At 44.1% G+C, this 141,568-nt stretch overlaps 1 protein-coding gene and 1 long non-coding RNA gene across 5 annotated transcripts; both read left to right on the top strand.

The window, feature by feature from the left end:
* The first annotated feature begins 8,436 nt into the window (after nt 1-8,436).
* Nucleotides 8,437-17,576, top strand: LOC132646741 (uncharacterized). The gene is made up of 3 exons (XR_009584992.1): nt 8,437-8,523; nt 9,686-9,826; nt 17,194-17,576. It is a non-coding gene; the product is annotated as an uncharacterized LOC132646741 (long non-coding RNA).
* A 14,912-nt stretch (nt 17,577-32,488) lies between these two features.
* On the top strand, nt 32,489-131,717 carry Ttc39b (tetratricopeptide repeat domain 39B). Of its 4 annotated transcripts, XM_021650384.2 has the most exons (20): nt 32,489-32,655; nt 55,527-55,561; nt 78,600-78,692; nt 87,139-87,246; nt 89,028-89,159; nt 90,076-90,152; nt 94,705-94,772; nt 97,580-97,644; nt 102,558-102,663; nt 103,883-103,948; nt 105,105-105,213; nt 106,130-106,197; nt 106,283-106,342; nt 107,922-108,083; nt 109,619-109,710; nt 111,120-111,246; nt 113,902-114,010; nt 118,262-118,379; nt 120,586-120,702; nt 124,557-131,717. In XM_021650384.2, exons 1-20 carry the CDS (start codon nt 32,614-32,616, stop codon nt 124,645-124,647), a joined length of 1,845 nt encoding a protein of 614 aa, XP_021506059.1. In that variant the 5' UTR covers nt 32,489-32,613; the 3' UTR covers nt 124,648-131,717. The 4 variants fall into 4 exon arrangements, with proteins under 4 accessions (XP_021506059.1, XP_060221774.1, XP_021506060.1 ...); XM_060365791.1 differs by lacking the exons at nt 32,489-32,655; nt 55,527-55,561 and adding an exon at nt 57,599-57,617; XM_021650385.2 differs by lacking the exons at nt 32,489-32,655; nt 55,527-55,561 and adding an exon at nt 64,740-65,003.
* Nucleotides 131,718-141,568: the final 9,851 nt, after the last annotated feature.

Here is a 141,568-nt window from a genome sequence, read left to right as displayed (position 1 = left end):
AGTCGCGAGAAAAACCCACGGGGAAGGAAGGCAGTGGCACTAGCTATGGGTCACCCAGTCTTCCCCTGGAAAAAGTCTCGCAGACCGGGGGCTTACCCACCGCCATCACTGAACTGGCCTCCTGCTGCCAGCACAGAGAGTGGCTGTGTGCCCAGCTCTCTGGCACAGACAGAGCTGTGCGCCCAGTGCAACAGAATCAGGGAATGCCTTTTGGGAGAGGGACCCACAGGGAAGGAAGGAAACAGTACTGACTTGGGCCACCCAGGCTTTGCCTGGGGAAGGTCTCACAGACCGGTGGGTACGAGCCGCCATCACTGATCTGGGCCCAAGCCGGGAGCACAGGGAGTAGTTGGACACCCAGCTCCCGCAGACTAGCAGGCAGGCGTGCGTGCTGCCAGCCCAGAGACCTGCTTTGTACCAACTATTCCTCAAGGACAGAACTGTGCGCCCCAGGACACCAGAGACTTGGAGTCACTGTCTGGACAAATCCTCACAGGGAATGAAGCAAAGTGAACGGACTTAGACCACCCAGTATATCCCCAGAAAAGGTCCTGCAGACTGGCCCAAACCAGGAACCTGCTATGCACCAGATAGCCTGCCGTTACCAGGAGAGCAGTACTCACCCGCCACAGATTACTACTTGGGTACTGGGGCACAGAGCCCCAACCTCAGACCTACAAAAGCCCGGGATCCCCAAGATCAACCCCCAGATACTGCTCCAAGGGGCAACCAGTTATCCCTAACAAAACTGACCAAACCACGGGACACACAGGTTACAGCAGCAGATCACTAAATTCACAGCAAGAAACAGGGCAACGGTCTTCAGGACTGCTCTGGGTGAAAGGAGAGCCCTCTTGACTAACAAGGACCACAGTTACCATTCAGGTCTCTACGCCTGAGGTGAGCAGCGGCAACTCCTGAAAAACAACAGCCATCCAGTGGCTATATGCAAAAAGCTGAGAAGGCTTCCTTCAGGAAAAACCATCTTCCTGCCAAAGGGATTCTCTCCATCACAGGATTCCAGGAACCACCAGAAACCAACTCCAAACACCTAAGATAACCCAATGGGTAGAGGCCAGCGTAAAAGTTCAACCAACAAAAGCCAGAGCAATATGGCATCTCCAGAACCCAGTTATCGAGGGGCAAGTAGCCCTAGACACCCTAGCATAATTGAAATTCAAGAAGATGACCTAACATCTATCATCATGAAGAGGATAACAGAGGAAACAAATAAAATGCGTAAAGAAATAGAAGATAAAAACAAACAGATTATGGCCATCTGTAAAGAAATACAGGAAGTTGCAGCCAAACAATGTGTGGCCTATAGAGAGGAAATGCTTAAATCACTGAATGAAATAAAAGAAACAGTGGATTGTTCAAACAAACAGCTGAAGGAATTGATGGAAAAACAGGAAAATACAGTCAGACAGGTGAAGGAAATCAACAAAATGGATCAAGACCTGAAGATAGAATTGGAAAACTTAAAGAAAACACAAATGGAGGAAATTGTGGAGAAAAAGAACTTAGGGAAGAAAACAGGAACTATAGAGGTTAACATAACAAATAGACTACAAGAGATGGAAGAAATAATCTCAAGTGTGGAAGATACAATGGAAGAAATAGATGTATCTATCAAAGAAAATGTTAAATCTAAAAAATTCCTGACACAGACCATCCAAGAAATTCAAGACAACATAAAAAGACAAAACCTAAGAATAATAGGAGTAGAGGAAAAAGAAGATTCCCTGCTCCAAGGACCAGAAAATATTTTCAACAAAATCATTGAAGAAAATTTCCCCAACTTAAAAGAGAAGCCAATGAGAATACAAGAGGCCTACAGAACACTCAATAAATTAGATCAGAAAAGAAAATCCTCCCACCACATAATAATCAAAGCAGTAAGTATACAGAACAAAGAAAAAAATACTAAAAGCTGCAAGGGAAAAAGGCCAAGTAACATATAATGGCAAACCCATTAGAATCACACCTGACTTTTCAACAGGGACTATGAAATCCAGAAGGGCCTGGACAGATATCATGCAGACCCTAAGAGAACACAGATGTCAGCCCAGGCTACTATACCAGCAAAACTCTCAGTCCTCATAGATGGAGAAAACAAGATATTCAATGACAAAAACAAATTTCAACAAAACTTACACACAAGTTCAGCATTACAGAAGACACTAGAAGAGAAAATACAACCCAAGAAAACTAGCTACTTTCAAGAAAACACAGGAAATAATTCACCTCACTACAGTAAAACAAAAAGCAACCAAGCACACAACCGTATGACCACAGCCAACATCAAAATCAAAGGATCTAACAGCCACTGGTCATTAATCTCTCTCAACATTAATGGACTCAATTCTCCAATAAAAAGACACAGACTAACATAATGGATGCGTAAACAAAACCCAGCAATCTGTTGCATACAAGAAACACACCTAAGACACAAAGATAGACATTACCTGAGGGTAAAGGGTTGGAAGATGGCTTTCCAAGCAAATGGACCCAAGAAGCAAGCAGGAGTAGCCATTCTAATACTGGTAAAATAGACTTTCAACCAAAATTAATCAAGAGATGGGGAAGGACACTTCATACTCATCAGGGGAAAATTCCAACAAGAAGACATCACAATCCTGAACATCTATGCCCCAAATACAAGGGCACCCACATTTGTAAAAGAGACATTGATAAAATTTAAACCACACATAGATCCCCACATATTAATAATGGGAGACTTCAACATCCCATACTCAACAAAGGACAGGTCAACAAAACAGAAATTAAAAAAAGAAACAATGTCTCTAACAGAGGTCATGAATCAAATGGAGTTGACAGACATTTACAAAACCTTACACCCAAACACAAAAGAATTTACTTTCTTCTTAGCACCTCATGGAACCTTCTTCAAAATAGACCATATAGTTGGTCACAAAGCAAGCCTCAACAGATACAAGAAGATTGGAATAATCCCTTGTATCCTGTCTGATCACCATGGAATAAAGCTGGACCTCAACAACAACAGAAATAGCAAAAAGCCTATACACACATGGAAACTGAACAACTTGCTACTAAATGACAGCTGGGTTAGGGAAGAAATAAAGAAAGAAATTAAAGTCTTTTTAGAATTCAATGAAAATGAAGACACAACATACCCAAACTTGTGGGACACAATGAAAGCAGTGCTAAGAGGAAAGTTCATAGCACTAAATGCCTTCAAGAAGAAATTTGAGACAGCTCATTCAAGCAACTTAATGGCCCACTTAAAAACCCTAGAAAAAGAAGAGGCAGACACACCAAAGAGGAGTAGACAGCTGGAAATAATCAAACTCAGGGCTGAAATCAATCAATTAGAAACGAATAAAACAATTCAAAGAATCAATGAAACCAAAAGCTGGTTCTTTGAGAAAATCAACAAGATAGACAAACCTTTAGCCAAGCTAACTAAAAGGCAGCAAGACACCATCCAAATCAACAAAATCAGAAATGAAAAGGGGGACATAACTACAGACACTGAGGAAATCCAAGCAATCATTAGGACTTACTTCAAAAGTCTATATGCCACAAAATTTGAAATTCTAAATGAAATGGACAATTTTCTTGATCAATTCAACTTACCAAAGCTGAATCAGGACCAGGTAAATCAATTAAATAGTCCTATATCCCCCAAGGAAGTAGAAGCTGTCATCGAAAGTCTCCCATCCATCAAAAGCCCAGGACCAGATGGTTTCAGTGCAGAATTCTACCAGACCTTCAAAGAAGAGCTAACTCCAGTTCTCTTCAAACTATTCCACAAAATAGAAACAGCAGGAACATTACCAAACTCATTCTATGAAGCCACAGTCACCTAAACCACACAAAGACCCAACAACAAAAGAGAATTTCAGGCCAATCTCCCTCATGAACACTGATGCAAAAATACTCAACAAAATACTTACAAACCGAATCCAAGAACACATCAAAGATATCATCCACTATGACCAAGTAGGCTTCATCCCAGGTATGCAGGGGTAGTTCAATATACGGAAATCCATCAATGTGATCCACCATATTAACAAACTGAAAGAAAAAAAAAAACCACACGATATAATCTCCTTAGGTGCTGAAAAAGCATTTGACAAAATCCGAGATCCATTCATGTTTAAAGTATTGGAGAGATCAGGGATACAAGGCACATATCTAAACATAGTAAAGGTGATATACAGCAAGCCTATAGCCAACATCAAACTGAATGGAGAGAAACTTAAAGCAATCCCACTGAAATCAGGGACAAGACAAGGCTGCTCACTTCTCTATATCTCTTCAACATAGTTCTGGAAGTCCTTACTAGAACAATAAGACAGTTGAAGGAGATCAAGGGGATACAAATTGGAAAGGAAGAAGTCAAATTATTACTATTTGCAGAGGATATGATAGTATATGTGAGTGACCCCAAAAACTCTACCAGGGAACTCCTACAGCTGATAAACACCTTCAGCAAAGTGGCCAGATGCAAAATTAACTCCAAAAAATCAGTAGCCCTCCTGTATACAAAAGACAAAAGGGCCGAGAAAGAAATCATGGAAGCAACACCCTTCACAATAGTCACAAATGACATAAAGTACCTTGGAGTAACCCTAACCAAGCAAGTCAAAGACTTGTATGAAAAAAATTTTAAGTCTCTGAAGAAAGAATTAGAAGAAGATATCAGAAGATGGAAAGATTTCCCATGCTCATGGCTTGGCAGGATTAACATAGTAAAAATGGCCATTTTACCAAAAGCAATCTACAGATTCAATGCAATTCCCATCAAATTGCCAACACAATTCTTTACAAACCTGGAAAGAAAAATTCTCAACTTCATATGGAATAACAAGAAACCCAGAATTGCTAAAACAATTCTCTACAATAAAAGATCTTCTGGAGGTCTCTCCATCCCTGATCTTAAGCTGTACTATAGAGCAACAGTTATAAAAACTGCATGGTACTGGCATAGAAACAGAATGTTGGATCAATGGAACCGAACAGAAAACCCAGAATTAAACCCATACACCTATGGACACCTGATCTTTGACAAAGATGCCAAAACCATACAATGGAAAAAAGACAGCATCTTCAACAAATGGTGCTGGTATAACTGGATGTCTACATGTAGAAAAATGAAAATAGATCCATACTATCACCCTGCACAAAACTGAAGTCCAAGTGGATCAAAGACCTCAACATAAAACCAGACACATTATATCGGTTAGAAAAAAAAGTGGGGAATACCCTTGAACTCATTGGCACAGGAGACAACTTCCTGAACAGAACACCAACAGCACAGGCTCTAAGAGCAACAATCAATAAATGGGACTTCATGAAACTGAAAAGCTTCTGTAAAGCAAAGGACACCATCATCAAAACAAAACGACTGCCTACAGATTGGGAAAGAATCTTCACCAACCCTTTATCTGACAGAGGACTAATATCCAGTATATATAAAGAACTAAAGAAGCTGAAAAGTAGCAAACCAAGTAATCCACTTAAAAAATGGGGAACAGAGCTAAACAGAGAACTCTCTGTAGAGGAATATCAAATGGCAGAGAAACACTTAAAGAAATGCTCAACCTCATTAGCCATTAGGGAAATGCAAATCAAAACAACCCTGAGATTTCACCTTACACCCATCAGAATGGCCAAGATGAAAAACTGAAGTGACAACACATGCTGGAGAGGTTGTGGAGAAAGGGGAACCCTCCTCCACTGCTGGTGGGAATGTAAACTTGTACAACGCTCTGGAAATCAATCTGGCACTTTCTCAGACAACTAGGAATAGTGCTTCCTCAAGATCCAGCCATACTACTCCTAGGCATATATCCAAAAGAGGTTCAAGTACACAATAAGGACATTTGCTCTACCATATTTGTAACAGCTTTATTTGTAATAGCCAGAAGCTGGAAACAGCCCAGATGCCCCTCAACTGAAGAATGAATTCAGAAATTGTGGTACATTTACACAATGGAGTATTACTCTGCAATGAAAAATAAGGAAATCATAAAATTTGCAGGTAAATGGTGGGACCTAGCAAGGATCATCCTGAGCGAGCTGTCCCAGAAGCAGAAAGACACACACGGTATATACTCACTCATATAGATATATAACATAGGATAAACCTACTAAAATCTGTACATCTAAAGAAACTAATTAAGAGAGAGGACCCTGACTAAAATGCTCAACCCCCATCCTGAAAGGCAAAGAGGATGGACATCAGAAGAAGAAGAAAACAGGAAACAAACTAGGAACCTGCCACAGAGGGCCTCTGAAAGCCTCTGCCCTACAGACTATCAAAGCAGACGCTGAGACTGATGGCCAACTGTTGGGCAGAGGGCATGGAATCTTATGAAAGAAGTGGGAAATAGTAAGATCTGGAGAGGACAGGAACCACACAAGGTGAGCAACAGAACCAGAAAGTTTGAACACAGGGAACTTCCCAGAGCCTCATACTCCAACCAAGGACTATTCATGGAGATAACTAGAACCCCTGCACAGATGTAGCACATGATAGTTCAGTGTCCAAGTGGGTTACATAGTAATGGGAAGAGGGACTGCCTCTGATTGACCTGCTCTTTGATCAACTCCCCCTGACGGGGGGGAGCAGCCTTACCAGGCCACAGAAGATGACAGTGCAGCCACTCCTGATGAGATCTGATAGACAAAGATCAGAAGGAAGGAGAAGAGGACCTCCCCTATCAGTGGACTTGGGAAGGGGCATGTGTGAAGAAGGGGGAGGGAGGGTGGGATCAGGAGGGGAGGAGCGAGGGGCTTATGGGGGGATACAAAGTGAATAAAGTGTAATTAATAAAAATAACAAATAAAAATATAAAAGAATTTTTCATCTTGGAGGTATCAGGTCCATCCCAGAATCAATGGCTTATTAATGAAAATCCACTTCCATGTGTGGACACCTCCTGAGGACTTGTTGGTCCTAGGACCTCAAACACAGACATGTATTAGATACATGTGTGAATCTGTCTAAGAGTAGATTTTTAAAAAAAGAAAGTTTCATCTCCTTTATCTTCTTACGAGACCACTATTGTACACATGGCTCATCCCTGAGAAACATATCATTGTGCAGTGCATGCCTATAGTCATGGGATATCATTACATACCTGAGACTGTGAAATTCCCCAGTGTCCGTTGCTTCTTTTCAGTTACACAGTTCTTTGAGTGTTGCTGTGAATACAGCCACTAGCCAGAAACAAGATGTTTCACTTCCCTTTGCGTGTGACTAAATTATGTTTAATGAGATTTGAAATCCAAGGTGAACAGCCTCCATTTCCTGTGCTTGAAGGAATAGTGTTTATTCTCCACCTTGCTATCCCTCTTCTACAGGCTGAAATATGGATAGAGCAGGGACAATCCAGTGGACAACAAAGCCCTAGAGGACAGCAAAGTATAAGGTACCCAGGCCTGCAGGTGACCGCAAGGATCTACTCCACTGAAACCTGAAGGCCACCGTACAGTCTTGACCTTGAGTCAGAGAATAGGAAATTCTGCTAGGGTGTGAGCTCCATAGTCCAGCAGTTCCATATCTCCTCAAGCACCCTCAAGGACCCGGATTCAGCTCCCCGTACACTTATCATCACCACACACACACACACACACACACACACACACACACACACACACGTCAGTCTTATCACTTGACCTTAGCCAAAGGCTTGAGAAGCAATGTCAATGTATTTAGAATTTATACTGTGTAAAATTGCAAAATTCAGTGCTGTCAAACCAATGTCTGAGATAATATGTGGAAGGCTACTACAGTTGATTTCACACTCACCACTAATTAGAATCACTGCCGTAGGGGTCCTCACCTGAAGAGCTGTCCTGGGTGCCTTAAGTGACACCATTTGTGGGCGGCACCTTCTGGTAACGATATAGACGAAAAAGAGTGGAAGAAGGGTGATCAGATGCCTTTTTCTCCTGTAGCTTTACCTCTTGCCTCCGAGTTGATTTATCCCTTGATTTGCTCACTGATATCTGAACAGCAATTCCAGAAACCTCAGGGTTTTTGGTAGCAGATTGTATGGCTGCAGCTTCCGGCCTTGTGGACTGAGCTTCTACAACATCTTGGCCGCCTTAGTGAGAGGCAGCTACTGTGTGCCAGGACACCACGTCACAGACTGAGCCACTACTGGTTTCTCGGCTTCTCAGGTGTGATTCAGCTGTGGTGGCTGTTTTAATGTAAATCAACTTCATAAATTATTTATTATGTATAATATGTAAATATTATATGCATACACATATATTAATAACACTCATCCCTTTGGCTCTGTTCCTTTATGTAAGGATACTGTATCAGCTCAGGACCCCCAAGGCCAAGTGCTCAGCACGAAGGAGATTTATTTGCCCCAGAGGGACAGAGAGCAGGGAATAAGAGGTTAAGGGCGAAGGTTACAAGGGAGAGGGGCAGGGATATTGTCCCAGAGGTAGACAAAGGAGTACTTCTGGATAAAGAGGGGACAGATGTGGCCCATAGGCAAATGCCAGCTTATATAGGTAAGAGGGGAAACCCTGAGTTTGGATGAGGTGTTTAATTTTAATTGGGCATGTTAATTAAGTGAGCCAAAGAGAGCCTTTGATTGTGGGATTTCAATAACTTTGATAGCTGGACCTTGGCAGTCAGCCTCAAGGGGAGGGTTGGTCAGATAAGGGAACAGACTTTGGGGCTAGCTTTAGGAATGTGATGTAATGGTTTTTAGCAAGGCAGAGGGAACGGGAGAGAAAGGGAATGCCCGCTAGAGCCATGCTTTGGAACTAGCTAGAGTCCCTTCACTCTAGAAAACCCTAAAACATAGGACACACTCACACATATACACATGTACCTATGTGTGTGTATGTATGTATGTGTATGTAGCAGAATTTCTAGTTGAAAGTAACAGAAACCACTTCTTGATCCCTGAGGCAGAAAAGGAATTTGCTGAAAGACTATTGGAAGGGTGTTTTTTAATTTTTATTTTGGTACGGAGGGCCTGAAGACCAGAGAGGCGTCACAGCTGGAGCATGGTCAAGCTCCATGGCACAGTGCAGCAGGCATGAGATACCTTAACACAGACACCGAGGTGGTGTGGCCAGTGTTTTTGATGTTAAACAGCCCCTGGCTATCACTGGGACCGCTGGCATAGCTGGTTCTGGAAATTCCCCCTTCTCTGGAATGGATTTGGCAAAGACTGGCCCACCATCAAGAAATGCAACACCTGGGCTGAACACTTGAGGCTGGAGCCCTCAGAACATTCCGACTGTCTTTGCCTTACAGGGCAGGGACTCCCTGATTGCAGAGTTTTAGACATAAGTGGTGAAAAGAGTGATAAACGGCCAATCTAGTGGATCATGTATTTCATGTGACAAGCTCCGAGCAGCAGATATTCACTGAAGAGTGAGGGCAAATCAGTGTATAGCTTTAGGTTTGTTATTCAGAGACATGGGTATGGTGAGAAAAGGAGACTTATTAACCATGTACTATAGGCCTGCCATGGCTGGGCACCCCTTTAGAACCAGCACTTGGGAGGCAGAACCCAGGTGGGTCTCTGTGAGTTTGGGGCCAGACTGGTCTACGCAGTGAGATTCCTAATAGCTGGGGGAATATAGTGAGACTATTTAAGACAAACAAACAAACAAACAAACAAACAAACAAACAGAAGCCCAACTCCATCCACTGTAGGTATTTAGCTCGTCACTGGCCACTTAGTGAAGGAACACCATCTCCGTCTTCTAACGCACAGAATACAACCGTTAAAAGAAACTTTACATTATGGTTTCTCCCCCCACTGGAGATCAGTCGAGGACCTTGCGCACATGCTAGGTAAGTGTTGCGTCTTTTCCTAGCTTTTTAATTTTAAAAGTGATATTTATTATAAGGTAATGTGGTCTACAGAGGGATTGACGAAGAAGAAAGTGAAGTCCACTCTAGATACCACTGTTTGGAGCAACCTACTGTCACCATTTTAGTAAAAATGATCTCAAATGCTTCTTTTTACATCTGTATGCACACATGCATGTAAATATTATGGTCTGCATATAAGGTGCCCTCCACTGAAAGACTGGTCCCAGCTGGTGGTGATACTTGGTAGGATGTGGGGACTTGGGAAGAACTGGGTCAGTGGGAGGCGTGCCTTTGAAGGTTATTCCCAGGCCCCTCCTCCCTCCTTTCTTCCTATCTGTTCTGAAGTAAACATCCTCCTCCTCTATCTGGCTTCAGTGCCCTGACGTCCTGGCTTACCATGGGCCCAGAATCAATGCCGCCAACTACGGACTATGGACTAAAGGCTCTGAAACCATGACCCAAATCAAACCGATCTTTCCCGTAACTTGTTCATGGCAGTTATTTTGTCACATTAATGAGGAAAGTGACCAAGTCAGAAACATACAATGGCAATTATATTATTTCCTATATAAACTATAATTTTACAGTCTTTGGAAAGTGAAAACATGATTCGAGGGTAAACATACTGTAAATGGATGGTTAAAATGTAACTAATATAGAAGGGTTTGGCCAGGCAGTGGTGCCTTCGGTCCCAGTACTCAGGTGGTAGAGGCAGGTGAATCTCTGTGAATTCAAGGCCAGCCTGGTCTGCGTAGACTGACTATTAAACAGCCGTACAAAGGCATATTTGTTGTTACACAGAAGTTGTGTTTTGAGTAAAACAAGTTCCTCATACCAAAGCCTCTGATCTAATCTGTACATTTTGTGAAGAAAAACATCACACCCCTTTAGTCCTTATTGTTTACCATTCTCAGTACTCAATAATGCAAGATGCTCCAAGGGTGCCAGGATTGTCCTGTGACCAAAGTCATGTAAAAGCTGTGAAGCTCTTTCAGAAAAGCAGCTCTATAGATCACAGAAAACAATCACTGTTTTCCACAAAGATTTCTTCAGGGTCTAAGTACTTCTAGAAAACAACCATTCATTCTGAAATTTACCATAGATACAGTGAAAAATGACTATTTCGTTCTAATGTTTATCCTAGATACAATGATTCTACTAAAATTCCACTACAATATTTGCATTTGTGGGCTGAATCCCCAGGTGTGGTGTTCTGAGAGCTTGTGATTTGGTAAATTACTGCCCTCAGCAGGGCTATAACAGTGCAGAGGTCCATAACAGCAGTAACTCCTTCAACAGAGCATTTTAAAAAATCAGCTTTGGCTGGGCGGTGGTGGTGCTGCTCTGCGAGGCAGGCAGATCACCGAGTTTGAGGCCAGCCTGGTCTACAAAGTGAGTCCAGGACAGCCAAGGCTACACAGAGAAACCCTGTCTCGAAAAGAAAAGAGAGAGAGAGAGAGAGAGAGAGAGAGAGAAAGAAAGAGAGAGAGAGAGAGAAAGAAAGAAAGAGAGAGAGAAAGAGAGAGAGAGAAAAATAAATAAATAAATAAATAAATAAATAAATAAATAAATTAAAAAAAGAGTTCTTGCTGTTCTTGCAGAAGACCTGACTTCAGTTCCCATCACCCACTTTTGGAAGGCACATGACCACCTATAACTCCAGTTCCAGGCACCCTCTTCTGTGTAGGCACCTGCATTCATACTCACATGCCAACATCAGATTCACACAAATAATTATAATTTAAAATAAAGTTTTATTATTAGTATATTACTATTATTATTATTATCATTGGTTTTTCGAAACACAGTTTTTTTTTTTTTGGTGTAGCCTTGGCTGCTCTGGAGCTCACACTGTAGACCAGGCTGGCCTTGGAACTCACAGATATCTGCCTGCTTTTGCCTTCTGAGCGCTGGGCTTAAAGGCATGTGCCGCCACCACCCAGCCAAAGCTGATTTTAAAATGCTCTGTTGAAGGAGTTGCTGTTGTTATGGACGCCTGCATTGTTACAGCCCTGTTCAGAGCAGTAGTTTACCAAATCACAAGCTCTCATTTGTGGAAAATAGTGATTGTTTTCTGTGATCTATAGAGCCGTTTTTCTGAAGGAGCTTTACAGCCTTTGCATGACTTTGGTAAGACAATCCTGGCACCCCTGGAGCATCTTGCGTTGCTGTGCTGCAAATGGTGGGCACTGGGACCACAGGTGTGCATCACCGCTCCCATCTAGAAAGCACTCTTAACTACTGAGCCATTTCTCTAGCCCCTCAACAGAACATTTTCTCAAAAGTGTTAGTCTTTGCTTTTTTTCCCGACAATTCTGAAACATTTAAAACAATACCATAAGTAAAACTGCCTGAGGAGTGTTTAGGACACAGCACTCCAGCACTCCTGTGAAAAGGGGGGTGGGTATTTGGAGCTGAAGATAATCGAAAAGAAGCAGGCATAAGAAATAATTTTGGCTCTCCCTCACTTGCCTGAAGGCAAGTTGTAGATTTATAAAAGCTCCCCTTTGCCTTCACCAGGGAAGGATAAAGATTAAATGCTGGAGACAAAACAGACCCTTAGCCTGGCACAAAGTTTATTGCACCACTCTTACATTTTTTTCCTTAACAGGATTTTTTTCCTTAACAGCATTTTTTTCCTTAACAGGATGACGTATAAATTCTGGTCCTCCCCAGCCCTTTGCCAGCCATTAAGTGTTGTCCTGTCCATATAGTGCATGTTGCCACAAACTTCCTGCTCTTTTTTTCTTTACCTGCTCTTTGTCAGTCGAATTTTACAGGGTCTGTGCCACAGAAAACTAGCAGATGAGCAGACAGAGCAGGAAAAATTCTCTGCCACATGCATAATAGGGAGAGGGTGGGGAGAGAGAGAGGGGTGCAGGAGGGATCAGGTGTAGCTGGACTTCTATGGACCTGCCAGCTGTGGAGACACTTTTATATTTTAAAAGCTCAGGCCTTTAACTGGGGCTACCTCCCCACTCCTCTAACCTGGCTAATTGCCTAAGTCCCACCTTCGTCCTGCTATGACACGGCCTGTCTCTGCTCATGTTCACATCTGTCTGTTACCTCATCTGCTGGCTGAATCTCCTCTTCTCAAATCTTTCCTATCGTCCCTTTCTCTCTACCAGAAAGTCCCACCTTCTTACTTACTGCCCAGCCATTGGCCATCAGGTTTTTATGAAAGCCAAGCAGAGAATGCCTTGGGTGAAGCAAGACAGAGACACACCCTTACACAGTGTACCCCAGCAGTCAGGGCCTCACTTTGTAACCTTGGCTGTCCTGGAACTTGCAAGCATCTCTCTGCCTTTGCCTCCTGAACTGGGAGTGCAGGCATGTGCTACCATGCCCTGCCCTGCCCTGTATTTCTTACTTGTATGCTTGCAAGTGTATTTCTTATCTCTAAGAGGTGAGATCTCAAAGAGGAAGTACTGGGTCAAAGGCAAGCACAATGCTACTTTTGGTTCTTGATGCCAAGTTTGCCCTGAAGATACTGGCTCACTTTCCCTTGCCCACCTAACAAAGAGAGAAGAGAGAATGGAGCGTGAGGAGCCCAAGTAGAGTGGGTAGGAAGAGAGCCTTTAAGGGGAGTTTTAGCAGAACTTTGATTTGGACTCTTTCACGTTCTCTGAAGAGCGTGTGATTAAAGCAAAAACAAAAGCCAGCTGGTTTGACTTGGCCAAACACACACGGTGAACGCTCTTTGCCCTGCTGCAGCGGTTTGGGTCTGTTCACCTTGGCTAAGCAGCTGGGAGTTGGCTGCATGTGGCTGGGATGAGCCAGAGGTTTGGGCCAGATTCTGCCCACCTCCTCACCTTTACCCTTTTCTGGATTTCTCTTCTCGGTTCCCTCCTGTTTATGGTGACCCTGCACTGTGGTTTCTTTGAACTAATGAGTGTTGGGCTTGCTTTAATAAAAAATTCCTCCATTCTAAGACCCTGCCATTGGGGGCAGGTGTCGTGTATGGTAACTTTAGGGCGCTTCCATTCTTTCCGTCTCACCTACTTTCCTTCTGGTCCTGTTTGTAATTGTTAGCTGCAGGAGGACTGGTCTCCTGGGGTGCCTTAGGTGTGACTGGCAGGGCTGTGTCCAATACCTTTAACCTGGTTTTTCTTCTTTTTCTTAGTGCCTCTCTGTGTCTATTGTATTATCATTAAATGTGTGTTGTTTTATTTTCTGACAGGCTCGCCCTATGAAGCCCATACTGGCCTTGAACTTCTGATCCTCTTAAATGCTCCAATACAGGAATGCTATCTCACCTGGCATTTCTCTCTTCCACACTAGCATGTAAACTTTATGAGGACTGAGCTTTTTTTTTTTTTTCTGATTTGATCATTGCTGTATTCTCAGTGTTCGGAACACTCAGCACAGAATGGCAAGGATGATTAAAAAGTAGTCAGGAGAGCACTGGCTGGGAGTACCTACAATCCCAGCACTAGGGAGACCAAAATGGCAACCAGGGTTCAGAAAGCCAAAACAAACAATCAAAACAAAGCACAAGTATTTAAGAACTAGCGTGAACTTAAACCCGGCCCTCTGGGAGCAGGGACAGGTGAATCTCTGAGTTCAAGGCCAGTCTGGTCTACCCAGTGAGTTCCAGGACAGCCAGAGATGATACATAGAGAAACCCTGTCCTGAAGAAAGTAAATAAATAAAAATAAAAAGAACCATCATGATGCCCTGGTAATTGGAAACACCAAAATAGCCATAACAGTGATTTGAACTGTCCGCTCCTAACAGTGCCAATGAGCTGAGCTCCCTTTTTAGAGCTGTTCGCACATGTGTTTTGAAAGGGCAGAGGCCCCACAAGGCCCTTTATAACTATGGATCTGGATGGATCCACAGTTTTCTTTCTGAAAATATAGGACTGCATCTACAGCTAAAATTCCTTCCCAGGGAGAGACATAAGCAATGTCTACCCCTTCTCCCAAGGTCCCAACGACAAACCAAGGCACGATTCCACCATAGTGCATTCCGGGGAAACAATGAATTTATAGGCTTCCTTACTTAGCATCAGTAAAGTTGGTACTTAGAGCAGTGTGGGCGCTCCTCCCCAGCAGGCCACACCTGGAAAGCCTTCAGCCAAGCAGGACGAGCTTTACTGTAGCCACATAGATGGAGCCCCTGACTTCCCAGGCCTACATACTCTAGCCCTTACCCCGGCCAAGTGCAATTCAGGTAGAGGAGCATACCACAGGTGCTGGGAGCGGCGGGGTACCCAGAGGAGGCCCTGTGACTCTCCCCAATCCTCTCTGGGGGGATGTAAACAGTCAACAAGCCTAGCTGAGATCATCTCTTTCAAGTTGCCACAGCTGTTTGGCATGGAGAATAGTCCTGGGCAACAGCACCCTCTCTGCTGTCTTTTAAGATGTGAGGTGAGTCCCATGCAATGTAAAATCAGCCTTCAAAAATATGTTTCAAAATCGAGTGTGGTGCCACACACCTGTCACCCCAGCACTTGGGAGGAGGAGGAGACACAAGCATCAGGTGTTAATGCTACGCTCTCCACTGCACAGCAAGTTCGAGGTCATGCTGGGCTCCAGGAAAGCCTGTCTCAACAGTGTACATGGGGCAGCCAGCGGTGGCGGCGCATGCCCTTAGCCCCAGCCCTAGGGAGGCAGAGGCAGGCAGATCTGTGTTTGAGGCCAGCCTGGTCTACAGAGCCAGTTCCAGGACAGTCAGGGCTACACAGAGAAACCCTAAAACAGTGTACAATTTAATGCCATTTAGACATTTTTTTCTTCAATTATTTTACCTAGTTCCAGAATATTTGGATCATCCTGCACTAAGTAATCACTCCCTATTTCTTCTCTTCCTCAGCCCAAGTGATCACTTATGTTTTCTGTTTTTATGACTACCGTTCCTTGATAATTCATCTAAATGCAACTATACAATAACTGACCTTTTCCTTCAGTGACTGTTTCAGGGGATTATTCATGCTGTGGTGTGCACTCATGTTTTACAGTTAATGAGCAGTTTTCCATTGTATGACTATACCACATTTTTAATCCATTCAGCCACCGAAGGACATTGGGTCGGTTCTGTCGCTCCTTAATTGTGAACAGGGGTGCCAGGAACACTCATATTTGCTTAAACACCGCCTTCAGTTCATAAGCTGGGAGTAAGTTACTCCCTCATGGAAAGCCTGTCTTCAGCTCGCTGGAGGCCGGCCCACCTGTTTCTCACAGCGCCTACACCATTTTGTGTTTCTGCCAGCAGTTCCTCTATGCCCTTGCCAATGCTTTCTCCCCTTTCTGTCAAACTTAGTCATTCTGTGGGTTTGAAATGCTACTTTATTGTAGCTTTAATTTCTCTAATGACTAATGATCTAGACTATTTTTTCATACGCTTGCTAGCTACTTGCATAGCATGTTTGGAGAACTACCAATTCAAATCTTTTCCCATTTTATTTTTTTTTTTCAACTGGAGGTTCTAGCTAGGGAGAAATAATTCTCTTTCATATATATGAATAATATATATGTATATGTATACATTCCCAACTTGTAGTATGTGTTAAGCCAAAAATTGTAGATATTCCAGTTTTTTTTAAAACAAACAAACAAACAAACAAACAAACATTTGTTTTGTTTGTTCAGGATCCTTTATGATTGGGTAAAAACTTTAGATAACTGTCCCATTTCTACAAAAAAAAATCATTGAGACTCTTGTAGGGACTATGCTGAATCTGTACATCACTGTGAGAGAATACTAACATCTTAGCGTGTTAAGTCTTCTAAATCATAAAAAACAGATTGCCTTTCCATTTATGTTACTTTTGGTAACAATCTGTATTTTTTTTAGTATACAAATTTATATCTTCTTGTTAATTTTATTCTAAGTAGCTTTTCTTTTTTGTTATTACAATAGAATTCTTTTCTTAACTTCCTTTTCAGATTGGCCATTGCTAATATATGAAGTTACAATTGATTTTGGACTAGGGAGATGGCTCAGCAGTTAAAAGCACTGGCTGTTCTTGCAGAGGACCTGGGTTTGGTACCCGCTACTTTTGCTCTCTTTTACAAGTTTTTCTCTTAAAAATTTAAAATTCACAACTGCAGTCCCAGGGGATCCAACACCTTCTTCTGACCTCCTCAGGCACTGGCCACCACAGTCATGCATGCATGCGACAGACACGCATGTGCGCACACACAATTTTTAAAGAACCTGCATGCTTTTTACATGGTGATCTTACATCTCATAGTTTTACCGAATTTGATTACTACTCTCATAGTTTTTTTTTTTGTTTGTTTGTTTTGTTTTTTGTTTTTTCCCCCTGTGTGTGTCATCAATGGCTGTAGGCGGCTTTTTACTTTTCTGATTTGTGTGTTTTCTTTTATTGCCCTGGCTAGGATTTCCAGCACAACGTCAAGAAGAGATGCTGAAGGAGAACACCCTGTCTTTTTTGTTTTGTTCTGTTTTTATGTTAGAAGAAAGAGTTTCCGTCTTTGGCTTTAAGGTTGTGCCTGCCCTGGCAGGTGAGAAGATAGTGTACCGAGAGATCTTTAGGCGATCAGAGTATTGAGGCCTTGGATCCCACGGGCTTCTCCAGGAATGTCATCTGAGGAAAGGAAAATGCTGAGGCCCTGGTGCCAGCCAGAGGAGGTTTCCTCCCTGAATGAGATGCCACACCCCGTGACCAGGACTGCTTGGCTGTGGGTGCCGCTTGCCTTCTGTTTAAACCCAGACCTCGTGCCAGGATCCTGAGGATGGACCTGGGAGGCTTCACAGGTCCCTTTCCTAATGTCACCACGTTGAATAAATCTTTTCTCTCTTTTTCGTTATTACTTGTGTGTCTTTTTAACTGTCATGTTTGGGCTAGGTTGTTTAGACTAGTTGAGATGTCTAAACTTGTACCCTAAAAATTCTAGTAACAATTCTAATTATCAAGTTTTCTTATATGGTTTTGATCATATTGAGAAAGTTTTCTTCTTTTCCTGGTTTGCTGGGTGTTTTGTTTTTATATCATAAAAAAAAAGAGATTTGACTTTGTCAAATATTTTCCCTGTGATGTAATCACGTGCCTGTGTGTTTCACCTCAGCTCTTACTAATGTGCTCATACCATGTAGATTGATTTCTGTATAAAGTTGGAATCAATCTCAACTTGCAGCTTTGGTTTGCTAGTACTTTACTGAGAGGCTTTTGCATTTATAATCACTAAATAAAAATATTTATCTTCTACATATAACGAATTGTTGAGCTGAAGACAATAAAAAAGCAGAACTCTTCACCCTGTTTGCCTAAAACCAAGACGAGGATCCACGAAGTCCGAGAGCCTTGCTCTCTTCCTCCTTCCTGGTGCCTGGATGTAATGCCTGCTTTACAGTGTTTGTCCTATTGGCTCAGACCGAAAGGCACCAGAGGATCTGCCAACAGCTTTAAAGTTCATCTTCCCGGTTTCCCACTTCAGGAGTTTTGGACTTCCCTCGCTCCATCCTGTCCTGTCACTTCTCTAGCGTGCCCTATCTGTTGGATTACACACCACGGAAGACAGCCTGCCAGGCCACTGCCTGTGGGGACTTCTCTCCCAGGCATGCGAATCATCATTACTCTTTTTTCCTCATTAACTGCCTTGCCTTAGAGGACTCTTATCTCAGCTACAAGTTTAGGAAGGCTGAGGAGGAATTATGTCCTCCTTGAAAAAAAAATCACTTTCCTACGGATGTGATAAAACATCGTGGCCAGCCAGGAACACACAACTGTGATCCCAGCACTTGGGGAGGCAGAGGCAGGTGGATCTCTGTGAGTTTAAGGCCAGACTGGTCTACAAAGTGAGTCCAGGACAGCCAAACCAAGGCCACACTGAGAAACCCTGGCTTGAAAAACCAAACCAAACCAAACCAAACCAAACCAAACCAAACCAAACCAAACAAAAACTGCCATAGCCAACACAATGTATAAAAAAAAGTGTTTATTTGGGTTTACAGTTTCAGAGGGTTGAGTCTAACGACAGAGCTAAAGGCATGTCTGAAAGAACACTGAGAACTTACGTCTCAAAACTGTAAGCAGGAGGCAGAAACTGTACCAAGGATGCCCTGTGGCTTTTGAAACTTTAAAGTTCCCATTCCCAACTTCAGTGACACACCTCCCCAAACAAGGCCACACCCCCAATTAGTTCTCCTACTGGGACTAAGCATTCAAACACCTCCCTTCAGCCAGAAGGTATAATGGTCTTGATTTTCATTGTCCTTGTTGCCGCCTTCTTCTTCTTCTTCTTCTTCTTCTTCTTCTTCTTCTTCTTCTTCTTCTTCTTCTTCTTCTTCTTCTTCTTCTTCTCCTCCTCCTCCTCCTCCTCCTCCTCCTCCTCCTCCTCCTCCTCCTCCTCCTCCTCCTCCTCCTTCTTCTCTCTCTAATCTATCTTTGGCTATGGTTCCAGAACAATGCTTCTGTTTTGTTTTATTTTGTTTTTTCCATCTGAGACAGGTTTTCTCTGTGTCACCTTGGCTGTCCTGGACTCTATAGACAAGGCTGGCCTCAAACTCATAGAGATACACTCTCCTCTTCCTCCCAGAGTGTTGGGATTACAGGCATGCGCCACTGCACCTGGCTCAGCACAATGCTTCTCTGCTCATTTTCCTTTCCACTGTGATTTTTGTTGTTGTTGTTGTTTTTTTATTTTCGAGACAGAGTTTTTCTGTGCAGCATTGGCTATCTTGGACTTGCTTTGTAGACCAAGCTGGCTTTGAACTCACAGTGATCCACCTACCTCCCAAGTGCTGGGATCAAAGGCATGTGCTACCACAGCTGGCTTATTCATTGTGATTTTTGCCTATTTGAAAATTCAGCAAAAATATCTTTTTTGTTGTTCTTCTTCTTTAAGTATGCTTACTTTGTAGACCAGTTTTGCCTTGTGTTTACTAGATAGCTCAGGCTAACTCCTCTGCTTATTGCCTGGAATTACAGGCATGTATCACCATACCTGACTTCAAAAATTACCTTAAAGGTGTTTCTATTTTTTAAATTTTATTTACCTTTATTTTGTGTGCATTGGTTTGCTTGCATGTATGTTTGTGTCAGAGTGTTAGTTGTGAGTTGCCATGTGGGTGCTGGGATTTGAACCCATGTCATCTGGAAGAGCAGCCAGTGCCCTTAACTGCTGAGCCATCTCTCCAGCCCCTTAAAGGTGTTTCTTATAATATTAGTAAAAATTTCGGGTTATAAATTGGTAGTTTCAATTCGCAAACACACACACACTAATAAAATACAAATTAAAAAAATCAGTGAGAATTAATTGAGGGAGAACTTTCAGACATAGGTTTTTTTAATGTTACTTTAAAAGTTTGCCAAATCTCTCCTGAGACAGTGCCCTCAGGAGTTATCATGAGGGCTACTCAGTGATGATCAGATCTTCCACGGATAGGCTAACCGCTGTAGGTGAGCTGCTTGCTTAATAGAGATATGAACTTTCTTCTGGATTCCAAAACACAAGCGTGTTCTGTTGGTCAGTAAACACATCCCGCTGCAGCTCAAAACCCCATAAACTGTGGGGATGTGGCAGTGCAGAGTTACTTATTACCTAGATTTCTATAATAAAAAAATGGGGTTGTTTGAATTAAAAGTCTTATACTTGTAATTAAACTTAAGGAAACAGGGAAAGTGTTTCAGTGTGTTGTCCTGGAACTTTCTCCACAGACCAGGCTGGCCTCGAACTTGGAGCTTCTCCTGCCTGTCTCCAGATTGATAGGATTAAAGGAATGTGCCACTACCACTGACTTCACTTTTTATTTCTGGGCAGGGTCTTCCTGTGTTTCCCAGATTGGCCTTGTACTCAGCTTGGCCTTGTTCTGCAGCCCAGGCAGGCCTTGAACTTGCGATTCTGCTGCTGCAGCCTTCTGAGTTCATAGGACTCAGGCCTGCGACTCACTGGGCTGGTTGTGTCAATCTCCTTGGCAGCCTGCACTGCCTGTCACCTTGCCTTACTTACCCTCTCCACTAAAACTTAGCTTTCTAAAATAGTACTAATAGGTTTGAGTTCATTTGAGTAAACCAGTAAGGAAGAGAAGAAAAAGTGAGAGTAATATAAAAATGAGTGGGTCTGTGTTACATCTACTTAGTTTCTCGGGCGCCAGGGACATGGCTCAGGGGGTAAGAGCTGTGCAAACATGAGGGCCTGAGTGTGAATCCCCAGCACCCATGCGAATAAGCTAGGTGTGGTTGTCCACACCTGCAGCTCCAGTGCTCAACTCCAGTGCTGCGGATAAGAGTCAGGCAGGAGTTTGCTCGCCAGCCAGCCTGGCTGAAAGGAACAAAGTTCAGGTTCAAAAAGAGACCCTCTGCCAGGAGAATAAGACACACATACATTCACACACACACATTCATACATAGCCACACACACACACATCCACATACATTCACACACACACATTTACAGACACACGCATTCACACACACAGACACATACACACACATACACACATTCATATACACACACAGACACATACACACACTTTCATACAGATAGACATATATACATATTCACAGACAGACAGACACACACATTCACATACACTCATTCATACAGACACACGGAGACAAATGCATATACACATTAACACACACATTCATATATACACAGACACACACACAGACACACACATGCACATATACATACAGATACACACATTCACAAATAATAACTTATTGTGTTTTGTTTTTTTATTAAGTCTTTGATTAGTCAACATTTAATGATAAAATACTTTATAAGTTGTACAATTTTGTGATGCTCCACATTTGCTTTTAAAGTCTTTTCATCTTTATTCTAATTAAATAAATGCTTTTCCACAGTAATTTTCAATTTTGTTTTTTATCACATTTTAGTGTGTGTGTGTGTATGTGCACAACTTGTGAGAATTGGTTCTCTTCTTCCACCATGTGGGTCCCAGGGATTGAACTCAGGTTGTCAGGTTTTTGCATCAAAGGCCATTTCCGCTAGACCATCTCATAGGCTCTCGCAGTTACCTTTTTGTAAAGTGTTTTAACTTTTTGGTTTATCTGACAAATTTTCTCAAATTAAATTCTAAATTAAGTTTTTGTTTTATTTTTATGTATTTATTATTTAATTTTGACTATGCCCCGGGGATCTAGGTAGACAGGGTACTTAAAGCCAACTAGGCTCATTTGAAATGCTGACTTCTGTGGCAAGCATTACCAAATAAGACAGAAGACTTGACTTTGAGTCATAGTTCTAGGAACACATTAGACATGCGTGTTCTAAACCTGAGTGAGCTTCCCAGTGGGTAGAACATCTTGATGAATAGTGCCAGTCACGGTTCCCGGTTACTGTGCTAAGACGTCACAGAAACGATAAGATGGTCTCGTCAGTTGCTGATTATAGCAGACTATATCTGACGTGACTATATCTGCTCTGGGGCTTGCTCATCCGCAGTGATTTTATTTCTGCTGTAAAAGCAGAAATCCTTGTCTTAGTTACTGTTCTGTTGTTGTGGAGAGACACCATGAGCAAGGCAACTCTTATAAAAGAAAGCATTTATCTGGGGGCTTCCTTACAGTTTTAGAGGGTTAGCGTTGGATCATCATGGCGGAAAGCAGATAGGAACGATACTGGAGCAGTAGTAACTGAGAGCTTTTCATCCTGACCTGCAGGCAACAGGCAGAGGATGGGAGGAGAAACTGGGCCTGGCCAGACTTGTGAAAGCTCAAAGCCCGCCCCCAGTGACACACTTCCTTCAACAAGACCACACCTCCTAGTCCTTCTCAAGTAGTGCCATTCCCTGAATTCTAAGCACTCAAATAAATGAGGGCTATTCTCATCCATATGGGGTTGAACTAATGAAGTGTTAGGGTCTTTGTTTGGAACATTGATTTTTATTTCCCAGGTGTAAGGAAACTTTACTGTTCCGAAAACTGTCCACAGTTTATAGCAATTTTGTAAGCATTAGACTTCAGTGAGCAGAATTCAAACATTTGGTCTCTTCCCACAAATTTTTGGTAATATTTTTAGTTTATGAAAATATAGTTATTTATACAAATAAAACAGGAACCTGTTTTCTTTCTAACAAGAGCCAGTCAGAAATGCTGGCTGTCCCCACCAGAGTTTGACTAGCAGCCATGGTCTCAGATGCGACTAGATAACTTTAAGAAACTGAATTTGACTTCATGGTGTCAATTAAAATCCCTTGGAACAATTTGCTTTATAACCCTGTGTATTTAGTTCCTATGATAAAGAGTGTCACCTCATGCTTCAAAATATTTTAAAAACCCCAAGAAGAGAGGAATTTAGCCAGATGCTGCAGACGAAGTGTGATGAAGAGCCCTTGGCTTGGTTTTCTAGTTTCAAAAGGCTTTTGAAAGCCAACTCTAAAGTCCTTTATGGAAGGTTCTCACAAATCAGATCGGAGACAATCTTCACCAATCACTACTTCTAGATAAACTTATACAAATTCTCAGGCCAGGTTAAAAAAAAACATATTTACAAATGATTATCTTGCTATGATTATCTTTAATAAAAGAGGAAAATTGTTGCGCGTGTTTGGAAAAGCAAAAGTCACTTGGGCCCTACCTGCTGCAGGGCGTGGCTGGCATATCCATCCCACCCTGTACCCTGAACTTTCCAGCCCAGGGGCAGGGCCTTCCCTTCACTATATAATCCAGATACTTTGGTTCCCCACCCACCTCCTCTCTCTTTCTGTATCTCTCCTCTTCTTCTCCTTCTATTCCTTCTCTCTCTCCTTTCTCTACATGTTCTTCCCCTTCCTCCCCATGCATGCTTCCAAGAAACCTGCATTTATATATTATAACTTCGTCTTTGCAATTAGCTCATTTTACCGTTTCAGTCATTCATCAATCTTTTAAAGACTGGGTGGTGGCTCATGTCTATAATTCCAGCACTTGGGTGGCAGCAGGGATTCCCCGGGACCAGGCTGGACTAAGTAGTGAGTTCGAGGTTAGCCAGGGCTGTAGTGTGAGAGCCTGTCTCACCCCTCATCCACCCAACAGAGAACTTTTAGATGCTGGCAAGTCCACAGTCAGAGCATTAGCAGATTCGGTATCTGTCACTCACACGTCACTTGTTGCTGTACCCTCATATCCTCCCCACTATTAAAGGTGGTACTCCCATCACGGGGGCAGCACTCATCACCAACCTTTTCCTAAAAGGACCCACCTCTAGTGTCCCCCATGATGGGCACTAGATTTCAGCATAAAAACTCTGAGGGACATCAATATTCAGTCCATAGCGCAACCCAAGAGCACTTCTCCTACTTTCCCTCCTGAACAGTTAGCTCATAAGCTCCATCTGGAAGCCAGGTAGGTCACCTACGCTCAAAGGGCACAGATTTCTTGCCATGCTTGAGAGCAGTGATTTTCGAAGGGCGATTCTGGAATTGACAGTGGCAGCAGAAAACAGCTCCACCCCCACCCTTATCTAATCAGAAACTGGGACTTGGGCTGCGGCCCATGATGTGATCTGTTTTAACAAGCTCTTCAGGTGCAGGCTCAGACTTGAGAACCTTCACCTTAGAGACACTTGGGGCTTGTCTTGGGAGTGTTCAGCCAAAACTCCTGTTAGAAGACATCAGTTTCTAAATGCCTGTCTTGCAAAGAAGGTTTGTATCACGAGCCTCTTCTAGGACAGTGTAGAAACTGCAGCCCAGACAGATGTGTGGCTAATACTAGGCCTAACAGATGCAATGAGAACAGACTTGCTAAAAACAGATGAAGCCAGCCAGGCATGGAGCTGTACTCCTGAAGTCCTAGTGAGACAGTAGTTACACCCCCTTAGGCAAGGGAGTGGTGGCTTATGAGCCAGTCACATGCATACCCACTCGCTGGCTGAATGACACATAGTCACTTCTCTGGTTGGGAGCATGCCTAAGGTGTGCGGACCCTTTACTGGCTTGGCTAGTGATGTGCTCTAAGATGACCAGTCTCAATAAAGATGAGCTCAGTAGCCAATTCTGGCTGTAACTTTCCCCCACCCCATAAAGGCTACTAGACAAGACAAAAAGGCAGTATTTCTCCTCTGGAACATCTCATTTTGGGATCTCTTACTTTTTCTTAATTTATCTACATTCACACTTCTCACTCTTGCCCACATTTCCTTATTCTTCTTGGGAATGAGACAAAGAACCCTAAAGCCCATGGCTTTGGTACCTAATTGCCTAGCATGCTAACTACAGAGTTAATCTCAGTGAAAGCCAACATCACTAATATTTGGGAGGTTAAAGCAAAAGAGGATCATGAGTTTGTGGCTATCCTGGCTACAAAGCAAGGTCCTGGGTCAAAAGAGCTCAGTGGTTAAGAGCACTCTTGCAGAGGGCCTGGGTTCAGTTCCCAGGACCTACAAGGTAGTTCACAAACATCAGTAACTTCAGTTCCAGGGGCTCTGACATCCTATTCTGACATCCTCAGGCACCAGCACACACGTGGAGGCAGACAGACAAAACACCAGATAAAGTAAATAAATACATCTAAAAGAAAGAAAAAAAAAAGAAAGAAAAGAAGAGAATTATTGGCTTATTGTGACTATGCATAGCATGCCACAAGGATGTCTTTAAAAAGATGAGAGTATTCTGCAGAATTTGGGAAATATTTGGAGTTGGGGACACTAGGTGACCTTATATACGAGGGAAAAGAGATCAGAGAAGTCAAGCTAGAACAGAGGAAGAAGTCTGGAGGAGTCCTCCTCAGGAGAGAAGCTGTGCAGAGCCCACAGCTGCTTACATCACTCCTTCTGACTGGCCACCGAGCGGAAGTTCTAAGCTGAGTTTGCTAGAATGAGTGGGTGGGGGTGCAGGGCACCCATGCATAACACTTTGAATTGGGCTCGTTTTGAAACCTCAGTGTAATAGTGGCTTGATGAAGGTAGCAGCTGGTCCACCATTCACGCACTAGGCAGCTAAAGGCTGCCAGGTCAGAGAGACTGTTGTGGCAGTTCCGCAGTCCTCAGGAACCCCAATGTTTTGTTCAAATATCCCAGCGTATGTCTTCCATTCTGGTGATATCACCTCATGGTCCAATAGGACAGAAGTCCCAACCACTGATAATGTTTCAGTCAACGAGAGGGAGGCACAGTGGGGCTCGTTTTAAACAGCCTTCTTAAAAGTCAATTGTAATATATCTTATTGGCCAGCACTTATGTTGTCTTTTTTTTTTTTTTTTCCACTGTGGGCCAAACCTCCCAATCCTCCTGTTTCCCCCTCCCAGGCATTGGGGTTATAGGCATGCACCACCACATCACCACACACAGATACATTGTTTCTCCACCTTCCTAATTTTGGCTGCCAGCATGAAGCATGTGCACTTGTGTGTGTGTGTGTGTGTGTGTGTGTGTGTGTGTGTGCATGTGTGTGAAGAGTTTCATATACCTCAGGCTGGCCTTGAACTCCTTATGAAACCAAGGGCGACCTTGAAATTCTGACTGTGCTGCTTCCACCTCCCAAATGCTGGGAGTGCAGATACATGCCATCATGACCACTTTATGCAGTACTAGGGATTGAACCCGGGGTTTTCTGGGTTCAACCTAGTGAGCACTCAAGCAGCTTCTAGCCCTACATTGGCTATTTTTAGTTCCAGAGAAGACTTTGGAAATGTAAGCTTTGACACTGTACTGTCTTTTTGTTGTTGCTGTTTTTTGAGACAGGGTTTCTCTGTATAGCCCTGGCTGTCCTGGACTCCCTTTGTAGACCAGGCTGGACTGGAACTCATAATCCTAACTGCCTCTGCCACCCAAGAGCTGGGACTAAAGATGTGCACCACCTCACCCGGCTGACACTGTGCTGTCTTATATAAAGATCAGATTCCCTTATTCATGGAGGAGCAAAAGGAGCATGAAGGACAGAAGGCAAAGAATGGGTTGCAATAGATTTGCTCCTATTTATTGGTCTTGCTTGCGTTTCTTCAACACTACCTGGAAGTCACATATTGCCAAAGTGAGTCTTTGGGTTGTTGCTTTCTTCTTCTAAGGGTCTCCTCTAAGTGGGAAGGTGATTAGGAGGATGGGAGGGGAGGGAGGAAGAAAAGGGGAGAAGGTGAGGAGGGAAAGGAGGTGGAAAACAAACAGCAGCTAAGCAGGGCAAAAATGTATACTTAAGTTTCAGGCCCTGCCCGGAGCAGGGTGTGCATGGTTGTGCCATGCCTGTAATCCCAGCACTCAGGAGGCAGAGGCAGGCAATTCTCTGTGAGCTTGAGGCCAGCCTGGTCTATAAAGCGAGTAAAGGACAGCCAAAGCTACACAGAGAAATCCTCAAATTTGTCTCAAAACAAACAAATGAATAAGCAAAACAACAACAACAACAACAACAACAAAATTTCAAACCTGGACTAGCTACTGAGGTGCCTATTTAACATATCAAAAGGACCTGGACTCCAGGTTCTCCCAGCATCCCTCAGTCCCTTTGTGATACAGGGTATAGCTGGCACACCCAGTCCTCTACCCTGAACTCTCCAGCCTAGGAGTTGAGCTGCCCTTTCCCTAGAAGCTCTTCCCTACGATCCAGACATTTTGGTTACCGTGCTCTTTGTTTTGCTCCTCTTGTACTTTTGGCCTCCTGGCTGCTGTACTTGGTTTCTCTTCCTCCCCTCTCCCTTCCCCTCCCCCTCTACACACATGGTTCAAGGGGTATTTTCACTCTGAACACTCCCAGATGCCTCTGGCTAGGCTCTCCCACATATCTGTAATAAACTTTCTCCTCCACCAAACCTAGGAGCAGTCATGGCCCTTTCCTCCTTCTTTTTTTTTTTTTTTTTAATTCGCTTACCTTATGCCAAATCCTAAGTGTCTCATTTTTCATAATTTTGAAAAAAAAAAAAAACGTTAAAGACAGTCATTCTGTTTATCACATTACTTTAGAAAACAGCACCTTCCTTCCTTCCTTCCTTCCTTCCTTCCTTCCTTCCTTCCTTCCTTCCTTCCTTCCTTCCTCCTTCCCTCCCTCCCTCCCTCCCTCCCTCCCTCCCTCCCTCCCTTCTTTTTTCCTTCTTTCCCTCAGTTCCAGGGTGCTGGAATGCCCACTGTGCCCAGCTCTAGCACTTCCTTTGTATGAATGTATGTATACTTGTGTGTGGAGGCCAGAGGATGATCTTGGCTGTCACTCAGGGGCTACCCATCTTGTTTTTCATTTTCTAAGAGTGCTAGGCCAGCCTCAGGGCTCTGCCTATCTTTGCCTCCTCAACTGGAATAACAAAGGCTTGCCACCAATCTGACTTTTGAAAAATTCTGGGGATAGAACTCAGGTCCTTGTGTTTATATGGCAAAGCCACCTCCTCATCCCTGTATTATTTAAATCTCCAGCGTTATTATGGGTTATGCTAATTGTGGGAATTGGCACCGCAAGGTGCAAGCAATAATCCTTAATGTGCTATGAACTATATGGATGGCGTGTTGCTGAGCATCACAGATTTTAAGCAAGGCATGAAGGAAGTAGATTCAGGCAGAGTGATAAGTGCAATCAAGACAGTCGGAGGGTGTGGCAGAGTGTGGCAGAGGTGCAGGGGCTGTAAAAGAAGGAGCTCTCCTCCAAGAACGGAGACAAAGCCATTCATAAACAGGGTTTACTACAATCTCTGCAAGGATTTGAGCTTCTCTCACACAAATGAAGATGCGATTTTTATTTAAATCAAGCATCAACAAGGGTAAAGAGTCCATGAGTACTAAGGGTGAAACTGTCCTCAATATTAGATTCTTTTGAAACAGAAACTTCTTGAAGTGTGTGTGGCTTTAAAATGAAATGATTCCTGCAGCGTTCTTACTTAATCCCTATGCTCGTCAAGTCAGGAAATGGACTATGTGAGTAATCACACTTGTCTATTAGAGTACAATGATTCCAGGCAAGGAGGGTTCTGTTTACCAAATGAACCCATTCTAACTGTTCATGGGAAAGAAGTGTTTCATATTTATCATCTGTGATCTTCTAAAGCTACTCATGTGCTGAAAAAGAAAGCTGACATCTGCTAAGAATAAAAAAACAGAAACTAGCTGTTTATTACAACTGAAGTGACATCGCTGGCAGCACACACAGCTTCAGATTTAAGCTCTGATCTAAGTATTCAGCAAACCTCCACCAAACCCAAGCTTGGAGAGAGAGAGAGAGTTTTGGAAAAATTAAACCTGATTCTCATTATAACACAATTATGTCACTAATTAGAGCTGCATATTTTGAAGTCTCTTGAAAGCTGGAGGAGCTGAAAATAACAAAGCATATAGGAGAGGAAGTCACCAATAAGATAATTTCCCATCAAAACATATTACACTAACTTAGGAAGCAATGAACTTTAAAAACCAGCCTCGAGTGTGAGTAATGGTGTAGAGTCTGGTCCCAGACAGGAAATCTAGCTTCAGAAAGCGAAGCATAAACAGGAGGTGGGGGTTGGCTAAAAGGGTGATACATGTCATTAAATGCCTGCTTCTAAGCAACTGAGGAACGTGTTTCTTAGCTGTGTGTGGTGGCACACGCCTGTAATCCCAGCATTCTGGGAGTCAGAGACAGGCAGATCTCTGTGAGTTTGAGGCCAGCCTGGTCTACAAAGTGAGTCCAGGACAGCCAAGGCTACACAGAGAAATCCTGTCTCAAAAAAACCAAACAAGCAAATAAAGAATGTGTTTCTTATACACACATTCACACACACACACACACACACACACACACACACACACACATATGCATATGTTTATATGTCTATATGTAATTATAAAATTCACCCATTCTAAGAGTACAATGCAATAATTTCTTTTTGAGCCAAGGATCTACGTAGCCCAGGGTATTCTCTGACTTGATATATAGTGAAAGAAGACCTTGAACTTGGGATCCTCTCGTGTCTGCATTCAGAGTTGAGGTAAGAGCCCAGTCACCACACTGGTTCGCAGCAGAACTGAGGTACGCCCAGGCTATCCTCCATGCTAGTTGAGCATTTTCTTGGCTAAGCTATATCTCCAGCCGGGAAAGTGCTCAAGTCGTGTCTGTCACCTCAATTAAGCCTCTTCTTTTCATGTTACTTATGGGTCAGGAACTGTTACCAGCCCTAAGTATGGCCTGTGCCCCCAGGAAGCCAAGTTCAATCACCTGCATTTTCTAAGACAAATTAATAGTGAAAAGTAGAAAAAGGAGGTTAAATCAACATGGGCACAGTGAGGAGAGGGACAAAGAGTTCAGAGACGGTACCGGGTCTGTCTTTGTCAGGGAGATCCTGAAAGGCAGCTAAAATTTCAGTAAAGTGCCAGAGATATGTTTATCTGGGCAGCCTAGGGCAAGGTGTGGTCGCCCCCCTTATTTTTGCAGAGTGGTAAATCTCTTTCTGAGAAGTTTCCCACTGGCCAGTGGTTCTCAACCTTCCTAAATGCTGTGACCCTTTAATACAGTTTCTCATGTTGTGGTGACCCCCAGCTATAAAATTATTTTTTTTGCTACTTCACAACTGTAATTTTGCTACTGTTATGAATCATAATGTAAACATCTGTATTTTCTCTTGGTCTTAGGGGACGCCTGTGGAAGGGTTGTTCTAACACAGGTTGAGAATTGCTGTGTTAGGATTTCTCTCCTTCCAGGATGAGCTAGATTCCTGAGGGGAGTTCTGATTTCTTTAGATGCATTGCTTTGATAGTCTGAGAAACAATTAGAGGGACACGTGTGTGTGTGTGTGTGTGTGTGTGTGTGTGTGTGTGTGTAAGACTGTCATTATCCCTGCCAACAGTCCAGTTACAAAATTGTTTTACATTTTTAGTATATAGGTGTTACTAGAATTTTGAGGAGCCCCTTCATGATATCTAACCGGTACTGAGGAACTCCTCTTGGATTTTTGTTTGTTTGTTTGTTTCATCAATAAAATAATTTAAGAATGGACTCAATTGGAAGTTAGAGGACAATTTTATGGGACTTTATATGAAAAATTCAAAATTTCCAGGTCAGGGGAACTGTAAATCTGAGCAGCTGCCCAGAGGAGGAAAATGGAGAAGATAAAGAAAAACAAAAACCCAAGAAACTTTTAAGCCATCCTGGAGGTGAGATACATGATGGGGAGGGGCTACGTTTGGAGAACTTAGACTTAGGAAAGAGAATAAAAGGAAAATTTTGCTTTCCTGAATAATTCAGAAAAGTGGGCAGACGCATTGAATTGTCTCATTAAAGAAAGAAGCATTCCACTTACTTCTTTAACAAGGCTTCAGGTAAGCCCGCCTTGGAAGGGGTGGTGTCTTAGCCAGATGGGTTGACATGCCTCACAGAACTCTCAGTTCTCCAACCAGGCCAGAGATTGTATTCTTTTGACCAGAAGGAGTTTTCCCTTAACAGGCCTTCAGACTGCTGTGTCAAAGGTACTTGGAGACAATAACATCATTAAGCTGGTATCAAGGATGCCATGGTGAATCACGGGAAATGTGTGTTAATAGGCCTTCTCCCAGCTAGTCTGCTGAAACCCACAGGGAGAGGGAGGCTTGGCTCTGGGCACAGAGGCAGGCTATCGGCCAGCTGCCGCAGCCAGACTGCTGCCTTTCTGATTCAGGCATTGCTGTTTTACTTAGCTGCCTGACTCTACAAAAGTGACTTAACTCTGTGCTTCCGTCTACTCATCAGTACCCCTCGTAGGGTGATAGAGAACGAGACAAAATTCCAAGGATCCCAGCCTACCCCTAGTACATGATTAGTTAAAATTAGCTTGCTCATTTTATGTTTACCGAAGCAGTATTTCATAAATCAGATATTGACTATGCAAATGAGCGATACAGTAAGAGGGGGAAGGGTGATAGAAGTTTGGTGTCTGCTGAACACCGAGGCACAGGGACAGAAAAATTTGGGGTGGTCTATATGGGTGGGGTGTTTTGTAACACTCGTCATCAATTATGCCCTTAGGGGAATTTAAAATAAAACCGACCCTCAACCCTAAAGTATGTAGTTTTAACTTTTCCAGTTGGATTACTCAGTTATTTTGCAAATCGGAAGCAGGAGTCAATTTCTAAATACAGTCAACAGATACTGGAAAAGGCACACGAGGCATCGTTCTAGGTCCTGGGGATACAGCCTTGAAGGAGACAACACCCCAATCCTCATGGATAATTCAAGCACGAATTATATCTATTAGGATTTACAAAAGGGCTGAGGGCGAGGCGCCGTCGCAGCAAGAACAACCTGGACCACCTTGGGAGATGTTCAGGGCTCTGAGCCACACTGAAGCCGTTGCTTTGCCAACAGAGGCAAAAAGAGTTCTTGTCTCTTGAAGAGGATGCTCCTGACAGAGCCACTTGGGCATGTGATGTGTCAGATGCCTCTAGGTGACCAGTGACCCCTGGCTGTCCTCTAGCCGCATCTGCCGGACGCTCTGCCGTCCGGGCGAAGTAGGCGCACGGGTTGCAGACCAAGGGCTAGGTGGTCCACTAGCCACGCAGGGAGCGCAGCCACGACCTTGGGCTGTCAGCTCGGGCCGCTCCCGTGTGGGCGCCAGGCTCCTGCCAGCCCTCCAGGGAGGCGAGTACCCCGGAGGTCCTTTCCGCGAGCTCCCGCTGCCTCTGAGAGGTGACTCCGCCCCGCCGAACCCGGTTGGCTGCTGTCTGAGGGGCCGCGTGCGGGGGCGGGGCTGGCGGGCGGGAGGGCGGGGCTGGCGGGCGGGAGGGCGGGGCTGGCGGGCGAGGGGGCGGGGCAGCAGCCCGGCATCCGCTCGGGGACTGGGTGCGCAGCGGCTGCTGCGGCGCCGGGGGCGGGGACAGCTCGGTCCAGTCGCGCGGGGCCGCCCGGTTCCTCCTCCGACCGCGCACGGCTGAACCAAGAGCGGAGGAAAGAGTCGGTTCTGAGTTCCCTGCGGGTGTGCGGCCGCCGCGGAGGGGATCATGGCGCTCGTGGGCAGTCGAGTGGAACTGGACGCGGATGAGGTGCGAGGACAGGCAGAGCGGGCTGGACAGGCGCCGGCGGGCGTGGGAGGGATGCGGAGCCCCTCGGGTCCCGGCTGTCCCGGAGGGTGGGCAGGGCTGCCCTTCACCCCGAGGAGCATCCCGCGGGGCCGCGCAGCGAAGCCTGGAGCCGACCCGAGCCCCCTTGGACCCTCGGGGCGTTTGCGGAACCGTCCTGGACCCGACTGTCGTCTTCCGTGGAAGTTCCGCGGGGTGTCCGCCGGCCGGGCGGGGCACGGCTGCCTGGTCACCCCGGGCCCAGGGCCGGAGCCTCAGCCCGGCGGCCGGTAAACCTCTCTCCTGGTCCAGAAGCCGGCGGCCGCGTCTGGCTGGGCTAGCGAAGTGACCGGCCGGGGCTCGGCGCGGCGCCGGGGTCTGGACGCTCCCGGGCGGGGGCGCCCGACCTGTTGATTCGAGCGCTTCCTCAGGCGCTCCGCTGCTGCGGGGAGCGTGCTCAGGGCTCTCAAGTTGAGGGTCAGGCTCCTGCCGCGGCTGCTGCCATTTTACCTGACTTGAATTTTACAAGTCGTGGCCTGAGAAAGCTTTGGTTTCACATGATGCAATAGATGGATGATCTGGAGGAGGCGAGTTAGGATTCTCTGTTTACTGCCAGAAGATCCTGGCAACCAATAAATACCGTGCTTTAAATGTTGGCCTTAAGAACCGACCACAAACCGAAGGACAGATCTTTATGGTACTGAGAGTTAAGAAGGCGAGCTAAAGCTTCCTTACAACCCGTCTTGCACTGAGGGCCCCAGAGCACTCACCAGGGAACTAGCGCTTGCCTAGCGCACAGATATGTTGCGGGACTTTCTCACTATACACACAAGTCAAACCATGGGGTAGCATATTTGTTACTATTTTCTTCTTTGACGACTTTTATTTATAGCTTTAGGCTTTTTGGTATGACCTGTTCCCTGCCCTTTTAAATTTTACAGCCCTAGATATATTCTGTAATCCAGTTAACAACATCTTTACAGTACTTTGACCATCCATGACTTCCTTAAAAGTTTGTGTGGCTCCGTCTTGTGTATCCGTTAAATATCCATACCCTTGGTATGGTAGACTCTCTACAGTATGGTCTCAGTTGCTTATCCCAGGCTTGTCTCCAGCTGCTTCCCTGTCCCTAACCATTTAATTGATTTTTATTGAAAAACGAAGGAACAATCTTGAGCCTGGTGATAAAGGTCTGTAATCTCAGCACTCAGATGGCTAGGACAGGAAAATCACAAATTCAAGGCTACCCAGGACTACCTGGCCAGTTCCAGGCCAGCCCAGACATCCTCATCCACTAGTGTGGATTGATTTTTTTCCTTCCTTAATAAAGAAAACAACAAACAAACAAACAAACAAACAAAAAACCAAGACTTAGCAGCTCATCACTGTGGAGTGATATTTCTGATCCTTTCATTGTTGGAGCAATGCATAATGCCATAATGACATAATGGTAGGTGTCAGCTAGGGTTGTCTTGGCATATTGAGACAAGTGTCAGCTGCCAATAAGGCAGACTCAAGAGAAGATAGCTGGTGAGGAGGCTTCAGCTCATGTGGAACTTAGGTGTCAGAGCAACGGACAGTCTGGCACAATGACTTGATACATGTTTGTTGAGCGAATGTGTGGCTGCAGAAAAGATGAGGCTTGATGAGGCCTCAGTTTTTGCCTTATTGTTGATCGGCTACTAAGCTTCTATTTCATGCTAGGTATTAGTCTCAGGCAATGGACAAGGAAACATCCCAAATGTGCTCTTATCCCTCCTGGTATACAGGTGTGTTGTCATAACTTCATCCTCCCTTTACTGGGTGCTCAAGGACTCTGTGCCTACATTTGGTACCTTAGAAAGGGAAGATACAGTTTTGATTGTCTAGGTCTCTCAGAGTGGGGTGTGGGGATAAGTCATGTGTGAAAGAACAATTTATGGAACAATTTAGGGCAGGTAAGCAGTTATGCATTAGGGTGTGGTAGGTAGTATTCTTGAGGTACTTGTAAACGGTCTCTAATTGTAAGTGGACTAATGAACTCCACCATGCTGGGCGGTGGTGGCACACGCCTCTTTGATCCCAGCACCCGGAAGATAGAGGCAGGTGGAGCTTTGAGGCCAGCCTGGTCTACATTTCCAGCCAGGACAGCCAGGCCTATACAGAGAAACCTTGTCTCAAAAAACAAACAAACAAAAAACAAAATAAAACAATAACCCAAAAGCAAGCACAAAAAGAACTCCACCCTGAGGGTAGAAGACTGTCAGTTTCCTCAGGTGTGTAGCTGGGATGCAGTTTATTCAAGGTTCCATTCCCCTAAGAACACTTTACTCTCTTCCTGGCCATTATTGATGCTTTTGGGAAGTAAAAAGGGACATAGCAGTGTGGCCCAGAAAGTACTAATCTCCTTGCGTTACCTTTGTGTATATGTTTGGGGTTGACTTGCCTCTGGTCATTCAATCATTCAAAAGGCAAACGTGATTATCTTAGGTGCCAAGTCAGAAGGGCCCTTGTTCTTGACCTGTGGACCTTGACTAACAAGTCACTCAGCCCTGAGGGCTTATTCGGTTTTCTGGTCCTGAAGAGTTAGGCTTTGGACATGTAAACCGTCTAGTATTGAGACAGAGTTTCTCTGTGTAGGCTGTCCTGGAACTCACTCTGTAGCCCAGGCTGGCCTTGAATGATGCTGGAAATACACACTTGAAGGAGGTCCTACAAGAATACATGCCTTAGTAAATGATGGTTAGTTACCCAAGTAAGCAGTTCGCCTTTGGGTCAGGATGGGATTCAAGTAGAAGGATTCCGTAATGTAGTAAGAGCAGGTGTAGTAAGACTGGGGTGCACTCAGTACAAGAAACGGGGAGTGCTGGCCACTCTAGTTTAGGATTTACAAAGAGGTGTATTGGGGCTAATCAGAACTCGTCTTGGGAGGGGTTGCCGCAATTTATTAAGAGATCTTTAGCATTGATTTAAGTGTGGGGATGAAGAGAAACAGCTGCTCAAGCTACTCCTTAAGAGGTGCAAAGAATCCCCTCCTGGCTTTATAAATGACATCTCTGGAGATGCCTTGGATGGAGTTGTAACCTGATAAGGTAAAGCCAGGAGCTACCAGAGTCACACAGAGGTTGACAGGTAGGTGTCTTTTCTCTTCCCTCCTCTCCCCGCCTCTCCCATCCCCTTTTCTTCCTTCTTTCCCCTTGCCTTTCTTTAATGAGACAAGGTCTCACGGTGTAGCCTTGGCTGCTTGGAACTTGCTGGTTTCCAACTCACAGAAATCCACCTGTTTTGCCTTTCTAAGTCCTGGAATTAAAGGCTTGTGCCACTATGCCTGGCAACACCTCTTTTTATTTTTAAATTAAATTTAAACAATTAGCTGACTAGCTAGTTAATTAATTTTTGAGGCAGAGCTTCTCTGTGTAGCCCTGGCTGTCCTGGAACACCTGCCTCTGCCTCCTGAGTGCTGGGACCAAAGGCATGTGCCATCACTGCCCAGCTCACACATCTTTTTATTATAAATAGTTACTGGTGAGATTTCTAGGCAATGCCAAGGAGATGACTGTGGAAGGAGAAAGGCCTGAAGGAAATGCTAATTGTGCATAGTTCTTGGTTCAGGCTTCGACCACATCTGAAGTGATGACTTCTTTCCTTCTCGTGTCTGCTGTCTTGTCTCCTCAGCCTCAGGAAGATGACATTGTGGGATTGGAGGCTGGAGGGGCAGGAGGGGCAGGAGGGGCAGGAGGCTGTTCAGCAGTTCAGCAGTTCAGGTGGGTTAGGGCGAGTACTGAGGTAGAACAGAGGTGTGGCCTTGGAGAGGAGAGGCTGAATTGCAGGGTCTGATCAGGGAGAGCCCGGAGGAGGACTTGGCTTGGGGCAGAGGTGTGGGAGAAGGAGCAGCCACGCAGTGGTAATTCTGGTTCCTGTGTAAGCTCAGGTGGGGTGGAGGTGATGGCATCTAAGCAGGAGGAGAAGTGCCCACTCCCATTCCTTTGGATGCTGCGTACGCAGGGAAGGAGGCAAGCAGGATAAAGCCTGTGGCTCAGGAAGTTTATTGGGGAGCCTGGGCTTATGTCACGAAGGTGGTTTATCATCTGGTAATGCGGGTGAGTGGAAGGAAACGGTGTCGGTTACCGTCAGTCCAGCTCAGGTTAACAAGCCGCCCGCCTGCTGAGATGTTGGGTGCAGAATGTCCTTTGGAATCCTAGCTAGTCTTGGAGCGCTTCTTTCTCAGCAGAACTTTCCTTCCTGTGCCCCAACCCTCCACAGACTTGGGCACCTCCCTTCCCTTTTTCAAGTTGGTAGCACAGCCACACTTGCACCCGTGAGCAGTGTCTGTCCTCCAGGTTTTTGTTTGTGTTTGTCTCCTTAGTTCTCTGCCTGTGTCTGTTGCTAATTGTTTATAGCAAGAACCTTGATACTGTGGGTCCCGGAGACTGCTGGTGTCTTTCTTTTTTTTTTTAATTTTTAAAATTTTTATTATTAGTTACATCTTATTAACTCTGTATCCCAGCTGTATCCCGCTCCCTCATTCCCTTCCCAATCCCACCCTTCCTCATCTCCTCCCTACCCCTTTCCAAGTCCGCTGACTGGGGAGGACCTCCTCCCCTTTCATCTGACCCTGTTTTATCAGGTATCTTCAGGACTGGCTGCAAAGTCCTCCTCTGTGGCCTAGCAGGACTGTTCCTCCCTTGGGGAGTGGGGAGGTCAAAGAGCCTGCCCTTGAGTTCCTGTCAGAAATAGTCCCTGTTCCTTTTACTATGGGAAACCAACTGGTTATTGAGCTACCACGGGCTACATCCAAGCAGAGGCTCTAGGTTATATCCATACATGGTCCTTGGTGGAGTGTCAGACAAGACTCCTATGCCCAGATATATTTGGTCCTTGTGGAGCTCCTAGCCTTTCCACGTCATACTAACTCCCCCTTCTTTCATATGATTCCCTGCACTCTGCCCGAGTTTTGGTTATGAGTCTTAGTATCTGCTTTGATACACTGCTAGGTAGAGTCAAGGACATTTGCTCAACCATGTTTGTAACAGCTTTATTTGTAATAGCCAGAACCTGGAAACAACCCAGATGTCCATCAATGGAGGAATAGATACAGAAATTGTGGTATTTTTACACAATGGAATACTACTCAGCAATCAAAAAGGAGGAAATCATGAAATTTGCAGGCAAATGGTGGGATCTAGAAAAGATCATTTTGAGTGAAGTATCCCAGAAGGAGAAAGACACACATGGTATATACTCACTCATATAGTCCTATAAGATAGGATAAACATAATGAAAATCTATACACCTAAAAAAGATAAACAAGAAAGAGGACCCAGGGTAAGATGATCAATCCTCACTAAGAAAGACAAATGGGAGGTGCATTGGACATAGGAGAAAACAAGTAACAGGACAGGAGCCTACCGCAGAGGGCCTCTGAAAGACTCTTCCTGGTGTCTTTCTTACAGTCTTTGGGCAGTTCCCTCGAACCTGCGAGTCTTAGTTGGGGTCTCCTGGACTCACTTTATATTCACTGTCACACTTGGGGGTTCAGGCAGGGAGGAAGACAGTAGGGGAAAGGCCCCTGTTGTCCGTAGTTGCATCGAAACTCCCTTTCCATCCCTGGGCCCAGTGAGCCTGGGCTCCCTTTTAATGCACCAGACTTCTGCACCGCTGTGGCCAGACAGCCTTCTTGGTGAGGTCATCACAGCTCTCTAAAGGCACTCTTGAGGTGTGGGCTACTTGGGAGTTCATAATGCTATCGTGAACCCTTAAATTCTTCACTTAAAGGCCTAAAGACCCTGTGTGTGTGTGTGTGTGTGTGTGTGTGTGTGTGTGTAGATGATGCTTTTGCTGTGTTCTGTGGACAAGTACCTTGGCATTGATAAATTATACTGACACCTGTATAGGGCCTACATATTTGAAAATATTTCAGTAAAGGATATACTGTCTATTCGTTGAATCTCATGGTAACTAATAAGCGGTATAGTCTGTCTTGAAGTGCTAACGATGTGGAAACTCCTTCTCCAGGTGGGGCTCTGAAGGGTGGGTGTGGGCACACTGAGAACCACACTGGACGGATGCCAGAGGCACTGGGGACAAAGGGCATCTCTCTGGAAGAAGGGTGAAGTTCTCATTTACAGGCTGAATAAAGGTTAACTGTAGACAGGAATTGGTGTGAAGGGAGTTCAGTGTGGATGGTCAGCAGGCTGTGGTTTTGAAGGTGTGTCCTGCCCCCCTAGAGAGAAGGGAGGTCATGACTTAGTTTCCAGACTGAGACCCCCAAGGAAGGGCAATGACTTAATGTCCCTTAATCCTTTGGGCCTTGGGTTTTTTTGGGGGGGGGGAGGGTTGCTGGGGGGCTTGGTTCTTAATGGGCAGCAAGCAGCTTGAAGTGCATGCTGTTCCTGTAAATTCTTTCTGGTTTTGATGTCTGTCATCTAGAAGGTGACGTTTGCACAGGCTTCTTCGGAGGTGGAATTCCAATAGCCAGAAAAGGGTTCATCCCACATCATACGATTACTGTGAAGGTGCAGGGCCCAAGGGGAGCCACAGTGCTGGGCATCAGTGCTGGCTCAAATGCTGGCTCCTGGCGCTGTCTTTAAGAGCAGCTGTTCGGCATTGTTCCCAGACCCTGCATGGCAGCCTTCTGCTGGGGCAGTCCCTTAGGACAATGCAGTTTCCTATGAAGTTAATTCCCAGGACTCCAGCTGGGTAAACGGTGCAGATCTATAGCCCTTAAGCTTTTCTAAGGGAGAAGAGTGAAGTCAAAGGGCCAGCTGTTCTAGCTCTGTCCACCCCGGAACAGTGTCCGAAGGGGAAGTGCAGTGTCAGTCGTGTGGAAGTGGCACCCATTCTTTCACTGACACAGCTAGATGACCGGTGGTGTCACCTCCACATGTTCTGGACGTTGTGTTGTGCGGCCCCACTTTCCATTGACCTTCCTTCCTGGAGTCAGTCATTGTTCTCACGGGGTTTTCATGCGGTACCTTTGGAAGGGGCTAGGATTTAGGAGAAGGCATGTGTGTGGCCACTCTTTCCCGCTGTTACTGAGATGGTAACCCTGGCGAGCAGAGGTTCAGTTCTTACAGTTCTGAAGTCTGAGATTCAAACTTGTGATGCCACATCTGGTGAGGCCCTTCCAGCTGTGTCTTAACATGGCTTATGGCATCATGGAGGGAAAGCGTGCCCTTGCTTGAGTCAGGACCTCATGTATGCAAGGCAGGCATTCTACCTGAGGCCATATCCTCAGACTAACAACCCAGGACTGCCAGTAAGTAAGCCACAATAATCGACATTAACCTTGTCTTAGTGTTGCATTGCCGTGAAGAGACCTCATCGAGGCAACTTAGAAAAGCATTTATGGGGGCTTGCTTACCGGTGTAGAGGGTTAGTCCATCCTGATATGTAGGCAGCAGGGAGAGGGAGAGGTACTGAGCCTGGCATGGCTTTTGAAACCTCAGAGCCCACCCCCAGTGACACACTTTCTCCAACAAGACACACCTCCAAATCCTTCCCAAACATTCCACTAACTGGGGACCAAGCCCACTCAAACATGAGCCCATGGGGGCCATTCCCATTTAAATTGCCACAATCCCCATATTGTAATCATGTTCTACAGATCCCGCATCTCAAGATAGTTGCAATAGAGACTACTGTGTGGCCATCTTACTCTGTGGCAGTTACAGTATAAGAGGTTAAAGAGCAAAGGAGGTGACAGCGTGTAAGAACTCTTGGGCACTGAAGGGCACTCTGGGTTCTCACCTTTTTTTTTTTTTTAATTTAAAGAACCGTCTTGTTTTTATTTCTTTGTTATTTATATAGTATTCTGCCTGCATGTGAGCCAGGAGGTCAGAAGAGGGAACCAGATCTCATTATGGATGGTTGTGAGCCACCATGTGGTTTCTGGGAATTGAATTCAGGACCTTTGGAAGAACAGCCAGTGCTCTTAACCTCTGAGCCATCTCTCCAGCACCCTCACCTTACTTCTTAAAACTTTGTCTAGGTGTCTCATTGCCTTTGAGATAAAGCGTGGTCATTTTGTCATGGTGGCTCAGTGGTTCCCACACTTGAATGTGCATAAAAGTTTCCTTGCCAGGGAGCAGGTGGCTTGTTAAGATGGGCGTCCTGGGGTTTTCCCACCAGTGATTCTTACTCAGTAGGTCTGAGGCCGTCCTAGGAATTTGGTTTGCTCACGTGGACTTTTGCACTTCTGCTGCAGAGTGCTTATACCGCTTGTCTCATGCCCCAAGGTTGGTCCTTCCTCACATCCACTTGTTCCTCTGCAGTTCCCACGCAGCCTTTCATCACCACGTCAAGGCCTGCAGCTGCTAGCCCTCCCACAGCTTCCCCCACTGGCCCCTAGGTATTTAGCAGTCCTGGCTGCCACAACCAGGAGGAGATGGATTCCTGGGGTTCAGCAGGAACCCTGGCCTTTCTTCCTAGAAGTTAGCAAATCCTAACAGCATGGTGTATCCTCTCAGCCAGGAGAGACTTTCCTTCCTGGAGTCAGTCAGACTTCTCTGTTATGGTGGTGAAGACACCTGACAAACAGCTTAAGGGAGGACGGCTTGCTTTGGCTCATTGTTGGAGAGGGTTCATCCTCTAGTCACTTGGCTTTGGCTCCCCAGGCCTGAGACAGCACATTATGGCTGTGGGAAAGTGTTGCAGACTCTCTTTGGCATTCAGGAAGCAGAGAAAAGGTAATACAGAGAGGGTCCAGGGTAGTAGATAGCTCCCAAACAGAAACCCCAGTCACTTACTTCCTCTAATTGTGTCCTGTCTTTCACTCTTCACTACTTCCCAATAACGTCTTCTTCATAGGACTCCATAAAGGATTAACGTATTGATCAGGTCAGCGTCCGTAGGACCCAAACAGTAACTACACGCTCAGCAGCCAGCGGCCAACCCCCTGAAACATGAGGCTCTGGGGGACATATCACATTCAAACCCCAATACTTGCATGGCCAGTAGCACTGTCTGAGGACAGGCCTTCCCACCTCTTCTTCCAGTTTACCAGACCTGTCTGTAGTCTCAGCACTGCAGCGGGAGGGACGGGAGGATAGAGTTCGTGGTCATCCGTGTCTACACAAGAGCAGACAAGCCAGCCAGCCAGCCAGCCAGCCAGCCAGCCAGCCAGCCACCTAGCTTTATTGAGCTGTGATTTACACACCATAAAATTCACTCCTTCCTTTCCTCCTCACAGCGCTAGGAATCTAATCTGAGTGGTAGCTCACTTCTCTTGTCTGTGCTCAGTGACTTTTGTCTTTTAGTAAATTTAGAGTTGTGTAGCTATCACCTCAATTCTCCCTGAGAACATTTCTGTCATCTCATAAAGATTCTGTATCCCCATTTCTTCTTAACTCGTTTTTTTTTTTAACACTTTAAATGATCAGAGAAATTAAAAATCACCAGGAGAAAATAAAACATCCACGTGTATTGAAACTGAGCCTCTGTTCATTGTGCAGAGAACAAAGCAGGCTGGAGATCCCGGATGCATTTGGATTGGGCTGGGCTGGCCCAGATACTGTGATGTCATAAGGAGGCTTGAGGGCTTCATGAATTACCGCTGCACGCCACAGGAGAAATATGATCCATGTGCAGTAAGACATGGATAGGTGTTAAGTATGATGGCCAGCCCTAGTTTTCCAGTTCCTTCCCTGCGACAGCTGCTGCTGAAGTGTGGACGGTCACACTTCAGGCCCTGGCCTACTTAGAAAACTGGACTGTCCCAGCAGCGAGGAGACAGAGTCAAGCCACATCACCTGCATCTCAGACATGTTCTGTTTCAGGCAAGGCTTGCGGGAGGGAGGAGAGAACCTGGGTGGGGTAGCTTAGTGGATGTAGGTGGGATTCTACCAGTGGCTGAGCGCATCCCAAGGCTTTGCCTCTGCCGTGCAGGTGCCCAGTGTTCAGACCACTGGGAGCCCTAATGCTCGTCTCTGGTTGCTGAGGGCCACTCTGGTGGGTCAGTAGGTGTCCGGCACGTTCACCCACTTGACGGCACTCCTGGTTTACTTACTAGGTGTCCACCTTGCTCTTTATAAAGGCTTCATTTGTAAGGTAGGGATTTGGTAGGGTGGGATAGGCTGTAGTTAGCAGTATTTTTTTTTTTTCAGAAATGCAGCTAGCCACATTGACTGTGTCAACCTCCCATATTCATTCGAAGATAGTAATTTTAAAATGTACTTTGAAATATTTTTGTTTTTATATCCAAAAAAGCAAAACAAAACAAAAATCCTTTTGGAGAAATGGATTGTGTTAGTATTTATTTAAAAATGATGCCATGCACACAACAGATATTATATAAAAGAGATTTGTTGGATGGAGGTGGAGAGATAGAGAGGAAAGAGAGAGAGACACAATGGGGGGCCCCCAGGAAAGAGCGAGGCGGAGAGAGCAAGAGAGGAGAAGAGGGCGACAAAGTGGCGGGTTGCTCCTTTTACCAGCGCCCGCCACACTCTGGGCCACACGTGCTGACATCATAGGTTACTAGGCAACCCAGAAGCAGGCTGCCTATAGGCTAGCAGCTTATGCTGGTTAATTTTATACCAGTTAGGGTCATCTGGGAAGAGGAAACTTCTGGTGAGAAAATGCCTCCACCAGATTGGCCTATAGGGAAGTCTGGTGCATTTTTGTTGATTAATGAAATGGGAGAGCACAGCCCACTGTGGGTGGGCCATCCCTGGGCAGCTGGTTCTGGGTTGTATATGAAAGCAGGCTGAGCAAGCCAGTGAGTAACCTTTCCTCTGTGGTCTCTGCTTTAGTTCTTACCTTGACTTCTCTCAGTGATAGACTATAACCCCTAAGCTGAAAATCAGTCCTTTCCTCTCTCCAGTTGGTTTAGTCAGTGTTTTATCATAGGATACCAGCTCAAGCCAGAGAAGTAAGGGAAAGGGCCCCTGAGTCTGTTTTCTCCCGCATAGAGCTAAAAGAGGCAGTGGTGTTCGAAGCAGCTCAGCACCTGGGGTAGCCATGGACCATTCACAAAAGGAACATGACCGTGCTTTAGCCTAGGGAAGTGTAGAGGCTGCTTACTTGTCTCACATCAGTCACACACAGGAGGCATTTCTCACGGCTTTTTAAGGTAGAATGGTGGAAAAGAGACTTTGCTATTTCCTCCCATCGTTCCTGAAGTATGACGTTAGTTTGCTTTGGAGTTGCATTGTGCTATGCTGCCTGAGTTTAAGAATTGTTATTTGAGTTGCTTTGGTTTCTTTGAAAAACATGTTAGCTGAACTTGGTTTGGAATTAGGACAGAATTTCCAAATATTTCTGAAATGGCCTAAACACATTTTTGCTGTTTTATGCTGTGTTTTTATGTGGTGTTCTTAGCATTGACTGTTATAAATTCAAAGTATTTAACTCTGAAAAATGCTGAAGATGTTCAATATCCCGCAATATCAAATGTTCAGCCATTCCTTATAGAAAAACAAATAAGCACATCTTCCTTACTAGTATGCAAGTTTGCTTTCACCTTTATTTATTCGTTTTTTATGCTTTTAAAAAAGTTCTTTTTATGTATATGAGTGTTTTGAATGTATGTCTGTGCATCATGTAATGCCTGGTGCCCTTAGAGTTCAGAAGAGCATGGGATCCCCAGGAACTGGAGTTATAGATGTTTGTGAGCCACTGTGTGGGTGCTGGGTATCGAAACTTGGTCCTCTGTAAGAGTAACCAACTGTTCTTAATGCCGAGCCATCTTTCCAGCCCCCTCAACTTTAATAAATAGTAAAACTAGACGTGTGCTAAAGAGTGGTCTTTAAACAGATTTTTTGATGATTAATTATCAGTGTTCCATTTGTCTTCCTATTTTGTATACCTGTATATCTGGTGTTGCATAAACAGTGCTTGGGCAAAAAGAGCTTGTTTGTAGAGAAAATTTAACAGGCCTCCCATTAGAAAGTACAGAAGCCCAGTCCACTGGAGAATTAGGGTGCATGTATAACAGTAGGTTAGAGGTGAGCATTTTAAGGTTGCTTAAAGAACCCTTGTCCATGTGCTGAAGACCACAAAGCCCTGGCTTTCAGCGAGGCCACTGGAGACCGTCATCCTTTTTTTATTGTCTCAAGCAAATAGAGGGCATTGCAGATGGGTTTAGAATGACACCACATATCCAAAGGGATCCTGGCGTCAGCCTTCATCCTCCGTCCCCACCTCTGTTTGCCCTTTCTCTGCCATCAGCCACTGCTGTGGAGTCTGTAGCTCCATCCTGGTCCCCTTTGCTCTCACTGTGGCCCCCAACTTAGTCTTGTACGATGGTCTACATGGGCCCCACCCTCTGAGAGAACTCCCTGTTGGTGTCCTTGCCTCTTCTTTGCTCTCTGTGGTCTGCTCTCCACTCTGTGGCCCCACCAATCTTTCCCAGACATTGATTACATGTTTCTTTCTAGTGTACAGACTTGCACTGGCTGTCCATAGTAATTAGAAGAAAGCCACGTTCCTTGTGACCAGAATAGTCTGTCTTTTTGTCTTCTTCCAGCTGTCTCCTGCTCTTCTCTGCCTTTTTCCCCTCCGCTCCACACTCCAGCTCCCATTCAGTTTCTTGGATGTGCCAAGTTACTCCCAACCATAGTGCTCTTGTGTGAGTGCTTCCTGGCCAGGCTGACTCAGCCGTGGCCGGATCCTGAACTTCCATCGTCACCACAGAGGTCAAATTTCCAAAGAGCCTGCACTGCCTAGTTTTATGTCAACATGACACAAGTTAGAGTCATCAGAGAGGAGGGAGCCTCAATTGAGGAAGTTTTCCCTAAGATCCAGCTGCAGGCTGTGGCCTGGAGAGATGGCTCAGCAGTGAAGGAGCACTGGCAGCCCTTCCAGAGGACCCAGCATCCACATGGCAGCTCACATCTGTCTGTAACTCCAGTTTCAAGTGATCTGACACCCTCACACATGCAGGCAAAACACCAGTGCACATAAATAAATAAATCATGTAAATAAATTATCTATCTATCTATCTATCTATCTATCTATCTATCTATTAATTAAAAAAAAATCTGGCTGTAGGCAAGGCTGTAGGGCATTTTTTAAATTAGTGATTGAAGGCCACTTCATTGTGGGTGGACTACTGGGTTCTGTAAGAAAGCAGGCTGAGTAAGCCACGAGCAGCAAACCAGAAAGCGGCACTCTGCGTAGGTCTCTGCTTAAGCTTCTGCCTTCAAGGTTCCTGTTGTGTTTGAGCTCCTGTCCTGACTTCCTTCAATGACTGACTGTAATGTAGAAGTGTAAGGCAAATAAGCCCTTTCCTCCCCACTTTCCTTTTGGTTGTGTGTTTCATCACAGCAATGATGGAACACACACAGACAGAAACTTTGCTTGGTTCCTATCTTCAAATCAGCTGGATATTTACTGTAGAGCCCTTTTGTTTTAACTCAGCTGTGGTCATTATCTGCATAAACTTGTTTGTTTATATCCTTTTTGTTATCTGTCTCTTCTATCTAATTTTCACTGAAGGAAACAGCAGTTGCTGCAGGCAGTTTGAGGAGGAAATGCGGTACTTGGAAGGGCCACAAGAGTGTTTGATCTAGGCTCCCATTCAGGCATGACCCCCAGTCCTAGCTAGAAGTGACCCACTTAGGGAAGACCTGGGCACTTTGGGCTGTGTTGATCAGCTTTCCATGCAGTGACAAGATAACTGCAATAAATTACTTAAGGGAGGAAATGTTTATTTTGGTCTCAGTCTGTGGTCTACTGGCTCCTTTGCTTTTTGGGCCCCAGGCAAGACTGAGCGTTCTAGTGGGAAGATGTGCATGCTGTTGCTCTGGTGGTGAAAAGGGAAGAGAGAGAGAAGACAGGTAGGTTCCAGTATCCCCTACAAGGACATGCTCCCTCCTCCACAGGTCTCCACCGCTTACCGCTCCACCATAGCCGGTAGGACTTTAGTACCAGCAGTCCTATCCTGGAGGACACGCCTTCAACACAGGAGCCCCTGGCATATTTAAGACACAAACCAACACTGAGACCGGCTCACTCTGTAGTGAGCTACAGTAAATGCCCAGATGCTGCTGTTGACATATCCTGTTCTTACCTCTGCTGGGCAGCAGGAAAAGCCAGAAATGGAGGAAGATGGCCCCAGCCCTCTAGATGGCCAGTGTATACTGACAGAAGGAACCTCAATTTTGTTCTGTGTTTTCACTATTTAGCCCTGGCGAGCCTAGAAACTTAGGTTCCTTTTTCCTCCAGTCCACACCTCCAGAGTCTGGGAATACAGGTATGTGTGTATCTTAGCTGGAGGAACCCAATCCACACCCAGGCATTTGGAGGAGTTGAGAGATTAGCTAATGGCAAACAGACAGCAGCAAACCAAAAACACTCACAAAGTCCTTTTGAGAATGTACATTGCTGTGTCAGATATGAGAGTGAATGGCTGCATACCTCAGTATACATGAAAACCGTCGGTAAAATAATGTAAAGATCAGATATACCTCAGATTTACACAGTTAAATGCAAGCACTAAGAGTTCGAGTTTTCTCAAGGGGGAAGTCTGAGAATTTACAAGTTGTTGAGGCCATATTTAGGACAGTGAGCACCACAGTGGTTAAGGACACTGGGTATATTGTAGAACATTCCATGCTGGTGATGGAAGATAAATAGCTGGCTGTGTAGGGAAGAAGGGGCTGGCTGTGGGAGAATACCACAGGGAGATTGGAACAGGGGCTGATGCAGTGTGCAGAGGCTGATAGAGTGCTTCAGGAATCTGCTGTGGAGGCCCATGATCCCGGAGCCTGGAGGACAGGTCAAGTGGCACTGTCCTAGGTGCTGAGTCTAGGGGCACATTTGGGTGAGGAGTGTGGTAATCGAGTGAGCTTACATGCTCTTCTAACAATTTTTTTACTTTAATTAATTAGCTAACTAATTAATTAAATCATTGTGTGAATACGTGTGGCAGGCAGAAGAAGGTTTGTGGGAGTCAGTCCTGTCCTGGATTTCAGGGACTGAACTCAGATTGGCAGGTGTGGTGGCAAGCCATCTTGCTGGCCCTCACCATGAACTTCTTAGTAATTGCCAAACAGAAACAGTCACGGTGGAGAAATGGGCCACTGTGTTAGATGATTAAAACAAACACCACTGGCGGAGGGGGTGTCGGGGCAGAGGGTACAGGACCCTTGGTGTAGTACGGGAGCACTTTACTAACAGAGGCCTGTGGGAGAACGTTAGTGATGAAGGCTGTGAAGAGGAGAGAAGAAAAGGAAATGGTCAGTGTTAGAAAAGATAATGGTGTCAAAATCCCAGATGACAGGGCAATAGCTGGCTGTGGGCCGGAGCCTGCACTGCAGGACTCAAAAGTGCTGTGGAGATGTTTGTTACTGGGCCAGCTGACACACGGTAACTGGACAGTGACAGAACCGGGCTGCGCAAGAGGCGAGCACACGCTGCAGGCTGTAGACCGCACTTAGCTGTACGTGTGTCACACCTTACTCTCAGGTGGTTCAGAAAAACAGAGTGTGTGGTTAGCTAGACAGGAAGCCAGGGAAGGAGGCAGGGGGAGAAGGGCAGGTTAGGAAAGCAGTGTGGCAAAGGGCCAAAGATGAAGGTAAGGGACACACAGGCGTGCCCTGTGCTGGTAACCTGGCGACTAGTGTGTAAGGTTGCAATTCTTTCCAAGTATGCCGTTTAAAAAGTTGCCAGAGTGAAAAGGAGCAGGGTGAGTGCCACTATCCTGGCCTTACTGCCTGAGCATGCTGCGTCTGCTTCTTAAAGAAACAGTTCCCCTTTTTATAGTCCAGATTGTTCATGCTCTGCCTGAGAGACACACAGGCATGCTTGTAAAAGTTTTCACTCACTCAGAAGTAAACATGGCTTTTCTCTTTCCTTCCCTCCTACCTCAGAAGGAACCTGCTGTGCCTCCAATTACTTTTTTTTTTTGATTAGCATCTTCACGGGGTGACACTAATAGAAATAGAAAGTTATGCTGTTTCTTCCAGGACTGGGATTTTCACTTAATATGTCTTAGAAATAGTCCCAGTCTTGTTTTTTATGTAACAACTGAAGATAATTGAGTGACATAAGATGACTTGATCTGTTTTTTTATTGATTATTTGGGAATCTCACATCATGCATCCCAGTTGTGCTCACTTCCCAGTCCTCCCCTGTCCATTCCCCCTCCCTATGACTACCCCCCACCCCCCCAAAAAAAAAAGAAGAAAGGGGAAAAAAAAAGAAAAAGTTAATTTTGTGTTGACCATATACTCACTAGAGTGTGGCCAGTGGCTAGCCCCCCTTCTCCTCGCCCAGGGAAGATGAGCCTTTCTCTGTCTGCATCCACACCAGAAGCCATGGGCTGAAGACAGCAATGAGCAGCCTGAGAGGGGCAGGGCTAGCTCTCCCACCCCACACCATCAGGCCAGCTCACTTGATCGGAGGGACCTTATGTATGAATATTTTTATTACATTTATTTACTCTGTATATGTGCGTACATGCGAGAGTGAGAATATGAGTGTACACGTGGGCGCCTTCATGCCACATGTGGAGGTCAAAGGACAACTTACAGGAGTCTTTGCCATGTGAGGCCTGGGAACTGAACTCAGGTCATCAGGCTTGGCAGCAAATCACCTTTACCCATTGTAGCACATTTTAATAATATGAAGTTGAAACATTATTGTGATGTGACTCTGTTCTGTTTAATTTAAAAATACTTCCATTAATGATAGTTTCAAAAACTAGAACTAAGTCTTTTGATTCTGCTTGTTGTCCTCTTGGTGTAAAATTATTCCCCTGCTCTTTGTTCCAAAAAAAAAAAAAAGTAGGCCCTAGCTGTTCTATCAACTGTGGGTAGGTTAGGTATTGGTTAGCCCTGGAAGACAGGGGTGTTCATGTAACCAGTTATTTGCAAGGTTTACTTTGCAACCATAACAATAATAGCCAAGTAATATCAATGAAAGTGAAATAGCTTGTTCATGTCTGCTACATAAATTCAGTATATACAATTGTAAAAGACTTACCTTTTACAAGTGTACTTTGTTACATTCTGTGCTCTGCAGTGTGCATCTTTTAGAATATCTTTTATATCTCCTTTCATAATTTCATACATGGCCATAATGGATCTTGATCATATTCCCCCTCCATGTAGAACACATTCTATACACATTTTATATGTGCACATATAGCAATTATAGATTATACCTAATATACATACATTATAACATATATATATATGTACATTTTATAGTTATATGCTCATTGTTCCATGGACTCACTGTATGTACTGTCTTGGCAATTTAGAGTATTGATTTTGTGGTAATCTTGATTGTGAATGATGTTTAAAAAAGCCCTGACGGTAGGACTTCTCCCTTGTGAAGCAACAGCTCCTTATAAAGTTAGCTTTCACTTTTAGAAGCTCATCTGTGGGTAATGGAAGCTAAAGCCTTGTTGTCCCACTCTTTCCATAAGAGCGACATCTGGTGGTTGGTTTATAATCTCTTCACCTCCCTGTGCTTGTTAGAAATTCCAAAGCTTTGTTGCTGGGTTTGTCACGCCCGCCCGCCACTCCCGAGGGTCAGGCTGGGGTCACCAGTACCCTCAGACTTCCAGCAGCCCAGGGCTCCATTTGGATGTGTCACGCTACTAGCCAGCGAGCCCTGAGATTCGGGTGCATGTTTGAGAAGGTTTTTCTGAAGTGTAATTCCAGGAGTTTATGGCTCTGAAAATGTGTCAGCCTCTCCACTTTACTCCTGAGGAGGCTGGGTGTGTCCGCCAAGGTCACACTGCTCCTTGGGGATCTGGGGTCCTTGTGCCCAGGGGTTACACTTTCACGCTGTTTAAGAAGGGATGCAAGGGAAGTAAGTGGCTGCTCACGTTTGCGAGCATCTCTTTGCTGCAGATTTTTTTCCCCTCCTTTCTAGGAGAGGCTCGGAATCTTGGGTATGAGAACTATGGTGAGGGATTCCAGCTCTGTCTTCAGGAGTGAACTGACTTATCTCCTTTCTGAGGATGAATATCCCACGTAACTGTCTCGCCAGATCCTGTTTTGGGTCAGGCCTGCTCTGTATGCATTGAGTCACCTGAATCCTTACAGAACTCCTGGGAGGGGTTGAGGTTCCCGCCACAGCGTCAGGAAATGGAGGATTAAAGGGCTAGACTTGCTTCAGGAAATCAGGGTGCACACCCAGACAGGTCTACGTCCCAAGCTAAGTTGTATTTTCCACCGTTCTCTACTGGCAGTGTAATGAAGTCACTAATGCATATTTACTTACAGTGTTAGTGGTCAGAGACAGACTTGCCCCTTAGGGTTAGAGCATGGGAACAAGCCTGTGACCCATAGGCTTTCCTCCATGGAGCCCTGTACAAACCTGTAAGAGTGTTTTTGCTGGGGGCTGGCGGGGAGGGGAGGTGGCTCATGCCATCAGGCTGTGGGCACTGACAGTCCTTGACTCCAACTCTGACCACTTGATGGTCCTAATAACTGTCTCCTGTAGGTATAGTGAGTGTACCCCCACCCCCAGCAAATGCTGACACTGGAATGGGTTAGGGTTTTCTGCGACTCGAGTGTGCCTGGCTCGTGTCTGACGCTTCTGCCCTGAGATGATGGACCTCGGGCAGTGGGGGTGTACTTGACACATAGCTTCCTCCCGGCCCAGAGGACCTGCACACCACAGTGGAAAGGCCGCTAATACTGTCATCAAGTGTCCTAGTAAGTTACCTCTGCACATTTTCTCCGTGTTCCCGGCAGTAGCAGTTAAGACAAGGTAGAAGGCTCCTCTGCTCGTCAGCACCCATCTCCGTGGTTGGTGCTCCATGCTGTTGACAGGGAAAAGCACTTCAGTGCTTTGACATTTTTTGTTTGTTTGTTTTAATGGAGAACCTTCACATTATTGTATGTGAATCATGTTCCGGCTGCTTTAGAAGATAACCAAATCATCTGAATAAAATAGAACTCACCAAAATGAAGCAGCTGCCTACTAAAAATGGACTCATTTATCTGATTTTTTTTTTAGTTCCTTATTAAAAAAAAAACAAACCTTTTTTGAGACAGGGTATTTCTACAGAACCCTGACTGTTCTCTCTATGTAGATCAGGCTGGCCTTCAATTCACAAAGAGCCGACTGGCCCTGTCTCCCAAGTGCTGGGATTGAATGTGGCTATAGTTCCTACATTTATAGAAAGTAACCATTATCATCATTTCCACCAGAATGACTCAACCTATAACCCCAGATTTTTGCTATCATATCTGTGATTTTAAAAAATGAATGTTATTTAAAAAAAAATGAAGCTTTAAGCATCAAGAGGCTTATATCAAATGCTTGTAGTCTCAGCACTTAGGAAGCTGAAGGGGTGGGCCTGGTGGGCAGATCCCTTCAGCTCCAGAGTTCCAAATATGCCTAGACAATGCAGTAAAAAGTTGTCGGAAGGAAGGAAGAAAAGAGAAAGAGAAAAAGAGAGGCCAGACATAGTGACTTTTAGTTTCAAGTTCAATGCCATCCTGGTCTACACAGTACATTTTAGGTCAGCCAGGGTGAAACTTTGCTTCCAAATCAAACTGACCCAACTCTGTAGAACTTACATAGGTAATAAGAGAGCACTTCTTGAGAGTAACTAGAGAACAATGCACGATAAGGTTACCTTTGAAGAATTTGTGTTATGTTCAGTCAGAACAATGTCCACGGCACACTTTGTCTTGAGGTGGGTGATGTTGTGATTGCATGATTGGACTTTTGCTTTAAAGAACGTTTTGGTTTTGAGATAAGGTCTTAGAGTTCACTCAACTCTTGAATCTTCAGTCTTCCTGCCTCATTCTCACGAGTGCTGGAATTGGAAGTGTCTGCCACCACATCTGACTTAGAATTTTTCCAAAGCCTGTTTCTGTCAGCTGAAAGCTTTCATGTTTGTTTCTAATAAAAGTCAGATTTAAAGACCTGTGGGTCAAAGGCTCCACTGTGCTGCCTGCTTTTTCTGTTCTTCCTTTTAGTCTGCTCTAATTGAGAATTAAGTTTGTAGCCTTGAAACCTTGAGAAGGCTGCGTTTTGTTCACTGCCAGAGCTAGGAGCAATTACAGGTAGATGTTCGGAGACAACCTCCAGAGTATTAGCTTTTATCACTGTGATTAAGAGCACTGTGGTTCAGTTCAGGCTCAGAAACGACTTGTTTTGATTTATTTTCCTTTATTTATTTTCCGGGACAGAATTTTGCCTTGGCTGGCCTGGAACTCACTTATGTAATAATGTTTTACATTAGATAATAGGATTTATAATGACTCAGAACACCGGAGAACAGTTTTGGAGTTTGAGAGGGTAAACAAACAAAGAGGCAGACGGGGCAGGCAAGCTGCCAGTCTGGGGTAGGTGGGTAAATAGAAAGTCAGGCCGTTTGAATTACAGGCCAGAGGAGCTGGCACGCTCATTAATGGACGTGTGCAAGCAGCTGAACAGAGCGTGCTGCCTGTGTTCAGAGAGTGAGACCCCTGGGGTGTCAGCCACACTGATTGAGGCTTGGCTGGTGTCTGGAAAGGAGATGGAAGGAGGAAGCCAGGACCGAGTTAGAACGTGGAACGTAGACTGTGGAGGTCTGTGGCAGCTGCGCTGAGACGGTGACCCTGGCCCGCAAAGTGCATAGCTCACCGTGGGGATGGTTGTTCAAAGAAAATGTTTGTGTGCATCTCTCTGTGTACACAGGCATGGGTTCAGAGAGTGTTGGAACCCTTGGAGCCGGAGTTTCAGGTGGTGGTGAGCTCCCTGAGGTGGGTGCTGAGAAGCACACCCAGGCTCCTGGCAGGAGTGGCGCACACTCTTGCAGCCCCACGCTCATCTTTTTATATCTTTCAGGTGTAATGGAGCCATTTCCTGCAGGTTCTTTTCTTGTACAATGGTTGACAGGCCCGTGTGGATTACCTTTAAGGGAAGGGGAAGTAGTATTTCTTTGTGATTTTATAATATTTCAAATGGCATGTCACCACCCAGGACTAGAGACACAACTAAGGTCCCAATCTTCTTACCAAAAGCCACAAAACAGAGCTGTTACAAAGCATGAAAACGAAACAATACAAAATAATAGCCAGGCTTTACCAGAGGGAATGGCCTTCTTTCTCTTAATAGACCTCAGCAAGCCCCACCACCTCCACCTCTATAATTGCTGTGTTGAGTGGGTGCTACTGGAGCCGACATGCGGGAGCATGTGCCCGGGCATGGCGTCAGACAACAACTTCGGAGTTTTTTCTCTCCTTCTGCCTTTTGTGGGTTCTGGGGATTAACGCAGGTTATGAGGCTTGCACGGTAAGCTCAGTAGGGGTCCCACCCCGCCACTCACCGTCTGCCATCTGGCAGACCTCAAGGTCTGTTTCAGACCTTAAGGCAGGCAGTTGAGGTGCTTCCTGCTTTCACATGGTGTTTTAAATTAGTTATTTGCCAAGTGAACAAGGAAGGTGATTGTTGATTATAAGTATTGTGGATAACTTGATAACTTTAGTTATTGTGGTCAGAGACATAACCTTGAGAAAATGGCTTTCTGAGCTGAAACCAAACGATGAGAGTCAGCCCTGGGCTGTCAAGAGATACACGGGAGGAAGACATAAGTGAGCACAGCTTGTTAGAGGAGCAGAAAAGAAAGAGCTGTGCCACAAGAGTGGGGCAGGAGCAGTGCCAGAAGAGTGGGGCAGGAGCAGGGTGGAGCATAACTGAAGTTTTGGCTCCTATGTTGGGTTCTTTTATCTACCTCCCTACACCATCCCTGTCCCTTCCAGCCCCCCCCCCCCCGATACTAGGTAGGAGAGAAAGAAGGTTAGAGGGGAAAGGGGCCATATCATTAGGCTACTTCCTGCTGATAAGGGGTGTAGGGTTCTTTGGGGTGAGTTTGCTCCTTCATCGGAAGGATATCTCCAACCAGCTCTTGTGTGAAGACTGAAGGGAGATAGGGAGACCAGCGAGGGGATACTTTGACGTTGAGGTTTTTGGAGTGGATCCCAAGTAGCTGGCCGAAAGTTCCCGTTTGACTTTTACATCTATCGTGGAAGCTATTGTACATATGTGAGTTCTGTGTGAGGATGTGTGTGTCTGAGTGTGGAATGTATTGTGCGTGTGAGAGAGGGAATGAAGGGGAGAGAAAGGAGGGAGGGAAGGAGCGGTAATATGGATATTTACCATATTTTTGTTTTATGTTAATTTGACACAAGCTAGAGTCACTGCGGGGGGGGGGGGCACCCTCAGTTGAGAAAATGCCTCCATAATATTAGGTTGTAGGCAAGCCTGTAGAACATTTTCTTAATTAGTGATTGATAGGGAAGGACAGTCCTGGCTTCTATAAAAAGGTTGAGCAAGCCTCGGGGAGTAAGCCAATAAGCAGCACCCTTCCGTGGCCTCTGCTCCTGCCTCCAGGTTCCTGCCCTGCTTGAGTTCCTCTCCTGACTTCCTTCAATGATGGGCAGTGATGTAGAACTGTAAGCCAAATAAACTCTTTCCTCCCCAAGTTTCATCACAGCAATAGTAACTGTAACTAAAACAGAATATGTTGATGCTTTTGAGCAGGCTCCTGGCATGCAGCAAGGTGTGTTGGTGGTGGGAAGCCTAGCTCAGGATCAGAGGGTTGGCAGATAGGTCCGAGACGAAGGCCTGGAGGAAGCTAACATGGCCAGTCATGGAGAAAGTAAAGACTGTTTTGGGCATGTCTTTTTATTCATGAAGTGTTTTACATTTGGGTTGAATGAAACTGAGGAGTATAAGCAACTGTGTAAAAGAAGCCACACTCTTGAATTAGGCGACTGTGACTGTGGCTGAGTAGTTTAAACAGAAGGAAATGAATCTCACTTAAATACAGAGATTTCTGTGAATGGAATTCCACAAGGAGCTGTTACTCCACCCCGTGCTCATCCCCTTCCTACCCCACTCCCCGTGCATAGACCTATTCCTTTTCACATTTGAAAGTCTTCATTCTTGAGAAACTCACTGTACTTTTTACTCCTTTTCAGGACATCTTTGAAGATGCCTTGGAGACCATCTCTAGGTAAGTAATAATCCAGTAAACAAAGTGGAGCCTGGTGGTGGTTGCTTATGCCTTTAAGCCCAACACTGGCGAGGCAGAGGCAGGCAGCTCCGGGCTGAGCTCCCACCTTAACCTGGTCTGGTGTCAGTGAAGTACGCCCTCTTTCACTGTCTGCTGCTGAGGCAGTGTGGTTTAGGCAAAGAGCTCTAACACTGCTGTTCTGAAACAGCTGGCCCATTCACCCGAAGGGTTTCCACTGCCACCTGTTTCGGCTGGCCTCGTTCTCTGCTACTCTGCCTGGAGACTGGAGAAGCACGCACTTCTGGCTTGGTGGTCAGAGCCTGTCTGGGCTTTCCACACTCAATACTGCGAAACCACACTCAACTATATTTTTATTTCATGAATTGTAAAATAAAAGAATGCTTTCCAGCAAATTATTTTGTTTATAGCTAATGTTCTAAACATTTGTTCCATATTACTTACACAATTAGCATTACTATAGACTGTTGCTTTTGGCTAATGTTTAATTTTAACTGCATGTTTAAGCCTGAATGGATTTTGTAATAATTTAAAGTAGTTAAATAGTATTAGTTCAAGTAGGATACTGTAGTTAGCCATGTCTCTATTTTTAGATGTTTAAGCTGTTACTGGTTTAAAAACGTATTTTTTTAAATTTTTATTTATTTATTTATTTTTTTATCCACACAGTTGTGGCATATGCCTTTAATTTCAGCAATTGGGAGGCAGAGACAGGTAGATCTCTGTGAATTCCAGGCCAGCTTGGTCTGCAGAGCCAGTTACAGGATAAACAGGGCTACACAGAGAAATTCTGTCTTAATGCCTAGCACTTTCAAAAGCATTTATTCTGTTTATGTAGGTACCAGTCCTATGTGAGTGATGTAGACTTTAGTATTACCACAGATTATAACCTGAAGTATAATCACACTCTGTCCTAGTTAGGGTTACTGCTGTCATGAAACACATGACTAAAGCAGCTTGTAGAGGAAAGGGTTTATTTTAGCTTACACTTCCAGGTAGCAGCCCATCACTAAGGGAAGTCAGGACAGGAGCTCAGACAGGACAGGAACCTGGAGACAGGGACTGTTACAGAGGCCATGGAGGGGTACTGCATTTTAGCTTAGTCCCCATGGCTTGCTTAGCTTGCTTTTTTATAGAACCCAGGACCAACAGTCTAGGAATGGTCCTACCCACAGTGGGCTGGAGAGGGCCGGGCCCTTTCCCATCAATTACTAATTGAGAAAATGCCCTACAGGCCTACCTACAGCCCAATATTATGGAGGCTCTTTCTCTCTTGAGGTTCCCTTCTTTTAGATGACTGTGCTAATGACATAAAATTAGCCACTATACACTCCTTAAATGATACCTGTTTTAGTGCTCCAAACTTTTTTCTTCTCATTGAAAGACATGCATAACTTCTTTGAACCTGTTTACTTTTATTGTTATTGTTTAGAGGCAGGGCCTCTAAACTTTAATTTATATACATCCTAATCTTCATTTGCTATAGTACACTTAATACTTTTATGTTAGAATTGTAAATTTTTATTTTGTCTACAAGTTTTAATGTTTTTGTTGTTGATTGCCTATGAGACTAAAAAACAAACGAACAAACAAACAACCTTAATCATAATGAGGATTGGAAAAGCCCAATTTTGGGATGGCTTCAGATGAAAAGTGCACAGAGAGCTCTCAGGTACCCTGTACTTGGCTTTCCTCATTATTCATTTATAAACTAGCACGTTATATTTGCCAACCTGTGTCAACATGGACCGTGCTGGAATTCAGATCTGGAGTGTCCCCACATGGCTTATGTTGTGGGCTTTGTCCTCAGCCTGGAGCTCTTGTAAAGTATTGGGAAATTTTACGAGGTGGGGCATAGCAAGCTTTGGGTCTTTGTGGGTATGCTGATGGAGGAAATTATAGATCCCCTTCCCTTTTTTTCTCCTGGCTACCACAAGGAAAATGGTTTTCTTTTTCCCTATACCTCTACCAAGATGTACCGCCTTGCCACAGACCCCAAAGTAATGAGGGAAACCAGCTGTGAAGTAGCCTCCAAAGAGTGAGTCCAAATAAACCTTTCCTTATTTTCAGCTGACTGATTTCCAGAATTGTTGTAGAACAGAAAGCCAATACTGATCATTTTTAGTAACTGTAGTCTGTCCATTGTTCTTATTTCTTTAGATTTTTACTTAGTGTCTCTCTTTTCTTGTTATCCCAACCAACATATGATACTACTTTAGTCAACATTTCTGCTTTCCCTATTCTATTATTGCTGTTGTTATTATTGTTATTATTACTATTGAGACAAGCTCTCACTGTGTAGTCTTGGCTGGCCTGAAGAAAAGTAAGGGCACATGGACTATGTCCTTGGAAGAAATTTAAATTGTTCATGAGTTTTGTGACTTGCATGGCATGAGGAGGCACACTTTTAGGAGGTATGGTCAGTTAGGCCCATCTCAGAACATGTAGAGATCTGCCACATGTTTTACACACAGCTGTCTACCCGCTCTCCTCTGGGACTCTGTTACTTGCTTGAACCTTTGATGCTGGCATGTGTTCCTTGGCGCACTCATGACAAGCTATTCTTTCCCAGTTTGCATGCATACTGTTTTTGATGGTACGTGAAAGTTTGTTAATAAATCACCTTGTGAAGAATACAGAAAATGCTCTGGGCTGGAGTGTGGCCCAGTTGATAAAGAGTGTGCTTAGGATATGCACTGCCTTGAGTTTTATCCCTATGGTCAGTAAACTAGGTGTGGTAGCACAGACTTGTAAATTCAGTACATAAGAGGATTAAGTTCAAGATCATCCTTGGCCACATAGCAAGCTTGAGGCTAGCCTGGGCTACATGAGAACCTGTCTTGAAAAGAAAGTCTTTGGGGCTAGAGAGATGGTTATGGATAAAGACCAAAAAATGGGTTAATTTTTCTTTTCCTGGTAGTTAAAAAGAGTCTGTGGACATACCGCATTTATGTTCAGACTGTTAGAACAGTTGTGAGTTTAATGTGTTCTCAGCAATGGCTTCTCATGTCATAGCACCCTATTAAAAGGTTGAATTAGCTGGTGGTGGCACACACCTTAAATCCAAACTCTTGGGATGCAGAGGCATGTGGATCTCTGTGAGTTTGAGACCAGCCTGATCTACAGAGCAAGTTCCAGGACAGTCAGGGCTGTACAGAGAAATCCTGTCTTGAAGGAAAAAAAAAAAAATCAATCAGTGTGAGTTAATCCCAAAGTAGGAGTTTGTAGGTGTTTAATGGATGTATGAATTGGCGATTTATGTGTCGATGGGTAAGACCTTCTGAGAACTTGCCATCGTTGGAGAATGTGAACTAGGTAGGTATTTTTAGCTAGGCAATTAGAAACTTACAGTGGAAATAAAAATATTTTGTGGACATCTTTCCTCTCACACACCTGTTCTTTTTTTTTTTTTTTTTTTGGTTTTTCATAACAGTGTCTCTGTGTAACAGCCCTGGCTGTCCTGGGCTCCCTTCGTAGGCCAGGCTGGTCTCAGAGTCACAGAGATCTGCTGCCTCTGCCTTCCCAAGTGCTGCCTACACCTGTTCTTTTTCAACCATAAGTTGTAGATTAGTATGGGGTAACATAGGGCCATTTTCCCATTTATTTGCTTTGATCAGTTAGTGGAATGTGTTGTTATTGTCTGTTTTAAGGTTGTAATGGTAGATGTTGGCAAATAATTGTTAGAAACTGTTTAATTACTTTTTTCATATTGGCTTGATTCATCAGGCACTCCTTCAGTGGCAGAGGAGAGCAGAGACTGGAAGTAAAGGAGGCACGTGAAATGCAGGCAGGGACCCTACAGTTTGTTTCATGGTTCCTTTAGTTACTTTGTGGGTCCAAGTAAGGAGCAGAAGCCTGTGGAAACAAACCAATCAAATGCTCATTATTCCATAAGGGCATGAGAGTGGCGCTCTTATGATCTAATTGCCCTCCAGAAGCCCTCGTGCCTAGGTACTAGGCTTCATCTTAGGGATTTTGGATGTCCATAGATACTCAAGTAAAGCATGCTTTTTTGGGAAAATATACTCAAAGGAGAATGTAAGGATTTGCAGTATGTTAAAAAAAATTCCAGCCAAGAGATAGTTAAATGGCTAAAAGACTAAGCTGTTCTTTCAGAGGACCCGGATTCCCTTCCTGGCATGCACACTGCAGCTCACAACCCCCTGTGGCTCCACGGCCAGGTGTTCTAATGGCCGTTTCTGGCTTCTGCAGGTACCAGCCACACACTTGAGGCACAGGCATACACGCAGGCAAAACACTAACACGTGTAAAATGAAACTCCTGCCAATGCTGAGCATTTTCCAAGCACAGTATAAAGACTGACTAAAGGAATCTTTAAAATGTATACTTTTCACAGAATGATGATTTTTGGCGGCCTACGTGTGTCAGCCTGTACAGATAATCCGATAGTGTGCGGTCTGCCAGTGTGAACACTACCCAGTCCGGAAGGCAGCATTTCTGCCACTTCTCAACCATTGGCTGACTCAGTTTTTAATCTAAGCTTTATGCAAATGACCTGTCAGTTCTTAAGTGATAAGATGAGCTCATTGCCCTTTAACTTTCACTGTCTTCTTAGCTGCCTTTCCCTCTGGCATGTCAATCCGTTTCCTTTTTCTACCTTTGATAAAATAGTCACTTAAAGTGACTAATAAAGATTTAAAAGCCGATACTTGAGAATTTAATTCTTTGAAATGTGTTGCCATTGCTGTTTTGAAAATTATTCCACGTCTCTCTGCCTCACCCTCTCTCCCACCTTTTCTCATCACGCTCATGGAACATGCAGAACTCCTCAAAGGCTTAGAGATACTTGGCTGAGCATCATCTTACTGTGTGTCGTTAAGTTAGTACTGTGCATCGTGCACATTTAATAAATCTGAAGACTTAGCAACCACTAACAAATTAGAAGGACTCACAGTTGCTGAAAACTGAAGAGGTCTTAGAGGACCTTATATAACTTGTATTATTGTGCAAAGTAACTTCCATGCTGTTTCCTTTATTTTTTTTTGTTGTTCAGACTGGAAGTGTGGGGGCAGCAGCGGGTCTTCTAACCTGTGATCTGAACGCTCTCACTGTGTTTGCCTGCAGCGCTGACAGATGCCCCCCAGGGCTGTACCCTGCAGGCATTTCAGGTAGAAGCATTTGGTTTCTGTCTACTTTGGCAGCCTTACCTTTGCTTTTGGGCACTTAAGGAAAAGTTCTGTGGATCAGCTCTCCAATGGTCTTAAGGGATTGTTTGGCATTTAAAAATCGTGGGCCAAATCTGAAAGAAAATCATGTCCAGAAGAATGTATGGTTTGGTGTAGTTTCTGGAAGAGTTAATCCCTTGCTTAGTTGCTCAAAGCAACACCTGAGCATTGAATGAGCCTTCCTGAGGCTCCAGCATACATGGATCCAAATACATGGATCCTGTATTTTCAATAGAACTTAGTCACTAAAATAGTATGTGATGCTTTCCACATAATTCCCTATAAGTAATTATTACTTATTATTTTGTAATCATACCTTTAACCTATGAAATAATTGATTTGAAAGTGTTTTGTTAACTTAGATATAAAACAAGCTTCACAAGCCAGCCAATGTGCCAAAGATACTAAGAAAGCACTGCTGTTTTTATAGAACCATTATACCACCCAAGATGTGAGACATTTTGATTATTTTAAATGCAGCTTCATAGCAGTTCTAAAATTAAATGTTTTCATAAAAGAAAAAATACTGTTCTTCTAAATTTAACAAACGAGAACTTAATTTTGTATGTTTCCCCATTTACCTCATTAGACCATGGGTAAAAGAATGCCTGCTTTGCATGGTGGTGATGTCACTGCTCCCCCACCCCCGTTCCTCCTCCTAGTCCTCCTGCTGCTCCTCCTCCTCCTCTTCCTCCTCCTCCTGCTCTTCCTCCACCACCTCTCCTCTTCTCCCATTACTAATGTTATGAATTGCTAAGACACTAGGCTTAACAGACATCTGTTGAGCACATTCTCTCTGTCATAGGGCGTTTCTAGTTTGGGGAAAGCTGGTTGTATATGGATACGTGTTCTAAGAAGTCTCATCCCCCTTCGTTGCTTTTGGTTGTTATGATAAGATACATACTGAGGCAACTTAGAGAAGAGTTTATTTTGGCTTGCATTTCCAGAGGGATGTCCACAATGGCGCAAAAGGCATGGCAACCAAAGCAGGAAGCCGGCTGACACATCTCCAGACACATGCAGAAAGCAAAGAGAGGGAACTTAATGTGGGGACAGGCTATAAACTCTCAAAGTCCGCCCCTACTTCCTCTAGCAAGGCTCCTGAGCCCTCCAAACAGTGCCACCAACTGGGGCCCAGGTGGGGGACATTTTCCTTCAAACCACCACACCCTGATTGACATCCTCCTCCAGCCAAGCCTCAGTGTCAGCACTGCTGGAGTGATGCGGCCAAACACATGTGGGTCTGGTGGCTTGTCATGCTAACGAACACATACTGGGACGTCTATTGTATTATGTGTTATGAGTAAACAGAGGCAAACAAGTGTTTTCATTGGGTAGAGAAGCATGTTTTAAGCATGGCACCAGTGGGGGGGGTGGGGAAATGCCGCATGTATGAGGAAATACATATATAAGGCTATTTAAAGGAAAATGGAAGGCTGAAAGGCTAGGGTTCTGTCTCAGTGGTAAGAGCTTACCTAGCCCTTGTGGCTCTGGGCTTGATTTTTAGTGTTCTCTCTCTCTGTCACACACACAGCCATGTAAAAACGTCATTTTAAGTTGTCATTTTTTCAGTGTTCTTAAAGGAATCTTTAACCTTCCTCAGCTTTCGAACATGTCAGTTAGGTTTAAATTGGAGGTGCTTAGAAACCTGTGTTCCCTGACGGCTGAAAAGATTCCTGGAGTTATGTATATAGCCTACCTCTTGTAGTTTCTTAATTGTTAATTCTAATTGATTAAATAGGTAAGAATGTATACGCGTTACACCAATTATTCTGATATACATTGCATTCACAAAATATAGTTGAAACCTATATTTAAGTTTTGGTGTAGGAAAAAGAAATATTAGTTGAAAGATATTAATAGTGATGAACAGCAAAGCTGTGAATTTTGCAGTTGGATTGCTACTCTCTCACTCACATCAACCTTTGCAAGAGCAGGTCTCTGATGTGTTTGGGTATCTGTAGGGTTTTGGTTTTTTTTTTCCTCGTAGTGCAGTATTGATTACATCTGGTGAGTATCTAGCTTCTCTTTTGCAGAGAGCAACAATTGTGTTGGCCCTGCTCACAACACCATGTAACACAGCTATATTATAGGTGCACAGATACATTGGCTATCATTGTACATACTAACTCTAGTGAGCACTTTTAGAAATCTGGTGGTTGAGCCAGCAGGATGGCTCAGTGGCTAAAGGTGCTTGCTGCCAAGCCCGACAGCCTTGGACCCACTTGGGAGAACAAACTCTTGCAGGTTGTTCTCTGACCTTCATATGTGCTGAGTGGCACGTGTGTGGACCTCCCTCCCCAACAAATAATAAACACGTTTAAAAGAAAGAAATATAGGTGTTTAGCCATAGGTCACATATATGGGCAAATAATTCTATTTGTATGAAGCGACGTTGTGTATGTAGGGAGAATGGAAGCGGGTAAGGTCTAGAAAGCTGATCCCGGGCACAGTCAGGACAGCTGGGAGATTCACAGAGCCCCTCCTAGAGTAGTGTAAGCGGGAAACAGCTGCTGGAGGAAGAGGAGAGCATCTTCCATAGCAGCCTACAGTTGGTCAGAAAGCCCTAGATACAGTCTCTCAGGGGTTTTCATCTGCACTGGGTAGAGCTGTTAGGGTGACTGCAGTGGAGTCTTCTCCTCTAAGTGACCCGGGTGAACTCATTTGCTCACCAGGCAACACTCAGTTGGAACGACTTCCTTGTTCTGTGTCAGTTTCTTATCTGGGATAAATTTGTTGACAGCATCCCAGGGAAAGTCATGTGACACAAAGACAATACATAGATAGCTGGGAAGCAATATTATTAAAGAAAAATATGTTATTGTTAAGCTCCATCCATATGACATAGGAAGGAGAAAAATATTCTATGTCAGATGTTACAAAATATTGGTAATGATTATCTCTTACTGATGGGATAGTGTCTGGCTTTAATTTTCTTCTTTTCTTGGTTATTATTTATAATCTGGAAATACCAGCTTATTTTGCTTGATAGCGACTTTTTAAAAAATATTTTCTGAGACAGTGTCTTATATAGCTTAGGCTGTCCTGGAACTCACTATGTAGCTGAGCTGGCCTTAAAATCTTGATTCTCCCCTGTCTATTACAGGCATGTGACACCACATCCAGCTACTGATTTTATAATCAGAAAAAATAATGGGTCCCCTAAGAAGACAGTTTCAGTCCTACTGTGAGCAGAAGCCCTTGTTAGAAAAAACTAAAGTCATGGAAGGCCTTATTTCCGGAGAGCCTATACTCTTCATACTAAGACAGCGTAGTCCAGCTTCAGGATCTTGCTTACTTAGGGTCCCTGGAGTGGAGTTCTTTAAGTGCGATGTTTTTGGTTTTGAGTTAGCCAAATCCACTCCAAGAGCTGGGCTTGATAACACATGCCTATGTAAGCCTAGCATTTGGGAAGAGGAGGCAGAAGGATCTTGAGTTTCAGGCTAGCCTGGGCTATAGAGTAGGACTCCATTTCAACCATCAAAACACTAAGATAAAACACAACAGCAACAAAAACCACAACTCTAAACACAAACACACTTGAAATAATATTAAACGCCAGTTTGAAATTGGCCTTCCTAGCAACCGTGATATGCCTGTCATGTGACATGTATTTGTCATTGAAATAACCCACCAGACTGAAAACTCTAGAGAAACCGATTTTCCCCTATTCTGCGTCCCTCAAGTGTGTTTTAAGAAAGTCCGGGGTTAGAAAATCTGAGTCACGCCTGGGAATAACAACCTGTTCTTACAGCTCTCTTAAAGCAAGAAAGCAATTCATGCTATTCTTTGATAGATGGAGAAATGCCTAGGCTAGGTGAAAACTCATTGGAAGGTCCTGTGATTTTTATAAACCCAGTCCATTTGTACCTGTCTTGCTTGTTCCTCTAGGACAATTAAACAGTGATGGATTAGGACTAGGCTGCAGCAGGGATTGGGGGAAAAAATCTCCCAGCATCCCTTCCTGCGGAAGCAGCCACCGCAGCAGCGAGTGTAGCTGCCACTGCAACTGACAGGTCTTTAATTCACCCCTGCAGTGCTCTGGGAGGCTGTCAGGGTCTGGCAATTGAAAGTCTCTTTGGAGACTAGGGGCTCAGCAGATGTTGAAGAACTCTGTTGGTTTTTATAGTGAGGAATGACTCTATTTGGCTGTTAAAAAGATCTTGTAGAAGAGAGGGAAAAGCATCTTCACAGCGGAACCCTGTTCTGTCCTCCGAAGTTACAGCTGCCGTGAGCCCGTGAGTGTTGTATTTATTTAGCGGTTCCAGGGGGACGTTTGCAGGGTTCTCTGTAAGCCTGTGAGGAATTATTTCTGGAAAGCTTTGGGGCTAAAAAAAAAAAAAAAGAATTTAGTTTCACTGTCGACCTGCAGGTTTTGTTAGATGACATTGTCCTCTTAGTGGCTTCCTGTCAAGCTTGCCGGGGCTTCCCTCCCCCGCCCCCCGTTTTGAATCTTCCCGAGGGTGTGCTGTAATTGCAGAAAGCAGCTCTGTGTCTGTGTGTGTGCTCCCTGCCTGCGCTGCAGAGGCTGTGGTCTCTGGTGCCATGGCTGGCTGACCGCTGCTGCTAGGTGTGCCCTGGGGCTCCCGAGGCTCCCACAGCAGAACAATGGCAGCAGAAGGAGGCTCACTTGATGTTGTCTGAGGTCCTCTGCTGCCTTCTTCCTAGCTGGCTTTTTGTTTTGTCGTTCTATGGTAATTAAGACTTTGAAGGTGAGTACAGTGCTGTTCATTGAGAAACAGCTTGTGCGGTTTATCCTAGACCTCCGCCTGGGTGGTGCCAGCTTCAGCCAGTCTCCACAGCAGATCGCAGAGAATGTGAGCTCTGCTTCATGACCTTTCTAGGTTGTGCACGGGAATCAGTGCTGACTTGTGTGTGTGACGCAGATCCTGAACTCAGAACATCTGTCCTGAGTCATTATGCCCCTCTTTCCCGGCTGAATTCACCGAGGCTACCCTGTTTCTTTGCTGGGCATTGGTGAAGCACAGAGGTTGATTTTGGATTCCTCCTGTGATCCCACATGTGCTTGATGGGTCTTGTGAGCTGATTCATATCAGCTGGCCATAGATACCCTCCCGGTATCTTAAAACCACATTAAAGTGATTTTTAGAAGCGATATATTAGAGGCTGGTAGTCAAAATACTTTTAAACACAAACTGGTAGCAAGTCATCTTTGTATACGGAACAGGCTTAGGCAGATATATGCATGAGCTTTTGGGTGCTGGTATTTGGTTGATTTCCTGCAGAGTAAAAATAAATGACGGGCTGCTTTTTTTTTTTTTTTTTTTTTTTTTAAAGAAAATATCTCTGCCACCTAGAGATCAAACATCTGCTATTTTTATTTTTAAACATTTTGTCATACCTAAGTACAGTGACTTGAATTGAATTAGAAAGGGTTGCTAAATTTATGACACTGCTTTTAAGCTTGCAAAGAGCATCTCCCATTCATTCATTCACCAATGTTTGCATTTGTTGCAAAGCTTTTCCTAAGCTCTGGGGATTTGATGTTGAATAAGTACTGTATTTGGACTCTTGGAACATATATTTTTAGCAGGGTAAAAGAGGCAGTTAAAAACTAATTACCAAGTTATTTCATTAGAGCTGTGGTGAGATTTTCAGCTATATAACCACAGGCTACTTTATGAGCAGACTTATATGGGACACATAAAAGCTTGGAACTAGTGCTGCCCCAGATCGTCAGTCATGGAGCCTTTGGGTGCTTAGCCGGTGAGGGATGTTAGAAAGATTTTCATTAGTTCAACAAGCATGCTATAGGCACTGCAAGTATAGGGTTTAGATTAGAAAGAACTGGTTTCTGCTTTGGTTAGTCCACTGAGGAATGGAGGAAAATTGGTTATTATGTACATTCTGTGTCATCATTTTCCTATCTTGCAGGAGAAGATAGAACTAGACCCTTCTTCAAGTGTTTTCAGGGCCAGGCCCAATCCTTCCTCCACCACCTCCTCCTTCTCTTTTTCTTCTTTCTTTAAACTTATAGCAACTGTCCTGTCACTGTAAATCACTAATGAGGAAAACGAGGTGCACAAAGGTCAAACCCATTGCCCAGGGTCAGTTAGAGTGCTGATTATAATGACATGGTCAGACCCATTGCCCAGGGTCATTCAGAGTCCTGATTATAATGACATGGTCAGACCCATTGCCCAGGGTCGTTCAGAGTGCTGACTGTAATGGCATGGTTAGACCCATTGCCCAGGGTCAGTTAGAGTGCTGGCTGTAATGGCATGGTTAGACTCATTGCCCAGGGTCATTCAGAGTGCTGACTGTAATGGCATGGTTAGACCCATTGCCCAGGGTCATTCAGAGTGCTGACTGTAATGGCATGGCTTGTAAGCTGGCAAACCTGTGCTCCTTGGGGTGATTGCGCTGTGCCTCTTAGCTGGAGGTTGATTGTGGGGAGCTTCCCACAGTTTCTTCTTCTGGCATAAACTTCAGTGTGTTTCTGGAAATCATGCATCATGAAAAATAAAAAGTGATTATCTCCTTTGGCCCCAAGCCCAGATCTTCCTATCATTTACACTTGCTTTCCTCTTTCGGACATATGCTTATGTCCTCGGCTCCTTTTAGGAAGGCAAAGGCTGTGAATGGACAGACTGAGCTTCAGTAGTGGAAGAGGCTCATGGAGAAAAGGAATGGTAGTGGGAAGAAGCCATCATTTCTTGCCCCGCATGTTCAGACTGCTGTCTGTCAAGTCCAGAGAGCCATCAACCTTAGTGGTGCTCTCAGAGTCCCACAGCTGACACAGCAGCGTGTCAGCTCCGGCAGGGCGGTGACAGGGACAGACTTCAGCAGGGACGTTCTCCCAGGTCTCCCTTGACCCGCCGCAGTCTCTGCTTCTTGGTGGGAACTGTGACAAAGAGCTGTGAGCCCAGGGAGCCTGTTGACACTCCACACAGCAGTGTCCTCTGCCAGCTACACCCCCACCTCAGGCCCCGACGCCCCGGCTGGCTAAGCTGGGTCTGTTCACCCTGCAGGGGGGTGGTTCTCAGTCTACGTGTTCACAGTATGTGCTTCTAGAGTCCCTCCTGGCAGCGCCTGGCTGCCGTGTCCCGTCCGAGGCACCGCCGAGCCTTTGACTGTACCCACACTGCCTGGACACTGAGGACGCGTGAACAGTTTGGACAGGTCAGGCCTGTGGGTGTTGGAGACCCCTCTCCAGACTCACACCCAGACATTAACCTCAATGCCACGTGGCCCGAGTGGGAGTTGAGAGGTGGCAGTGCTGTTCTAATGGAGACTTAGTGCTTAGCCTGTGGATTTGTGTGAATTTCACGTGTGGTTTCCTCTTCGTTTGCTATTTCATTATCCCACAGGTGTGGATGTCCTTAGTGATCATTCACATGGCATGGATTTAGTGATTATTTTAGATGCGTGCACTATAGAATACTTTATTTGAAATTATTACAGGTAACTGCATTTTATAAAAAGAAGATCATGGAGCTAAGACTTGAATTTCACCCGTGGTTGGGGCTGTGGGTCATTTTCTTCTTAGGGAGTAAGGCAGATTTTGAGCCTTTTAATTATCCAGGACCTAGCATAAAACATTTACCTGCTGTTCACCTCCTTAATAGCTTAGGGCTTTTCTTTTCCTTCTACGCCCTCCCCTGCTCCCCTCTTTCTTTCAAAGCAATAGCATCAGGTTACAGAAGCCATTCTATCTGATAGCTTTGCATCACAAGCTGAATAAATACAGCATATCAGCTAGGAGAGCATGGAACTGTGGGAGGAGAGTAAGTGCTGGCGCTTAATCCCTTAAGCGTTTATATGCCTCTCTTCCCATGCTGACACACCCGCCAGCATCTCTGCACTGACTTATTCCTGTGTCCACTTCATAAACCGCTCACTGCAACTGAAATACAAGTCAGAGAGCAGACATGAGGTAGTCTGAGAACATGGTTTTTGGATGGCCTTTATTTTTTCTCTCCCTCCTGGATTATGAGGTAAATGAAAGGTAAACTTGTCTTTGCAATTGTTGTTTAAAGACACTATGCTGTGTTTCAGTTGTAAGTTTCTTCTTTTTAAAAAAGTGAACAACTTCTTCCTAGTCAATTGTCACACCGAAAACCTGTATTTGCTCTGCACCCTGCAAATATTTGCTTCCATGTTGGGAGGGGCATGGTAATTGGCCAACAGTGCTCTTAGCAGCCTCTGCCCAGGATTGCCGGAAACATTAGGCCGAACTGCTGAGTAGCAGGAACGCCTTGGTCTGTGTACTGGGAAGCCCTTGGCTCCCCTCACCTTAAGTGGCCCAATACCATCCCCACCGCTTACAGCCCTCATGGTGTTTATGTGGTGTCTCAGTTCAAAAGGAGATTTGACAGATGGAGCGCCTCTCCTGCGGGAGCCTCCCCGTGAAGTAGACTGAACTGGGGATGGGCTTTTCTCCTCTTGCTGAGGCCCATCATCAAAATTGCTGACATACCTGGGGTGGCAATCCAGTTTCGCCGTGGGTCCCAGCACACCGTGGCCTCCTCTGTCTCTCAGAGGATGAGAAAGGACAAGTCAGAGATGAAGGAAATTTACTGCTAGGACCAAGGCCTCCAATAGAGGAGAGATTTTTTTCTGTTAAAAGAATGAGCAGAGGGACCCAGGAAAGCAGCACACATCTCCTGCCAATCTGCCACCCTGTTGTCGTTTGTTTCAAGTAATAGGAAATTTGATTTGCTCCACGTAAGGACAGAAGTTGTAAGGTCTCGGTTCCTGCTCTTGGGAGTTTGCAGCATCTTGCGGCAAGGAAAACAGCACTCCTTGGGGATAGCTTCTTTTCAAAAGGTAGTGGTCTGCTTTCGGTTCCCTTAGTGAGTCAGGTCTGAACTGGTTTTTACTCTATGTGGAAATGAACTTTTATTCTTTTCAGATGGTCTCACTTTGCTTGTAAAGGCCCCCTTCCCACCAGGAACAGAAAACAAACCAACACGGAGGCGGCAGCCAAGCTGACTTTCAGATCGCCAGTACTCCTCTTTTGGAAGGATCATATCTTGGGGTGTGTTGGCGAGGGAGGGTGGCTGCCTAGCGAAGTGGGAACTGAATCTACCTCCTTTCTCTCCTGCCAGGGATAAGTGGGAAGTGATGTGGGGAGGAGCCCCTGGGTGGGAACTGCTGTCCAGCCTTCACACTGGCTGCTAGTGCTGCTGTCTGTCTGTGGCTGTGGGGAATGTGGAGGCCGGGAGGCGGTAGTCATAGACCCTGTGGGGCTGGGTGGACACGGCCTTGATCCTGGGGTTTAGCATTTTCTCTTGATACTGCTTGGTTGGCCCACAAGAATCCTGGATCCTGAAGAGCTTTTCACACATTTTCACTAAGCTAGTCTGAAAAAAAGCCTTAATTTTTAGTAATTCCAGACAGAGAAAAAGTTCAGTAATCAAATAAAGGAGCTAATGAACATGCTTAATCTAGTTTCAGTATTTCGTTATTTGTTTTATTATTTCCTCTGTACGCCTGGTGGTGGCACACATCAGTCCATCCTGACTGAGGCAGGAGCATTGCAAGTTTGAAGCTGGCCTGGGCTGCGTGAGAGTAGGATGCTCTCTAAGGGTGCATGTGAATCTTCTGAGTAACACAGCTTTTTATGTGCTTCTGTTTTCTCAGTTTCCTGCCTGTGCTTCTTGCTGTGAAGTTAAAACTATATCCTTGAGAGCTAGCCACGAGTGCGATCTTTCCCTGGCTGTCGGGTTTTTATTGCGTTTCCCGTAGCTGTTCCTAACGCAGTGAGCGTGTCTCGGGTGCCTGCTCTGCTCGGGAGGGTGGCGCACCCTTTAGTTGTCCCCTGGTTTCTCGATCCAGTCAGCATAATGTTACCTGCAGAGTCAGGGCTGAGTGCAGAGACACTGGCTTTCTTCACGATGTTTGCTGTTCCAGGAAGCGACAGTTATTTGCAAGTGGCTTTGCTCATCCTAGATGTTCCATCTCTGTTGATACCAGGTAAGCGCGTCAGTTAGCATTCTTCCCTGTTCACCAGCTCTCCTTTGACTAATTCACAGCATCTTACTACCACGTTGCTAAGCCACATGGCTCTTAAAAATTACTTTATTTATTACTATCATGCATGTGTGTGAGCTGTCCGAGTTCAGGTGCACAGTGTGCATGTGTGGGTCCGAGAACACTTTTGGGAGTCAGTACTCGCCTTTCACCTTTATGTGGGCTCCAGGGATCAAATTCAGGCTGACATGCTGTGCGGCGAACACTCTCACCTGCTGAGCCGTCTCTATGGATGCCAAGTCATTCTTCCTCCTCCTTTTGAGACAGGCTTTCTCTGGGTAGTCTTGGCTGTCTTGGACTGCCTTTGTAGACCAGGCTGGCCTGGAACTCACAAAGACCTGCCTGCGTCTGCCTCCCTGAGTGCTGGGATTACAGGCATGTGCCACCGCACCTGGCACATGTATAAGTCATAGCTTCTTTATACATTTGGATTTTGTTTTGTGTGTGTTCAGACACCTCTCTATAGAGTCTGAGCCAGCGTCAAGTTCAAACCTTGCTGACATTTACATAGTCTCAGTGTACAAGGTTTTCTGGTCTCCAAATAGAGGAAATTAAGGTTGCTAGTGTACCATTGCTTACTGTCTCTCCAGGGCTACTTCCTTCATCTGGGCCCCGGGGAAGGGCTGGTCTTGGGAAGAAGACTGAGAATTCAAAGGCCTGACTACTGGGCAATTTAGTGTAAACCTGTCTTGGAATATTTATAGCTTGGGGCATAGCTCAGTGGTAGAGTGTTTAGCGTGGTCCAATCCCCAGCACAAGTAAAGTGGGAATAAATTATAGTACATTTTCAGCAGAGGCAAACAACAGTTAAAGAAACCAGGTTGAAGTGGTACGTTAATAAATTTGAAAACAGTTCAGAAGTATAAAAATGAACTATTTTAGTTTGATTCTTAAAATAGTGATGAAGCCTGTGGTAGTGGAGGAAACAAAAAAGGTCAAATTAGAAAAAGCCACAAAGTTTAAGAATTTTGCCCCTTAAGTGGAAAATTGAAAGTTTTCTGAGTGGTCTAAAATGATGAGGGAAGAGTCATTGGGACTTCACCGGGGAAGGGCTAAAGCAGCACATTATACTGTTCTGGCCTATTTCCAGCTCCATTTTGAGCTGTGTGTGATAAATGGATGTTCATTGTTTTTTTCCTTAAATTAATACTTGAATGTTGTTTTTCTGTGATTTGAGCCTACATATTCCTTTTCCTGATTATGAAAACAATGCATGATTATGTCTGAAAATTTGGAAAAGACGGAGACAGAATGAAGCCTAGGCATGTCCCAGAGATAACATTAAGATTTTTTAGTTTTGGTTAAGGAGATTTTGAATTAAGTTATAGAGGAAGGATATCTTGGTTATCAATACATCACTGTCATATCTAATATTTTCTTATTTCAGGATATATTAATTATGTTCTTATCATCCTGTGGCTTTATCAATATTACTTTCTTATAAAGAGTCAGGATGAGAAGGAAGGGAAAAATTGTTGGAATGATGTTTTTCTGATTCTGATAGCAGTGGTGGTAGGCCAGGTGAAATGTGAAGGTTGAAGGTAATGAAAGCACTGCTGATTGACATACTGAGTTCTGGGTTCTCTTTCCTCCCCCCGCCTGCCCAGCCGTGTGTATTTGCTTCTGGTTTAAATGAGAAGAGTTTGTGTATATTCTGTGTCTGTGGTAGAAGCTTAGCCATGTGTGTTCAGGTGCCGGCAGAGGCCGGGAGAGGGTGTCGGATCCCTGGAGCTGGAGTTAGGGGCAGGTGTGGATTCTGAGAATGGAGCTTGGGTTCCTGGAAAAGCAGCAAGTGTTCTGAACCACTAAGCTGCCTCTCCAGCCCCTCTTTTTGATTAAAATCATTACTTATTTGTGTGCTTGTGCGCATGTGCACCACACCTGCCATGGCATGTGTGGAAGTCTGAGGGGCTTCCGGAAGTCCAGTTTCTCCTTTCACTGGGTAGTTTCTGGGATCAAATTCAGGTCATCAGGCCTGCTGGCACGTGTTAGCCCTCTTTGAGATTTTGAGATAGAGTGTCATGTGGCCCAAGCTGGCATTGAATTCACTATGTAGCTGAGGCTATCTGAACCCCTGATCCCAAGCACCAGGATTACAGGTCTGTGCTACTAAGTCTGGCTTTGCTCTTACTTTCTCATCCTCGTCACCAGCACTGGCCTCTTTCATTCATCACTGGCCATGAGCTTGGCTATTTGAAGAGCCCACTGTTGGGTCGACCTTGGCTTGTGAGCAGTTTTAACTGTTCTATGGTCAGCAATATGAAGCAATGGATTTCCAGGCAAGCGTGTGTGTGTCAGAGTCCTCTATACTATGTCTCTGGAGGGCACTGTAGGCTCAGGACGCAGCGTGTATTGCTGCCTCCTACAGCCTATCAGGTGGCCTCTGCTGGGGAGAGGCTTGAACACTGATAAAAAAGCTCAAAGAATGCTAAATATGTTTTATTAATTTTTGAAATGTTATTGTTTTCTTTTTAAAATGGTCTAGCTTTTCTTTCTTTTATTCCCCCCTCCCCCCAGGAATGTAGCCTATTGTTTTGGATTTGGGGGGAGGCAAGTTAAATTTAAATTGGTCCTGCAAATTTTTATTTAAGAGAAAAAGCATAAAAATATAGCTGTGAATTTCTTTGAAAATAGTTCTTTGTAGTATTTGAAAATTAGAGTGGTACTAAAAATCAATAATAAAAAGATAACTCAATTAGAAATAGGAAAAGAATCTAGAGAGTTCTCAAAGAAGATACCCCAAGTGGCCAAGCAAGTGCCTTAAAAGATTCTTAATGTCATCAGCCGTTAGGCAAATGCAAGTCAAAACCACAGTGCAAGGGCTTGCCGCAATTAAAGTGTCTGCTGGGTAAGCATGAAGGTTTGTGTTTTGATCCCAAGTACCCCAGTGTCTACTTACGTTACACAAAACCCCAACGCACAAACAGTTACCACACTTAACCAAAATGACTACTATTAGCTAAATTGTAGAGAAATTGAATCTTTTCCCCCCCTAGAGACAGGGTTTCTCTGTATAGCCCTGGCTGTCCTGGAACTTGCTCTGTAGACCAGGCTGGCCTTGAGCAGAGCAATCCACCTGCCTCTGCCTCCTGAGTGTTGGCCTTAAAAGTGTGCACCACTACCACCAGGCTTAAGCTGTCATATTTTATTGGTTATATAATAAAATCATATAACCACTTTGGAAAACAATTGGTGGCAATTCTTCAGTATCAAATGTGGAATTATCATATGACCTAGTCTATTATATTCACATAACACTTGTACATGAATATTAACAACAGCAGTCTCCATGATGTACAAAAAAGTAAAACTAAAGTCCATGCAGTATGAACAAATGAAATGATAACCAAATCCGGCATATCTCTACAGTATCATGTTACTTAGTATTGGACATGATGGAGTATTATTAGCCGTTCCATACAGCATGAGTGAATCCTGGAACATGGAAAGTGAAAAAAGCCTGTCATCTAAACAACATGTATGATAGTTGATACTCATGCAGAAAAATCAAATGCAGATGCAGAAAGCTTAGTGTTTGCTTAGAATTTGAGGTGATGCAGGACATGAATGATGGTGAACAGGGTGCCCTTGCGTGATGGGATGTTGTAAGTTAGATTGTGGTGATAGTTGGATACCTCCAAAAAAATCTGTTTAAAACATTTAAAAAAGAAGAGTGTCCAAAACAATGCAAAATAAAGGCACATTTTTCTTACATATCTTTAGTTGAAATATAATGTGTGACCCTTAGTCACTGTCAGTGAAATAAGAGTGTTTTTTTCACTATTTGGAAACACACTTTCTAACCTGAGTATAGTAGTATGTGAGATAAAAGGAAGCATTCAGGTAAAGTTTAAAAGCTGTGCTAGTTGTGGTGGTAGATTTTAAAATGGAGTAGCATGAAGTTTTAGTGTTGTTCTTTTACAGTATGTGGATGTCAGCACCATGTTTATATACTGCTAACCTTTATTGACGGAAACAAGCAAAGACTTGAATAAGTCTCTTATTAGTCAGCTTTACATTACTTCAACAAAACACCTGAGGTAGCTAATTCATACAGATAAAAGGTTCCTTAGTTCAAGGTCCTAGATCAGGAAGTCACATTAGCCTCAGTCTGTGGCGAGGCTAGCACGTGGACAGCGTTTCATGGTGGCTGTAGGAACATAGCCATATCCTGAACAGCAGTAGAGAAAGGGGATGGGCACACCAGGCTTGCTCCTTTTATGACATTATCACGAGAAACTCAAAGGTTGCAGTTGAACCATCTGACACCCTCAAGGATCTAAGGACCTCCCAAGGGTTTACCATTTCCTACTTGGAACCAGGTCTTTAATCACAGTGGACTTTGGAGAGGGCAAAGCAGACTGGAACTTACCAATGTATGTAGACATAAAAATGCAATATTATGTTCTCTAGTAAGGGTAACAAGGACTGTCTCTGACATGAACTCAGTGGCTGGCTCTTTGACCTCCCCACCTCTGAGCGGGGAGCAGTCTTGATAGGCCACAGAGGAGGACATTGCAGCCAGTCCTGAAGAGACCTGATAAGCTAAGGTCAGATGGAAGGGGAGGAGGACCTCCCACATAGGTGGACTTAGAGAGGGGCAGGAAGGAGGGTGAGATTGAGAGGGAACGAGGGAGAGGGCTACAGCTGGGATACAAAGTAAATAAACTGTAATTAATATAAAAAAATAAAAATTAAAAAAAGAAAAAATGCAATATTATAACAATTTTTGGGCAGATTTCCATAATAATATAATGAAACCTGAATAAAAAAATCCAGCAAGACTTTTTGTGAAACTTTATAATTATCAAAATCAAAATTTTGACAAAATTTATAACTGTCAAGATCACATAAATGAGAATGACAATATAATAAGAAGATCCTCAAATACGAGTTAATGAAGCAGATGACTTATTTCTGTTTCTCTCCACTTCTCAGAAAGCTGAGGTAATGGTAAGTGTGTGACGTGCAGGTGCACTGGATACGGGCAATAAAAGTGTGTTCAGAACCAGCCTGAACACAGGGGTTGCAGCATAGTGCAGCACTGTCAACAAATGGTAACTGCAACATAACGCATGCGGCCGGCATGGTGGTCAACAGGGGAGGTCCTCGAGGTATAAAATGCTTCCCAAAGCACTTGGGAGACTGAAGACAAAATGTTGAGATATCATTTTTAAACACAAAACTGGTTTATTTGTTTATCACTGGCTATGTGATAAAACATAACGTTTTCATACATTTGTGTATTTATTGTAGTAAAATAGCTGCAAACTAATGTCAAGTTTAAAAAAAGATGTATTTACTTTACGTGTATGAATTTTTGCCTGTGTGTATGTGTGAGCCTGGTGTCCTCTGGGGATTAAGAGGGGACATTTGGTACCTTGGGAACTGGAGCTGTGGTGGCTGTGAGCCATCATTTGGGTGCTAAGAATCGAACCTGGGTCTTCTCTAAGAAGAGCAGCAGGATAACTGCTGGCCCATGTCTCCAGCCCCAATGTCACATTTTCTGGAATATAATCTTAGTAGTAAGTGGTCAGCCAAGCAAAGGCAAGCAGATCTCCAGAGGGTGAATATTCCTGTGTGCCTGCCAGTGCTTTAGGATCTTGAGAGGACTTCAGTCTTCTTTTTGTCCCATTTCCGAGCTCACAAATGGCTGGAGGATGAGTTATTGATTGCCTGTCTTTGGAGGACTTGGGGATGGGAGTTAAATGTAGTTCACACTGTACCCAAAACTGTATTCCAGATGTAATGTATGCGTTCTGTGCTATTCTTCTTCTTCTTGTATTTGAAACATTTTTAACATAAAAAGGGGGAGAAAATAGGTTCTTGATGCTTGTTTGATGAGAGCTTTGGTTGGGAAGTGTCATGCTGAAAAGGACGTGCAGAGGCCACCCAGGTCCTGAGGGAGGCAGGATTCTGCACTGTCTGTACCACAGCCCAGTTTCTTGCCTGGTTCTCCAGAGGGCCCTCCTGTTCCATCATTGGCCTCCTTCTGAGAAGGCCACATATCCTGATTCCTCTGCCAAGAAACTGTTCTAGAGAGCAGTAGAAGAAGCCCCAGAGGGAAAGCTGGAAGAGAGAGGCCAAGGAGCTGTAGGTAGAACTGTGCCTGCTGGCCGTAAGAACAAACAAGATGACATGACCCTTGTCAGCATGTTATGACCAGAGCCCCAGAGCAGCCCACACAAAAGAGAGGTGGCAGGCACGCATATCTTACTAATGATATTTGCAGCTGATGTCTGTTACAGAACACATAGATCCTGTCCTAGAAAAACAAATGCTCCTGAGCAAATACTGTTGGTTAAAACTGTACTTTGTGGTATGATGTTGTTATGTTAATGTAAAACTTAAAACATTTCTGGGACCTTCGTGTGCATAAAAGGATAAAGGGTGGGAAGGATGTAACTTAAATGATTGTTATCAGACTCAGGTCTGGCTGTTCACCTAAGCCAACACTTAGGAAATAAGAGGCTGACGGGGAAGAAATTTCAATTCTATTGAGCTGGAATTCAGGGCTGGCATGGGAAAATACACCTCCAACCCTTGCACTCACAAGGCTGAGGAAAAGGTTGTGTTTATAGCCAGTCTGGCTATAAAGAAAACCTTTGTCTTTAAAAACAAACAAACAAACAAACAAACTTTGGGCTGGAGAAATAGCTTACTGGTTAAGAGCACTGGCTGCCCTTTCAGAAGACCTGAGTTGGATTCCCAACATCCACATAGCAACTCCTAACCATCTGCAACTCTATACTCAAGGGATATAACACCCACTTTTGACTTTCTGGGTCTCCAGGCTCTCACACATGGTACACAGACATACATGAAGAAAAAACACTCATACACATTAAAACAAAAACAAACCCAGAATCCTAAGAAGATGGATAGCTGTTGCCTCAGAGCTTCATCTTACAAATGTAATAACTATTTTAATAATATTCTAATAAAAATAAATATAGCTTTACTTGGGGAAAGCCTGAGTCATGCTGAGTTTCATCTTACAAATATAATAACTAATTTAATAATATTCTAATAAAAATAAGTATAGCTTTACTTGGGGAAAAATCTGAGCCATGCTTGATGTCTTACATTTTTAATCTCAGACTTGGGAGGCTGAAGCAAGAAGATGCTGTGAGTCTGAGGCTGACCTGACTTTAGCTATAGAGACAGACCCTAGCTAAAAACAGAAACAGAAATATCTGGAAGACTATACATATAATGACCTTGGTCAAGCACAATGACACATTCTTGATCCCAGCATTTGGTACACAGAGTCAGGAGGACCTCTGTACATTTGAGACCATCGAGATCTATATAGTGAGTTCCAGGCCTGCAGGACCACATAGCCAGACCCTGCCTGTCCTCCCTCTTTCTCAAGGGATGGGGTGGGGGAGGGGAAAAAGATAGAAGGCTGTGGGCCAGCAGTTCTTAACCTGTGGGTCACAACCTCTATGAGGGGGTTGAATAACAGATATTTACATTATGATTTATCACGGTAGCAAAATAACAGTTTTGAAGTAGCTACCAAATTATGGTTGTGGGTCATTACAACATGAGGAACTGCATTAAGGGGTTACAGCATTAGGAAAGTTGAGAACCACCGCTGTGGCTTAATTTAATATTTTTTTTGTATGTTAAATTATAAGGAAAATCAGTAAATCTCCCAGTGGCTTTATTTCAGAAATATTTAACCCAAAATAGAATTGTATTACTTGCTTTTCAAATTGAGATAGAGGTGAGCCATATGAAACGATTGATGGATGTGTATCGTGCTCTTATGTCTGTGCAGCTCTTTCTCACAGAACAAAGAACTAAAAATCTCACTGTTTTTCCATCAACAGATCTCCCTCGGACATGGCAACAAGCAGCTTCCCCTTTGTACCAGGTGACACTAAACGGGCATCCAGACAGCTTGGAGCATCTGCTGTGGGAAGGTCAGAGGGCGTGTGGGGACTTTGGGGACTCTCAGGAGACTGTAGTACACCAGTGAGGTGGGGGTGGGCCTAGGCAATTAATAGAGTCCATGTTGCAAGAAGGTGCATGCCAGGGGACTCACCGGTACAGTAACAGCAAAACTAAATTCAACTTTGGGGACATAGCCTCTGCTTCTGAGAAGCCATTAGCATTATTTTGTGTTTGTGCATGGCGTGAGAGTGAGCATGTAGCACACGTGTGGAGGGTAGAGGAGAACTTGCAGGAGTTCGTGCTCGCCTTTTACTGTGTAGGTCCTAGGAACTGAACTCACAGCCTCAAGTTTGGCAGCAGCTACATTTTACTGGCTTATCTTTAAACTTTAAAACTTTTGTCTTATTTGCTTTGCTTGTTTGTATGTTTGTTTATTTGTAGCCTGGAATTAGCTATGTAGGTGAAGATAACCTTGAATTCCTAATCCTTCTACATGAAGTTCTGGAATTACAGCAACCATACCTGACCCACAAGAGATTTTAAAAACTAATGTGGTGTTACTATTATTTCTCTTTTTTATATCTTCTCACGTCCTTGGCTTAAAAATGCATTTTAAGAAATATATCAGTTGTAGAAACTCAAAAGCCACAGAAAGCACAAAGAGAGTGAGATGTAATACTGGAACCTTGTATTCTTTTTACAATTACTAAATTGTTTAATTGGAATCATGCTATATTGTTCTGTAGTCTGCTTTTAAAGCTTACTTATCATTATATTTTCCATTCTTAATAGATGTCTTCACACCATCACATTTAGTTGCCAATTATTGTCCTTTTCAATCATTCTGAATGTTTTTGTCTATGCATGTACGTGTATGTTTGTGTGCATGAGTGTGGGTGCGGGTGTGCTGTGGTATGTGTGTGGGGGTCAGAGACAAGCTCAGGTGTCAGCTCTTACCGTCCACTCTGTTTGAAGCAGGATGTCTTTTGTGGGCTGCCTACGTCAGGCCAGCTGGCCACAAGCTTCTAGGGATTTACCGGCCTCTATAGCAGCACAGCAATTCTGGTATTATGAGTTACAGTGTCTGGTGTTACGTGAGTTATGCGGATATGAACTCAGCTGAGTGCTTTAGCCACTGAGCCATTTCCTTAGCCCTGAGTTGTTCTTTTATGAGTTTCAAGGCATTTTGTTAAAGGTGTCTTAATACCCATGAGAAAGTACTTTATATTCTGAGCTACTGGCTTGTGGAGCTTTTAAATTTACATATCGGGTCTTCGTTTTAGGTTTTAATTGGAGTTAGTTATTTACAAGCATGTTCATAGTACTCAGGAATTTGGCGAAATTGTCATAATATGGAAGGGGTTGTGGGATGGAAATGAAGCTGAAAATAACTTGTAAGAATCTTAAAGTTTTATTTTCCACATTACTTTTTAAAATTCTAAATGCTCCTGCTTAAGGAAATATGATGTTTCTTTTTTATTTTTTCAAAAAATATTCCTTTCTCATAGTTATCCTTTAATTCTTCTGTTTCCTAGGTAACTACTACATCAACATTTATAAAGCTGTGTTTGAAAGTTGTAGTAAAATAAAAATAATTGAAAGGAATAATAAAAAAAAGTCACAACTTCACTGAGGTTGTGGCCCAGGAATCTTAACTAGGAGGCCCAGACTACAAATGCTGTTTCTGGAAGACAGCATGATAAAAGAAAGAAGAGGTGGAATGCAAAAGAAGGAAGAGGTGGACCTTTGGGAAGAGGGGAAACATGGCAGAGGGAATGGGTGTTCAGCCAGAGCCACAGGCTTGCCTCAAGGTGGACAAGGATGGTGGGTGAGGTCTGGAATCTGGTCTGCAAGACAGGTGTTCTAAAGAGCGTGGGTGGATGCAGGCTGGAGAGTGTCCTTTGTATTTTGTGGTCGAGTTTTGAAGAGAATGGAGGAAGTTGGGGCAGGAATCAGGCTGTGGTGGCAGCTATCAACCTTTGAGTTCTTGCAGGAGAGAGGGAGGTGGGCTACTTTTGCTACTATAAAAACTACCTGAGGCAGTCAACTTAGAAAGGTTCATTTTCTCTCACAACCTCAAGTTTGGCGTTTCTCGCCTGTGAAGGGCCAGCCCCACTGCTGGTTCTGTGGGGAGGCCACACATTGTGGAGGAGTGTAGCCTGCATGGCAGGACAATGCTGCAAGTACATCATGGCCAGGGAAGAAGAGAGGAGGAGGGAGCCAGGCACCACAGTCACCCTTAAGGGCATCTGTCCATCACCCAAGGGTCTCCCACCTCTTAGAGAGCTTACCATCCCAGATAGCACTTCTGGAGACTAACACTTTAACACATGGGTTCTTTGGGGACATTCCACATGCCCCCATGTCATGGCCAGCAGAGAAGCCACGGTAGGAAAAGAGAAAGGCTGAGGATAAGTTATTTCCCTGTTTAGTTTGCTTTTAAGTACAGGTGATTGAGATTTGTGCTTGTGTCTGAGATGGGAAGAGGAAAGGTTGGAGATACACATCCAGGAATATATGGAGGTCAAATGTGGGAAGTGATGCAGAGATGCTTTTGTTACAGCATTGATGCTTGCAGATTTCATAGCCTTAGCAGTGCCCCCACCCTGTCTTCATTACAAGGTGCTCTGCTGGCGCCAGTGAAGCATCGGCCTCTCAGAAGTCTGTGGGTGTCTTTGGGGGAATCCTAGCACCATGAAGGAAATTTTGGCCTTCCTACTGAGGAGGTAGAATTCCAGAGACTGTTCAGTAGGATGAGGCTCCTAAGTGGCTTAGTCACTGGTTGTGGCAGAATGTTGAGTTCGGGGGCTGTGAGAATAGGGGCTTCATTTGTGTTGCTTTGTAAAGAATGCGGGGCGGAGAGCCACTGCTGGTCAAGAACATGGGCTCGGTTTGCAGGTTGTTAAAGTTCTAGAGAGTGCACAGTAGTGTGGCTATAGTGGGTACTGCAGGACCGTACTCGAAATTGGTTATGTTATTTCATTACAGATTTATTTATTATTTCCTTATATTGTAATTTCTAAAAAAAAGAAGGAAGAATAGGTTGCTTAAGCAATTGAGTGCGACCTAGCTCCTCCTTTCCTTTTAATAATTAATAATCTAATTAATTAATATCATGCTTGTTGGGGGAGGGGTTGCACGTGCTCACAGGACAACCTCAGCTGTCTGTCTCACAGAGCCTTTCTACCTTTTGTTTGAGGAAGGGTCTCTCACTGGCCTGGAGTTTCACTGTGTAGGCTAGTTGGTCTGTGAACTTTCAGGAACCTACCCCTTTCCACCTTCCACGTGGATTACAGGTGTGCTCCACCGTTCTGCTTTTTCCGTGGTTTCTGGGGATTGAGTTTGCAAGGCACTAGCTTTACTGCCTGAACTGTCTGTACAGCCTTTGTCACCTTGGGTAGCACATCTCACCATGTTGTCCAGACTGGCCTTGGACTCACTGTCTAGTGGCCTTGAGCTGTCAGCAGTCCTCCTGTCTCAGCTGGGATTACAGGTGTGCACCTGCTTTGGATTAGAAGGTGGTGTATATAGCATTTACCTTTCTTTCTACTGGAGGGTAGAGTGCTCACCAGTGCAGTGACAGAGCCCACCCATATCCTCTGGGAAAGCCCTTTCTAGTTTAAGAGGGGAAGCTTTCTGAGCCCAGGGAAACGAAGGCAGGCTCTTGCTATGCATCTCCTCTTCTCCATTCACTTCCCCCATTCCAGTTGTTCCTTCTCCTTGCTTCTTCCGAACTCAATTGGCATTTGCCCTAGGCACTTGACTTATCAGTATCTAGCATCTTCACTCTTAGGCTAAACCAGGTAGTTCCCAGTGTTGGTCAAAGAGCCATTTCAAAATAAGTTAATTTTATTAGCGACATATTAGACATTGCAAAAATAGCATCACACTAATGAGATATTAAAGAGCAGCTCACTGCTCCTTACACTTAAATAAGCCAGGAGAGGAAGAGATGGCCGTAAAACAGAGCTAATTTACAGGAACCTAAGCCATCCTGCCTCTCCCGTCAGTGCACTGATCTTCAAAATATATTCACCATGAGATGCTTCAGCACCATAGCGGTGGCTCTGCACTAGAGCTCTGCTCTCCTCTGGGGTCTGAAGAATGAGTGCACTGTTCATTGCTGCTTCATCACTTACTTTTGCTACTGTCATGAATCGTAACGTAGATATCTGGGCTTTCCGATGGTCTCAGGCAACCCCTGTGAGAGAGTTGCTTGACTGCAAAGGGGTCATGGCCCACAGGTTGAGAACCGTGGGTATAGAGGCCCTCGAATATCAGTGAAGGGTTCACACCCAAGAAGACCGAACTTTTAGCGTTTTGATTCATGAAGACCATATGAGAGCGTGTAGGCTTGGTTATGTGGAGACCTGCTTTGGAGATTATATTTGTTTTGTTTTTGCCAGGTCCATGCATGATCTTAGGCTCAAAATTGCAGGCTTTGCAATTTGAGGGCGATAGAGCCTGCTTTACGTAGCTCATTGTCTCACAGAGAGAATAGATTCCACATGCCTTATTTTTTTCTTAAGAAAAGGCTGGACCAGGGCTGAGGATGTAACCGGGTGGCAGAGTACTTGCCTAATATTACGTAATCTTGGGTTTTAATCTTCAGAGGTGAGGAAAAGGGTGGGGTGGTGCTAGCAGCTGCAGCGACTGTGCCAGTCACACCCACTCACCCACTCACTTTGCCTTCTCGGGTCACCAATCATCTACTCACTGGATTTGAACTTGTGGTCCTTCTGCCTCTGGGCCTTCATTCTACCCTGGGGAGGAACTGGGCAGAAAGCAGATCAACAGGATCCCTCCCCGGGGAATGTAGGGGGAGGAAGTGCTTGTCTCTTTCAGATGTTAACATAGGAAAGGAAAGAGTGTCTTACTGTCCATAGCTAGGGTAATGGTTGAGGAATCTAGGAGAGAAAACCAGATAACCGAGGGTAGAAACATACCCAGAGAAATGAAGTGGTGCTGGGTGTTTATGATCTGGTTATTTAGGGCCTTAGTCTTACAGAGTTGGTGTAGTGTGGGAAATTGTGATATAGCCCTTGAAGCAAAGGAGACCGAGAAACTGGAAAAATGGAAACTTTTTTAGCTACACGTGGTGAAGACTCCAACATTCCCCTTTTCTCTCTGTTACCCTGGACATAAGCCTTCATTCCCATTTGCTCACACTCTCATATCTTCATGAAGGCAAAATTCTCACACATTAGCTCTGCTCTAGGCACCATAGTCTCTAAGTTCCAAATGACTAGTTTCTACTTCTAGTGGTATGTGAATCCAGCAAGGTTTTCATTGGGGAACTCCTCAGATTTTCTGAACTTTTGTTCCTCTTCTCTTCCATGTTTATATTTTATTCTGTCTCCACTCTGGCATTAACTTGTCTGGTATTACACACTGGCTGGATCCATGAACAAATGACTCTGAATTACTACTGAAGGCAGTTAAAGTTAGTAATGAAAGAGTGGCATGAGTAGTTGGCATTATCCGAGGAATTCTGCACAGACACTAAGCTAAGCCCGTCACATTGGTTAACAGGCAACTTAACGTGGTCATTTTTACTAGATGTATCTGTGGATTAGGAAAACTGGGTACTGGGGAAGAAAAGTTACTTGTCATGGTCGTATTTAGGATTGGGGTGAGGTTAGGAAAGAAGCCAAAGGGTCTGGCTCCAGAGCCTAGGTCCTCATTCACTATAAGGCACACAGCATTTGCAGTCAAGCAGATTAAGTGATTGTTACAGGAAAAAAAAAAAAAAGGCTTGGGATGTAAGGGATACCATTAGCATCATTCCAGATATTTGTTACAACTTATTTTGTTATGTTTTTTAAAAGCATAAGACTAAAATAATTATTCTGCCTTATGTTAGCATGTCATGTTAGTTAGAAATAGGAAGGAATCTTCACTTCACTGAAGGTATACAGCAAGAAATGGGAAGGGCTGCAGCAGGTCCGGAGTTGTGACTGTGTGGGCTGAGCCCCCGTAGCTTTTGCAAGATACACAGCTGTTAATTGACACGGAGCAGGGACACTCACAAAGCGTGTCCATGGCAACTGCGGCCTCTGTTTCTTTCAAACAGGTTGTGGGTTGTGAAAGCACCTGGGTGTAGATGGGCCAGAGACTCAGGGCACTCTCTGGAGAATGTCAACATTGACTTTTACTTCAGGTTCAAGATTCTTTTCATTCTGTCATGCCAGGCTTGAGGGAAATCCTGTGTTGATTCCTCTGGAGAGATGCCTGGTTGCTTTTAAGGCCTTGCTCATCCTTCCTGTCTAATTGGACGGGCTTGGTGGGAATGTGTTTCCTGGGCTTTGTTGAACTTTATGTGGCAGCCATTTTATGGTTCTTAATTTGAGGAGACAGTGTTGAAGTCTGGGGGTTGTATAGAGGACAGATTAAAGCAGAATTGGGCTTTCACTTGAGACAATCCCAGGCCTACTGGGTCAGAAGCTCTTGAGTGTGGGGTCCAGCATTCTGCATTAACAAGCCCTCAAAGGCATGTGTAATGCCTGATTGATGATTGAGCATCATCAAGTCAAAAACATTTGTCATCAGGAAGGCCTTCTTGGGAGAGCTTTGGAGTATAGGTCTGAAGGGATAATCGTCTCCACTCCTGGGATGGCTTTGGAAACTGAGAAGGATGAGTGTCTCCAGGATGACTACTGACCAAGACAGAAGCATTAGACCACTTGGTAGCAGCACCAGCCGTCTGCTGGGAGGAACCAGGTTCAGCTCCAGGAAAACAACTTTGAAGAGCTGTGGCTTTTTTGTTTGTTTGACCTGGGCTGGGACAGGTGTGGTGGATCAGATTGCAGCTGAGATGTGGGGGTGGCTGTTGTTTGGCAAGGAGAGCATTCTGGTCTCAGCGGTTTCCTGGTAGGAACTGGGGGAGTGGGATGCAGAGCAGGTGAGAGGAGCCTGGAACACAGAGGGGCAGGGAAGGGAAGGAGCCGGCTTTTGTTTGTTTGTAAAGGTAGGAGGGAGCTACAGGGGGGATACAAAGTGAATACAGTGTAATCAATAAAAATTTAAATAAATAAATAAACAAAGGCAGGGTAGCCCTGGCTGGCCTGGAGCTGCCTATGACATTAGGCTGGTTTCAGACTCACAGAGGTCTGCCTGCCTCTGCCTTCCCGAGTGCTAGGACTGAAGGTGTGCTCCACCACATCTGCTGGGGACAGGATTTCTGAGACAATGCACTTCCCTTTGTTCTTAGAATAGAATCTACCTCCTCCTACGCTATGCTCTCGGACTGTGGCCTAGTTTTTGTCATTTCTGTCATCTTCTTTATTGCTTGCTGCACATGCAGCATAGAATTCCTCCTCAACCTAGATATTCCCCTGAGTCACTGTACAACAGGAACATCTTTCCATCACAGTGCTTCTCAGAATTAGGCCTCTGAGTGTGTGACCCCTTCCCTCCCAAATCATCAAGTTAGTGGCTACTATGGGCAGTGTTTGTAGGTCAGTCCCTTCCTTACAACAGCCCCAGGAAATAGATTGCCATGGTCTCATTTTACAGATAAGGAAGTTGAGGCCCAGCTATGTTATACAGTGAGTTAGTATTGTTGGGACTTAGAAAATGATGCCCCAGAGTGTAGGGGTGATGGTGCACGCCTGTAGTCCAAGCACTTAGGAAGCCAAGGCAGGTGGATTACCATCACCATGTCTAGGACGGTCTGGGTTACAGCGTGAGTTTTAGGCCAGGGCTACGGTTCAGAAAGAAAGAATGAAAGAAAGGAAGGTAAAAAAGGAAACGGGAGGAGGTCAGAGAGACCTGGGTTCTGAAGCTCCTTCAGTAGTCAGGATGTCAAAGCTTGTACTCTGGGGTGTCATTTTCTCTTTTTTGTTCCCTTTGAAGAACAAGGAGGAACCTGTCTTTGAAGTGCCCCTGACTGCAGAGAGAATGCAGTGCTATGTGCCCTCCTTGTATACTCATCACTTAGGAAGATGAAGCAAGGACGGAGGACTAGAGTAGTCACTCCCTCCACAGTCCACAGGATCCATCTGTAAATGGAGTCCAGAGGTTCATGCCTGTAGTTATAGCACTTGGGAGGAGGCTAGGGCAGGAGAACGGCCTTGAGTTTCAAGCCAGCCTAGACTATAGTGTGAAACCCTGTTTCAAAGAGCAAGCCTAAGATGAATAAAATCATTTGTTGTCTCTATGGCTCTACTTTCCTCTCTCCTCTGCGTAGGTTTATCTGCTTTTCAATCTTAATGAGAGTTTTGGGTACTCACTGTTCGTCCTTGCCGTGCACCTGTCTGAGCAGCATAGGTGTGTGCCTTTTTTTCCTGCCCACCTGTTTCTTACAGACTCAGAGCATTGGCATTCCGGAGGGTGGGGGAAGCTCCTTTGAGAAGTGACAATTTCTCAAAGGCGGAATTTCAACTGGTCTCCATCATCCCCTCCCCTTACTCCTTGGGACAAGGTCCTAGTAATAAAATGTACAAAAATCCTATGTGTTTTTCTTTTTTCCTTCAGTTCATCAGCCAAGGTGGATCTCAAGAGTGGCCTGGAAGAGTGCGCAGAGGCACTGAACCTATTTCTAAGCAACAAATTTAAAGATGCCTTAGAGTTGCTTCGCCCCTGGTAATTAACTCTATTTCTCATCAGATATTTTCATGTGTTTCTCTGATACCATGTTTGTATGTTAATATGTTTGTATCTGCCTCAGTATTTATAAGTTAATTTGATTGAGACCCCATCTCATCAATCAGCTTTCAAGAGATGTCTTTTCAGATTTAATCAATAGAAAATTTCTGATGCTTATGTTTTAGTCTCAACACTTGCTCAGATGTAGTGTCTGTGGTTTGGGAGCTGTCATGTTTGTTTTCTTAAGTGAAGTCTTCTCGTGAACACTCCCTCCAAACATCACTGAATTAATTCCCTTTGAAACGAGCTGGGGAATAACTAGAGAAGCCTAATACCAGCGCCAAAAGTCAAACTTAAGATGATAAGAATGTTGGTCAGGGCGCCCTACTTCTGTCACGGAAGTTACCAGCACTGAGTTTTCAGGCTTGGGAGCATCCTTGCCCACAGGGCCTGCTCAATGGCCTCAGCTCTGCACATGACAGGCTTTGCAGAACTGATCTTCCAGTGATCTCCAGACTCTGTTACTAGAGGAAAATTTGACGTCGAAGTTGGGGAATCCAATTCCTCATGTCATGTGTCCAGTAATGTCCCTCTGATTTCATCTGTCACCTTCTGTCTGCCTGACTTTGCCATTCTTGAGCGCTCTTGCCTTCTGACTCAGCATCTCTACCTGTGTCCGTTATTCCTTTTTAAAAACAGATCTCCTTTTTCATCTCTACCATCTGCTCATAAAATAGGATACAAATAAATTATTGGTTTCATTGTCTCTGAACTTTATGCATAGTCACTGTTAAAATCCCCTTGTCATCCCACTTTAGTGTGAGGTTTGAGCTGCCACTGATAACTCTGGGGTGAGTTGGCAGTCCCCTCATTCAGGACAAAGGCTCTTTAGACTCTGTCCAAGGTGAATGAAAGGAATGATGTTGGATGTGTTCTGTATAGCCACAGGATGTTGAGCCACAGCACTTAAATTAAAACAGTCATATTTTAAACGTAGTCAGCATAAGAGGCTTTACAAAGAGTTAGCAGCCTCGGGCAGTTATGGAAAGCTTGATAACTGTAGCTATCAGATAACTGAAAGCTTGATAACTGAGCTTTAATCAGGGCTCTCCGATACTAGATCCTAAGGGTTACTTTGGTCAGGTCTCTGTGCTCAGGACCTAATTTATTGTAAAAATCCTGTTTCTGCTTGGCCTTGAGCTGGAGAGGAAAGAACAGTTTTAAAGACAACTTTTCTCTATATCACACAAAAACTCCAGAGTCTCTGTCTCTCTTTTCTCTTTCTTTCTTTTTGTTATTATTATTATTATTTTTTAAATAGGGTTCATGTAGCTCAGACTGGCCCTAGACTCACAGAAGATGGCCTGGAATTCCTGAACTCCTTTTCTCTACTTCTCAGGATGCTAGAATCAGAGTTGTGTGCCTCCGAGCCTCACTCATTTCAGATTTTAAGGTGGTACAGTGTCCCCTATTCAACAGGAAAAAATACTGGTTTGCTTTTAAACTTTTTCTTGGAAACAAGTCCACAGGCTGCCCCCTTGTGCTGAATCAGGGAAAGGCACATTGTCCGCAGCACTTTTTTTTCTGCTGTGTGGGTATAAATTGAGTTTTTAAAACAGGCCTTTCAGAGCTTGTGTCATTTCAGTAACTACGGAGCAGAAGTTGAGACAAGCACAGTGAGGACTTGGTATTGCTGGTATCAGAAAACATCTGGGCTGTTGTTTCTGTCTTTTTCTTTCATTGCACTCAGATGTACTCACTGGCTGTGTTCTTTCCAGGGCCAAGGAGAGCATGTACCATGCCTTGGGCTACAGTACCATCGTGGTGTTGCAGGCCGTCATGACCTTTGAACAACAGGACATCCAGAATGGCATTTCTGCCATGAAGGACGCTTTGCAAACGTGCCAAAAGTACGAATGCGTAGTTCGTCTCTAAGACATCAAAGTCTCCTGCGGCAGTGCCAAGTGAATGCAGTCTGCTGAGCTATGGTGTCTGTGTTGGAAGCTGTGCAGAGTTGCGGGACAGGACTTCAGCTTCAGAGTTTCTTGGCCAGTTCAGTTCTCTGCAGTGGAATTCACGAAGTTGTAATATGGGAGTTGTAATATGGCTCCCATTCAGCACCTGCACCCTCTGCTGGATACATGGGGCGTGAGCCATGGTGGAAGTCTGAGGGAGGCCTTAGAAGGGTTAGCAGAGAGCATCTTTGTGGTTCTTTTGAGGGCGGTCAGTTAAGAATTGTCAGGGCAAGCAGGGAGTGTGCTTCTTCTATGTGGAAGAAACCACACATTCACAGGGGGATTTTTATCTGCCTATGGGTGCCATTGGACACTCTTGGTTGACCAAAATGAGTGTCAGTTTTAAGCTTTGTTCTCCCTGTAGAAGCCCATAGTGAAGGCTGTTATTTGTATGGTGAATTTTAATGTGGATAAAATGAATCTTCATATAATTATGCTGTGAATTCTCAAATGAAGAGCATTTTCTTCACAGTGCACCTTTAGTTCATCTTTCCCCTGTAGAGACACTTACCACAGAAATTCTGCTTTTATCCAGAAAAAAGGAAGAGAGGTTTCTGCCAGGTTTTTGCCCAGCGTGTGTGTGGGCTCCTGTCCACCATGCTGGGTAGGTGGAGTGCCCGGTGGTTGGAAGTGCAGGGCTAGGCACTGTGTGTGCAGCACGGGGAGGAGGGCCTGGCCTTGCAGGGGGGCTTCTTGGAGGCCCAGTGTGGTGACTTGTAGCTGTGACTGAAATGATGGTCAGTGACAATGAGCTTCGTCTGATGGCGTCTCCTCCTCTCTGTTCTCTTTCCCCTGGCCTTCCTCAATGCAGATACAGGAAGAAGTGCACAGTTGTAGAATCTTTCTCAAGTCTCCTGTCCCGGGGGTCGTTGGAACAGCTGAGTGAAGGTAGGAGCCCATTGGAAGCTTGGCCCTTTGTTTTAGAGGTTCAGGCCCCCAAATCCAGCACAGAACCATGGAAAATGAATCAAGTGTCCTTTTCTCTTCCCAGACCCAGCCTGGTTAGTGGGTCATTAGGAAGTGTGGACACATTTGGTACAAACAGAAATGTGTGTTAGGGACACATGGACTTTTGTTTTTCATTTGTCTTTTGTTTTCCTGCAAGCATTGAACCACACACATGTGCTACAGTGTGATCTTGACCCACATCAGTGTGTGCAAGTGCGTTTTGCATGTTTGGAGCTGTGCAGTTATGAATGGGATGGTATCTCAGTGTACTTGTTTGTTCCTTATTGAAGGACAGCTACATGTCTTTAATTTCTTCACTGTTAGCAAATATTGCTGTTCTAAAATTCTTGTTCATATGGGTTCTTTTCTTTTATTCTTTCAAGTATTTCATGAGACAGTTTCCTGAAAGTAGAATTACTGGAACTTAAGGCTTGAAATTTTACAATATTTATGTATATTGGCATTTTTTCCCTTAAAAATTATATTCGATCATCTTGGAGTGATCCATTTTTGACAGACTATTAACGCTTTTCCAACATAAAAGCATTTTTTGTTTTCACAGAAGGTCTTCCTGTGTACTCCTCACTGGTCTGAACTCACTATGTAGATCAGGCTGACCTTGAACTCACAGAGATCCACCTACCTCTGCCTCCCGAGTACTGAGATCAGAGGCGTACGCCACTGTATCTGGATAATTATTATACCTTTAAAATCATCTACATAGCTGATGAAGGTGTTTGGTTTGTCAGCTTTAAGAATAGTCAGGAGTCCAGGAAAGCACTTGATCAGAGAGATGGGGGATACATCATTGTCAATTGCTCTATATTCCCTCTGTGAGGAGAGCAGAAGTGGCCCTCATCAGCCCTCTGCAGAAGGGTGGCCCACCACCAAGGGGCGTCTAGGAAGTCCCCAGAAGCCGCAGTGTATCAGGGGAATCTGTGTCCGTATTGCCATTTCAAAGGCTGCTCCTGGAGAGGTGGTTAGTACAAAACGCTGGAGCGGCCATGGCTGGGGAAAGCCAGCATGCCCTGAGCTGGCTGTCAAGCAGTCCTGATGATGGCAGATGTTGCACGACGTTGAGTGATGTTTACCACAGGGCTTTGTGTGTCCTGTAGGTATGTTGTCAGCTCGTTCGGGATGTTGGAGCAATTAAGCACATTTGAGTGACTCAGCTTTGAGTGTTGATTACAGAAGAGGACAGTGACACGTCACATGTCTTTAGGACTTCCTGAAAAGGGGTGTAGTGTTGTCTCAACCATGAGAGAAACATGGTATTGTGTTGGTTTCTGCTTGCAGTTGAAACCCATCTACTTTTTCATCAGAAACTGGCCTCCAAGTACCCATAAGGAAAAAAGCTGGTACTAGTAGGCCTAAGAGACAATCCACGAAAGGTTAAATCGGCATTAGTATGACTCTTGGATTTGAAGTTTTCTTCCTGGTACCCTCCAGTAGCTTCTCCCCTGGTCCATTGACTCCCGCTGCCCTTTTTCTTTGTAGTATGAGAGTGACATTGGAGAATTTTAAACCTTAATAAGAATGACATGTATTTTTGATGTGAATATAGAAAAATTTAAAATATAATAATGTTTTATTTTTTTAAAGTGTTCTCTGTGTGCCAGGTACATTTTTCTGCTTTCCTTAACGTTAACCGACCTAATTAATGTGTTTAACTGATGTTCACAAAGAATAAGAGGTCAAGGTGACCCAGCTCTCAGCAGCATTTAAACTGGTCTGCTTCCCCTAAACCACTAAACCACTGCTCTTCCCCCATCCCCCTGCTCTCCTGTAGGGGGCTAGGAAACATCTTATGTGCCTGATGGAAACATTGGATTATCTGGAAAATCGATGACGCTGTTCTGGTTTTTCCTCATTGTGTTTAAACATAGCACTTTAGGAAATCTGGACTTTGTACCTAGTTATTAAAAAATTAACTAGCCCATGTCTGTAGTTTCCCTTGAACTATAAATATCTTTAGACTTACAGAATGGCTGTGCTGAGCCAGGATTTGGGTGCACTGTGAATTTTTTTCATGGGCTAAGGAATTTATAATTAGGAAGTGCAACGGTTGAAGAAGTTATCCAATGTAAGTCAGAAAGAAGGAATAGAGCTCAACAAATTAAGTTGTATGTTATTCCCAGGGCCTTTGGCTGTACTGCCCTCCAAAATACGTTTTGTATTTGAGGGGTATATAAGTCTTTCTGTTGGTGTGAACAAGGGCATATTTGGCTTATATGTCACAGACCATTAACAGGGGATGCCATGGCAGGAACGTGGAGGCAGGAACTGAAGCAGAGACCATACTGTAGAGGACTGCATACTGCCTTGCTCCCCATGGCTTGCTCAGCCTACTTTCCTGTTGGCTAGTATGATGGAGGTTATTTCTGTGATTGAGTTTCCCCTCCATGGATAACTAGCTCATAATAGGTTGACAAAAAAACTAACCAGATCAACAGGCCATGGCGAATGCTGTGGCTTTAACATAGGCATTGTTTACCTGTTGGTAAGTTTTGTTTACGTTGCCACGTTTCAAGCTGTGTTCAGGAGTGAGTGTACTACATGAATGTGGAACACACCTGCCCCTCTCCTCCCATGGGTGGTGGCTGGATGGCTCCAGGTCGACTGACTCCGTGAGTGCGGTGCTTAGGATGTGAAAGAGATTTGATAGGAAGAATACTCACCTGTGAATTGCAGAGTTCAGATCTCTCTGCTCTGTGTTGTAGCCTGTCTGTCTTTGGTCTGACTTTGGTCTAGTTGCCCTTCTGCTCAGATCTTGATAAGGACCTGCTTGTTTAGTCTACCGAATCAGACCAGCTGTAACATTTGGCACCGCCCTTGCGGCAACTTGACCGGTCTTTCTACCCTTCTTCACAGACCTCAGGCAAAGGAACCCCGGTTGTGCTTTAGGAAAGGGTGCCTGCACTTTCTCGCCTTTCTTCTGGTCCTATACCAGTGCTGACCTGTCCCCTAAACCTGCCGAAGGCCAATAGTCTGTTCCTAAGGTGGCCTTTGGCATTGACAACCCCAGAGGGTTGCCGCTGTGGCAGTTACCTAGGAAGAGTCTAGTCAGGTGACAGAAAATAATCTGCCTGTTCGAATTCCCTGGGAGGTGCAGAGACAACCAGGAGGCACACTTTGAGGGAAGCTGTCCAGGAGACTGCAGTCTTGACTGGTGGCAGCACCAGGGCGCACACAGCACGATGCCCTGGTGTTTTCCTCCACCCCATCTGCCTGTCTGTTGCTGGGGAACTTTGCGTGTTACTTCTCATACACTGAACATTTAAGTGACGTCTGTAAGAGCCTGTGAGTTATGCGTGTGTAAATGAAGAAAAATATACGCTCTTACCTAGTTTGGTCAACACTGTTGTCAGTGACACAGGTTTCCCCAAGTTGTCCCATCACTTGTACTGAAAAGGCCTGTGCATTCTGAACCTTTACCAGGAAGCACAGACATGAGCCAAAAGCAATGATGGTGAAAGTTGCCAGCACTCATCTAGGCTTCCGGTGTCTGATAGGCATTACAGGCAATCCTCATTTCATCCTTGGTTGCAAAGTAGAGGCATTATTAGTGGACCATATAAATGAGGGGACCAGCAGAGAGGGAGGGCAGCCCTCACAGTGCTCCACAGTAGCTCATGGCAGAGTGTTTCCTCCAAGCTCATTTACTTAAATAACCCAATTTGCATCCCATGGAGAAAGGAATCTGATGATTTTGTTTATGTAGAAACATCAAGATTTCTTTCCCTGATCTCTGCAAATATAGTGGGTTGTGGAGGATGCCAGGGCATGTTTGGGGGGCTGTACACGTCCCTGGGCTGGCACGGCCATGGCAGCTCTTTTTTGTGAGCACCCCCTGCTTGGGTTCAGGTCTGAGAACATTGAAAGTTGGAAAGTACAGCCCCTTTCCTGTTGTTCCTAGGGAGCCCTGCTTTATGCACACTGATGTGCTTTTCCCACATCTGCAGGGAATGGCTGCTTTCTGCCCGATCAGTGTCGTGACACCCAGACCTTCACAGTTTAGAAGATTCATACGTTTAATGAGCTTTTGCATTCTGTCCTGCTAGACGCTTATGCTACTATTTTTTTAAAGGTAGTTTTTCTTCTCTCGAAAGAGCTTTTGCATTTTCTCAGTCAGGCATGGTGATTCATGCCTATAGTCACAGTATCAAGATGCTGAGGCAGGAGGATTGCTATGAGTTCAAGGATAGTCTGGGCTACTTAGTGAGTTTCAGACCTACTTTGGCTCCAAGGTCTCAAACATACAGTTGTTTTCCTCCTCTTCCTGCTAAGGTTGAATGGGGCTGAAGATGGCCCCAATAGTTCACTCGTTTCAGGAAACTTTTACACCAGGAGTAAGAACAAGTCATCCTGTTTCTCTGGAAGCACGGAAGCCATGTAGGCCCTTGGATCTCTCAGGGGCTCATTTGGCTTCCAGCCTTTCCAGCATGCCGTGAGCAATGCCGTGTCTGAACATAACTGTATCTGTTTTTAACAGAGGAGATGCATGCCGAGATCTGTTATGCCGAGTGCCTCCTACAGAAAGCAGCGCTCACATTTGTGCAGGTAACGAACGTTTGGCTGAGCGTCGGTGCTGGGTGGGAAGCCTGCCGACACTGTACAGAAAATGGCAAACGTTGCTCTGCCTGTTTTAGCACTGAGACTTAGAGTGGTAATGAAAGATTCTGTTATCCCGATATCGTTTGCCTGAAAAAAGGCTCCCGAGACTTGTGTTCCCATTCGGATATGCAGAGTGTCTGTTTCAGATGACTTGTAGGACGCTTCTTAGTGTTAGAACCAGGATGACTCCAGGCTGAGCAGGCCCTCAGACCTGTGCCCATCCCTTAGCTCACCTGCTTCTGTGAAGCTCACTTCCACACGCATAACCACTCTTTTTTCAAGGACCCTTCACATTTTTACCCACTCCCACCCATTTTTTCCTCATTCCCCTTTCTGGTTTCTGTTGTAAGACTTTGAAACCCATCTCACTGTGTAGCCCTGCCTGGCCTGGAGCTCTCTATATGACCAGGCTGGCCTTGAACTCGTGAAGATCACCTGTCCCTGCCTCTCAAGAGCTGACCACTTTGCCTGGCCAGAACAGTTTTTATAAGACCAGGAATCCTTTTCTTAATGAGGTACTTAAATCTCACCTGCTGCCTACATGTTTGTGCTCCAGTGCTTTTAGAGGCATGAATTTTACACTATGGCCCAATGAGGGACAGGAGTAGAGATGAGAAGCAAGCGGAAAACAATCTCAGACTTTTAAATTATTTTGAAAGGTATTTCTCTGTTTTTCTGGGTGATGGTATTTTTCCTCCTGCAGGTTGACATGTTAGCTTAGTTTCTGGTTCAGTAAAATGAAATCAGTGTGATCCTTTTGTCCGATTCTCTGAAGCCCTGTGCAATACAACAGCCTTATCACACCAGTAACATCGTAACATGAGTCTTTAAGGCCCCTGATTTTTTTTTCTTTTGTATTTTCTAAGTGGGGATTTGACAATCAGATGTTAGGGTTACAACTTTGTTTTATAACTGAGGATTTGTCCACTACCTCTTCCTCATGTCTGCCTCTGGTCACTTCAGTATCTGTGCTTTGGCTGTTAAGAATCTGCAGCTCCGCCCTTCCTCTGTGTTCCTATGGTGGTGCTCACCATCGTCTGCAGGACTGATTGTACAGCAGCTGAGGGACTGTCCCCGGCCTCTCTTTACTTTTCATTCATCTTACATTCTGTGATTGAGGACTCATTCAGAAATGAGCCTTTCCACCTTGTTATTTTCTGCTTCTGCATTTCATGGCCCTCACGGACTCTGTCAGTGTTCTGTATCAGAGTGTCATAAATGGGGAAGGGGTTTCCGAGGTGCACTTGTGCCTCCCCCCAAGTCTGCCACTTCTTCCTTATAGTTGTCCTCCTGCTCTGCTCCTTTCTTCTCTGCAGTAGCTGCTTTGTTAGCTCTCGTCTCTGGACTTGCGGCTGGCCCCACGTGGTCTTTCATGCTTCCTGGTATGTCAGCTGAGGTTTCCTTTGCGTATAACCTCAGGACCGCTTTGCCTTCTTTCACCTGGTCTTTGCTTGTCCTTTCTTTGTGCTAACAGCACCGATGCATCCAGGGCGGTTTTCTGGCTGACGTCATGCCCCACTTTGTGTTTTCATGACTCCCCGTGCATGCCCCCATCACTGTGCATGTTAGTCACTGAGCACACCATGTTGTTTCTGCGTCCAGGTGTCCAACACAAAATAAGCATTTGCGTTGTTGTTGAGATTGTAGTCAAGTGCTGCTACCTCACTAAGATTGGCTTTTAAAGCTACTCTATACAATTTTGCTCACCAAAATTCTTAAGAACTCAGTGTTTGCTGAATCATGGAATGAAATTATTTGATTTTAATCGAACCCAAGACATTTCTTTTTGGCTTGTGTAAATATAAGATTTCTTAAAATAAGAATACAAACATTTAAGTTTCATAGTGAATTTTGTACTTACTGACTTGTATAATAATAGGAATAAATATATAAGAAGCTAACAAGAATATTAAACTAAAAACCAGTTTCTCTTTTGCTTCAAAAGCATATGAGAGCCTTAGACTAGGAAATCTTAGGATAGTGAAGCGAGGGCCTGTCTCTTGTCATTAACATAATGTCCTTCAGCTGGTTATTTGGTGCAATTTATTAGGATTCTCATTTAGAATGCTGGTCCTGAAAATGCCATTCATTTTGGCCAACTGTCTCAATCTCATGATTGAGAAACCTCAAACAAAGGGAAGTAAAATGGTCCCTTACCCCCAAATTGCATGTTAGTGACAACCACTTCAGGATTTTTACATCAGTGACTTTTGCTCTGTAAATTTTTAGAAATGAAATTTATGGTGTTAAGTAGACTGCTGTCCAAGCACTACTGAGAGAAGAACTGGGTATGGTGGATGAGAAAGCTTAGCCTTAGAACAGATCTGTGTAGCCAAGTGTTCTGTGTACCACTGAGCCCAGAAGAGTGTTACCCAGTAGATGATGTTTATTGAGGTAGCTTTGGACTACATTTGGCTCCAAATTTTGGGGATTACTTCCTCAAGATAGTAGAAGCTTTTTCACCGCCTTCAAACTTCTATGAAAATTACAAAATGACACATATCAAATGCAAAGTAAGAATCATGTATCAATTTTAAAATTATGCACTCAAAATATAGTATTTGAGACTAGGGATGTAGCTTAGTAGGAAAAATGTTTGTTTACCCAGCATGCTCTAGGTTCCATTCCCAGAAACACACACAGACACACACACACAGAGACACACACACACACACACATTTTTCTCTCATTATTCAAATATATACTGTTTTTTCCCCCTAAGTGCTCTAATTATTTAATTGTATTATTTTCAGGATGAAAATATGATCAACTTCATCAAAGGTGGACTCAAAATTAGAACAAGTTACCAAATATATAAGTAAGTTACAAAGTAAAATGTGACTGAAAGTGAAATTAAATATTTTTGAAGACAAGCTCTTATTCTATAGTCAGGCTAGCTGGGCTAGCCTGGAACTCTTGATTTTTCTGCCTCAGCTTCTCAAGTGTTGGGATTGTAGTCAAGTGCTGCTACCTCACTAAGATTGGCTTTTAAAGTTATTCTTTTTTTTTGTGTTTTTTTTTTTTTTTAAATTTTTCATCAATTACACTTTATTCATTCTGCATCCCCCCATAAGCCTCTCCCTCCTCTCCTCCCAGTCCCACCCTCCCTCCTCCCTCTGCTTGCATGCCACTCCCCAAGTCCACTGATAGGGGAGGTTCTCCTCTCCTTTCTGATCTTAGTCTGTCAGTTCACATCAAAAGTGGCTGCATTGTCCTCTACTATGGCCTGGTAAGGCTGCTCCTCCCTTAGGGGGAGGTGATCAAAGAGCAGGCCAATCAGATTATGTCAGAGGCAGTCCCTCTTCACATTACTATGTAACCCAATTGGACTCTGAACTGCCCTGGGCTACATCTGTGCAGGGGTTCTGGGTTATCTCCATGAATAGTCCTTGGTTGGAGTATGAGTCTCTGGGAAGTTCCCTGTGTTCAAATTTTCTTGTTCTGTTGCTCTCCTTAAAGAAAATTAAAGTTATTCTTATTCTATACATTTTGCTCATCAAAGTTCTTAGGAACTCAGCATGGCTGGATTTCTTCCTTTGGTGTTAGTAAGTGCACTTGGTTCCTTCCTGAGTATACTTGGGTGCTGCTGGGCAGCAAGGCTTAACTGTACCTTCACTTCCAGGAGCAGATACTGGAAGAGAAAGGGGCAGACACAGTTTCTGGTTACGTAACCTTCATTTAGCTCTCCTTAGAATTATTTGTATATTTTGTATTTATGTTGTTATTTGTGTGTGTGTCTTTTTATTTTTTTATTCATTCATTCGTTTGTTTGTTTGTTTATCTATTTTGAGACAGGGTCTTACTATATAGCACGGCCTGGCTTTAAAGCCCTGATTCTCTTGCTTCAGACTTTGGAGTGCTGGGATTATAAGCACATGCCACTACATTTGGCTTGCTTTAATGGAAACTTAAAAAAAAAACTACTATAATTTTGTGTCTCTAGTTTTTATGGACAATGTAGTGATTATAATGTCTTTCTTGGCATATTGCAGTTAGCTTACTAATACAGTACTATTATGTGTAAACTGTAAGAGCTTTGTGAAAACATAGTTTCATTCGCTACCAGTTGGCCTTTGTTCTAGCTTCCTTTTGTTGCTGTGATAAAACTCTTAGACCAAAAGCATAATAGGGGAGGAAAGGATTTATTTGACTTACACTATAGGCCACAGTCCATCATTGAGGGAAGTCAGAGCAGGCTATCAAGCAAGAACTTGAAACAGAAACCCTAAAGAAGCAACGCTTGCTGGCTCACGGGTATGCTTGTGCTCAGCTTTCCTACACAGCCCAGGACTTTCCCAGGGTATGACGCTGCCCACGGTGGGCTGTGTCTTCCTACAGTCCAGTAATTGAGACAATCTCCCACAGACTTGCTCACAGGCCAATCTGTTCTTGATAATCCTCAGTTGAGGCTCCCTTCACAGGTGACTCTAGGCCGTGTCAAGATGAGCATGTATAGGACAGCCTTCTAAACTACTCTTGTGTTCTGTTACCATTAAACCCGTGATACAGGATCATTTTGTTTTAAAGACCTTTGCCTTACTCTGCTCTGCTTACCATTGCATTTGACATTGCTTCTGTTCACCTTTATGCTGATGAACGTCCTCTAACATTTCTCATAGTATCAACTTTCAATATTTTCTTCTGTTTTCACTTTTTTGAAAATCGGTTTATTTTGGCTTTTACCTTCAAGGATATTCTTGCTATGTATAATGTTCTGAATTGATAGGGTGTTTGTTTTTTTTTTTTTTTTCAGTCTTTTAAAACCACCAGTGTTTGTAATTGTTTAGGACCTCAGCTGTTTGTGTAATTGTTTCACATATTTAATATGTCATTTTTCTCATCTCCTTAAAGAACATGCTATATCTTTGAATTCAGCATTTGGAGTGTGGGCTTAGACTTTTGTTGCCATTATTTTTCTCAAAGTTTTTTTTTTTTTTTTTTCTGAGTCTTTTCTCACTTATTCCCTCTAAACCCATAATTACACACTAGTCAGCCTGGATTGTGTTCAGTAAACTACATACATACCCACACCCACTTTTTTATTTTAGCCCAACATGTGGGCCATCTTGGAGTCAATTTCTATTCATTGCTTTTTTTCTTGCCTGCTTGTCATGTTCTCAAGTGGGATAATTTTAAACTCATATCCTAGATATTGATGCATTTGTAGAGATGCTGGATTCTGTCATCCTTTCTCTGAAGCGTGCCAAGCTCTGTCCTGGGAGCATTTAATTTGCTTAGACTTGGGCTCCCGACTCTGACACTGGAGGGGCACTGCACCTGTAGCTCTGCTGTCTGGCTCCTGTTCTTGATAATCCACATTGTCTTACCTTGGACCCTCTCCTAGTCAGTGAAGACTTCTGTGTTGTTTTGACACAGATTTTGCTGTTCCCATTAGCATGGTTCTCCCAGCTGTGTATCCACCCAGCCCCTCTAGCTGCCTCAAACTCAGTCTTCCGACTTTTCAACCCAGCGAGGCTGTGGCTTGCCAATTGTTTTGTGCACCCATATGGAGTGGAACATGCTTTCAGGCACATGGACACGTAAATATAAAGTTAATTCATGAGCTACTTCCTGCTTTCAAATTTAACTCTTCTCCTGCTTCTGCCTATTCCCCCAGCACTTTCAGTTTCCAAGCCTGCAAAAATATTTTAACTATATATTTTTTGTGTATTTTTCAGGGTGTATAATTGTTATGTGTGGGAAAGCAAACCTAACATAAGCTTCCTGGCATTACTGGGAACAAATCCCATTACCAGAAGCAGAGCACAAATCAGTATTTTAATAGGCACTTTTACTCATTATGAAAACCTGGAATTCATTTTTAAAAAATCTTGAAAGAGGGAGTAGATTTGGGAAACGCATCCTAATGTTTTTAGATTTCCTTTCCGGGTATTTTTAAGCAGATTAAAAAGTTGAGTGCTTTTCTAGTCATCAGAACTTTAACAGATGAATTTCGGTAGTCCCGTGGTAGCAGCGACAGGATCAGTGCAGTGGCAGGGTTCAGAGCAGTGCGTCGGTGTGCGGGCGCGTGCTTCCGTGTGCGGGCGCGGTGCTTCCGTGTGCGGGCGCGGTGCGTCGGTGTGCGGGCGCGGTGCGTCGGTGTGCGGGCGCAGTGCGTCGGTGTGCGGGCGCGGTGCGTCGGTGTGCGGGCGCGGTGCGTCGGTGTGCGGGCGCAGTGCTTCCGTGTGCGGGCGCGTGCTTCCGTGTGCGGGCGCGTGCGCATGTACTGTACACTCAGATGTTTAGCCAGAAGTTCACACTATGCCGAATTCCTATTTGTGCATGAATTCTTTTGAAATAGTGGAGAAAGAAATATTTTAGGTAAATCCTCTTTTGAAAACTGTTTTAAAGTAAAACCACGATTAATCAAATATTTCCCCCCCCCCTCAGGAGGCAGAAGCAGGCGAATCTCTGTGTTCAAGGCCAGCCTGGTCTACAGAGCAAGTTCCATGACAGCCAGGGCTACACGGAGAAACCCTGTCTTAAAAAACAAAGAACAAAACAGACAAATTTTTAAGTTATTAGGAAAGAAGATAAGGAACTATTTTATGATCTCAAAATTAAAAGCCTGGGGCTGACGACGTGTCTCAGAGGTTAAGATTGTCACAGGACCAAAGTTTGGATCTCAGCACTGGGATTCACATTAAGCTGTCATATCTCTTTAATCTCTATAGAGGCATCTCTCCCTCTATAGCCCAGATTGGCCGCGAGCTCGTTCATAGCCCAGGAAATCCTGGAAATCCCCCTGTTTTCAGCCTCCTGAGTGCTGGGATTTTAAGCATGTGCCACCATGCCGTTGTTTTTGGTTTGTGTGTGTGTTTAAGAGAAAACAAATATGATATACTGGTGGTTTAGGGCAGATGACAACATGGGACGGTTGGAAGGAGCCTGAACCAAATCGGCTCCACTGGTCAGTTAATCCTGCTTATAGAGAAGGTTAGCTCTGAGCTTGCTAGACTTGGCTAGAAAGCATCATAAGGGAAGCTGTGTGCCTTACAGAGTTGCGTTCTATTGGTGACGGGTGATTGGTGCTCTTTGGCACTGGAGACGGAACCTGGGAGGGGGACAATGTGCAGGTGTCTTGCCACTGAGACACGCCCCTGCATTACCTTCTCAAAAGGCTGTTTCCCAGTTCAGCAAGCAGTTGCCGCTTCCTGCCAACGTCCGTGCCTTTGATTATTGTCTTTTGAGGCTGGTCTGAAGTCCAGGGGTGCAGCTTAGCAGTGGAGAGCCTTCCTAGTGTGGGAGCGCCCTGGGCTTGGTCACTTCCACCACCCTCTTTGCTTCTGCAAAGGGACAGTATAAGGCATGACCCAGCTGTGGTGGAAAAGCCTCAGCCAGCGCTGAGGTATCTGTGTGAGGCTGTGGCAGCCGCAGTGCTCGAGTTTGAGGGTAGAATGCATGGCTGCCGTGTGCCTGGTACCCGAACTCTCCTGAAGTCTCCTGGAAAATGCTCCAGGGAAGCTGAGATCGAACCCCTGAGGTTCTGTGGCTCCTCAGCTGAGCTGATGGTTGCTCCCTCTATCCTAAACTCCGTAGAAATTGGTGTTCCCTTTCTCCTTAGTCAGAATTGCTCAGGAGCCTAGGAACAGACTAGCTTAAAATAAAAATTTGCATTTTTGTAACATTTTAGGTAATGACATTTATAGTGTACAAGTGTAAAATTTGACTAGCATTTATTTGTCAGAGTCATGGAAACTTATTCTCTACCCTTTTCCCCCCTCAATCCAGGGAGTGCCTTTCTATCCTGCACGTAATTCAGAAAAACAAACATGAGCAGCACTTCTTCTATGAGTTCGAAGGAGGAGTCAAACTTGGAACAGGGGCCTTTAATTTGGTAAGGAAACATTTATATAGAAACCAGAGTCTTTTTGTGGGTGAGACAAAACGTCCAGTATCTCTCTGCTGTGTTTGAACTCCATCCCAAGCCTCTCCTGGCGTTCGGTTGAAGAGCCATTGGAGTGAACTGGTTTTCCTGTGCTGTGAATGTTACGAAGTTCCGCACGTGCTCAGAGTAGCTTTAGATCACACAGGGCAAAGGACGCACGTAGCACCCTGGTTGAACGAATAAGGCTTTTAGTAACAGGAGCCTAGAACCTAGTTCTGTTTCTGCATCGGAGATAGTTGTTGTGGTGATACTGGCTGTGAGTTAAAAACGGGAGGGAGTGAATGCAACCTGAGGAATGATTGTTGATGATCTCTGGGTGAGATGGAGAGTTCAGTAAGATGTCAGAGTACAGCGTGTTATTTAGAGATTTGGGCATTTTTGAAGATTTAACTCGTTGGAAAATGAAGTAGTGAAAAGAATTATATTTAGGAGCATATAGACCCCAGAGCTATGTTCACGAGCCCATGTGCAATGCAGTGTCTGGGGTTAAGGTGGACTGACTTTTCTCCATGGACTGCCATTCTGTCTGCTTGGCTGTGAAACCCTCATCATTCACCTGGGACACAATGTCTCCCATTCAGAGAGATATTTCCAGAACCCCTAGCTCCAACCCATTGCTACAGCCATGACTTGGTCTATCACCACAAAAAATGGCCATTTCTGGGAGACTGTCCTCTCTCTACTGTCCTTCAGGGATGTCCCAGGAAGGAGCCTCACTGCTGTGGCTGTCTACTTCCATTAGTGCTGGTTCATTACTCACATCTCCTTGGCTTTGTTACCTTCCAGAAAGGGAGCTGAAGAAAACTTTGCCTAAGCCAGGAATGGTGGCTCATGCCAGTAATCCAGCACTCGGGCGGGAGGAGCTCACTCTAAGTTCAAGGCCAGCTTAAGCTACAGATGAGGCCCTCACCCAACAAAAAATGGAAAGGAAGAAAGAAGCCTTACACATAATTGCTTTTGTGTCACCTCATTTCACAGGAGAAGATCCAAGTCAGCGTTTAGAGCATCATGGGAAAGCCAGGCTTCATTGTCTCCTCACTGAGTTGTAATCAGTTCAGACTTGGTTTGGCTGCTGGGGGCTTTCAAACAGTTTAGGGATAACCAGTGGGCTGTCTATAGTCAGTCTGTCACATAAGCACACTCACATTGCTATTTTTTTTCTTTACAGATGCTGTCTCTTTTACCAGCAAGAATTATCAGATTACTGGAATTTATTGGATTTTCTGGAAACAGGGTACAAATGGCATTTTGTGTTAAAGTTGCAGAAATTTCTGTTGTTCTCTGTAGTGGTGTTTCTTCCCCACCCAGCTTTTGTCAAACGATGTTCTCTCAAGAATGCCTCATTTCTTAGGTTTGAGATAAGTGCTGTCTCTTCCACCCAGTGCTCCCTCAGACTTGCAAACGAGGCTCAAGCGTTTCTAATTTTGGGACTCATGTATTCATCTTTCTGATGGTGCCCACTTTGCTCCCTGCCCAGGGATCACAATGGGCTGTCTTCTTTCGTCAAGCATGAAGTAATGAGCTCCTGCTCCACCTTTGCTGTTGAGTGGCAAGGACTCTGCAGGGTAGAATCTTGTATTCTTGCCCATCATAGTGCCTTCAGCTTGAACCTCTGTGGTTTTCTGTGGTGCTAGGGATGAAAGCCAGGTCAGGCTTTACTCCTGCTTGGTTAAGTGCTCTACTGTTGAGACAAGTTCCTAGCAGCTTAGTGTGTATATCATTAATTTTATCAAAGAAATATAATATTTCTTTGAAACGAGCAGTTTATTCTTTTTGATAGAATCATGTAATGGGTATGGATTAGCTTGATATCTGTTGCTATGATGAAACACTGAACGAAAACAATATAGGGGAGGAAAGGATTTATTTCACCTTATGCTTCCAGGTTGCAGTGCATTGTTGAGGGAAGTCAGGGCAGGAACCTGGAGGAAGGCGCCGTGGTGGAAGCCTGCTTCCTGCCTTGCTGTCTTGCTTGTAGGATCGTGCTTGGCCAGCTTCCTTCTACAGCCCAGCAGCACCTGCCCAGGGACCACAGTGGGCTGTCTCCTTTCGTCAAGCATTATCCCCAGAAGACATGCCCACAGACCAGTCTAAACTAGGCAATTCCTCAGTGTAAGCTTTCCTCTCAGATGACCCTGGGCCTGTGAAATGGACAATTAAAGCTAACTGGGGCTATTATAAAAGGACCTACCAGATTGTCTTATGCCAGTTTAAAACGTGAAGTGTTTTTTTTTTTTTTTTCTATTTAAACAGTACCATTATTCCAAGAAAATGGAAAATAAAACCCTAAGTTCATAGAGGGCAATACTCAGGAACAAATTATTTTCGAAATATAATGTTTTTTTTTCAGTCAGATTTTTTTCTGTCTGTGATGAAATTACTCCCTGCAGGACCTGGGCCTTCTGCAGCTACGGGAAGGTGCCTCAGGGAGCAGCATGCGGTCCCCGCTCTGCTGCCTTACCATCCTGGCTTTCCATACCTACATCTCCCTGATTCTCGGTAAGAGCTAGTCGTCTCTGTCTGTTTACTTCTTTTTTTTTTTGTTTTTGAGTTAAGATGGAAGATAGTGGGGTTTATCAGAGTGATCCTTGGCAGAGACACTTGATTGTTTCCACCGAACATTTTAAAAGTTGCTTATATGGGGCTGGAGAGATGGCTCAGCAGTTAAGGCACTGTCTGCTCTCCAGAGGTCCTGAGTTCAATTCCCAGCAACCACATGATGGCTCGCAACCAACTATAATGGGATCTCATGGTCTCTTCTGTCATGCAGGCATACATGCAAATAGAGAGTTCATATGTATAAATAACTAAATCTTTAAAAAAATGCTTATATGTATATATGTATTTTATGCATACACATGTTTTGTCTGCATGTGTGGACCATGTGCATGCCTGTTGCTCACAGAGGCTATTAGATCCCCTGATACTGGAGTTCCAGATGGTTGTGAGTTGCCGTGTGAGTGTTGAGAATTGAACCTGGGTTCTCTTCAAGAATAGCTAGTGCTCTTAACTACTGAGCCATCTCTCTAATCCCTTATTAAACATTTTAAAATCTAGTCTCAGAAAAGATTTATGCATTAAGTTGCTGTATTTTGCCATATTCCTGTTAGATTTTTATTATATTCATGTTGGATTTCCATTTTTTTTTTTTTTTTGTAGAAATTAAATTTGGAGGTAAAGTAAGTTAGCCTTGAAAAGTAGAAATGTCAGTGGGAGTCTGAGATAGACACCTCTATTCTTAAGAACTCATCTGGCCTAGAGCTCTTCAAGTCAGACACTTCACAGATGAAAACAAAATAATCAGTCCCCTTCCTCTTGTCCATGAGTGTCTGCTGTGGGTTAGTGGCATCTGGGGAGTTGGTTATAAATACGTGCCCTAGCTCCTGAGCACTGAGCTGTGTTTGTTCACTTCCAGGTACAGGAGAGGTCAATGTTGTGGAAGCAGAGAGTCTCCTCGCACCCTTCCTGCAGCAGTTCCCAAACGTATGCTTCCTGTTCTGTTGTCTGTTTCAGCCGCGACTCGTGGCCACCACCGTCTGCTGAAGTGTGTTCTTTGCTCTCTCCGCAGGGCTCCCTCATTCTGTTCTACCATGCCCGCATTGAGCTGCTGAAAGGCAATGTTGAAAAGGTAGCTACTTCAGCAAGGGTTATGTAGGGGCGGCGTCTGTGGTCAGACGGCATCACATGGTCATTTAGCATGAGTAAATGTGGTGACATGGACTAGAAAGAATAAAGTGGAATGTAATTTGGAAAAGCTGAGCTTTTACTTTGTGCATATGTGTTGTCATATTTAGTAACTTACCTCAATGCATGTTTACACAGAAAGTACATGAAGTGTTTCATGGTGGAATGTGTAACAAATATTGAAAAAAAATGTATAAGGCGGGCACAGTGTTGCATGCCTTTAATCCCAGTACTTGGAGAGGCAGAGGCAGGCAGATCTCTGTGAGTTCAAGGCCAGCCTGGTCTACAAAGTGAGCTTAGAGCAGCCAAGGCTACATAGAAGAACTATTCCCCTGATACAAAACAAAATAATATATAAAATAATACATGGGCAAATTAAGAGGTTTCCGAAAACTTTGGCCATTATCTATTTCTCCTTTGATTTTGGAAACTATCTTTAACCTTTGTTGCAAGTGCACTTTTTCTTTTTCTTTTTTCAAAGAAACTAGTTCATTATTACATTGAAGTAGAAGAGAAAAGTGTACGTGTGTGTGTGTGTGTGCGTGCGCGCGTGTGCGTGTGCGCGCGCGTGTGCTGTGTCTATGATATCCTTCCATACAAATGAGAGCAAACACGTTTTTGTACTTTTAGTGAACTCTAGGTCTTCCTCCAGTCTTTATAGTTGGGTCTGCCTCTGCTTATTTTGAAGGTGGATTTTCTTCTGTGAGGTGGAGATTTTACAGTTACTACAGTGATCTGGTGCTGGTGACTGGCCACGGAGCCAGCATCCCTGTGGTGCCCATACATACAGGCCATAGGCACTCACACGTACATATAAAAAATGAATCTATAAACACATGGGAATCCATATTTCTAGTGTTCTTTGTCAACTTAGGAAATCTCTGTCCTTAAGGTTTTTTACCCATGTGATGAGTGTTAAAAAAATTTGAGTTTTTTACTTCATATTATTATTACTATTATTACTTGTTGTGCTGGTCAAGTCTAGGGTTTTGTGTATGCTGAGCAAGTGTCTTACCACTAAACTATGTTCCTAGCCCAGTTTCAAGTTTAGGTAGTCAGTTTGTGAATTTGTTATATGTTTATTTATTATTCTTTTCTCTGACTTGTCTGGCACATCTTTACCAGATTTTCTGACAAGGGCTTGGTTAACCTTTGCCTGTAATGTAAGCAGTGATACCTTCTCTTTGCCTGTCCAGTGCCTGGAATTTTGTTTAAAATGTGTTTTGTCTAATGGAGTTTCTACACTATAATAGTCTGTGTTTTAGGAAAGAACTTTGGCATTTCTATCTCACTTGGAAAGTGGCTTTCCCATTTCTGTCTTATAAAGTATAAGGCCTGTCACAAAGTGAAATAAAGCAGTAGAATCTAACTGTGTCATCACACGGAAGGGAGAGAATGTAATGTCATATTGAGTGGCTTAATGAGTGATGATCTTTGTACAAAGTATTTTATGTATTTTTCCATTAGGTTATTATCTCCTTGTCTAATATCTGGATGATCAGCTTTATGCAATTGACTTATAGGCTCAAGAAACATTTCGAAAATGCATTTCAGTTCAAGAAGAGTGGAAACAGTTTCACCATCTCTGTTACTGGGAATTAATGTGGATTCATATCTACCAACAAAACTGGATGCAGGCGTATTATTATTCAGACCTGCTCTGCAAAGAGAGTAAATGGTCCAAGGTAAGTGTCCTGCTTTACTCAGTGTCCTCTGTCTGCTACACGGCCATGGTGCTTTGTCCTTTAAGATTGATTTTTCAAGAATGTGGCATAGACACTTAGAAGGAAGTGGGCAGTGAGTAACTAGTAGGTAATGGCAGGTGCTGACCTCAGCATACAGGCTTTAAAAATTTCCCCAAAGTACTCTCCAACAAAGGCATTTTACCGCCAGCATGAACTGCATGTGTGATTACAGTCCTGTGGATCAATACTGGAATTTTGTGGGTTTTGTAGACTTTTCATCCCTGGTAGTCAAGTTTTTGGTGATAATTAAAGTTATTCCAGAGCCAATTTTGAGAAGTTGGGAGGAAGAGATCATGATCTTTTTTGCTCATTCTGCCCACTTTCCCACCTATGGTGGCACAGGGGAATGGCCACATTAACTGAAAAGTGCTGCTGTCATCTGAAACAGACTTAAAAAAAATAGTTGTTGATATTTTTATTCAGTTTTGAAAATTGTGTAGTTGTGCAATTGTGCAATGTATTGAAGCATCTATTTGTTCCTTTTTCTTTTGTTTTTGGTCTTTTGAGACAGAATATTACTTTGTAGCCAAGGCTAGCCTGGAACTCACTATGAATCCCAGTTTGGCCTTGAACTTGTGGCAGCCCTCCTGATCAGCATCCCAAGTGCTGGGATTATAGACATGTTGTTGGGCCCAGCTACAGCAGAGCTTTTTATCACTTCAGTTAGAGCAGAGAGCTAAAGCCTGTGTTTGCTTTATTTTTAAAAAATTTTATTTTTATACAATGTAGTGTTATCTAGTGTCCCCTCCCCTCAAATCTTTCCTACCCACCCAACTGTATGTTCTCCCCCTTTCTCTCTTTAAACAAACAAACCCATAAATCACAAAAATGAAAATCAAACATGCAGAATCAATAAAGCAAATATCAGAACAAAACAAATGCCCTCCCCCACCAAAAAAACAAAACAAAACAAAACAAAAACCAACAAAACAAAACCAAAACCAACTAAACGACCAAACAAAAACCAACAAAAATGTTGGCCAGTTTCTCTTAGGCATGAGGCTACGTCCTGTCTGGAGTATGGTCAATATACCCAGTGATGCTCTATTGTAGAAAACTGATTTTCCTATCAATTGCAAATAGCTTCTTGGTTAGGGATGTGGTCCCATATCCACTTAACCCTCTTGGTATTGGGACCTTGATGAAATAGACAGTCGAACTTTATACTTTTATTTTTAAAGATTTATTTATTTAATGTATATGAGTGTTCTATCTGCATGTACACCTGTGTGCCAAAAAAGGGCATCAGATCACATTATAGGTGGCTGTGAGCCACCATGTAGTTGCTAGGAATTGAACTCAGGACCTTTGGAAGAGCAGCCAGTGCTCTTAAGCTCTGAGCCATCTCTCCATTCCACTTGATACCTTTTAACCTGATATCCGGATGGTTTCTAGATCACTTCTGGTTTGCAAGGTTAAAATGTCATGTTCCCATGAATGTTCTCTCATGAGCCCCTTGTCTTTTTTCCCTCAAGGCAACATATGTCTTTTTGAAAGCTGCCATTTTGAGCATGCTTCCAGAGGAGGATGTGGCAGCAACTAATGAGAACGTGGTGGCTCTGTTCAGGTGAGCACAGCGCTGTTTCTGTCACAGAGACCTTGGGGGTGTTAGACTCACCTGAGTTTTCCTTTCATGCTGTACTTCCATAGTTTTTTATTTCCCTACTCGCTGATACAGACACATTTAGTTAGAATAATGCATTTAGCTGAAAGCCAGCATGTCATTCATTTTTTGAGGCAGGGTTTCTCTGTGTAGCCTTGGCTATCCTGGAACTCACTCTGTGGACCAAGCTGGTCTCAAACTCACATAGATCCACCTGCCTCTGCCTCCCGAGTGCTGGGATTAGTGGCGTGTGCCACCACTGCCTAACTAGCATGATTTAGCATGATTTTCAGATGTGTTTGCATGTCTGGGAATCATGAATATGTACCGTCTAGTTGTCTTCTAGAATTAGGATTTAGTTACCAAGGCTCTGCACTTGCTCTCTCATATTGGCCTTCTTTTCCTCCTCGTTTGGTTCTTTCGATGATGTTATTGGATATTTGCTCGAATCCTTTTCCTTGTTTATGCACTCATAGAATTATGCATAAGAAGCAATCCTAAACATGTGGTCTCTCCCCACAAACATGTAGTCTCTTCATCCAAGTTTCATTTTCATGTGCTTAGATTGTGTGTGTTGAATGTACATAGGTGTGTGTGTGTGTGTGTGTGTGTGTGTGTGTGTGTGTGTGTGTATACCTGTACATGTGCAGAGGACAGAGGACAACAGGAGTCCCAGTCTTTCTTTCTGCCTTACTTTCTTTCACAAGGTCTCACTGAACCTGGAGCCATCCTGCTGGCCAGCAAATCCCAGTGACCCTCCTGTCTCTACCTTCCCATTTCACTGGGGTACAGGCATGTGCATAAACTAGCCTGGGTTCTGAGCACTTGAACTCAGCTCCTCATGCTTGCACAGCCAGCACTCTTGCTTGCTGAGCCATCTTCCAGCCCGAATTCCTTAGCATTTTGAAAATACTAAATCCTAAAATGATTACTTACAAAGTTACCTGTGCTTTCTTAAATTATGCGTTTGAATGGCTATCTTTTGAGACGTTATAGGAGTGTCAGTTCCTATAATACTAACAAGAAATGTACTAATTTATAGTTTTCCCTCTGGATGAGTAAATACTTGGAGCTCTTTTCTCCTCATTTATGGAAATTAACAATTTTATACCTAGATTGCCCTGGACTATGTTTGACAGACATAAGACACTAGCTAAGCAGACTGGAAGGAAATGTGTCAGTTAGTGGCTCTCATGGACTTGTGCATCCATATTACCATCCCAACCCTACACTGCCGAATTCAGGTCTGAGTAGAGCCCAATAAGATGCACTTGGGACAGGTTCCCTGCTGCTACTGCCTGTGATATAGGTCTGAAAAGCTCAGTTGTGAATAATGTGTGTGCTCACTGGCCTTTCCATGGGGATCTTCACAGACAGGTCGATGGCTTGAAGCAGAGAATCGCCGGGAAATCTCTCCCGACCGAGAAGTTTGCCGTGAGGAAGGCGCGGAGGTACTCACCCTCCTCAGGTGCCCCAGGAAAGCTCGTCCTGCCAGCCCTGGTATTTGCTTTTATTCACTGTTTATGTGCTAGAGATAAATTCATGGTTGAGAGCATCAAAGAACGTATTTGCCTTTGCTTATGAACCTTATAGTTCAGTTAAAAAGTATTGTATATTTTTATATTTATTCATTAATTATTTTAAAAAATTGAAAATTTTACCTGTTGTGCCTTGACTAGTTAGTATGTTCTAGACATTGTAATAAAAGCAACTTCAAAAAATCATGTGATTTCATTATAATTGAAAGTAATCTCACCAATTCCATGTTTCAGATGAAGAAGTTTGAACATAAGTGGAAAAAGTGATGTTACTAAAGTAGAACTGAGCGACAAAACAAATCACAAATTTAATTTTACATTTTTTAATAGTTATGTGAAAAAGTGAAAGGAAACCTTTAAAGAATAATTTTTCAAGAATACAGTTTGCTTAATCTGGGCATGGTAGCTCATACCTGTAATCCTAACACTTGGGTGGCTGAGGCCAGAGAATTGCTGCAAATTTGAGGCCAGACTGGGTTGCATAGTGAGTGCTAGACCAGCCTGGACTACAAAGTGAGACCCTGTCTTACAAAACCAGCTGCTTCCCCACCCCTAAAGTATTCTTTCTAACCCATGTAAACAAACCTTTGCCATTTTGATGTGGAAGTGTAAACAAGGCTAACTCTCCCTGAGCCGCGCCACGCCCTTTGCACTGCAGCCTTCCGTAGACATGGGTTTGGTTTCCTACCAGAGACGAACCTCCCTTTGGACTAGCATGTTGTACTGCGGAGGAGCCTCCGGGCTGGAGGCCGCTCTTGTCCACTGGAGCTCACCTTCCTAATCACCTCACTCTTTTGGCAAAGCCCCTTTGAAAAACACAATTTGATTTAAAAATTTAAAACAAAGCTATCTTTTGAGAGTGCTGAATGTGCTATGCCACCATGACTCCAACGGTTTTCCAACAGGAAAGATGTTGAGTGCACACCGGTGTCCCAGTCCTCCTAGGTAGTTACCTGGGTGATTATTTAGTCATTCTCTTTTGAACTTCATGTCATGTTTTCTAGTTTTTACTGTCATAGCCATAACACAGTGAACATCATTTACATGTACACGTAATTCCCTGAGAGTGTTTTCAAAGAAACGGAATTCTTAGTTTAAGGCGTTGTGTGAGTGTTTGGGTAGATAATGCTAAGTCTCTACCTCCCCCCAAAACAATTGTATCAATTGAAATGACGGATAGCACTTTTCTGTTTTAATTTGCATTTCTGGGCTGACACTCGAGTGTCTTTCTGTGCTCATATAGTTTTAGTTCTTTCTGCATTGTTGTTTGTGTCCTTCTTTAGTTTCATTGGGTTATTTTTGTCTTGTTGCTGACAAAACACAGACATTCTTTATGTATTTTTAAGAGGAATAAGAACATAGCCCCTGGCAGGGGTCAGAGAGGAGCTAACCTGCAGCTAGCCTGGAACCCTGAGATTAGACTGGGTGAGAAAGAAATGTAATGGGCCTGTAATCATGTCCTGAGCGCAGACAATAACAAGAACACTGTGCTAACACGGAGACCTCCTCTCCCAGACCTGTTGTTGCCTAATTAGCTTTAGCTCTCTTTCTCATTTGTTTATATCAAGTGGTCTGCACTGAGGCTTTTCTGTGCCAGAGAACTTTGCAGAAACTTTACTGAACCATTCTGTTTCTTTTTGTCTATATTAGTGTTTAGACACTGTTGTGTATAAGACTTTATCATGCTTTAAACAACTGAAGGTTGAGTATAAAGTGACAAAGAATTGACTGGAATTGGTCACATGTAGCCTGTTTTTCATAAAAATCTCAAACCAAGCTTGCCTTTCCCTTTGATAAATATATCAATAAAAAATTTAAATCATCACAAGGTTATTGAGTTGTGTTCTTAGCTTCCAGTGCCATAAAGCAAACCTGACGCCATCATTTCCTGCCTCATTTCCATGGCTGCTCTGCTAAGAGGATTATCAAATAATATCTGTCATAACTTAAAACTCATGCTCATCGTATATCCTTTAAAATGTGAACTGCACTATCTGGACATTAGAAAAATATTTTCAAGCAAAAACACATTTGCTTTTGATCCAAAAAAAATTCTCATCTGTTAGCCCATTAAATATAATCTGCAATGAGAAGTCATTAGTTTACATTTCAGGAGCTGTCATTCAGCCATATGGCCTTTAAACAAACGTGTTTTCTGCATATTGGATTGCATTACTGGGCTGACACATGTTTTTAATGATATAAAAGAACCTGAGCCCAGTAAAATAAATATTCCAATGATCATTTCTAGTGATATGCTTGGAAACATTTTATGTAAACAAGTAGCAGACATTTTAAAATATTTCCCTTTACTTAAAAGTAACAACAGAAATTTACATTAAACAAAGTTGTTCATGGTGTCAGTTTAAAATATTATTTTACTTCTGTATCTATATTTCTATCCAAAGGATTGTATGCTAGCAAATAATTAGTATGTTTGTTGAATGAATGAATGAATTTTTAGTAGGAGTATAAGATACATGTGTACTTACCTCAGAGCATAAAACACAAAAGGCGTATAGTAAAACCAGGGGGCAATCGTCACTAAGGTCCAAACGAATAAAGGTTAGACACAAAACACCTCACATGTTGCCAATGAACCCTCCTTCTTCCTTAGGAAATGATGTACGTCTGGAATGGCTTTTCAGTAGTGAGCAAAAGAAAAGACCTTTCTGAAAGCCTCCTGGTGACAGTGGAGAAGGCTGAGGCGCTTTTACAAAAGCAAAGTAAGTGTGCAGGGTCCTTATCTCTACCTTGTCTCCTCCCCTCTCTCCCTGGCGCACCTCTGCCTGTGCTGATCTGTGTTCATCTCAAGAGCAAGGCTTGAGCCTGTGGTTGTCATCAAGGTAAAGGAGGACACCTCTTGTTATGCCAGTGAGTTTTGAGATTGTTGTTCTGAAAGGACAGCTGCTAACAAACATGCACATAGGATGTGACTCCATATTTTATGGCATAGCTGTTGTGGGCCAGTAGTTAGCACTTTTGTTGTTAAGGAACTGCCCTTCTTAGTCTTTCTATTCCTGCAACTGCAACGGAATACCACAGGCTGGGTGATTTATGAAGAAAAGGAAGTATGTCTTCCACAGATCTGGGGACTAGGGGTTTGAAGGATCAAGATGCTACAGCTGATGAAGACCTTCTTCCTGCCATAGCATGGCAGAGGGCACGGCATGGAGAGAAAGGCACACTGCACACATTGCCACCTCTTAAAGTTCCTACCCTTCAACACAGTCTCAGTGACAATAGAGTCTCAGTGTGTTTGGAAAGGAACACTCCAGCCATTAGCGCACTGTGCTGTGTTCTGAGTGGCCCCTTTGCTTTATATTATGATCCACAATGCAGTCTGTGCTCTCTCTCACATGGGTGCCAGGCATACGTTTGATGCACAGACGTACACGGAGGCAAAACATACATATAGAACAAAAGAGAGTAGCCAATCTGATGGACATAAGGCAGTCTTTGCTATTTTATTGTGAAACTGTTTTAAAAAGAAAAGTGTTTTATTTTGTATGGAAATCAACACAACCGCATCATTTTGAAATTGAAATAGAATGGAAGTATACTTAAGCTTCCTTTTAAAATAAGATTTAGGGGCTGGAGGGGTGGCTCAGTGGTTAAGGGTACTTGCTACTCTTGCAGAGGACCTAGGTTCCACTCCTATCACCTATATGGGAGCTTATAGCTGCCTGGAACTTCAGTTTCAGGGCATCTGACCCCCTCTTCTGGCCTCCATGGGCATGCATGTGGTGATATATATTACATGTGGGCAAAACACTCCTACCCATAAAATTAAAACGAGTATTTTTAAAAACGAGATGTCATAAGATGGCCTGCTGCAAAAAGTTCAAAAATTTGAACAAATTCAGTAGCTCTCATTGTTGATCAATGAATTTGACTAGTTTATTAATTTGCTCATTCAAACTCCCTTAGTATTTCCATAGCTGACATAGACTTAGAATAGGGAAGAAAGATAGCTCTTGCTGTTACAGGAATTTTCTAGATTAAAGCCTTCATGTCCACAGATTAATTGGATGAATGAATGTTAATGTGAAAACTGGAAAGTAAAGGAAGCCTTTTGAGGAGTTATGTAAAAACAGTTGTAGGGTGCTTTCCCTACAGAAAAATAGCCAGCATTCCCCTCTATTTCCTGCTTCCCCCAGATTCAGTAGGATACATTTCCATGCATGAACCCCCAGGCTCTGTGACGAGCTCCTGTCTCCCAGCCCAAACCACAAGAATGGAACCCTTGTCAATCAAAGGCCCTGAATTTGCAAATGACTGTCGGGTTCTTCTCTGAAGAGACCCTTGACCCTTCGGTTATTTTGCCCTCTATTATTGGAGAAAAAGAATTAGAGGAGTAATGCTTGCGTCATGTGAATACGAGGGAAGTGCTCGGAAACCCAAACCACAGCCTTTTCTCTTTCTGTTTCTAATGGCATCTTCAGATGAGAGGCCTGAGCCAGTTCTGGGTAAATGAGCTGAGACCTGAGCAGGTTCACCAGGCTCGCCCACTGGCCTGCCTTTCTCTGTTTTCCCTCTGGGTAAAAGAATTTGTTTATTGTCAGCATTACCAGCTCCTGCATACTAATTGTTTAGTGTTTTTTTAGGACCATTGTTTTATGTAGGAACATTATCTTCTCCTCCCCCCAGCTCCTGACTCTTAGTAATTAAGCTTTTGTTCTTCAGAGTGAGGGTGGGGAATCTGTGATGGGCAAGATGAGCAATACTGAGGTTATGAGGGCTCTGACCATTGTTAGATAGCATATCGAATGTGGTTCCGGTTTTTGCTTTGTCCATTGTGGCTCAAAAACAGAGGGGAGAGGGTACCGTTGACCTGCTGTGGTGCCTGGCTATAGTAGGTAAAGGTTGGTCACCTATGTAAAGGGCACAGCCTAGACGCAAGAGCACTTGGTGACATGCTTAGTGTCGGCATGTGGTATTAATATCTGTACAGTTTTCCTTGGGAGTCTAACCAAATTCATCCCATAGCCAGAAGTCGGCAGCACATCCACTTTGTCTGTCACTGCAGTTAATTTGTGTGGCGACATTATATAGCAAATAGAATCAGTTACCTAAGGGGTAACTCAGTCAGTCTGGTGGCCTTTCACGTTTTACTTGGCTTTCATGTTTCCCTCCTGGAACATTACAGCAAGTTCCTAAAATTCTCAGTGTAGATATTTTTGTAGATTTCAAACCTCCTTCTTTCTTAGCCCCTCCACATTCAGGACATTCTGCAGCCTCGCCGTGCTGCACACGAGCCAGAGCATCATTATCGTGATTAAAAAAGCTTTTCAAACATTCTTTCTTTTTCTCCGTGTGGAGGTCAGGGGACATTTTTGTGGGCACTGGGACTTTCCTTCTGCCAGGTGGGTTGCTGGGATAGAACTCATGTCATTGGGTTTAGTAGCAAGCGCACCTGCAGAGCCATCTCCCCTGCCTTGCTGCAGTGACTCTCCTGAGATTGTGAATAACGACAGGGAGTGATCCTGTGGCAGACAGCGTGCTGTGGTCAGGGGGCACTGTGGCTTTGCTTCTGAGGTTTGTGGAGGAGGTGGACTATGAACCCCTCCGTCACATTGCTAATTTAAGATCTGCACAGAGTGACTTCACTGGTTTTTCAGTGGCAGTTGTCAGTGCCACCTCAAAAACCATCACTCAACGAATGAGCAGATGTTGCCATAACACAAACCGTCAGGAAAATGTTTCTCAAAGTTCAATAGAACGTACAGAAATGACACTAAACACTAGCATCCAGTGTGGACCTTAAGGCTTTGGGCTCAGGCCTGACTGGCCTGCTTCTCAGCAGACACCTTTGACAGAAGCATGGATTAAGGTGGGAGGGTGTCGGGAGGGGGTTCTAAATAAATTGTAGGAAAGGTTAGAGGTGGTGTGTCAGCGCCTGACAGAAGCTGGAAGTGAAGCCAGCCCTTCCTAGGTGGGTTGGTGGCACTGTTACCACCCTTGGGGGGTGAGGCTCTACAAGCCAAACACCAGCATGTGTCACTGGGGACGTCTGAAGCTTGAACCCAAGGCTTTCAGGGTCTAGTCAGTTTCCTTTACCAGCCCTCCACACTGTTGTCACAGCGCGACACGTGTAAATTAGCAGTCTGTCTTGCAATGACTTGTTCGCATGTCACTTGCAAAAGAAAAAAACAACAACAAAAAAAAACCAACCAAAAAACCAGAAAAACCTCATGCATGGAACACGTGGCGTGGCTACCTTTGTCACATAGCCGCCGCACCGTGCGGTTCACTCCACCTGGTATGTGCCCAAGCTGAGCTGTGAAGGCGTTCCACGTGGGGAAAGGAAATCCTTGACATTCTCCAGGAGCATGGAAGTCCGTGGGGGCTTAGGTGCCTTTCCTGTATTTCAGAGCCATTTCATGGCATAATTTCCCCCCAAAAGGACATAACCTGGGAGAATTGATAGGTTGTAAACATAACGATCTGGAAGAGAGGTTTCTGCTTCCTGCATTTTGAGCGGGTGGGAGGCCATCTGCTTCTCCATATGGAGGTGCTATCCTCCCCTGCGCCCGCGCCAGCATAGTTAGAAGCCAAAACAACAGGAGGAGCCTGCCTGCTTCCTCCTCCTTTACCTCTGAGAGCATTAATGAAGCCCATTCTTTATTTAGTGTTCAGATTTCCTGTCGTAGCTAAGGTCACAAAATTCAGAATGGCCACCTGAGAAATCTGCCCGTGAACACCCCGGTAATAAGGGCTGTGCTGTGAGTAAGCTCCACATTTTTCTGAACGATTGTTTTCAGTGTGTTCTGTATAGTGAGTTTTAAATTGTCTCCCTAAAGCCCAGCATCAGTCAGTTTCCCTCTCAGTTAGAATTTCCTTTGAAAGTATTTTTGGGCCAGAGTCACACCTCAGAGAGTTTGCCTCATGTACGTGAGCATGACACCACAAAAACTTGTCCCGGCACCACAAAAACCAGTGAACTTTCCTCTTTTGTTTTTGTCTCGTGTTTCAAGACTTTATTGACTACTCTGTGGATGATGAGTGCTTGGTGAAATTACTGAAAGGATGCTGCCTCAAGAACTTACAGCGGCCCTTGCAAGCTGAGCTGTGTTTCAGCCATGTGGTGGAAAGGTAAGAGGCATTCTGAGTACAAGTCATAGCTTCAGGGGACTCTCAGGGACAGTGATGTGCCAAGCCTTCATCCTCATGAACAAAGCTATGGTTTGCTCGGAATATGGCTTCACGTATGTCTGCTCGGTGTTGAAAGATAACTCCAAAATGTAAACTTAGGGCCAGGCTGACAGTCGGTAAGTGCTTCCATTGAACTGCTGAGCTTCCCAAACTCACTTGGTCTCCGCCCCTTCTCCTGTGTGTGTTCATGTGCGTGTTTGTGTGTGTGTTGCATTCTGCATTGTTCGAGCTCCCTGGATGACAGAGACAGTACAACCTAGAGATTGAGTGTTCCATCATGGCAATTTGGTGGGGAAGAAAGACATGATAAATACTGCACTAGTTTTTTTGTCAAAAGCCATTTCTTCTTTTATAGCAATGGTGGTGCTTCCTCATACTTTTCAGAGAGTTAAAGCAAGGGTGAACGCCTGTCTGAGCTGGTAGCCACAGTGCTCTCTCTGAGGACTGTAACCACTCACTTTGCACAGTGTAGGCCAGTAGCAGTAATCTCACTACGTTTCATAAAGAAGCTGAAGCTACATCTACCGTCCGATCGGATTTTTCTTTTCCTTTTTAAGTTAATTAATTGGTTGATTGATTAGGTCTCCTGACTTGTAAACACAGGCTCAATGTTTTTGAAAACCGTAAGCTAAAGAGATAGAGGCCGTACAATGTGCCACTTGTCACCCTGCTTTCCATGCCATGTGCCTTTCCATGGACAGCCGCCTGGACCCTTCCTCATGACAGTTTTTATCAGAACGTGGGGCACAGTATCTAGTTCCCAAATAAGGCAATATACTGTGTTTGATGAACACACTAAGGAAGTATATGTGCAGTTCTAGTTTATTGGTGTTTTCATAAGGCTCAAGGGCCAGTGACAGCAGTGACCATGCTACTTGCTTTGCTTTGTTGAGTCTCACAGGGAATCCTTTACTCATGTGTTTTACAAGTTTTGAACTGTGAACTCACCTTCAGTGGGGCTGAGTTGAGGAAGGGTTCTCCTATACCACTTACCTAGGCCTCTGCCAAAGCTGCTGTCATGTTAAGACCATTGTTCAGCACAGCTTAAATATGAAATGCGAGTTCCTGTGAGAGCTGGCCTCTTTGTTGTTAATGTCCACGGAGACGTGTTTTGTTTTTTTCTGTATGTCCAAAGTGCAGGCGAAAGGAGGCCATCTGTGTTGCTCCTTGCCAGTGAGTGAGTTTCTTCTAACCTGCCCTTTCTCCAAAGGACAGATCCTATGTTCCAGGCTTAAGGGGTCTCAGCTCCAGCCACCTGCTTCTATGGGTGTAGGACCTCATCTTCTGTGAGTCCATTGAGACACCAAGTCTGAGGGCTCTGCTGAACCCAGGGCTCACTCGGCACAACAAGTCCTGCTGTCTTGCTTTTACTTCTCTTTGGCATCTGAGAGTAGTTTGGGTTATAGCCTGGTAACCTGAGCTATAGATTATTGTCGTTATGTTTATTTTAAACTTCATTATAAAAAGTTGCAAATAAAAATAAAAATCACACACTGAAATTAACCTGACATAAGACTATACAAGCCAGTGAACAGTCAGAGTATCCATTCAGAATGGAAACTGTCAGGTCTCACCTTGTATTTTATACTTTTGTTAATGAATATATTTTTATGCATTTATCCATCATCAAAAATGAAAAATCCATTATTGTTAGAAACAGTTCGCTCGAGATTTAAGAGACTGTTTGTTACTTGGGCTTTTTTCTGAGCTTCTCGTTCTTACAATGATGCTGAAACAGGACTTCCTGCCACCTACTCACTGACATTTTGAAGAATTCTCAGACTTAAGTGTGAAGGAAGTCGATGCTTAGTTAAACACAAAGCCAATGCTACTTCCTTATTCTTCAACTTAGAATCACGCGCCTGGGAAGATAGTCTCGGTGACTCTGGGTTCATCTTGTTGCAGGTCTGTGTATTGATCTGCCTGAGAGGTCGTACCATAGCAGTGTTGGCCTTACCCTAAGGAACAAAAGAATAGTGTGTGAAAGTGTACTTCGTCCTGTAGGTCGCTGAGTGCTGTATCTGTGTGGCAGTGGCCTTCCTCTGATAGTCGTAATGCTGTCTGGGGAAGGAAGACTGGTGTGTGTTTCAGGTGACTCTCTTTGTGTTCTCTTAAGATTTACGTTGATTTTCCTCTGCTCTTTTAGTGAAAAGCTCCTGAAGTACGACCACTATCTGGTGCCATTCACTCTGTTTGAGATGGCATTTTTGTACAAAAGCCAAGGGGAAATTGACAAGGCCATAAAGGTCCTAGAAACTGCAAGGTAAGTACTGAAGGTAACTCGTCCTGGTGGCATGGAACTGGAGACATCAGTGCCATTGCGAGAGCACCAGCGACTTTGCACTCCTGAAAGCTAGTGAGCTCATGCAGGTTCAGGGTGCGCTTTCACTGATTTGGGCTTATTTCTGCACGGGGGATTTTGCCACACTTGTGCTGTTTCCAGCCCCTCAGTCCATTTCTCTGTGGCTACCTAGAGATATGATTGTGACCACCTAGTTGACTGACCAGCTTCAGCTTCTTCTCTGTATCTGGAGTTGGGAAACTTTGTCTGCAAATGGTCAAGCAGTGTGTATTGGCTTTAGAGTGTAAGGGGTCCACTGACAGCACATGATATTTTGTAAGGAGCTGCAGTGTAGAAGATAAGTGAAAACTGGTTATGTTCAGAGCTGGTCTTTATCTGACCAACCGCTCTTCTCCTGTAAGGCATGCCTGCCATTTCCTTGAGGGCCCTCTGATCATGTGAATTCCTTCCCCCGCATCCCCCTCTTTCTTCTATGGCAGCTTTAGGTGTCTCTTGTCATTTCTGCTACACAGTGACTCAGACTTGTGATCCTGGCTCATTCTCAGCAAGGCAGAACCCTGTGGTCTATTTGTCTGGAATACTTGGGGCAGAAAGAATACCCACTCTAGGTAGGTTGAATGCAGTAGCTCACACACAAGTGTAATCCCAGGCAGCAGGATCATTGCCACAAGTGTGAGGCCAGCCTGGGTTACAGAGTGAGACCTAGTGTCAAAAACAAGCAAACGGAACAAAAACCAAAGCAAGACAATATAGGTCATAAAGAGGTTCGTGATCACTGTTTATTTCTTTAGACTCACTGAATGCCTGCCGTGGGCCAGATACAGTGAAAGGCATGGAGAGGCTGCTAGGAACTCAGCCCGGAATGCTCTGCATGTTAGCTGGAGGGAGAGATCAGAGAATCAGGTGTATTCTCCTGAAATGTACAGTGTTGATCTGGGCTGCCTCGATGTTAATTGAGTTGAGAGCCTTTGGAGGAGGTGGTAGTGTAGCTAGCCCCTGCGGAAGTAAGTAGCTCCAGAAAGGTCAGTCATCAGGTCACACTGCACAAGGAGTGCCCGTGCCTCGGGCTGTGCAGTGTGGCTAGTAGGTGGACAGTGTTTTGTTTGTTTTTTTTTACTGAGTGTGGCACTCAGAAAAGAGACACACCTCTCTTAGGGCTGCAATATTCGGAGGTGGCCGCTAGGTACACACGTAGAAGGGAGAGCCGGCCATGATGTGTGCAGCTGTGTTCAGTGCTAAAGTCAGGGCCACAGGGCCTTGAGCCAAAGTCCCCAGCACAGAGAGAGCGACTAATAGCCAAAGCCGTCCTGCTCGAGGTCATTAGGGGAAGCCAAGAGCTGGAGATGGAGGTCTTGAACAGTGCCTGGGACGTTCCAGTCTCAGGAGTAAGCTGTAAGACTTGGACGATTAAGATCTTAATAAGATTAGGTGGAGTTAAGAGGATGTTGGTAAGTTGTTGTTGTTTAATTTTCTACATAGTCAGGATTTAATTAAGGTTGTTTCAAAACAAGTTCAGAGAGTCAAGAACTTGCCCACAAACCCGAAAACCTGAGTTTGATTACTAGAACCTACATGGAGCTAGACAGAAAGAACCAGCTCCACAGAGTTGTCCATTGACCTCCTCTCAGGCTCTGTGGCATGCGTACCCCACCAATACATCAAATACATGTCCAGTAGTAACAGTGGTAAAATCAACCTGGAGTCTCTGAATTTGTACAACTGGTTATCAGCGAAGAAGCATTCAAGTAGGAAGAGCCAAAAATTTGGAAATAGTGAGAATGGTTGCTTATGAGTGCAGCTGCCAAGAAGTCAAACATAAGATCAGAGCTGTGGAAGTCATGCGTGACCTGGACAGGGAGATGAGGCGAGAAACAGACTCAGCTACTGTAAGGTAAGATGTTAGGGATGTTTGCTGTAAATATAGTGTCATAAGGAGGAAGCTTATGACACGTGGTGCCACCAAGTACTTCTTAAAGAGAGAGCTGGACGCTGCGGGAAGAAGCCGCTTTCGAAGGTAACACGATGGGCGCGAGAACAACTGCTGTCTCAGCTGTGACGTCTCCCTCTTCAGAGGAAGCCATGAGGGCGCTGCACAGCAAATGCTGCTGCTCCAGGCGTCACTGTTGGAACGTAGTCAGCGCTACTCGGGGCAGATGGAGCAGCAGGTGATGCGGAAAGACAGCTCTCTACCACCAAAAAGCACGCAGTGCTACCACTAACCCAGACAGTGCGTGAGGGCAAACATAAACACACTTGCCCGTGATTTCAGGACCATCTCTGTCTGGAGTTCCCCTTTGTAGGGTGGGCTTTTCAAAGCGGCCAGAGTCTATGGCCAGACACTGAGAAAATACTCAGTTTTTTGATACATCTAAGTAACAGGTTTATTTTAATTTGTGAATATCAGAATATATCATACTAACACTCATCAAAGTTACCAAGAAAGTGTAAAAATAAAAAGATAGAAAGAAACTACTTCAGGGTAGGCATCGGCTGCTGACCTGCCACGGCAGTCTATGAAACCGGAGACCTAAATCGAAGCGTCCTATCCACTTTGCCAACTCCTGTTTTATCAAAGAGAGGTCAACATGAATGACTGAAGTCTTTGTCTTAGGGGGCTCCAGAAGTTAACACTGGCTCTTCTTCCAAAGGTCCCGAGTTCAATTCCTAGCAACCACATGGTGGCTCACAACCATCTATAGTGAGATCTGGCTCCCTCTTCTGGTGTGCAGGCACACATTCAGACAGAATGTTGTATAAATAATAAATAAATATTTTAAAAAGTCTGTGTTTTAGGGTTTTTATTGCTGTGAGGAGATACTATGACCATTATGATTCTTACAAAGGAAAACATTCAGTTGGAGCTGGCTTACTGTTTCAGATGTTTAGTCCATCACCATCATGGCTGGAGGCATGGCATGCAGGCAGACATGGTGATGGAGAAGGAACTTGAGAGTTCTACATCTGGATTGCAGGCAGTGGGAAGAGAGACCGTAGGCCTGGCTTGAGCATTTTGAAGCCTCAAAGCCCGCTCTCAGTGACACCCTTCCTCCAATCATCCACACTCCCAATAGTGCCATTGTCCATAGGCCTATGGGAACATTTTAATTCAAACCACCATAGTCAGATTTTTCAAATAATCTTGGGATTTTGTGCCCCCTGCTTTTCTTTTCCATGGTTGTGGGGACTGACCCCAGGGCCCCTGTGTGCCCAGAAAGTTCTCTGCCACCTTTTTCCACTCCTTGTTTCTTGCTGTGTTTTACCCCTTTTCTTCTGTGGCCCCTTCTGACACTGGTATAATTGAGATATTAGTAACAAAACCACCAATAAGTTGCATGAGAACTGGAAGAAATGGTTTTGGGGTAACAGGGTAACCCTGCTGTCTTTTTTAGGGTAACTTCATATGGGCTTCAAGGTATTTTCTGTCTGTTGAATAATGGATTGTTCATGATCATTGTATTATATGAACCTGCCTTAAAATTTCCCCTTTAAATATGACAGTTGAGCTGTTTAGCAATACTTAACAAAATGTGCCATGCCCTCATGAGCTTGTTATAGTTGTGGTTTGGTAATTAGGATGTTGCTACTCAAAGTGTGACCTTTTAAATCACCACCAGGGAAGCCTCTAGAAGCCAAGCATGCCGACTCACTGTCCACATTGCACGACAGAAAGAGTCTGCTCTTTACTCCGCTCCACTGATGCATGTTAAAGTTAGAAAGTAGACAAGAGATGAGAGGGAGGCAGAGGAGGGAAGGTGGTACCGGCGAGACAGAGAACTAAATGCTCATTGTGCAATTTTATCGTTCACTGCCTTCAGAAACAACTACAAAGACTACTCCTTGGAGTCCAGACTACACTTCAGAATTCAAGCAGCTCTTCATCTCTGGAAGAAACCATCCTCAGACTGATCAGGAACCCACAGGAGGCCACCCTCCCCCCAGTTAATGCAGACTGTCGCTGTGGTGATCAGTCCCCCTGTCAAGGTGGAACCCTGATCCTTCAAATAAGAAACAGAAAACCTATTGTCAGGCTTTTCCTGTCACTGAAGTGGCTACTGTTGGTCTATATATTTTTCCCTATGGAATGACGTTCAATACTGTATAGAAATTCTTAAACTTTGCCTTTAAAAAGAAGTTCACATTAGATTTCAATTGAGAGGAGAAGTCTTTTAAAGACTGGCAGGTCCAATAAAGTCTAGTTAGAGTATTTATTTTTTTAATGTGAAAATTAATATTGTTTAAATAGCAAATGGCTTTATCAGCTGAGCCATTTTTAGATTGGCTTGTCCTTTAAACTTCAGAGATGTTTTATTGCTTAGTATTTAATTCTCACAGCTAAAATAAAATAGCAGTGGGTTTCTGAAGATGCTGGAAATGTGAAACAAATGTCCTGAGGTGGATAATGTATTTCTAGGCTGAAGGGACCCGTATCTCTATAAGATGGTGCAGTTGTAATTTTTTGGGTTTCCACTCCTGGATAGCTGAAGGTGGTGGCATTTTTCAGAAACTGTCTTGTATTTGAATGTACTCATATCTGATCAGTAATAGCTTTCATATAGACACATTTCTTATGTATGTAAGAAAGAAAAGGCTGTATTTTAGAACTCCCCAACCTTAGTGCTGAAGCCTGAAATGTAGATTTTGATTACTTACAGGAAGGAAGACTTCCTGCTGCTTTAAATGATATGTAAACTATCAGTCATTTTTACACCTATGTCGCCGCTGACCCAGTGCTGATGGTCCCTTTTGAATTTCTGGGCTGCATTTTGGTTCTGAGTAGGAAACAGAATCAGAGCATGAACAGATGACCTTTCTGGAGTCCTCACACCTGTCAATCACCTTATCTTCCTGTTTGTGAAACAAAGAAAGAATGGATGGATTTAAAGTTATCCTTGAGTGTTATAACCGTGCATCTGTGTATTAGGCATTTTCTACAATGTTTAGCATTTAATCCAAACTCTTTCCATTTAGACTATTTCATAGTATTTTTCAACCCTCCTCTTCCCCCCCCCCCCAATCAACTGCCTGTCATAGGTATTATAGCTAAAGGCCAGTGATGAAAAGCAGTTCATGATTCCATGAATCTGGGCTTTTGTTCCATTTTTCTTGTTTCAAAGACCAGTAACTTGTCTAGACCATAGACAGCTCCATCTTTCCCAGACAGAGCCCCATGTTGTAGGTACGACCCCCTCTCTGTTGGTTATTAGTTAACAATATAAAGCAAACAACTTACCCTTTCTAAGACCTGGATTTTCCAGTGGGAATGGCAGGTAGCACTCAGTGCTCTGAGGCCTCAGTTAGTTCATGTACTTGGTAGATCTCTGTGTGCTGTAGAGGCTGTACACACAGAAGTGAGTCTGACAATTATGGCTTTGTTCATGGATTACAGTCCCTATGCAAAGCTCTCAGCTGAGTCTTTGTCTCTGCTGTATAGTGAAATGAATATGAGCATTCAAATACCTTTCAGCTTATTTATGAGTTTAGCAGTGACCGCGGCCCAGATTGCTGAGTCGTTCCCGCTGGCCTCTACTGCAGTTCCCCACGCTTAGCAGGCATTGGTGTTGTGTTACTTCCTGTACCATTTCTTGACCAACGTTGAGGTATTTTTTGAGAAAGATGATTAATACACTTTGAGTCAGAGGACCATTCCTTCAGACAGGAGCAGATATCATTATATCACATTTATATGAATTACATTATTAGCTACAGATAGAAGGGGAAAATTGTCATGATACTATGGAAATATGTTTGATAATTATATATATCCTTGGAGAAAAGTTTATAAATTCTTTAGAGAGCTTTGATAACACTTAAAAAACAATATATTCATACTATGAAAGAATGGTGGCACAAGCCTTTAATCTCAGTACTTGGGAGACAGAGGCAGGCAGGTCTCTGAGTTCAAGGCCAGCCTGGTCTACATAGTGAGTTCCAGGCCAGCCAGAGCTACACAGTGAAACCCTGTCTCCAAAACCAAAGCTAACCAAACAAAAAGAATATGTACTCATATTTTGTGAGAAACTGTCAGCTTATGGTCTGTAACAGTAAATTCCCATTCCGGTATAAAATGAAAAACAATTACGCTAAAATGCCTATGTGGGGGGCTAGAGAGACGACCTAGCAGTTAAGAACACTCTTCCGGAAGGTCAGAGTTTGTTTCCCGGCACATGTGTCAGGCGGTTCTCAACTGTCTGTACTGCAGAAAATCTGACCACACCTTTCTGGCCTTTGCAGACACCCAAACACACAGGGCAAACAATCACATAGGAAAACACACATTCGCATAAGTCAATAATAAATCCTTTCTAATGGCTATTTTCACATTATAAAACAAATTTATCTATGCTGTTATATTTTGTTTTCTTTTGTTTGTTTTTATTGTTCATATTTTCTCTGTCATTTAAGACTCTCTACCCTGTAACTCCATAAATATTGCAATAGAATTAATGCAATAGACACTTACCTATTTACTGTCATATTCAAGATACTGTATCGGCACCAATTTCTTAGGATGTTTGTAAGAATCATCTTTTAAAATCTGTTTTGTGATTCAGGATGCTTTGTGAAGATCAAGTGCCCGAAAGAACGTTTTATCAAATCCTGTTTTTGAGAGGCACATGTAGGGCTGGGTTTCTAGTATGTCTGATAACAGTTTATATAGCCACTGGCAAGATTGCCTGTGTTTATTTTTTGATAGTGAGGCAGAGTTCTGATTGGTGCTTTGTAAATATGAAGGTTGTGTTTCAGAGCCGTGGTGAGAGGGATAGCCTGATTTCTGCTCAACAGTTAATGGAAGGTTAACCCCACCACCTCCTGTGGATATTTGAACACTTGCTCTGCCTGTATGTAGATGTTCCCAAGTCACGCAGCAGACACTTCAGTGGCTTTCTACTTGTTCTAAGGACAGGGGGAGGAGACAAGTAGGTGGGAGCTACAGGGAGAAGAAATTCCAGATTCCTAGGTGTGAGGGACAGTGTGCAGGCATCAGAGCAATTCAACAGTCTAGCCTCTCCTTGGGAGAGGGTTAGCTTAGCAGTTCTGTGTGGCTGTCACTCCTCCCTGGTTGAGTGTCTGGGTTAGTTGAGTTGGAGGTCAGGTTAGTCCACAATTCTCTGATCGGGGCCTAGAATCCAAGGTGTGGAGGGGTGAAAGCAAGTGCCCCTCTTCAAAGAGAAGTGCAAGTTCTTCTGTCAGTCGTTCTGCTGTGACAGACACCAGCAGCATCTGCTGCTGGTGCTCATGATTCTGTCTTGTCTGTCCTCCTGATGTCTATTGTGGCTGTGTCTGTCAGTAGAGCCCTCTCCCTTTAAATTATTATAGTAAAACTAATTTAAAAGGTCTTTATGACCAAGTGGAAAAATTAATTCGGGAATTATTCTGGTGACTTCTCCAGACATTTGGTTTTTCCTGTTTCTTTTCTACCACCTTGTTGTAGCCCCTGTATTTCCTGAATCACCAGTTCTGCTGCATTTAGTTGAAATTAGTTAATGAAGTGAATGAAATCCTGAGTGCTTGTGACTTCTTGGGTCTGGGATGGATCTGAGGAAATCTGTCTTCCTCCTCAGCCTCTGAGCATACGACTTCTCCTGACCTCTCTGTCTGGTGTAGTAGCCACTTGTCATTGATGGTAACACCCTCCAGAGATGGCCATGGCTGGGACCTCCCTGCGGCAGTTCTCAAAGGTGTCCTGGGTTCTTGTCCCCGGCATTCTGGCATTTACCCGCTGTCCGCTGTGACTACCCATTCCGCATCTGTCATATCATCTTGTTCCAAATACCTCTCAGTAGGTTCAGTTTCTCTGTCCTGTGTATTCGGCAGATGCTATAGCTAGGTGGCTTGTGTGAACACTGGTCTCACCCACCTCATGCCCCTGTGAACTCCTGGTGTGCCAATCTAAAAGTCCTTAATTTTAGGATGACTCAGTCTTATTTTATAAACTATCTTTGCATGTCACAATGGTTAGGGTTTCATAGATTTCATGAGTAAGATACTTTGCGAAAAACTTGGTGAACCCTTTGTGGTACTTTTGCATTATCAACATGCTAACGTTGATCCTCTTAGCTAGCCCAATATTTTATTTAAAGATTTTAGGCACAATTTATCCACTTTGGTGGTAATGTGGAAGGTGATTTGACTAAATTTAAATATTTTATGCCTTCCAGTAGCTTACTGTGAATATTTTGAGTGTGTGTGCCTAAGGGATATACATAAATATAAATACTAATCTCTTTAAGCACCTCTTGATTAGATACAGTGATAAATCTAATGTATCAATAAACTGGTCTATAGATAAGTAATATAAAATAGCCCACATTGGATACTTCTTCATGCCCTTTTAGGAGTGAAATGGTCTCTCCAAATTGCTCTCTTTCCCAGAGCCCAAATATTTATGTGTTTTTCTTTATATATTAGATTTCTAGAACGCTGCCCCTCTAGTTAGTATTTTGGTCTGTTGTATTTGCTGTTAGCTTTTGTTATTTTAGAATGTTCAACTTGAAATGTAATGTAAAGGACAATCAGACTTTATCATCAAGGAAGATCTGGGCAGACTTTCATATGGGGGACAATTTAGGCCCATCTTAGTCCATTTACAAAACTTCATCACTACAGAAGGAAGCGATAGAAGAACGGTCTGTGTATTGAGATGGCTGAGCAGGTTCTCAGCCTGAACCATGCAAAAGGAGATGTAGATTTAGCATCAGAGGAAGCCTAAGCCCCATTTTCTCTGATTGCAGTATAAAGTCATGTGTGTTCAGCTAAGCGATACTGCAGAGATAAAGCAGCTGCCTAACTGTATTTAAATAATAAAGGATGTCTACACATGCCTACAGGTTGAATTTTATTTTGTTTATTTTTTTGTGGTGCTAGTAATGGACCCCGGAAGGCTGGTGTATGCCTTGTAAATGCTCTTCAGCTGAGCCACATCCTTGGGTCCAGGTTGAATACTGAATAGGAGAGGTACAGTAATAACAAACTTACTGACAGTAAACTCACAGTGCACCTTGTATGCTAACCCAGTAGTTATTAGAAGTGTAGAATTTAGGGGAGTGAATTAGAAGTATTAGAAGTGAATTTAGGGGACATGTGCATATTACATTGGGTGGATTTGTTTTATTGCACCTTAACTTTTTTTTTTTTTAAACTTTGATAGTTTGGGTACCAAAAGAAAAAAAAAAAAAGAAGTTGTTTTCAGTGGACCAGTACTGAATATGAAGGAATCTGAATAATTGAACACATTAAAGAATATTACTTACATTTATTTTTGAAGGAATTGCATTGTTTTGAGTCTGAAATATACTTAGTTTGAAAGTGTGGCCCATTCTGCTGAAGAGACTGTACAGGCATCTTCCTGCAGTCTTACCTTTAATGGAGCAGAATGCCCAGGCCACAATTTTGGAGATGGTAAATGAGTAGAAATGATTTTCACAAACTCCCTTTTTCTTGAAGTGCTTTCTCCTCCCCCTCCCCTTCCTCCTCCTCCTCCTCCTCCTCCTCCTCCTCCTCCTCCTCCTCCTCCTCCTCCTCCTCCTCCTCCCTCTTCCTCTCCTTCTGCACAGTAGACAGTTAGATGCTTTTAGTACAGCTCTCCTCCTGCCCACCCCTGTGCTGGGTCTTAGGCCAAGGGGACTGGCACATATGCTAAGTAAGCCATGGGCCACTGAGGACCCAGCACTAATGATTTATTTCTAAGGAAGTAATTCACACGAAGAGTTAGATTGTGGCAAACATCTTAACTCACAGGGTTTTGGTTCTGTTTAAGGACATAAGAGAAGAGCAGTGTTGGGTCCAGATCACCCACTATGTAGAGAGAACAGGTGTGTGAGCCTCCGGATCATGCTGTATTGCAAACACTGTGTGCTGTGCTCAGTTACCAGGTCATGGGGAATCCTAGAGCCAAGTTTGTTTTTCATTGATTTTTGTTGTTGTTGATTGTTGGCATCTGAACACCTGAGTATCAGCTGTCTCTTTATTTAGCTTACTATTTTAAAATATTTATTTCAGATGTTCATAGGCCACCAAATTTTTAATGGAAGTTATATACAAAGGCAAATATATATTTAATAACTGAGATATATTATTTTATTGCACAACTTATTTTCCAAAGCAAACTTACTTTGTAAGTGTTTGTCTTTTGAGATTGTCTTTTTAAATTTTTTTTTTTTTTGCCACAAAATACAAAATGTAAGCTTGTCTTTTCTTCTGATGTAAGTGGCTTTCATGGTATTTGTTTTTCACTTAATTTTGGAGTAAGCAAAAATAAGGCATTTGTAAACCAATTTGGAGTTTCCAAGTTGAATCATTGGAGCTCCCACCTGTACTTAGGATTTAGTATTGTGCTGGTCAAACTTGGCAGTGTTCCCTTGTCTCAGTTTTCTTTCCTCATGGCATTTGAGCGTGGTCTCCTGTAGTTCATTTTCAGCAATCAGTTTTACAAAGGAAAACAGTCTTAGAAATTGAAGAAATTAGAACTCTTTGTAAAATGAATGTGTTATTAATATCCGCCCACTAATCAATGGAATAGTTTCGGGTCCTAGAGAAGAAAAGAGACCAGCTAGAAAGTTTTCCATCAGTCAAGGAAGAAGAAGAAAAGTGTGAACTGATATTTTTCATGTAAAAGCTGTGTTCCCCATGACTTTTCATATGCTGATTTTATGTTATCACCTATGATGTGTAAGTGAAAGGATATAAAGATTTAAGTTTTCAACATGAAGACAATTCCTGTTTCTATTTTTACTATTTAGACAGTTTTGAAAAACAGATGTCATATTAGAAATAGTATTTTAAAGTGCAAATAAATCATTTTGAAAGTCAGTGTTTTCCTTTTACTTCCTTTGTACCTCACGGAAGGTTCTGTGTTATTAGATATATGTTTAAGTTGCCAGATTGTTTTCAGAATTTCTATATTTTCATATTGCTGTAACCAGTTTACCTACAATGTGCAATTGGAGTGTTATTTAAATAAATGACACTTGATGGAATTACAGTCTTATTCTAGTTGGTCTATGTGTGAAAGTTGGACACAACATCCATTTTGCTGGCCCTTAATTGTCATGTGATGTAGGCTTGACTTTTTTGTTTCCTGGCAAGACTTCCCTTTTTCTCCTTTCAACCTTACAGGCAGATATGAATGCCCTTTTTAAAGCTGTGTTCTTGGCTGAGCCCTGGGCATGAAGTGAGAAATGGGATGGATCATTGACCCTGAGGGAGGGGTGCCAGCTCTTTCATCCTTGTATAATATTTTAAGTAGCCCAGAGGATTAAGTTAGCTGCTGACACACCCAGCTGAAGCATTATTTATAGCAAAGTAGACAAAGTAGTGGTCTCTGAAGAGCAGGTATGTTTTTACACTAGACTTGTCTAGGTCATTGCATGAGATTTCCCTAGCAAAGCACTTGACCATGACAAACTGCACTAAACTCTAATGTGAAATAGGAATGCCTTTCCTACTGCATTCAGTGCTAAGGAGAACCATCACACAAGGACCACAGTGGACTAGTCTAACATCAAGTCCTTTTGTACCATGAGCTGGTTTCTTTGTGTAGAATTTAGGTTTTCATTCACCTACTGAGAAAAGAAATGGAGAAGTGCAGTTCAGATGAGGGCCCAAGAAATAAGGAAATGAGGATGCTGAGTAGTTAAGCTGTCTGTGTGTTGTCATGGTTCTTTGGAATTTGGGAGGCTAACTATGAATTCCTGAATCATCACTCCTTAAATTTGGCTTTACAGTAAGCTCTCTTAGTCCCTTTGAGGTGAGAGCTATGGTTGGTTGTGTTTGGACAATAGAGCTACAAACACATTAGGTATAGCTCTTGGGTCTTGAAAGCAACAACAGGCACAGAATAGAAAAAGGGTTTTGTGGGACACGGGGTACGGACATGGGGCTCTTTAGGATGCTCCTGATGTCAGAAAGGACAACTTTCTGAGACCTGGAGGTCATTTCCTTTGGTCACTGCTTATGGTTTATAGTAACAAACAAAAACCCTCTTTCTGTCACAATCCATCTCCATTTCAGCCAGTGAGTCAGGTCTACATTGTCCTCATCTAGTCCTGGACTGTCAGAGTCACCAATCTGCAGGACACATTTTGTGTATGATTTCAGTTTTAGAGACGGGGGTGGGGAGGAGGAGAGGAAGGGGGAGAGACAGAGACAGAGAATATTTGTGCATAATGCTGCTTTTTCCTGGTAATTAGGAGGCAGATGTAGGCTGATCTATGTTACATAGGGAATTCCAGGCCAGCCAGCGAGGGCCATACAGTGAGACTCAACAAAAACAAACAACAGAAACAAAACAAAAGAGAAAAACCAAGATTGTCCCTTTCTTGGGCTTGTTGGCCAGTAGAATGAGAAGCCATGAAGATTTTTGTAACACAGGGACTGATCATTTATTAATCCTCAGGCAAGCTGCCAGCTTGTTGGTGTTGTTGTTTGTTTGTTTTTATTGTTTTAGTTTCTATGTATGTTTAAGTTCTGTTACTAGAAGGTGGCCAGCCCCCTGCTTCTTAGCATGTTACCTATTACTGCTCTCCCACTATGATTAAGTCATTTCAACAGGAACCTTAAGGACTTCAAACTTAAAATGTTTGCTCTCCTGTTCTTAAAGGCTTTCAGTTACCCTGCCTTTGAGTAAAGGGGACTTGGCAGGTTGTGGTAGGGAAGGGATATGCTGTGACTGTAAATACTCTGCTCCCTGAAGGGCTGAAAGTAGAGTACCCTTGGTGGGGAGAGCAGCCAAACAGTGAGAAATGGGAAGGCTTTAGTAACTACTGCACCTTACGTCTTCTAGTCCTTGAGCAGATGTGCAACTGACCTGAAGGGAGAGAGGTGAACCTTAGTACAGTATGAAATAAGCAGAAAGGCAGAGACTCCCAGTCGGCTAGCAAATTTAGCTTGCAGCGTTGTGTGGATTCTGGCAGAATCCAGAGTCAGGGAAAAACAACAACAAACCAACACATCATTTCTCACATGCTACCCTTCCCTCTGCCCTCTGTCCAGTGGGTGGCACAAGAGGGGCCAGGCAGATGCTGTATCCGCAGTGGATTTTTGTCATAGCCCGGTAACCGCAAAGTCAGGGAGCCTGGATGCTTTATAGGAGATAGCAAACCTCCCTGTCCTTGTAAGGGAGACATTATCTTTGTCACACTGGACAGGAAATACATCAGAATTGTGCTCACGAGGGAGAAAATAATTTACTTTTATCTTGAGAGCTGATCAGGGTCTAACACTTCAGAAAGGGCAGTCTGGAGCTAAGGTAGTTAGGGCCTTTTTCTTGGAGGAATAGAAGAGAGGGAATATAAAACCCTGTGGAGGAGTCTCACAGTGATGAAGGGAAGACACTGTGTGTTCTAATGGAGCCATTTTAAGAACCTTTACTCTGCAGCAAGGAGCCATTTGTTTTCAGCCAGTGAGTGGAATGAGCTGGGAGTGGTTAGGAAGTCTGCGCTGGGTGCCCTGTTGGTATTAGGTGTGTGGACAAGGCCATCTGCTAAGGCTGGAAGAGTCTTTCTTCCCTCTCTTAGCTCCAGAACCACATACAAACTGGGGAGTGAGTTTCCTGTCTGCTGCTGGTGTGCTTGCATGCGTATGTGAATGCCTGTGTGTTCACTATCAGCTGACGTGTTTTGAGCTCAGTCTCCAGGTGAACAGAGCTGTCACCAGGGTGACTCAGACCTGCCAGCACTCTGAGTCCTTGTTACACCTGCAGAAAAGCCACGCAGAACATAAGCACACATCATTCTGTGTCCATTTCTTTCCCTCTGGCTGCTTTGGCCTTAAACACTGAAGGTCTGAACAGGGCTCCTCGGATCATTTGGCCCCTCATCAGGCCTTGTGTGGACCTGACAACTTAAGCAAGAGGCCCTGGCCTGGACACACTTAGGATTCTGTGCTGATACAGCTCCTCAGACCCTTGGCAGGGACCCAGGGTAGCGCTGTGTCCCACGGTTTTGGCTCTGTGGGCCTCGCCTCCTGGGATGTTGCTGCATTTCCCACTGTCTGCTCAGGACCACTGAATGCTGAAATGTGGATGCATGCTGAAATAATGGCAATTCTTTGTGCATATAAATGTATTTGTTTTTAATTTAGTATTTGTGTGAAGCCTTTTTTTTTTCTTTTAAAGAAGCAGCAACTATCAAGTTTGAAAAGCAGTTGATGCTTCCATTGGTGTTTTGAATGAAAACCTTTTCTATGGTTTTAACAACCTATAATCGAAGCTGAACAGCATTCCACAAGCAGCTCCCTTCCTCATCACCTAAATTTAACAGAAGAAAAGCATGTGACAGCAGACAGGAAAACTACAGAAATGCATGCGGCATTTTACTGGTAATTAGGACCTGGGTTTAATTATATATTCCGTGTGCCCTTAAAGGCAAACCGAGCCTGTTAGATTGGATAAAATAAAACACATGACTAGTACCGAGGCCACATGTAAAAAGCAAGGTCTGTTGATAAAATTTGGAGGGCCTTTGAGGTTTCACACCCCCCCATATGTCTGAAGGATTCAGGGTGTCACTTGAGCATTAGGGAGAAGGGAAAACCTAGCATAAAATCTCCAATCTTAATTGAGAAAAACTGGCAACGCTGAACAAGAAGCAGCTGCAAGGGGGAAAATTTAGACGCATTTTTAGCCCCACTTTGAAAGGCTCAGAATGTCTTTGGAGCAGAATGAAGCAAATTGTCGGGAACCTTGTTTTCTGAGCAACCGGTTATGTCAACATTGCCGCATAGCTCTACCACAGCTAGCATGCCACTGCCACAGCCAGCATGCCAGAAATAACATGAAAGGAACGTCCACAAGTCTATTTAGAGTCAAGCCGGTGACCTCTGCTTTTGTGATCATTTCCAAGAATGTCCTTATCCAAATATTAAATGGAAAACAGGAAAACCTCATTCTAGTCCTGCAAGCTTTCTTTTTTCCCCCGTTTACTTCACTTATTAATGATTTGTGTGACTATACTATAAATACTTTTAAAGAGAGCCCAAAGCACATAAATAATGAAGAGACCATGTTCTTTAGTTTCAGTTAAAGTCCCAGGATTTTAACCATTTCTGGATCTGTCCTTCATTATCAAATGATAAATCTCATTTTTTTTTTTCAAAAAGATTTTTTTGTTTGGCCAACTTTGGGTAAAATGTGGGGATAGCACTAAACCCTTTCCTTTATTCGTGGTATGGCCTTTTCAGAAAGAGTTGGATTCCTTTATTTCAGGAAACTACGTTCTTTTTAAAATTTTTTTTAATTAATTACAGTTTATTCACTTTGTATCCCCCTGTAGCTCCCTCCCTCCTCCCCTCCCAATTCCACCCTCTCTGCCCCTTTTCCACCCATGTCCCCCCCCAAGTCTATGGATGGGGGAGGTCCTCATCCCTTTCTTCTGATCCTAGTCTATCAGGTCTCATCAGGAGTGGCTACACAGAGGGGCTCTGAAAGGCTCTGCCCTGCAGGGTATCAGAGCAGATGCTGAGACTTATAGCCAAACTTAAGGCAGAGTTCAGGGAATCTTATAAAAAAAGGGGGAAATAGTAAGATCTGGAGAGGACAGGAGCTCCACAAGGAGAGCAACAGAACCAAAAAGTCTGCACACAGGGGTCTTTTCTGAGACTGATACTCCAACCAAGGACCATGCATGGAGATAACCTAGAACCCCTGCACAGATGTAGCCTGTGGCAGTTCAGTGTCCAAGTAGGTTCCATAGTAATGGGAACAGGGACTGTCTCTGACAGGAACTGATTGGCCTGCTCTTTGATCACCTCCCCCTGAGGGGGGAGCAGCCTTACGAGGCCACAGAGGTAGACAATGCAGGAAACTACGTTCTTAAGTGATGGCTGTACAAGGCTTGAGCTGAGTGAGCCTTTGTGTTTTCTCCATTTCCTTCCCTCATTCCCACAGTTCCCTTACTAGGTGCATCTGAGGACCATGCACACGTTTATAATGCTTCTCTGTCTCTTAGGAAAAGTGTCTGTTTGGACATTTTAGAGCTTGGGGATTCTTTTAGTTCTCTTAGGTCGTTGCCTGAGATTCATGCATAGTTGTTATCCAGTATGAACAAGAACACACTCCTTCACCGCCCTTCCTTACGAAGGTGATCTTACTAAGGCCCAATCTGGGAAGCTTTTATCTCATGGGGACTTACTGTCAGAAAGATGGAGGCTTATGTAGAAAGGGGCCTATACTAGTTGATTTTCTGTTGCTCTAATAAAACACCACGACCAAAAACAACTTAGGGAGGAAAGACTTCATTTTAGCTCACAGTTGAAGAGGGCAAGAGTCTGTATGGCAGGGAAGACATGGCATGGTAATGGGCAGGAGGCTGACAGATCACATGTTCATCCATACACAGGAGGCAGCGAGAGAACAGGAAAGGAGAGTGGGGCTACAAAGCCTGCCTCCCTGATGAACTTCCGTCAGGAAGGCATGTCCCCTAAAGGTTCTATGATTTTTCCAAATAGTGTCACCCACTAGGGAGCAAGTGTTCAAATACAGGAGCCTGAGGGTGGGGCCCATTTCTCAATTCAAACCCACCACAGAGCTGTATGATATTTTCTGTTAGTGAAACAGTAGGTAGCCCTTGGGAAAAATGTAGGCCTCGTGCTTAGAAAGGATGGAGCTAAGCTGGGCGCATGCCCTTAATCTCAGCACTTGGGAGGCAGAGGCAGGCGGATCTCTGAGTTCAAGGCCAGCCTGATCTACAGAGTGAGTTCCTGGACTACTCAGAGAAACCCTGTCTTGAAAAACCAAAAAGAAAAAAGAAAAAAAGAAAAAGGAAGGAAGGAAAGAAGGAAGGAAGGAAGGAAGGATGGAAGGAAGGAAGGAAGGAAGGAAGGAAGAAGGAAGGAAGGAAAGAAGGAAATGAGGTAGGCATGGTGGTTCACCCCTGCAGTTCCAACAGTCAGAAGGTTAAGGCAGAATGATTACAAGTTTGAGGCTGGCCTGAACTGTATACAGTGAAGCTTTATCTCAAAGAAGGAAAAGGAGGAGAAAGCTAAAAGACAGACGAGGTGGAAGAAAGCGAGGACCTGAAGGAGTAGAGACTGTCCGGTAAGGCCTGGATCATTCCTAAGACAGACGGCATTCTCTGGTATGGTGCTCTTTGAGAGCTGTTTATCAATGGACAAGGTGCCATTCCTTAGCCATTGGCAGTCAGCATCTGGAGGGCTGGCCATGGTGTTAGTGTAGTAATTCTCAGATTTTCACATCCCAAAATTGTCCTTTTTTTTGGGGGGGGGAGTGGAGAAGGAGTGGAACACATGGAGCATTACTGCTATCTAAGTAAGTATCAAAGAAGGCAGAGAGGGTGCTTCCCATTGGTGCAGCTCTCTGTGCCCTCGGGGTGACCTCCTCCCCCTGTCTACAGGAACTCTGTGCTCTTTCTTAGTTTGCATGTCCACATTAGGAATGGTAAGTGCCCATGATTTTCATCATTGTCTAGGACTTTACACTCATTGGGTTGGGTATGAGTGGTGGAGAAGTGACCTAAACTTTCAGGAAAATTGTCCTAAAAGATGATGGATTAAGGAGGGGAGGCATGGGGATGAGAAATAAAGAAGACAAAAGCAAAATATGGGATTGGGAGGTTTTGTGTAAGCCGATGGCTTATGCCAAGCAAGTTTGTTAAGGAGTACAGCATCTTATATACGGCTCTTTGGGGGAGAACGGGCCAAGGTCAGCAGAGAGCTAAGTCAAACAACACTGGCAAACACAGCATACCTCAGACACAGCTAGCTAGCTGCTTTAGGATTGATAACCACACCTTTCATGGGAAAAAGCTACGTTCCCAGGAACCTACAGCTCAACTCCTTCAAGGCCCAGGCCCAGACTGGACCTTGCCAAGCCTGCTCTTGAGCAAGGACTCTCAATTACCATTTCTTTTGTCCTTTCGTCGGGACCTCTGAGAAAGCCTTGGATCAGCCCAGTGCCTAACAGAGGAGCATAAATCTCCAATACGGATGTTAAAACCCATGTTCCCTATTTGGTTAGAGAACAACAAGGTAAGGCCAGGTCAACAGAGTTTCTTGGCATGTGTTTTCATAGTTTTTAAATGTCCAGCTCATGGGGACGCACAAGACAAGATGGGGGGTGAGAACCATAGGGTGGCCCTTTCGGCTTTGGGATGATCAGAACAAGATAGGGGCTGTATATATGCCTGAATTTGAACTTGGGGAAGAGAAGGGAAGGTGGGCCTGCTTCCCTTAGTAGGTTAACTTTCCTGTCCGATATCCTCTATTGCTTCTCTTCTCCATATCCTCTGTCATCATTTCTCAGAATATTCAAGAATCACTGAGTGTCTCTTTTAAAAAGATACCTGAAATTGGTCCAAATCTTAGACATTGTGACAGAAGTTACTTTGCCTTACTCCTTTCTCACCCGTTTTACCGTTTTTCTGATTTTATTTGAGCAATCATTTGCCCTACAATAAAAGGTTCTGTATAATGACTCCAAAGGAAAACAGCCCGTGTTCTACGGCCAGCAAATTTCCTCTTCCAGATGGTCTACAGCAATCAGCCAGCTACCCGGCCCCTCCTCACCGCCTCCCTGAGCCCGGTTCATGCTGCTGGCAATCCCTGGCTCTCCAGCTGCCTTAGATCTTCTGGCAGTAGCACCTTCCTTGGGGAGGATGTGGAGAGGAAGCAAAGGCTGCCTCCTTTCCTGTCTTTGCTGGAAGTGTTGCTACGGCATGTCATCAGCCGCTCACATGTAAGCTGGCGATTAGAGTGAGGCTGGGTTTCCAAGCTGCCCTCTGAAGACTCACAGAGGTCCTACCGTCTCTGGAGTTGTGGTTTGCTCACTCCTTTTGTGTCTTTGGATTTAACATAGCTGAGGGAGTCTGCACTAGAATTTGTTCTGCTACTCACAAAAAGGAGGTGTTTTGCATTCATTTGGGGAGTTTCTAAAGCCTTTCATTCTGTACTCAGTTCATGGTTGTGGCGAATAGTCAAGGTGATTTTTGTTACATTGTTTCAAGTAAATGTTTCTTTTTCCTTTTTCTGTGATGTTTTGTTTTGCTCTAGTAGGTTGTTGAAATATACCGACCATAAATGAACGTGTATCTACTCAAACAAGACTATACACTAAAAACAAATATACGTAATCAAAAGGATGAAAGTAGCTATTTATTGAAGAACACATAGGTATCCAAAATGAACCTACTGTTAGGACCTTGCATTCTTTCTGTGAAGTCCATGGAACCCTGCAGTGGAAAGAGCACCTGCAGCAAAGCTGTCGGCCTCGCCTGTGCCTCGAATCTCCTCTGACTGAGTTTATGCCTAGAGCTTTTAATTTTAGGAAGGCACAGTGGCGGGGACCCGGCTTGTTATGTCTAGGATTGAGTGTGCCCCCATGGTGGGCCAGCCTGCTCAGCTGGACAGCAAGCAGTTTGCTCTCCCCAGCAAGCTGGGGGTGTGAAGCCTTGGGGATATTTCTGGGTAGGTCTGTCTGAGACAGTGTACTTGGGCAATTTAAATCAGGTCACCTGGGCAGCTGGTATGACAGAAGGGATGGGGGCGGCGGCCACCACTGCACAGAAGCAGCAGCTCCCCGCAGGGTGAGAGGCCATGGCAAATGTCTAAGGAGCGTGCGTGGTGTTGGTGAATTCTGGCACCTTTTTTGTTTTTTGAAAAATTGATTTTGTGTGTGTGTGTTTTGCCCACATGTATATAATGTGGTCCACATACTTGACTGGCAAACTCGGAAGAGGGCATCAAATGCCTGCAACTGGAATTTCAGACAGTTGTGAGCTGCCATGTGGACGGTAGAAAATGAACCAGGGTCCTTTGGAAGAGCAGTGGGCGCTTTCAGCCACTACACCATTTCTTCAGCCCCCAGAAGTCCTTTTAGAGGCACTTTTCGATGTGCCTTCTGGAAGCAACTCTGAAGGAAGAGGGTGGAACGGCTGTTGGGAGGGTGTTGGTTCCTAGGCTGACCACTCTCCAGAGACGCTAGCAGCTTCCGTCACCGTTTGGGTTTCTGAAGGTGTCTGAAGGTAGGTGAAGAACGCATGGTTGAGCCTTGTCCTCTGGTGATGCTGGTGACTTCAGGACCACTCTCTACTGTAAGCGTGTGAGGTGCTGGATGACCTGAGGTGACTCTGTGCTCCCATTGAGCCCACTCAGAGGTTAATGCTCATGGACTGTTTTCTAGCCTGGGGCTCTTCTCTGTGAGATCTTGCATCTGGCGGTGGAGCAAGAAGTGACACCATCAGGCCTGGAGGCTGCTTTCCTAGCTAGAGGAAGGTTAGGCTCATCATGGAAGGTCATGGCAACACCTGCTTTAGATTCTCCTGTGGTGGGCCGGCAGGATGGCTCAGTGGATAAGTGCCACTAAGTCTGAGAACATGAGTTAGGTCCTAGAACCTACACAAAAAGCCAGGTGCAGTGGTCTGCACTTGTAATCTCCGTACTTATGGGGATAGGAGAAGCAGAAACAGGACAATTGCCAGGAATCTCACAGGCTACCTGGCCTGGAGGGAGCAGTGTGCCAGAGACAAGAGACCCAGCCTCAGCAAGGTGGATGAGGTGGGAAGTGAGCTGATGCCTAGAAACTTGACCTCCGACCCCCACACTTGCAGCGTGACCTGTCCACGCATGTCACACAACCACACAATCATGCACACACATGTACTCACACATGTACACATAGTAAATAAAAATATCTTTGGAAAAAAAATACGTGAGACATTTGGCTCTTGTGCAGCAGAGGTCCATGCTCCTTACATAGCCTTCTGAGCTAGGCTGTGGCTACCTGGATTGAAGCCCTGGGCTTCCCTTCCTTGTGAATGGGTCGCTGTTTGTCTGGAGTCCTCCCTCCCCATGCCCCCAGCTCTTCTCTTGGTGAAGT

The sequence above is a fragment of the Meriones unguiculatus genome, chromosome 12 (genome assembly GCF_030254825.1).
Source record: "Meriones unguiculatus strain TT.TT164.6M chromosome 12, Bangor_MerUng_6.1, whole genome shotgun sequence".
In the NCBI taxonomy this organism is placed as follows: domain Eukaryota; kingdom Metazoa; phylum Chordata; class Mammalia; order Rodentia; family Muridae; genus Meriones; species Meriones unguiculatus.
The sequence above is the reverse complement of the archived record's forward strand: the minus strand, read 5'-3'. Positions and strand labels throughout refer to the sequence as shown.

Coding starts and splice junctions, on each gene's coding strand:
- Ttc39b (XM_021650384.2), top strand. CDS start 32,614: ATGGCGCTCGTGGGCAGTCGAGTGGAACTGGACGCGGATGAG. Junction 106,343..107,921: donor TGAAAGGCAATGTTGAAAAG/GTAGCTACTTCA, acceptor ATTGACTTATAG/GCTCAAGAAACATTTCGAAA. Junction 111,247..113,901: donor AGCTCGTCCTGCCAGCCCTG/GTATTTGCTTTT, acceptor CTTCTTCCTTAG/GAAATGATGTACGTCTGGAA.